The sequence below is a fragment of the Liolophura sinensis genome, chromosome 10 (assembly GCF_032854445.1).
Source record: "Liolophura sinensis isolate JHLJ2023 chromosome 10, CUHK_Ljap_v2, whole genome shotgun sequence".
In the NCBI taxonomy this organism is placed as follows: Eukaryota; Metazoa; Mollusca; class Polyplacophora; order Chitonida; family Chitonidae; genus Liolophura; species Liolophura sinensis.
The window spans coordinates 22,394,116-22,538,294 of NC_088304.1; the positions used below are offsets into that span (position 1 = coordinate 22,394,116).

The window sequence follows — 144,179 nt, forward strand, 5'->3', positions numbered from 1 at the left end:
ACAGTGTGGGCTATTCCCCACCTCATGGAAACTCTCTCTTGTTAGTCCAGTATTTAAGAAAGGGGATAGGCATGACATTTCAAACTATCGACCACTAACTCTACAACCTTCGCTTTCTAAAGTATTGGAGAAAGTTGTATGTAAACACCTGTATGAATATTGTATCAGTAACGATCTTCTAATACTGAACAACTTTGGATTCAAACAAGCGGACTCTACCATATATCAGTTACTGAAGATAGTACATAAAATATATCAAAGCCTTTACAACGGAAATGACATGTGTATGGTCTTTCTTGATGTGGGTAAAGCATTTGATGAAGTTTGGCATAAAGGTCTTCTGTTTAAGTTGGAGCAACTTGGTATTGGAGATTCATTACTTTCTTGTCTCACTCTATCTGACTGATAGAAAAATCAAGGTCTGTATTAATGGATCAGAATCAGATGCCAAACCTATTTCCTGTGGACTACCTCAGGGTCCTGTACTAGGCCCATTACTTTTACTTACATTATTTGTAAATGATATCATTACAAACACTGAAAGTCATATTAACAATTTTGCTGACGACACGTCACTATTGGAAGAGATCAATAATCTGAGTGACTCAGAGGCTAAAACAAATCGAGATATTGATCGCTTGTCAAAATGGGCAAGGCAATGGGTTGTTAACTTTCACGCTCTTAAGACTGTTTACTTGCTTATATCTTTAAAATGTAACCCTTGTCATCCTAAGTCGTATTAAAACGGTGTTAATGTAAAGAGGGTTTGGTCCCACAAACACCTCGGCATCATTCTGCAATATAATGGTAAGTGGAACGAACACATTTGAGCTGTAGTAAAAAAATCAGACAGGACATTAAGCACTTTCTACAGAGCAAAGAAAACTCTCACTAGAAAATGCCTCGTCACTCTCTTCCAAAGCCTAGTAAGGTCGTCAATCGAACATGGCAATGTTCTGTAAGACAACTGTATACAACAGTCTTATATTGGCAAACTCTCTTGAAGCTATTCAAAGACGGGTGGCATTACTGTGTACTCCTACAATAGTTTATTAAATGAACTCAAATGGGAATCTTTACATAATCGACCTCGATGCTATAAAATTCTGCTCTTCCATAAAATTGTAAATGGACTTTCTCCGCCATATCTGAAAAAGGATATTAGACGGCAGAAATACCACTGATACAAACACATACAACCTTCGAAACAGGGACAATGTTCGACTTTTTTAAAACTCGCATTCAATTATTTTCCTCCTCCTTCTTCCCCCAAACTGTCAAAGATAGGAATATTTTACCGTCTCATATCCGCAATGCCTCAGTTGGAATAATAAAGCAATTTCTGTTTTTCACGAAAAATAAAGAACTCACTGAACTGTACAACATGTTCGATTCCTACCACTCTGTTATTCAATGCCGAATGAGAATGCGACTTAGCGCTCTGAATGCCGATCTTTTTAAGTACAATTTAAGCAATGTTCGCGCGTGCCCGAATTGTAATCATTTATGTGAAAATGTACTTCATTATTTCTTTGAATGCCCCAAATATGCCACTCAAAGAAAGCATATGCTCGAACAAATTATACATCAACAATATCTCCAGGCGTAAACTACACAATATTTATTCCTTCGTGCTCAAAATATATGTAATATAGTATTATTTGGATCCGATGAACTAAAACCTGATGAAAACAAAATTAATTGTCTTAAAAACTGTGTATAAATTTATTTCAGAATCAAAGAGATTTTAAATCGATGGGTAGCATTGAAATTTCTTCTTATATTAAATGATAATGATAAATATTTTTTCAGTAAGTAGTCATTGTGTCCTTGCATTATAGCCTCATTTTATTACATGTTGTATGATTCATTCTTTTGTCGTGTAAATACTGTTGTTGTTGCATATATTACATACATATGTGTATAGTCTATTCGGTCTATTATCTATCTGTATCATTACATTAATTTACGTTTGTAACCAATTCCTTGTTTTATCCTGTACATATGTTATATGTTGTCGTGGAGATCCCAGAGTGGCCATTGGGCTGCGGGGAATCCTCGTTAAACAGATAAAGCATTACATTACATTACATTACATTACATTACATTACGTCACACGCAGTCACATTATACTGACACCAGGCCAACCCGTCCCGTTTCCTTGCTCAAAGCTCTCAGTGCTGAGCGCCAAGCGAGGCAGCAAGAAGTACATGTACAATTTTTACAAGGCCTGGAATAAAACATTTATACCGTAGACAATCCATGTTACACCACACAAGCAAGTGCAGAAATCCCATGTACTAGCGCGGATACAACGTCATATGGATCTCTTTTCCAGTTCACACAATAAGCGGGGCTTTGAAAAAATTAAGACATTGCAAATGGTCGATGGTTCAATTTTATTTACATGTCTCATTTCGTCCTCATTTCTTCCATTATGTACTTTCTTTAACCGGCCCCGAGAGAACAGTTGGTTGAGCGTCCACTTTGGGAGCTGTAGACCCTGGGACAATCCTGGATCGAGTCACACCTAAGACTTTAAAAGAGTAAGTTGTAACTTCCCTGCTTGGCGTTAAGCAGGAAGGGGATATATTTCCCTAAACACTTCGATATCGACTGCAAGTTGTGTAAAAAATAGAATCAGTTTAAGGTCGAACGGAGGTCTACAGATCAAATCATAGTTTGTGAATAGTTTCCAGAGATAGAAGAAAATTTTTTCCTGTCAACCTCATCAAATTTGCTGTGCAGTACATAAAATGACATCTGCTGAAGACAGATATTTATTAATAACATGTATATTACATGTACTATAACAATTACTATATGCCCACAGCACTAGAGAAAATTGAGAACAAACCGTATCTCATTTTGACATATTTTAAGTGTGTTACGTTTAGGCAATAAAATTAATTATGAATATTTCAAGGTCTTGTGCTAAGTCATATTACAATAACACCCTGCCACCATATTCACAAAATATTACACATTTCAACATATCCTAGTGGTGTGCATGGGTGAGCGTAATTCTGCGATTCATGCAGACCATGCTTATGTCACGTCAATGAAATGCGCCGAGCTAATATCTGATTGCCATTAGATGAAACAGATACCAAACATTCCCATTTCTGTAAGGAAAACAGGAATAGATTGATACAAATTGCTCAAACTGTGTGATATAATTTGCTGTCATAATTGGTTTACTGGTTTCACCATTAAGAAGTTTAACAAGTCCATACCATGTGATGAGTAAATAATGGGGAATAGAAAGGCGGAGGGCAGAACAACTTATCTCATCCCATGACTAGAGTTCACTCGTGGACTCATCGTAAATTTCAGTCTTGTTTACATTCGCGCTAGGATTAAGGTTAACTCCGTGACCCGGCCTGGTGTTCGGCATCCAGGGAGGCGATCATCTTTCATATGACCTTCCTGTTTACATCAGAAAAATGGTCATAAAAAAAAACAATTTTATAGTTAAAATGAAACATTTAACATTTATGTTATTATCATGTCTGCTCCTAATTCAGTACGCTGCGATATATTAATATTAATCAGAGTTCTTTTTCCTAAAGTATATTGACTCAGCAGGCAAAAAAAAAACATTCAAGAAAAGCAATTCCTGAGTAATTCATACACTTCTGCAAAGATATCCAGTAAACATCGAGGTGTCCTGAAGATTGACGGATCCACAGTCAAAATAAATAGTGGAGAGCCACAAACAGCAGATAGTGTCTGACCTTCACCATCTGCGCAAGTCTAATAAACCAGCAACAGACCAGGGCGTGGAGTCTCCCCAATGTGCAGCAGGAGAAGAGCAAGAATTGGGATCACCTCTTCAGGATGTCGAGGATGAACTTAACGATTCTCTCGATAACGAGCTTTATACGTTAATGCCTCTATAGCAAACTTTCTCGATAGATCTCGTACGCCCGGTGTGAAGACACAATGTGAAGACACAATGAACGACAGGTATGTAAGTTTTAGCAAGGCAAATTTATTGTAAATTAACATCCACAAAGAAAACTAATGTGAAAAACCATTTCTGTCTATATATAGACTCATCCAGAAATAATTCCAGGTCTGCTTCTTGAATAGGCCGGAATCGTTGGCCACGGAGGCCATTTTCAGTTGGTTACCGACACAGCTTGTCTTGCTGTTGTGGTCACGTAACTCGAACAATACGACTTCCGAGCCGAGCGATCTCGGTCGCGTTCTTCTTCAGTGAGCTCGTTGATATTGAACCAATAATGTAAAATCAGCTGATATCATTTCTGAGTAGTTTACTCTAGAAAGTGTTCTTGATGGCTGTCTATGCAGTAGTTTATGATGAACGTGTATGCTACATGGTTCAGTTTACCCGCCGCTTGTAGCCGACTCCTGGGTAATCCTGTCTATATACTTAGTCGATCTGTCATTCTGGCCTCGTTTCTATGCTAATGTTTTGTTCTGTAAACTGCATTCCCGGACACTTTTCTGTAGGGTTTGTGTATTTCCATAGAGGATCAATCCGTCAAAATAGTTGCCAAGTTATGGCCTTCGTTCTAACTAGGTGTCAGAAATTTTAGTGCCATGAGTCCATACTAGTTTATCAAGGTGCTGAAACAATCTAAACATTGGAACGTCTTATATGGGTGGCCAAAATTAAGTTCTATCCACGCTTAGATCACGTCATGTCATATATGTGTATATGAGATTAATCTAACAGGCAAGATTGCCTATATTCGTCTAATAGGTAACATACGGGTAGGCCCTATTAACTGTGGTTAACAGCGTATGCGTGTTGTACATCTTTATTATGGTATACCAATATGCACATAATGTAGGCCTACACCTATTCACATGGGAGACATTGATTATGTTTTACTTAGGTCCAGTTATATACCCTGCCCATGCACGTGTGTCTTTTGTAGATTCATAATGACGGATATTTTCATGGTTATGGGTGATTTTGTTTCTTGTTTTGCTTTTGAATGGTTTAGTCTAATTTGGTATAGGTCACAATCAGTGTAGTTATGGTATGACTTACAATGGCTTGGCGCACACAATTTAAGTGAACGGAGCTCGTCGCCATAAAACTACAGCCATCATCATCATCAGTCTGCATAGAGACTCAGACATTTGCATTCTCCTCACGCCCTAGAATATCAACCATATACTACACAGGAATGGCAGGACATCTTTGGTTCAGATGGTTCTTATCTGTATGGTGGTGCTCAGTGCCGTGTGGGCTGTTTAATGTCATCACTTTGTAGACGCCGCATGGTGCAGTGCAGTCTAGAACCATGCAGTACTACATATCGCTGAGCCGTGTCACATTGGCTCACTTCTGTTGTTGTGAGATAAGAGTTTCATGTTGAATACTGCACTACGTTATAAAAAACTATTCAAACCTGATATCACCCTGATACATTGATTTGGTTTTAAACTGAATACTTTCCTAAATTGAAATGATGTATACAAATTTAATCATGCTAATTCCAACATGGTGACAGTGGTGGAGGTGTGAAAACATTCACAATGCTAGGTTAAGCCTTCTGCGGTTTAAGAAATTTAACAGTTTATACAAGGAGACAGTGCAGTAATGCACCATTGTCTCACGTCAAACAACACTCCTTTTGTGTATATAAGCCATTTTATATTTAACGTCTTTTAATCTAACATTTTTTACCTTCCATGTAGTCATTACTCGATTTAATAGCTTTAAGGTGTGGGCAATCACATTTTTTAACAATAATAACACGATTTATCAGCTTAACACTTATAGAGAGTGTTGACATTCTGACACTTGCGTTTATATCGCAAGGATTATAGAATCACCTTGAACGGAAATGTTAACACACTTAAATTGAAAGTATGTACTGTACAGTGTAACAACGACAACGTGATTTCTAATGAACAACAAGGTACTACCGGTCGAGCATCAGTAAAAAGTCTTTGGCAGGCCTGCTTGCCCGCCAGGTTAAAATTGTAGCTAGCCTTTAAACCGTCTTTTGGTTGACTGAGCCGTTCACATGTGTTTGTGCGAGTGTAAATTCTTTGCTTATCTAAAACGATATTATGTTACCGGCAATAGCCGAGAACACAGTCTTATTCACTGCGCACGGAATTCATTGAAGGACAGGCCCTAGTTGGCCAGAAATGTAGGCTACCGGTAATGGCTTTCCACTTGACTGCCAATTTACCTGTTGCAGGTGTATATTTAACATTTACAAGATAAATTCAAGACCCTGCATGATGAATACATAAGACAAGGCTTATTCAATCTACTATGGTTCAAACATTATCGGTATAACATCTTGCATCTCTGGGTGTAATCCTTATATCTCGCACCGTACACTACGCATGCGCGTAATTATTACGCCCCGGGACGCTCTGCCTGGTCATAATTTTAATTGTCGTCCCGCACCAGTCCAAGCCATAATTCTTACGCGCCTAATCTGAGAGATTGCGGAAGAGTGGGTTTGTAGCAAACCCCATGTCCAGGTTAACAAGACAAGCAGGGATCCAGTACCCGCAAAGTACGTTTGTATGAGATTTCCGCCTAGAAATGAGACGGTGTTAGCTATGTATATATAGGTCTTATACGGTTAATTATTTCGAATACTATAAATTAATAAGCCAACAACGTCCAACTGACCTGATGGTTCGAGAAAATTTCTTCGAAAATTACGCCATAATTTTAATATTTTCTATAATAAAAATGACAAGCTTAAGAAAGAATGTTGAGAAATCTATAAAGCAGATGGGATAGGTTCGATAACTGGAGGAGACTAAAGAAATCTATTCCAGAACGTTTAGATCGACAATTGGATGAAAATATCTTACGCCGACAGTTCATATAAGTTGAACTCGGCGCTCAAAGAGTGAAAATGCTTTGTTTATTATGTTACGGAAACAAATGAGCGACTATGTAGTTGTTGGCGCCAACTTTCAGTCTCTGTTATAGGTTAAATAATTCATCGGGTTACACTGTATATTTTTTTGAACGTTCGCGCGCATGCGCAGTCAAGAAAAGTCATGTGTGAACTAAACACATAGATCATCACCAAAATATCTTTGTACCTGACATTTCAAGTTCGGTGAACATCTCCCCTCGTCAAGACTATAAGGGCTGGTAAATGACGAAAAATCAGGATTTCTGAATACAGCGACTTGAGTGAGTTGATGGTTGAAGGGAATCCCTGAATAAAACTGAACATTCGATTGTTCACGCAAACTCGGATACGTGTAGACATCTATAAGTCTCTACTTAACTAATGTAGCTGACGTCTAAAATAACAGCACAATTTTTTCGACGTCGGTGGTAGGCATATGTCCACTCACATAGGAACCTAAACGTGATCACCGCTATATAAACGTCAATCATACAAATACATAAAACTGACTAATCATCTTATGTATGTGCCTTCATGTAAACATGCATACACCAGCATTCAACCTTATTAGGCATGTAGTAGGCCTACGTATCACATCTACGCGTAATTTCATTGCAAGTTTCATATACACTGGACAAAAAATCATTTTCACGTCGTACCAACACACATACGAAAAATGTGTTTACAATGTGAAAATGATGGACAAAGTGTTTTACCCATTATATCATGATTGTACGTGCCAAGGTAACACGTAGGCCTACACGCCCTATTTGTCTGAGTTTGATAACAACAACAACTTGCTGATATAGTGCTCAGTCTTATTTGGTATCACCCTGTAAGTAGACAGGCGTGTTCAAGCTTTATACCTCTTATATAATTCACACAAGTTACTATAGAGACTCACCTAATCAGCTCCACATGGCATTATAACCTCAGCCTGTAGGAATCCGCCGAGATGACACATCTACCGGGCAGTTTATCTATGGCCACGACCATGGCAAAAAATCTGCTGAAAGTGAAAGTGAAAGTATCGCCTCACCGCCGACTGGACAGGGAGGAGCTTTAAATAGGAAGCTATATTTAGACTCTCATGGGCTGTCTATGACTGCAAGCCCATACATGAAATAGTGAGTGAGTGCGTGCTTGCGGTTTAACGTCGTACTTAACAATTTTTCAGTCATATGACGACGAAAGAATCCTTATAGAGTGCATGTAATGTGCCTCCTTGTTGTAGGACAGATTTCCACTGCTCTTTTATCTAGTGCTGCTTCACCGAGACGACTTACCAAAGGCAAGGAAGACGCCCCGCCCGAGCCATTATACTGATACGGGTCAACCAGTCGTTGTAGGGCCTACTATCCTCTTCATGCTAAACGTCAAGCGAGGAAGTTACATCGTCCTCTTTTAAGGTCTTAGGTGTGACTCGACATTAAATATGAAAACAATTAAATAAGGAACGTGTTCATGTACGTGTTGTCATTATTCATATGTGAAAATATATTTTCGGAGCTATACTAAAAGTACATGTAGGACGACCAGCAGCGCTGGCAGCACCGCATCCACTTACATGTTCCAGAGCTGCTCTGCCATCCCCACGCCCCTCCTCTACCCTCGCCCAAATTATCAGTTATATGATACAGAACTTGTGTTTGTTTGTTTCATTGCATGGTGTTCACGTTTAACGTGGCTTTCAACATCATTTCGGTCACATCACGGCGGTATCTCCTTATAGCAGCCTGGACCCAATATCGACATATTTATAACGATGCCTTAATGGAATGCCATGCCGATGGCCCCTACCCAGTCACTTCGTATACCTATACTGGGCCTAGCAGTATTTGATATATTCCTCAAGTGCTGATGTCTGTAAAGCCAGTTTAAACATATATGAAACCTAATTAGCTGTTGGCAGTTAGCAGCTAATTCATCTCAAAGAGAAGTTAAACGAGGTACTTCCAAGACTACCGATCTTAAAGTTTTACGCATGACTGCACCCGAGATTGAACTCCGGATATATAGCGTTTGCGATTTGATTTGATCGGTGTTTTACGCTGTACTCGAGAATATACTTGAGTATGGCGTACAACACCAATCAAATAAATAAATAAAGAAAATAAATCAAGAATATGTCACTTATACAACGACAGTCAGCATTATGGTTAGAGGAAACGTAACAGGGGGAGTCCAGGGGGAAACCACAACCACCCGCAGGTTGCCATACCGTTTAGGCAGCAGGCGCTATATCCGCGGCGAGTCCACAGTTAAACTGTGTAAATTGTACAGCTTCCCATTCACAACAGTAGGCCTACATCACTGTTACACACGTCATTGTGCATATTTAGTCGTTTTAAGAGTGCAAAACAAACATGAACATCCTAGTATGAGTGAACAATAGTTGAGCACGGAGTCAAACACCAATTACATAAATAAATAAAAATATAATTATCCATTGATCTAAGTTCCGAATATATTAACGGCATTGTCAATATACGCACGTACATAGGTATGGCAACAATGCGCACAGGTGTCTAAGTGTACACGTATATCTGTGCGGTCATTCCAGTTTCCATGGAGACAAGCAATCAAGTATGTGAACGTAACCATGGAAACCGTATATAATTTTATACATGCTTACAGGGATCTACGGTATAGCACTGGTGTGTAAGCTCTTATAGACAGACACCTATATATAAATAAACATATGCTATTGGGATACATCTATATACATAGGCTATGTGTACGCCTGTAGATATTTGCACATGACCGCTATAGGTGAGAAATGGTGAGTCCGTGTTTGTGTTTTTGCATTTACGTAATTTGTTTTTCTCTTTGATTGTCAGGCTTTGCTTAGTGTGACATTTATAGTCCTATAGACAGTCTAAATATATGTATCATAATGGCTCTATATATCTTCGTGAATAATGCACCAAATTGTTTTTATTAAGGTGCGGATTAATTCACACGTACTTTCCTGGGCTGCGGTTAGGCCACACGTGCATGTAAATTATAACGGCCTAGCGGAGAGTCAGTTCGGTCTTTCTTCTGATGATGAATCAGCTTACGTAATAATTTGTAAATAATGATGATGTACAAATGATATACAGGTAGCCCTACTTGTACATTCATATACCGGTACATTATATGTATATAACCGTGATTTTTTCGTAGGCCGATATGAAGTAACACAGGCGTCGGAATGTATAATTATGTATGCCGGTAGACTTAGTAAAGTATATATATTAATTCTGAGGAAATGTATAGGCTTTCTATACTTATCCCTCCCTCCCCCCCCCCCCCCCCCCCCTCTACCACCACCACCACCACCACCACTTTTATCGCTCTTCCAGGTTTATACTTGGGAGACTGACCAAAAGGCTTATTCTTACGCTTAGACATCTTAAAATTATATTAAGACTGACACTGAACGAATAATTAAAAGCAACAATATACGTACTTTATGATGTACATGTGCTGTAGGTTTATATATGTAGGCCTAGGTTTATATGTGGATATGCATTTTGGACGTGATTATTTAATGTTTTACACAATATTGAAAGGCTAACATTCTGTGAATAAACTGTAATTCCACACTTGTTCAAAACCCTACATGAACATTGCACGTAAAACTTTACCGTTACGATTACATAAGAGGGGAGGAAATCATGTTTGTACCCCACTGAAAACAAGGGGGCGTGCTGTCAGACTCGACAGGTGCTCCGACCTGAGTAGTACATATTTTTCCCACCAGATGGCAGTGCCGGCGGACGTAGCGATCGAGAGCGCATTCCGACAAGCTGGTTGGAGCTTCGATAACAAAAGTATGTTTAAAGCGAAGATTCTTGTCTTAGGACCATGTCAAGTGAGTATTCCTTTTTAACCCGGAGTAAATTAAGATAAAGTTTTGTTTATATTCTTTGTTTTCCGTCAGTTTTATGCCTTTGAAACTGAATTGCTACAATTGTTGTCAGCGTTGTTATGCTCCATGGGGCTCAATTTTCGTGGGCAACAAAGGTCTAAACTGACTTCTTGGACATTAAAGCGTCTACGCGTGTATCCCTGTGGTCTGTCCCATGTTTCGCTTTTCTTTCCCTCAAAGGCATGAATTACTGGCAGTTGTTAAGACTAGGTGGATACTTTTGTTTGTCGCTGACCCTCTTCTCACATGATCATTTTGACAGCAGATTCGTCAGTGAATTAACGTCTATCTTCCACATTAGAGCAACCTCATCTTACAAACTCCCAAATTACTTTTCAGAGTGGCAAATCAGTGCTGTCAAACTTCTTGGCCGATGCGTCAGAGTCAGCAAGTGGAGATTATCAACCTACTCAAGGTGTTAGGTAGGTGATAATCCTGGCTTTTGACAAGACAATAATACAGCTGCTTCTTGATTAGCACTATTCTAGGGCTAACCCCAGTGAGTGACTATGCTTTTTCTGGGCAGAAGGTTACGAATGTCAAAATAGGGCCAAACGTGGTGGAGGAAAACATTGAGTTGATGTTTTAATGTTTATCTTCAGGTTTCTTTTTTACATGGTAGGTCAACAACCAAACAATGTGTAGGTTTACTAAGAACACTCACAGCATAACTTTAATGGAGCAGCTTCAGTGCAATTTCACTTTTTGCCAGGGTTAAAGCATAGCGCTCTCCTGCCGTACGATGGAGGGTCTGCCAGCATGGGTTTTCCCCGGGCTCTGCCTGGTTTCCTCCCACCATAATGTTGGGCGCCGTCATATAAGTGAAATATTCTTGAGTATGGCGTAAAACATCAATCAAATAAAATAAAGCATAGCAAGTTGGTACAACGAGTACTTGGAATTCTGGGAAGGAAAACTGGCCTCAGAATCCCAAGTCAGTCAAGTCCGACTTAGCATTATCTTGTAATAGTATTCCTGAACTTATACTTGAAAGTAAAGGCCGATTTACTCTGTTGAAAACAAATCTTGAAAAAACAGCATCTTAATGTTCAAGTGTTTTTCATGAGATAAATAGTTGATATTAGGTTTTTCTTTGCATATATAAAAAAGCTTAAAGTTTGCTGTATGAAAACATTCACGCACATTCATTTTTGCTGTACAAATTCTTCTGCCTTTTGTTTTTCTAGGATTCTAGAATTTGAAGCTGGAAATTTGAAAGCAGGAAACAGATCCACGTCGGCAGAAGTGGAACTCTGGGATTGTAGTGGAGATAAAAAGTAAGGGCTTTTGCTTTTTTTTATCCTCTTTTTTGCAGTAATAATATTTTGAGAGATTTGCATGTGTATTGCTACAGGAAAAAGTGTAATGGAATAATCTGATATATACAGGTTTGTGTACAGGACTTGAGTACAATCTATGCATGTCTACAAGTTTATGTAAAGGACATGAGTACATTAGGCATGTATAGAAGTTTGTGTACAGGACTTGAGTACAATCTACGCATGTGTACAAGTTTGTGTATTGGACTTCAGTACAGTTAATGCATGTGTAGAAATTTGTGTAGAGGACTTGAGTACAATGTGTGCATGTCTACACGTTTATGTAAAGTACATGAGTTTAATCTATGCATGTGTAGAAGTTTGTGTACATGACTTGAGTACAATGTGTGCTTCTCTACAAGTTTATGTAAAGGACATGAGTGCAATCTATACATGTGTACAAGTTTGTGTACAATCTTGACTTGAGTACAATCCCACTGCGACACAACGAAAGAAGCTTCTCACTGATGCGCCATGCTGGCATGCTAACCTCCTCAGCCACAGAGGACCCTGTGTTTATTGAAGATACATTTTGGCTTGCTTGAAAATATTCTGAATAAGGAGTTTGTTGGCCTAATAACAGACCAATGTGTGCTATGTTTTCAGATTTGAGGGCTGTTGGCCGGCTATAGCACGAGACACTAATGGGATTGTCTTTGTCTACAGCCCTGAGCAGCCTAACCATGACAAAGACTTGGAGCTGTGGTAAGGGCTTTCACATTTACTGCACATGTCTAACGTTTGAAGATCATTTAAGTGAATCAAATACTGCTCATTTAGTTGTGAATTGGTTTTGAATGCAGTACTTGCAGTAATTTGTATTTATGTTATATAAGTTTTATAAGTTATATGAATTATATAAGTTTTATGAACCATGCCAAAGTCTCAAGCTTGAATATATATTTATTAATGCATAGTCACAGCCTTGCCCTATAAAGCTGACCAATCAAATTAATTTTGAGCATGATAGTAAAACATCATTGATGTACTTGAGGTGCTCATGGATATAGGTATTACAGTATTGTAATTATAGCATATTAATGGATTATCTCCCTTTAGGTACGATTATTTCGTGCAACAGCAAGGTGTGAGGGAGAGCTGTTGCATTGTGTTTGCTCATCACCGCTCTAACAACTATGACCCAGAGAGACCCACATTACGTAAGTATCATGGCTTCCAGCAGCTAGATCCTGGATCATTTTGACCAATCTTTTATGAATTCATTTTCAGCAATTTTATATATTTATCAGGTCGTAAAAGGGGTGGAAACAGAAATCAAATGTTTTTATGTCACTGTCTTAAGTTCTTGTCACCTTTGACAATGCCCTGTTTGACTTTACTATGAAGTTGCTGCTTCGCATTCAAGTCTGAAATGAGTCAAACGAGAGACTGGGCATTTTATTTTGTTTGTATCTACATGTACCCATCATATGGGAATTTAATTGTGCATTTCAGGGGCCTCTGTGGGTCAGTTGGTTAGCGCGCTAGCGTGGCGTAATGAACCTGGAGCTGTGAGTTCAAGCCCAGCTCATGCTGGCTTCCTCTCTGGCCGTAAGTGGGAAGGCCTGTCAGCAACCTGAAGATGGTCGTGGGTTTCCCCCCGGGCTCTGCCCGGTTTCCTCTCACCATGATGCTGGCCGTTGTCGTATAAGTGAAATATTCTTGAGTATGATGTGAAACACCAATCAAATAAAAAAGCATATCCCTCAGCAGCAGAGCTGTAAACCATCCAAGCCGCCAGGAACAGCACTGAGAAATAGTGAAATAAATAAATTGTGCATTTCATTGAGTCTCTGGAATATGTCTACAGTAAACTGGAGAACAACATTTAATTCCAAAGAAAAACAAACCCAAATGACAAATTATGCTCGTCTCTACTTGTTTACATTTTCAGCTGGTCCCTTCCGCAAGATGCAGTGTATTCACACAAACATAGAGGACGAGGGTGAGACGGTGCGACGAGAGTTCACCAACTTCCTGTCCACGCTTCTTGGTGCCATGTCTGACAAACGTGACCAGGAAGAACTAAGCATTATGAACCAGAGATAGGATACCTGTGTGTGACAGGACCGAGGTGAATGTCCTACAGGGGCCTTCACAAATTGGACTAGCTTTAATACATGTCGCTTGATCTATAATACAAAGTCTACCAGTATGAATCTGTGTTTACTGCAGGAAAAATTGTTGCGGATTGGTCAAAATGGAATGGTTGTAATGGGGATTAAAGAGGGAGGAATGAGTTGCATGGTTACAACATCATGGGGATGTCTCTGTGTGATGGCATATTAACGTTGGAATGTTGCATCTCAGAAGTTCCGTATGACGAAAGGACATTGTGGGTGGGATTTGTTAGTTTCACAATTGTGATGGACCTGTCTATAACATGATGATGGGCGGTCCAAGTAGCACTATGTAGCATTCTTAACTGTCACATTAGCCGCAAGATCTGTAACAAACGTGGCTGTAGTTTTGAAGTGTATCATCTCTAAATATTGTCCAGGCAAGACCAAATAAAATCAAAACTTTTTGGGACTGCTTGAAAGAGTTATGCAGAGGTGATGCAGGAATGGCAGCTGTACCAGAAATGACCATCTTCAGTGTAGTGATGCTGCCAATGCCACATCTGCCAGTTGTACTTTGCGACATGTTTAGATGTCATGAACACACTGTGTAACTAGAATGGGAAGCTTTAAGCCAAGATTATTAGTTGTGAACATGTGCATGTCATGAAAAAAAATCTAATGGCTTAAGCAGTTTTTAAGTTCAGATAGTTTAGAGGTTTGTAAACATCCAAAAGAAGAAACCAACTTGAAATACTGGTAAGAACTCGAATACATTTATTTATGGACATTGTATATATGAAAGAAGGTTCCCTTATACTACTAGATTCTTGTAACAGTGGCCTTACTGCACCTTGGATCCATGTGCAGATTTGGTTATTGTAAATCTTCAACCTTTTCAATGACTAATGCACTTTTTTCAGTGAAATTTATGCATGAAATTACAATGAAAATGACACCAAAAATGATTTTTTTTGGTAACATTTTAGATCCAAGCTTTATAAAACTGTGCAGATTATTTCTCTACACCCCATAGTTCTCTCTGAATGTTTCATTGGTTGGAGAGGCGATTGAAAAGGTTGAAGAATTAAGGTATCTGTCGTATGTTAACAGTTTATATTTATGGATTATTTAAGTTGCTCCAGATGATATATCAGTACATATAGTCTTGTGCATCATGCATAATACATGTAATGTATATTTATTGTATATTAACATGATGTAAATGTTTTTCATAGCATCAGAGGGAGATTTGCTTGACTTCGTAACACCTTGTCTCACCTTGGTAACACCTTGGTAACACATTGTCTCACCTTGGTAACACATTGTCTCACCTTGGTAACACCTTGTCTCACCTTGGTAACACCTTGTCTCACCTTGGTAACACCTTGTCTGACCTTACACGTGTGTTATGAGATTTACCTGTATGCAGGTACATGTACTTTTGTACACTGACATTCCGTCCATTATCCCACTTGACAAGACTTTATATAAAGTCTGTTTTACAGACTGTTATGGTTCACATTTGCGATAACCTGCAAACTACGTGTATTTTCACTTTAAAACTTTAGCTGAAATATCAGTCGGCACAAAAACAGTTAATTTTTTGTTGTTTTATCAGATTAGCCCAAATGATTACCTCTCATAGAATATCAGTCTCGTCTGTACAGGTGTTACTGTCAAAATCTGTAATTAAGTTCTGAAAATTAATAAATCTGTGTATGGAAACAGAGATTCGTATTTCAGCCGTCGGCCAACTAGGCCGTTCGGGGTCAATAATAAAGCACTTCACAGGATAACTTCATCATATTTGAGAATCATTTTAGCACTACATACCACAGGTATCGGTCTAATATCTGGTGGAAGGTAATAACTTGAGCTGTTCTTGGTAAATAGAGACGATTTGATTAGCAAATAAGGATATTTCACCAAATATCTCTGGCTTAGCCTCTTCCAGAGTTGCTGTACTGTTTCAACTAGAGAAATTCAGGTCAGACTTTCTGCTCGAAAACAGCAGTTCATCGAGCAGATGTTGTCCAACACTCATAATCAGCAAGCTTTAGCACAAGTTTGTTTCTTAGTCATCATTCCAGTATGAAGAATAACAAGTCTTTCGGAGTTCTGCACACGGTTTCCTGAGGGAGTTGGAAAGTTTAATTTTGTGCCGTTGTTTCTCGTTGACTCACCTCTCAAACGACCATTATGAAAACTAGGTTATTCATTGAAATTGACCAAATTATTGGGCAAGAACTTAACTTTACAACTCCAATTCTCAGTTGATACAAGTGTATATATATTTGTTTGTTGGATGTATTCCCTGTTTTACCTGTAGGAATACAGTGTATGCCTGTTGTTAGAACAATACAAATGATTTGTCTGTTTTAATACAGTTACCTCAAGAACTTGCTCCTGCTTGTTTCGTATTTCTGCAAGTCACAAATCCATAAAACTGACCTTTTTAATTTCTGACTGATGTTTTTATGGTTTTCCTGTTTTTATGTCCTAAACAGGAAAAATTGCAGAGTCCACATTTTCAAAGCTTTTTATAATTTTATTTCTATACGCTCCTCTGATGTTGAAAAAAAGTTTCATTTTGCTCATAAAACAAATATTTTAACTGATGTGTCCTAAGCCTTGAATGACCATTGTACTGATCTCTACACCATTGTGTAATCTCTGCTGCAATCACCTATGTTGTGGGTACGCATACCATGTACCCTAGAAGTCTCAGACTGCCAGCAACCTGTGGATGGTTGTGGGTTTCTGCCAGGCTTGCTCTGGTTTCCTCCCACCATAATGCTGGCCACTTTCAAATTTATCAAACTTTTCACATGTTTGCAAGGTGTTTCTTTAAACATATTCTGAGAACATTATTCTGTGTATACTGAAAAAATTATATTTTTTGTGAAGCCGTTTAATTGGTGAATCCAACCAATATGTGTTTCCAAAATCAATGCATAAAGGTGCATAAATTGCACTGAAAGTTGCTTTTTCATGCGCGAAAAGGTTGAGGAATTGGGGTAAGTGAACAATTCTTGAGTATGGTGTAAAAGCACCAATCAGACAAATAATAATTCTGCATGGTGTTCTAATGACGCAGCACTACAAATGGTGTTAACGCTGGAGCTGTCCTGCAACAAGGAGACACCATATTGAGCTGACTGTGCTAACAAATTAGACGTATTTATGGACCTGTCTGACTGGAATGCAATTCTGTAGACACCAATAATGACACTCATCCCATCACGGTGTAAAGGACACTGAATGACCTAGTAGATACTGAGGTGGAAAGTGTGCCAGCGCAGAGCATTGAGCCAAAAGCACCTCATCAATGCTGTTGCTGTGAGCTGAAGTCCAGCTTATGCTGGGTTCCTCTCCAGGTGTATGTGGGAAGGTCTTTCACCAAGCTGTAGATGGTAATTTGTTTCCCCCTACACTGTCCGGTTTCCTCTGACCATAATGCTGGCCTCCACTGTATAAGTGAAATATTCTTGAGTATGGCGTGAAACACCAACCAAATTATTAAATAAACAAACCTGGTGGATATACCCTGTAAAGACCAAGAGTACGTCGACACAAAGAAGCGTCAACAGAAACTATATAATTCAAAGTTATTACTAGAAGAGTAGAAACATTGCTTTAAAATGAGGCAGACACCATACAGTACAGTCATCGCAGCACCCCCTGATGATAATGTTGACTTGCCTTAAAAGAAACAAAAAACAACAGGTTTGGACAAAGATAATAAATATTGCTTTATTCTTTACCTCTAGGCAGATTTTATGCCATAGTTGCCAGAAATTAACCAGTATAACTTTGTTTTTTGTTTTGTTTTTCTTTTAATACAAAATTAAGGCTCAGAAACAATGTATTTCTAGTACACTATAAACCAACACCACAAACTACAGTTGACATTCTCGGCAAAAAAGTGAAAAATTACATGTACACCTGCTAACCCTGATCCAACTGAAAAAAAAGAACACTCACACAAAGCAGGCAATAGTTTAACTAAAATTAATCCTATTTTACAGCTAAATGACCATTTAACAAAAAATATAAACAAACAGGTGTAAATTTTGTATAAGTGAACATAGTGAATACCCAGGACGTGGAAACATTGGTTTGTCCTCATTGGCTGACCAACGAGATGCAATATTACTACTTTATCCTGTCATGATTGGTCAGCCAATGTTGGCAACAAGTAATTAGCATAAATGGACAACTGAAACATTCGAAAGTCTTGTAGAACTCCATACTGTCGTGCGTTATCTGAGCTTTCTTGTAACAGGCCCATTACACAGTACAAATACCACAACAACACTGAGTGCTTCAGACACGGTTAGCATTCGGTCAATTCTGATTGTTTAAATGACGTCAACAAAGACATTGATAAATAAATTAAACATGTACTGTATTATCAATGAACTTTGATAAACAGTTGAATAAAACAAAAAGTTCTAAGTCAAAGACTTTAACCAAAAAGTTTCTGTGAGTTTTGCACTATGTATACAATACAAGTAATTTCTTTTTAATTAACAGCCGTTGTCAGATCAAGTTGCAATTAACTGTTCACAAGTAGGAAGATTCAAAATTTACAAATATAAGTAACTGAATATAAGTAAAAATTGCACACGTTTATAAAATAAAGCCTTCGTTTTCCAAAAGAAATCAGTGCATCATTTGATAGTCATATTTCATGCAAGACCACATAAATATATATTACACAAAGGTTATAAAATGTGCACGAAGCCCAAGAAACAAAACACATGCTGCTGCTGAACTACACAAATAAATATGTGTACATACCATACTGTCTACAATAAATAAAAAAGACGTGCTAAAAACTGTCTGAGAGCTGAAGATGACAGCTTTTGCATAATTACAGTAATTCATACTACAAAGATACCATAATAAATAAAACAGCATATACATGTACCCACTCTCCTTTTGACAGTATACTGTTTATTTGGTGGGGTAGGTGGAGGGTATTCCTGGGATTTGAACTCACATGACCCTTCGGAGTGTGGCTCGTAGTGACATACAGGGCACCACTGTGGGGATTTGAACCACTTATCCTCAGTGCTACAGTATGCTTGTGCTTCTATAAGGACCATTAGTAGACCACAGATGAATTCCTGTAGTTATTGTTAGCCCTAGTAATTGCCGACAGCATTTTGCAAAAGCTGTTGTAATTGCAGATGTATTTTATTTTTAAGTCAACATTATAATTTAATGTCCAGAGTGCTTTTCTGGCATGTCTGATATCACAGTCTGAAACCCATGCACTAGGATCGGGCAGCAATCTCAGACACAAGACAAAATCTAAAAACACTTTAAAATTGTTCTTTCTTATATACTACAATGTCCAAATTTTGCTCTGAGTAAGTTATTGTACAACGAATTTGAAACAAAATAATGGCAAGGAACATACCAAATTTAAGTTTTGGTTTGTGATCTCAGGGCAAGAGCCCCTGCTACCTGTGTATATTTACCCTTAATACTTGTGACCCTCAGACACGTAGTAACTGGCCTAGATCTTAGTGACCGCTATATGTGCATGATATACATGCACACGTTAGGTTTAACACATGGACCATCATGAGCTGATTTAGACTTACACACAGGTACATGTATCTAAAACATACGACACGCAAACTGACAAGTGGAGCCCACATATGCATGCATACACCAGTGTTAATACTATACTGGGCAAATTGTAACTTAGCCCAAAAGCACATTTTGAGTTTTAAAAAGTGAAAAAAAAAAAATTTGACTTCAAGTGAGTATTTTTAGACCCAAGGGGATAAAATTGGGACCGACTTATGAGTTCATTTTCTCACGTAACACTTTGAAGCTATGAGCTATATATTATATTGGAAGTTTGAGTTTTGACATATTTCAGACACATACAGGAATCAATCTATGGAATATGAGGCTTATAAATCATCTGGGTCAAAAAAGACATTCACTACAAACTCGACTCGAACATAAAAGAGATAGATGATCAATAAATAAAGTACTACGTGCTCATAACATGAAAAACAAGTAAACACTAGGCCATGAAACTTTTAATATACTCAGTTTTTCAAGTGACAGTCACACATTTAGCTTGATTTTGGTTGATTCTTCCACCTTGAAGGGCCACATTAGACATTTTTTAAGTCTGATTAATACCTTATCAAAAAAACTTTAGTGTTGCGATAAAAAGTATCATTTTGAGGTGTAACAGTGTGATTCTGAAAGTGCATTTTTATGTAACAGACATTAAGTGAAAACAGTACTTTCATTTCAGACCATGAACAGCAAATTTGAAAGGTACACGTAGGCTTACAATGTGTATGCAAGAGTGATTAGCCTACAGCTGTGGTGTGAATACAGTAGATGACCTGATCCAACTCTCTACAACCTGTCCTCTGCCATTCCAGGGGCACGTCAAGGGTGGGCTAGGGTGGGCCCCTCCACAGACAGCGAGAAACATCACAGACACACCACCTGCAAACCGCAGACACACACACACCACTTACACACCATCTGCAAACCACAGACACACACACACACACCACTTACACACCAACTGCAAACCGCAGACACAGACACACACACACACACCACTTACACACCACCTGCAAACCACGACACACACACACACACACCACCTGCAAACCACAAACACACACATACACACAACCTGCAAACTGCAGACACACACACCACTTACACACCACCTGCAAACCGCAGACACACACACACACACCACTTACACACCACCTGCAAACCACAGACACACACACACACCACTTACACACCACCTGCAAACCGCAGACACACACACACACCACTTACACACCACCTGCAAACCGCAGACACACACACACACCACTGACACACCACCTGCAAACCGCAGACACACACACACACACACCACTGACACACCACCTGCAAACTGCAGACACACACACACACACACCACTGACACACCACCTGCAAACCGCAGACACACACCACTTACACACCACCTACAAACCACAGACACACACACACACACCACTTACACACCACCTGCAAACCACAGACACACACACACACACACCACCTGCAAACCACAGACACACACACACCACTTACACACCACCTGCAAACTGCAGACACACACACATACCACTTACACACCACCTGCAAACTGCAGACACACACACATACCACTGACACACCACCTGCAAACTGCAGACACACACACTAACACACCACCTGCAAACCGCAGACACACCACAAGAAAACCACTGACACACTACAAGAAAACCACTGACACACTACAAACACACTGCTTGACCCCTGCACACAAACCGCAAACACACCACAGGCAAACTGCAAGCAAGCCAGGCACAGCTGGCCGACTAGTAAGAACCGAAATGCTGACCAACAGCCTTTTCACCTGGCAAAAACAGTGTACATAAATATACATAAATATGATGTCATCATTCAACAACTGAAGTTTTGAATTGATGGCCAAGCATTCTGGACATTACATGCAGGCCTACACGTACAGTATGTGGCATCCAAACATATTCACATATGCACCTGCAGAATTTCCAACATACTACATATCAGCTGTAATCACATACAAACATTGTGGTATTCAACTTATCCTACTGACCTGTCGAATTGTTTACATGTTATTCATAATGCCTTACAAATATACATGTCCAAGTAATACACTATTGGTTAACTGTAGACCCAGAAACAAGTATAAAATATTTTAACAAGTCTAACATCTTCACAACCTTGAGGAAAAAACACTTCACTGCACCACACAAGCAGTGAGCTCAAACTCCATGGTAATAACATCTTTGTTCAAATTAACAAATTTACAAACCAGCAAACTCACAACAATAGAAGTTTAATTTGGCATTCTTAAATATTCTTGTATATTAAAAATATAAAGGCAAATTGACTGCAGTATACACATCCACCCATAACTCACTGCACCTTAACATTCTCTTGTCTATACATTTTATACCATATATGGAGCCCTTCTTAAGAACGTCAAGCTTTCCTGTTTTCAAATACATCTATAAGTCTAAGTACTGGGATAAATCAAGACCATTTCAACGTGAAACGATCCTTGGTTATTAAGCTTAGACTTCAAAAAGTCTTTATAAAATTTAAACAAAATTTAAAATAAGCAAGAATAAAGTCCCTTGATCCAGGCCCCAGTTTCATTTTAATTCAACTCATATGTCCAGAACCACAGACATGACAGAGAAGTTATTAAACTTCATGCATTGTATTCATTTAACTAACATTATCAGAAGTATGTAATGATTAATTCTACTGTAGGCCTACATCCGCAGAGTTTATCACACGCTTTAGCATCTTTTCCGAATCGGACATAAATACTGCTAATGCTGACATATCACTTAAACAGTGCACATGTACATATAGCTAGCAACATGTTACCTGTAGGCTTAGTATCTTAAGACCACCGAATCAATCTTTAATACTTCCTGTTTTGTGCATTCATATACATCAAAGACAATATACAGCAGACAGCTGAATTCATCCAAATACAAGCAACAAACAGGTTGAATTGCTCCAAACATATATGTACTCAATGAATATGTCATAAAAAACTTCTATAGTTATAATCATTGGCAACAGTTAAACCTTTTAAACAGCACCCCGTAACTCATGGTCACACCTTGACAGTGTCTACAATATTGCTGATAAAAAGGTGCCATATGTACAACAAAACCAAAAGCAATACAGCTTTTTCTATCCAGTAAATTTACCAAACAGTGTAGAGCAATCCTGACACAAACCCAGCTATAAAGTTACATACAACACCATACATGTATCTTAAACATAATTAAGAATCTTTTACACCCAAGTGTATAACAAATTTGAAATAAATAAGCTTATGCATAAAAAAAAATCCCATATATTATCTATTCTAGATGAGAATATTGAAACTTTGTACTTAAATTGGCGAAGAGAAAGCTAGCCAATAAACATGTAAAGACACACGTGAAATTATGCAAAAAAGGCTAAAAATGAAAATAAAAGCAAGAGAAAAAGTGTATTATGCTTTCGCTTTATGGTGCTTTTTTTTTTTTCTTTCATTCTTTTTCTTCACAATTGTTCAACATTCATTCACTGAACTTCAGAGAAAGTAAAAATGTACAGTTTGTATAGCCAGAGACAATTAGACCTGGTCATTAGGAGTAGTAAACAGGAGTACCTCAGAACCTCAACACAGTAACAACTCAGATCACTTTTCTTTGTTCACGTATAGATAAAAAAAGATCTTCAAACCAGTAGCAACATGTTGTTGATATGTTATTTGCAAGATACACGTATGATCAGAAGGCAATGTTTAGTATTTCTGTTTCCGATCATTACACAAGTTGCCATTTTTGATCTCACATGTATCTCAGCATATCATTTTGTTGCTACATTTATCCACAGGTACCATCATTTTGTTGCTGCATGTTGCTACAGGTACCATTGTTTTGTTGCTTCATGCTGCTACAGGTATCATGATTTTGTTGCTACACGTTGCTATAAGTATCATGATTTTGTTGCTACACGTTGCTATAAGTATCATGATTTTGTTGCTACACGTTGCTATAAGTATCATGATTTTGTTGCTACATGTTGCTACATGTATCATTCATTTTGTTGCCACAAGCACCATCAAAATTGTTGCTATATGTATCATCATTTTTGTCGCTATACATATTCATGTAATACATACCTTCCATACCAAAACATTATTCATCAAAGTCAAATCTGAAAGGTAGCAAAACTTTGAGCAAAGCAGAAATAATCATTAAAAAGAGTAACTTAAAAGTGGTTATCATACACGGTATTTTCGTGTAATGTCACCTGAGGAAAGTTTTTAAATTCTGAGCAAGTCAAAATACATGAAAATCCTTAAACATCTGGTACAATGAAACAACTGTTTTTTGTACTACGTTTTCACTTTTAAATCTTTTAAAAATAAATTCAAAGATATATTGCCTTAAAAATCCTTGAAACATCGAAAAACACTTCAAAGACAATATTATTGAAAAAGGACTAATTTGACCAGAACCCATGTCTATAGAAAATGACACTCTCAGGAAATATTTTGTGCAACGTCAGAATGACGTATTTATCATTTAATCATTTAATTTTGTAAAGTTTAAATATATCTTTGAATAAAGATTAAAAAAGAAACAAAATCAACAATGAGTCTTGTAACATCTTTTACATTTTGCCATTTTTAACTTCCAAAAGCATTTTGAAAAAATTTATTAGATCTCTAATTACTCCTAACAAGAAACCAATGACAAAGATGACGGATGTCTTTTGATATTTAAACTTTTGAGCAGATGAACTAAATGCTTACATCAAAAAAAAACACAAAAAAAACAAACAAAAAAAAAACATACAAAAATTGTTTGAACCTGGTGTTCTTGTATATTTAATAAATGTAAAATCTCACTTTGAAGGCATGAATAAATAATAACACAGATCATGTTCAACAATCAACAAGTTCTTACTAATTACCCTACCTGCATATCTGATCCACTTTTCTCTAAATACTGTTGAAAATATATGTACAAAGCGCATGGCTACTTGGAGCAGTACCACTACATCAGCTCAGGCTCCTATCTGACCAGGTATGACCTAAGCTGACAGCCATGTTGGAGCAGTGCCACTACATCAGCTCAGGTAAATATTGCTCCTATCTAACAAGGTATGGCCTAATTTGACAGCCATGTTGGAGCAGTACCACTACATCAGCTCAGGTAAATATTGCTCTTATCTAACAAGGTATGGTCTAATTTGACAGCCATGTTGGAGCAGTACCACTACATCAGCTCAGGTAAATATTGCTCCTATCTAACAAGGTATGGTCTAATTTGACAGCCATGTTGGAGCAGTACCACTACATCAGCTCAGGTAAATATTGCTCTTATCTAACAAGGTATGGTCTAATTTGACAGCCATGTTGGAGCAGTACCACTACATCAGCTCAGGTAAATATTGCTCCTATCTAACAAGGTATGGTCTAATTTGACAGCCATGTTGGAGCAGTACCACTACATCAGCTCAGGTAAATATTGCTCCTATCTAACAAGGTATGGTCTAATTTGACAGCCACGTTGGAGCAGTACCACTACATAAGCTCAGGTAAATATTGCTCCTATCTAACAAGGTATGGCCCAATTTGACAGCCATGTTGGAGCAGTACCACCACATCAGCTCAGGTAAATATTGCTCCTATCTAACAAGGTATGGTCTAATTTGACAGCCATGTTGGAGCAGTACCACTACATCAGCTCAGGTAAATATTGCTCTTATCTAACAAGGTATGGCCCAATTTGACAGCCATGTTGGAGCAGTACCACTACATCAGCTCAGGTAAATATTGCTTCTATCTAACAAGGCATGACCCAATTTGACAGCCATGTTGGAGCAGTGCCACTACATCAGCTCAGGTAAATATTGCTCCTATCTAACAAGGCATGACCCAATTTGACAGCCATGTTGGAGCAGTACCACTACATCAGCTCAGGTAAATATTGCTCCTATCTAACAAGGCATGGTCTAATTTGACAGCCATGTTGGAGCAGTACCACTACATCAGCTCAGGTAAATATTGCTCCTATCTAATCACATATAACCTACTTTTACAGCCATGCTGGAGCAATACTGCTGCATCAGCTCAGGTAAAAATTGCAGCTCCTGTCTAACACGGTACGAGTCACTTATTAACTGAATAAATATAGTTAGTATACTACGATGGTTATTATTTTTATTAACACCTGAGAAATATGCATATAAAGCATACTATTAAGTGTTACTATGGTTATGTTTACTGTTGTCATTAGTATATGTACCTGAGAATTATAGGCATAATCTGGAAGATTGCTCTGGAAGTTTTTAAATGGAAAAAAAACCAACGACGGAAGAGGAATACCAAATAGAACATGGTATTATAGAAATTCCACAGGTACTATCAAATCTGCATGTAACCACAAGGACAACAAACACAAAGCCATGTCAGAATAAGGCCCTTAGTACCCTTTTCTTGTTAAGCAATTAAACCCCTTAAATGCACATCAACGACTACAATAACGTCTTGGTCATTCAACAAGTAGTAAATACCATTAACAAATCTGTGCCTGACATCACAACGCTTCTGAAGCCATTAGGGTAGCACCATTTGCTATAAATGCTCGCTATATATGTCCGCCTTCTCTTTTGATCAGAAAATATACAACGAATCATACACAACCACATATCATTTTGGTCATTGCCATTCTTTTCTTAAACATACTTTTAACAAACATATCCTATAATCCTAAGTTTGTCAATAATCACATGTTGTAGTAACATTTTAAAAAATATCCCTGTCTTTCCCTGAAGACCCTACTCTAGAGCCCCGTCACCATGAATCCGGATCATCTCACATCTGAGAAAGTTACTTAAGCTGGGAAGACCTAGTTCCAGTAGAAAATTATTACCTCAATGTTTTAATTGGCAGGAAGACTTTTCTAACATGGACCTGCTTAATATACTTTTGCTACTAGGATTTAATGAACAGAAAGAGGAAAAATGTTTATCCATTGTAACAATGGAAAACTTTATAGTAGATTTTAGAAACACCGTCGTTGCCATAGAAACTACTCTTTAATCTATTGGTACTCATATCCTGTGACCTAAATCTACTGACATAAACCGTGTCATATAAACAGTGAAGACCACTCAGTTTGATGCACTCATGGCTGAAGAGAAAAATTTACACATAAAAAAAGACGAAAACACCTTTGTATTAAAAAATCAATAAAAGACTTCGAAAGTTCCACTTTTGGTGGGTTGTTCAGGTCACACCTGACAAATACTTTTTCATAGAGACTGGCATTAAATCTTTAGATACATTTCATACCTCAGCAGGTAAACTGACTCTTGTGAACACCCCTCACCAGAGCCTCAACACCATTCCTCAGGAATATTTCTGGTGACAACAAGCTGTGACCCCTCCTCAGGAACCTCCATGTCTTCCAGCTCCTCTAGCAGGTAAGGAGCCTGGTCAATGACCACACCCAGCAGGTGGTCCAGGTACGCTTTTTGACGCGTGGACTCGAGGATTGTGTCCTTCAGCGCCTGCAACACGTCCTCCTGCAACAACAACAACCACAATATTCCTTCCTTATTTACTCACTTAATTATTTACTACACTGAAATTTAAATGACATTTTAAAGAATATTTCACAATAAATACAACATTATTTTGTAATTTAAATTCCATGTGTTAAAGGGTAAACTGATAAGATGATTTAAAGAGGCTATACCAGACATTTTGAAAAAATACAAAAGCCACATTCACTGGTCAATTCTTTTTTTTTTTTGTATTTATCAAGAATAATAAATATTAGACTCATATGCTGTACTAATTATTAAAATTATACTGTTAAAATGATTTGAAAAAGTTATAACGCGGCCGGCTTTATACATTCTAGGAACTTTATTACTGATTTTCAATGGTAACTCAAGCACAAACGAGGCTGATATTTTGTGAAAAGCAATTATTTAAGCTATTCTAGAATAACATTTACATTTTGGCCAAAAATCTCCTCCATAGCTTCTTAAGTGCCAAGTTAGCTGAGGACTACAAGCACCACAGAGGAACCTACCTTTTCAGCTTTTCGCAGGTTTTCCCACAGAGGTACCGAATCATCCATATCTTCATACCTCACACCTGAATAACAGCACCAAACAAACCCGTGGGTCAGCGCTCAGTTTCTTTCATCCATTTTAATACTTAATTAATGCTGGGCTAACGAGAGTTGGATTTGAAAACACAGCCTGCAGCTCCAGGGCTTGTAGCTTCCATAGTCAGTACCAAGCCTAATGTTCTATTTATTTATATTTATTTCTTTTCCGCTGGTAATGTCATACTTGAGAATTTCACTTATGATGATCATCATTTTTATGGGTGCCTGAAGTAAACCACTGATCTTTGGCATGTTACTGACCAACTTCCTCACATCTGACATACAGGCACATACACCAGGTTGGTGGAGGACAAGTGGTCTCCAACAAATTTTATTTACAGTGCAAACGGCCACATGAGAGTCGTCAATTGTTCATTATCGCCAAGGCCCGACAAGCTGTGAGAAATGGGGAATTTTCAGACACAAATTCCATGTTCCCCACCCCCCTCCCCCCCATAATACTGACCCTCATTGTACAGAGGAAAATTCCTCAGTATCTCTTTACACAGGAATCAGTCCATCATTCATTTGGAGCATGAGAGCAAATCAAAATCTGTTTCAAGGTGTTTTGTCTCGCTCACTGTGTTATATACGCATGCATATGTGTGTTTCAGTTGACTACCTGGAAACAAATGATGCTTGTTTAAAGTTGAAACTGTTATCTTTAGTTCTATTAAAGAATTTATGTCATGTACTACTTAGTTTACAATCAGACATGAGGACAGTTCTCCTCACTCAAGAACCTGATCATATTCACATGATCACAGAATGATCATAAAATGATCATGGTTAAATACACATAAGAACAAACAACATACCCTTGTGATCTGTGTCAATGATACTGATCAACTGATGAAGCTTGGAGATCATATTCACATGATCATAGAATGATCACAGAATGATCATGGTTAAATACACATAAGAACAACCAACATACCCTTGTGATCTGTGTCAATGATACTGATCAACTGATGAAGCTTGGAGATCATATTCACATGATCATAGAATGATCACAGAATGATCATGGTTAAATACACATAAGAACAAACAACATACCCTTGTGATCTGTGTCAATGATACTAATCAACTGATGAAGCTTGGAGATCATATTCACATGATCATAGAATGATCACAGAATGATCATGGTTAAATACACATAAGAACAAACAACATACCCTTGTGATCTGTGTCAATGATACTGATCAACTGATGAAGCTTGGAGATCATATTCACATGATCATAGAATGATCACAAAATGATCATGGTTAAATACACATAAGAACAAACAACATACCCTTGTGATCTGTGTCAATGATACTGATCAACTGATGAAGCTTGGAGATCATATTCACATGATCATAGAATGATCACAGAATGATCATGGTTAAATACACATAAGAACAACCAACATACCCTTGTGATCTGTGTCAATGATACTGATCAACTGATGAAGCTTGGAGATCATATTCACATGATCATAGAATGATCACAGAATGATCATGGTTAAATACACATAAGAACAACCAACATACCCTTGTGATCTGTGTCAATGATACTAATCAACTGATGAAGCTTGGACACAGCTCTGTCTCGTTCTTCTTCTGCGTGCTTCAACGCCTGGTCCTGTGATGGTAAAAACAAACAACCAAGATTCACCATTTATATGTGTGTGTACACAATCCTATACGCTAACAAGACTGAGAGCAGACCCTGTCTTTTTATGTTGAACTGCGACTTCACGAGAACTGTATGTCAACTTAGTTTTGCTAGCAAGGCTATGCCAAAGAGCTCACCTGTAGGAGACAAATGAATGCAAAACTTCAGCTCAATATTCCCTTTTTTTACCAGGCGACATTGTTTTTATTGCCCCATGACACTGTTTTTATTGCCCATATTACATTGCTCTTATTGCCCAGGTAACAATGCTCTTATTGCCCAGGTGATGTTGCTCTTATTGACCAGGTAACAATGCTCTTATTGCCCAGGTGATGTTGCTCTTATTGCCCAGGTGATGTTGCTCTCATTGCCCAGGTGATGTTGCTCTTATTGCCCAGGTGATGTTGCTCTCATTGCCCAGGTGATGTTGCTCTTATTGCCCAGGTGATGTTGATCTTCTTGCATATGTCATAGCTGATAAAAGTTTGCTCGCACCCGTGGACTCTGTAACGACTTTGATCAACCAACCTGTCGTCCCAAACCCCACTACCCCAGGATGAATCCTCTCCCTCACCTTTGTCTCCAGCTCACGGTCCAGAGAATTAGCCCTCGTCACCTGATTTGTCAGGGTAGTTTGTAACTGCTGAAGCTGCTCCTAGATCAAAATAGGACACAGGCAACAAAATAAGTTTAGAATATACCCGCATACATTTCTTGTTCAGAAGGTATAATATCAGATTTCAGTTGGCATCGTGAAAACTCATAATTCACCAAGCTTTCTATTCTTTGTTTACTTATTTAATTGGCATTTTACGCTGTACTCAAGAATATTTCACTTACAGGACAGCGGTCAGCGTTATGGTGGGAGGAAACTGGGCAGAGTCAAGGGAAACCCACGACCATCTGCAGGTTGCTGACAGACCTACCCAAATACATGTACAGCTGGAGAAAAAACCTGCATATTGGTGATTAACTTCTGAGTCATTATGTTCATTACAGAGCTAACCACTAGGACACGGAGCTCCCTCTACTTCATCCCAAGTTCAGCATTTTTCATGTGAGACATTTTGCTTGATTCTGACTGATTCATCCAGCTTATGGGATCATTTAAGTGTACACTGTGATGTCTTATCAGCAAAACTTAAGTGTAGGCTAAATATCAAAAGTGTCACATTAATGGCCTTATGTACTTCTGGAAGTGCATTTTTACATACCAAAATTTAGGAGAAATTCAGTATATATATTACATGTAGGCCTACACTGTACACTACCACAAGGCCTACAATATTATATCTGTAAGGAACTGTTCAGTGCCATAAGGAACAGTTCAGTGCCATAAGAAAGAGTTCAGTGCCATAAGAAACTGTTCAGAACTGTAAGGAAGAGTTTAGTCCCATATGAAACTGTTCAGAAACAGTTCAGTGCCCTATAATAAAGAAACAGTTCAGTGCCCTATAATAAAGGAACAGTTCAATGACATAAGGAACAGTTCAATGCTATAAGGAACAGTTCAATGCCATAAGGAACAGTTCCATGCCAATGTTCATTGCAGTTCAATGAACAGTTTAGTGTCATATAATAAAGGAACACTTCAGTACAATAAAGAAACTGTGTTCATTTATTTATTTACCTCACCAATGTGTAACCTCATCATCCCGCAATAAGGACTAGTTTGCTACTTTAAACTACATTGTCAATGACTCTAGGCCTACACAACATGATCATAATAAACAGTTTAAGATCATAAGGCTGCCCATGAATCTAGTCTAGAGTAGCACAATGAAAGGTCAGTGAAATTAGAAATTGATATACAATGCAATAAAGAAATGCTTAGTGCCATATTAGAGGAGCCAAGCTAGGAACAGATTCGGTACTGTACAGCCACAGCCCTGTTATGAAGAGAAAGCTTACTTCCAGCTTGTAGGTTTCCTTGACAGACTCCATCTTGGCCATGGGGAAGAGTTTGACATACTGCTCCGACCCAACGTCCATGTCCCGTAGCTCCTCCAGAACGTGGCGCAGCTCCGTCCACTGGTTCTCAGACTGTGTCAGCTACAACAACAACGACATGTCTGACGTGAAACAAACGTGAAAAAGTCCCCGCTGTGTATACATTACATGTAGATGTCTGAGAATACTTGCATGTGATACAGTTCAGCCAACTGACTCTCAGTCAGACTCTGGCCACTGCAACAACAACATGTTTAACAAACTCCTATACAAAGTAGGTATGTGAATAGGCTGTTAAAAAATAGTTTGAATTTCAACCAAAATGTTTGACACATGTCTGACCCGGCATGAACCTCCATTAGACAAATGCACTTCTGGATACTTCTGTGTAAAACTTCTTAAATGGTGAGAAACTAGTCTGAAATCTGTGACATACAAGATTTACATACAGGTAAAATGACATTTAACAAACAATAGAACAGATGTCAGGTTCCTTTAATATTTCAGCAAAACATAGCATACACAGAATTTAAAAAAAAAAAACAAACAAATATTAATTTGATTAGTTTTTTAATACATAAGGTTTCACTTATATGATGGTGGTCAGATTTACCAGTGGTATAAACATTGAATACAAGACAAACTCTATCATTAAATGATAAATGATAAATGACACAGCCACCAGTACATGTCTCCTGTTACACTGTCCACGGAAATGGAAATGCCAAAGACTGAACTTATGCCTTCATACATACCTTGTTTTTTAATTTCACAATATCATCCGCATTCGCTCCAAGTGACTTACTGTGAAAACACAAATAATCCACAATTACAAAACATCAGAGGAAATTCCAGAACAATTTCCATATACTAATTTCAGTAAACATGTCAGAAAAATAGATTTACTAGAAGGACAGTAGTCTATGTATGCATGGACCTAAAATAAAAAAAAAATATATTAAACGTCTCATGAAACATACATGTAACTCTAAAATCAAGAATATGGTTATTTGGGAAATAAAGAAAATAGAAAAAATTTAACATTGAAACTTCACATTGTCCAAAATTAAGTATGTTTTCTCCATAATTTCTTTCACTTAATTGACTGGTGTTTATACTCACCATACTCAAGAATATTTCACTTGTGCAACGGCGGCCAGAATTTTGGTGGGAGGAAACCGGACAAAGCCCAGAGGAAAGCCATGACCATCTACAGGTTACTGACAGACCTTCCCACACATGAAGAATGAATGATTATTGCGTAACACCACCTTACCCACACATGAAGAAGTTTTTTCCATATAACCCTTCCAGAAATTCCTTATGACCTTTAGGAAAACAACGTACCTTGTCCCAGGTTTCTCTGGCTCCTCCCTCATGATCACCATGTCAACCACTGGTTTACATTTCACAGCCAATAGAAAGTCTTCTTCTGTTTCTATGGTACCCATCAATGTACCACACGCCTCCAAAATCCTGAAAGTATAGACACATGTGACTTACTGTACACATGTACACACTTCATGACAGAATACATGTACATCAGGGGCTTTTTTGTCCAATTCTCCTGTAAGTACCTAGCCTGTCTGGTAAACTACCCAAATTCCTTTAACTTTTAGGGCACCTGGTATGCTTTTTCAGCCAATGTACATGTAATTGTACCAGGAATATTTAGTTTTTTTTCTTTTTACACAGTCAGTCCGTCTAATGAACAACACATTCACGTCTTTACCTTTCTCACAAAGTGAGAGATAACTTTAACTCCTTGTTTTCAGCCCTACTAATAACTGTCTTAGAAATTAGAAGCATTGGGTTACATGTACTTGTCACTTTTTCTTTGGACATATCTTTCTTACATGTACATTATATGTGTACCTAAGGCCAAGTACAAAGCAGCAATGCCAGGATTTGAACCAGTGAGCTGATAAAGGGGACTAAAACCATTTGATACTTAGAGCATTAGGTCTATTACATCTTTCAGACCATATTTACAAAATAACTTTTTACATTCTTTCATCTCAAGTTTACACAACTTTCTCCATCTTTTTATTAGACAATATTTACAAATAACTTTTCACATTCTTTCATCTAAAATTTACGTATTTTCCTCTGCCACTGGTTTGCGTACAGTTTGACCTAATGTTCAACACTCTTGATCATTATATGTCTGTTTTGTCTTAGTGAGACAAACTCAACTTTATTCCAATAAGAATACATTAAATTCCCTTTAAACTCACCAATCCCCTTTCCGTAGTGGTATTGCATTCTTATCCGTCTGAACCACCTTCACCTTTCCTCTCTCTGTGACCTTGACCTTAAAGCCCAACTGCTCATTTAATATGGCTACTTTGACACACAACACTGTAACTGGTTTGCTGGTATCCAGCATAGTGAACAAACTGGACGTTGACTGTAACAGAAAACATATCTTTAACTAGAAGAGGCACACATATGAAATGAAACTTTCCTGAAAGTTGAATTTTTCAAATTTGCTTCAGATTTTTAAGATGAAAAGAATAAACCATATGGCTTTCACAGTAAATCTAACAGGTTGGTCAACACCTTAATACTGACTTTAAATCACCTAAAAAATCAACCACAGAAGAGCATTTTTGGAGGGAACTAAGGGTCATGAGATATTGCCTCTATCAGCCTACCTTCCAAACACCTCTCTCAAATTACCTTACTAAAATCAATAGAACACCCCGAATCTGTAAAAATAAACAACTTAGTCATGGAGGAATTTTTTGGTGATTTAGGGCTATAAAAAAAACCAAAACATTAATACAACTCACAAAAGGCTGCGTCCATTTGGCACTGGTTTCCCTCGAAACAGGAGCTGATCTGCAAAAACAGATGCACTATGCTTTCAAAAACAATCTGGTTCAAATTTTTCACCAAAGTTCATTTTAAACTTCTTCCCAAAAAAAGCCCAGTTTAAGTCTATGATTATGACATGAACAGAGCAAATGGGATTCCAGAAAACGAAAAAATGTATAAACGTCAAATACACCTTTTCCAGCCGCTTTATGCAGACATCGTATTAATAAAAACAATACAGAGTCACCATGGAAACTGATACATTATAACATTGTAGACGCTGTGCTATGTTCAATAAATTTATCATGTAACCATGGCTTGATGTCAGACTTCACCCTACTGCAACCTCACGGGATTAAACAATATTCTGCCTCTCCATTCTTCTTCCCATTTCCCAAGCATGCACTTCTTCCTCTTAATGTTTTTGTGTTATTAATCATCGATTTCCTGTTGTTTCATGTTTGCTTTTGTGTTATTAATCACCGATTTCCAGTCGTTTCACATTTGCTTTTGTGTTATTAATCACCGATTTCCTGTCATTTCATGTTTGATTTTGTGTTATTAATCACCGATTTCCAGTCGTTTCACGTTTGATTTTGTGTTATTAATCATCGATTTCCTGTTGCTTCACGATTGCTTTTGTGTTATTAATCACCGATTTCCAGTCATTTCACGTTTGCTTTTGTGTTATTAATCACCGATTTCCAGTCGTTTCACGTTTGCTTTTGTGTTATTAATCACCGATTTCCTGTTGTTTCATGTTTGCTTTTGTGTTACTAATCACCGATTTCCTGTCATTTCACGTTGGCTTTTGTGTTATTAATCACTGATTTCCAGTCGTTTCACGTTTGCTTTTGTGTTATTAATCACCGATTTCCTGTCATTTCATGTTTGATTTTGTGTTATTAATCACCGATTTCCTGTTGTTTCATGTTTGCTTTTGTGTTATTAATCACCGATTTCCAGTCGTTTCACGTTTGCTTTTGTGTTATTAATCACCGATTTCCAGTCGTTTCACGTTTGCGTTTGTGTTATTAATCATCAATTTCCTGTTGTTTCACGTTTGATTTTGTGTTATTAATCACCGATTTCCAGTCATTTCACGTTTGCTTTTGTGTTATTAATCACCGATTTCCAGTCGTTTCACGTTTGCTTTTGTGTTATTAATCACCGATTTCCAGTCGTTTCACGTTTGCTTTTGTGTTATTAATCACCGATTTCCTGTCATTTCATGTTTGCTTTTGTGTTATTAATCACCGATTTCCAGTCATTTCACGTTTGCTTTTGTGTTATTAATCACCGATTTCCAGTCGTTTCACGTTTGCTTTTGTGTTATTAATCACCGATTTCCAGTCGTTTCACGTTTGCTTTTGTGTTATTAATCACCGATTTCCTGTCATTTCATGTTTGATTTTGTGTTATTAATCACCGATTTCCAGTCGTTTCACGTTTGCTTTTGTGTTATTAATCACCGATTTCCTGTCATTTCATGTTTGATTTTGTGTTATTAATCACCGATTTCCAGTCGTTTCACGTTTGCTTTTGTGTTATTAATCACTGATTTCCAGTCGTTTCACGTTTGCTTTTGTGTTATTAATCACCGATTTCCTGTTGTTTCATGTTTGCTTTTGTGTTATTAATCACCGATTTCCAGTCGTTTCACGTTTGCTTTTGTGTTATTAATCACCGATTTCCTGTTGTTCCACGTTTGCTTTTGTGTTATTAATCACCGATTTCCAGTCGTTTCACGTTTGATTTTGTGTTATTAATCACCGCTTTCCAGTCGTGTCACGTTTGCTTTTGTGTTATTCATCTCTGATTTCCAATCTTTTCTCCCATTGCTGACAAAACTTACTGTTAGAGACACAGGTCTACAGACTTACTTGGGTCTGGGTGGAGGGGTGTCCTGCACACAGTGGTTTTTGCGGTAGATGTTGGTTCTCCGTGGGGAAGACCGCTGTATGGCATGTTTTGGCTGCTCTGTCAGACTGGGTGAGGACTCCTCAGGCTGAGATGATGCCAGCGTGTCTGTGGATCCATCCATCTGACCGGCCGACCCCAGATTCCCCACGAACAGCGTGCTGGTTGAACCTGTAAACGAACTATTCAGCGTTCCTGTGGACCCACTCATCAAACTCCCACTAAAACTCTGCTCCAGTGCAGCCACCTGGAGGGCTGCGATGTATTTCTGACGGTCAGCATCGGTCTGTATTTTCTCCAGGTCATTCTCCTGGCTGCTGATTGGCTCAGGGTTCTGGAGTCTATAAATAGTGGAGAGAAGAGCTTCCCGGGCCTCTGTGTCAAACCCCTCCAGATGATCTGAATACAATAACATCCCGAATGTTAAAGTCTTCAGTCTTTACACAGTATGATATATAATCTGTGAAACATCTTAGTCATAAAAACAGATAAAAACTCACAAGGCTGTTCTACTTCACTTCCTCCATGCCATCAGTGAGTTCCTGAATATAAACCTGAACCCATTATATTTGTCAAGCAACTTAACACTGAAGTCATTTATTGTAAGAGCTTATTAAGAAAGCCAAACTCAGAAGAGGAAAGAACTCAGATTGTAGCTCGTACATCGATGTGTAGTAAAGAATCAGGATACAAAGTTTAAGTATCATAGGGGCCTCTGTGGCTCAGTTAGTTAGCGTGCTAGCGTAGCGTAATGACCCAGGAGTCTCTCACCAATGCGGTCGCTGTGAGTTCAAGTCCAGCTCATGCTGGCTTCCTCTCCAGCCGTATGTGGGAAGGTCTGACAATAACCTGCAGATGGTCTTTGGTTTTCCCCGGGCTGTGCCCGGTTTCCACCCACCATAATGCTAGCCGCTGTCGTATAAGTGAAATATTCTCGAGTATGGTGTAAAACACCAATCAAATAAATAAATTAAGTATCATAGAGTGAAACATTTTAATCGTAGCTGTGTTTGAACTATTGACTTAAGTCATAAGACTTTTATAAATATGGGCCCAGGTCCTAAGATCACGAGGCAGTCTTCAACTGAAAAATCTAACATTGTCTTAGTTTCAAAACAAATTTATTGTGCTAAATTCTGACTTATGTCAAAAGATAGTATTCTTAAGATTTTCATGACAAAATGGAATCTTAGTATTTAATTTCAAATACATGTTCAGGAAAAATACCACACATTATGACTGTTGAAGTTTGACTTAATTGGACATAAAAATCGTTTCTGATTGTCTGGAGACAGGCAAGTCTTAACCGTGCCTAGCCTAAGTTGAATTTTAGGTATGGTAGATTTATTCAAATGTGACCAAAACTGCACAGATTAACCCTGGCGACACATCTCCACTGTCAGCCGATCAGTTTTGATTCTGTAACCCTTTATGTCTAAAACAGATTTGTGATCTTGGGGCCAGGGTAATTTAACATGGAAGATTGTCTTTCTGAAGTTTTCTCTGATGACAGTATTTGACTGATTAACAAATGATACATCATACGAAAAATCATTCGCACATATATTTCCATTTAGCAATATGCTTGGATGAATAGTTTTGGATGACTTGTTGAGACTTTCAAGCCTAGACAACAGAGAAGTGCTTGATCTGATATTTAGAATTCAGCATTTTGTGTACCTATCAGTCTTGACAACATGATGGTGCTGATGTACTTTGCATACAAGTATTTTAACGAATTGCTATGACAGAGACGTGTGATATGTGAGTGTGAATTCAGTGATACACCAGACTCGCATTACATGTGTTACCATGGAAACTTACCTAAAAAGTTCAGATTATCATCGTTTAAGTCCTTCCCAGCAATTCCATTTTCTGAAAGAAAACAAAAAAAAAAAACCTTTCAAACAAAAGTACAATGTGAATAAAAGAAACAGTTAACATAACAAAACAGAACTGATTTTTTTCCTAAATGTGTACATCAACCAAACTAAATAGATATCCGACGAGAATTTAAAAAAAAAAGTTATTTAAGACAGACCCATGATAGAGAAAAGTAACGACATAAGAATTTATAAAGTTCCTGGAAGAAAGTGGAGTCAGTTGTGTCTGACAGGTGATCAGTAAATTAATGTCAACAAATATAACCTAACATCTCTTACAAGTCACGTGATACAGATAGACTTTTTTACCTTTTATAGCAACCAAAGAGTTTGATGTTAAAACTTCCCTATTCTTCATATAGATCAGGTTTATTTGATTGGTGTTTTATGCCGTACACAAAAATATTTCACTTATACGACTGCAGCCAGCATTATGGTGGGAGGAAACTCAGTAGAGCTCATGGGAAACTTGTGACAATCTGCAAGTCATGTTAATGGGTGAAAAGACACGGGGGGTGAAAAACATCATTTCATTCACCTGTCGCTTTGTACCCAACAATCTCTTAACCGAAAGTATACATGTAACCATTGGTTTTTATTTCTTAATAGCAAATTTAGGACATATCCTAACATGTAAAAGTGTAAGAAAGATTCTCAGCTTGTTAATGCGCATATGACCCAAATATGAAGAAAAATTTTCTGATTTTTCTGACACATCTTTCTTCGTTTTCCTTAAAAAACATGCACTTCAGTTTATAGTACCGTTTCATGCATGCTTTACAGATACCATCAACTCAAGATGGGTTAGCCTAGATAACACCTTTATGAATATGAACATTCATGTAAAAACAACAAATGCTGCCTTACCTTGGAAGACTTTAATAAAATGCCCCAGGTTGTTGTTGTCTAGCCACCTCACAACGTCTTCAGTGGACCAATCAGAAAGCGGCTGGATTTGTAATAAAAAGAAAAAAAAACTTATTATAAAATACTTATTAAAGCTCCACAATGTTGTCCAGGAAACACAGACTGAAATTAACTTGCTAATAATCTTCATATAATGAGGAGTCATTCAGTGTGTGGGTAAAGATGGTGTCTTCTTGTGGCAGGGTGAGTCTATGCTGCCAAAGTGCTGCTGCCACTGACACGACTGAAGTATTATGCTGAAGACACCAGACATGACACTCCATCAAGTCACCTTATACTCATACTAGGCCAACCAGATATGTTTTCTTCCTCTAACCTCTCAGTGCTGAGAGCCAAGCGAGGAAGCAACAGGTTTTTGGTATGACCCGACCTGGGTTTGATCCCAGGTTTTCCGACTTGAATATTATTATGAGTATTATGTAAACATGACACTGTGATGACACGATTGTAATATTGTTAAAGCGCTACTTCAGTCCTAAGAGACGCTAGGCAGAAATATCAAATGATATGAAGGATACCCTAGGGAAGAGTGCTCACATTACACTATATTACCCTTTTATAAGTTAACAAAAACAAACTCTGTGGCAGTTTCCGTAAAATTTTCCTGATGTGGCGTGATAATATTCCTTGTGTGACAATGTGCCAGGCAGATGTGACGTCGAGTAAGGCAGTTATGCTGGAATGATGCATGTTTGAAAGTATGACATCATTTGTGGCTATATGTCAGCAATGGGAGACGCCATTGTTCTTGCATGACACCACACCAGGCAAAACTGGGAACGACAGAAAATTTTTGTTTCCACACTATCCTCGGAAACTAAAAACAGCGGTTTTAATCCATTACGACTTTTTTCACCATTTAGGAAAGCAATCGCGATCCTTATCATTTAACCGTGCTTTTAAACATACAGATCTTTACGCTGTAGCAACTCTTTAAGGTAATCAATCTAAATTCACACTGAACACAAACACATTCCCAATCTCCGCAGACTTCATTCAAATTCGTTCAATACTCACCTTGTTTGTGTCAGTCCCGTACGAAGGATCTGGGAAAAGCAAAACCAAGAAAATGACACTGTTGCTTGACGCACATGTAAACAATAACACTGGATATCCATACTGCGTGCCACGTGTTTGACAGACTTATTGAGTCATTGATACTAAACGTCACAATCTAAACTGTTTCACTTATGTAACACCGGACAGTTTTATGGGTTCACAAAAATGCGTAGGACATTTTTTTATTGTACATTTGTACGCCACTATTACTGTAATATTGTCCTAGATGTATGGTTATGGCACATGTACGGCATCTTTGTGAAACACGCAGTTTTCGAGTTACACCATTACGACAACAGAATGACGTCCCGCTGCGAAATGAGGTCGCCACTTTACACAGTAGGCACAGTAGGCACAGTAGGGCTACTTGCCTATCTTTAAACATGGCGGTGATCACGTTTAGATCAAAGTACCGGCATAACATCATTTTTTGTGCAATATTGAAAACGCAAATCCACCCAAAAACACAATTCAGAATATCAGTGTAATTCTTTTAATTAGTTCTCTATATTTTATAATGTGCTCCATGTTAAAATTACCAGACTGGCCCTACCGTGCCGTAAAGCGACGACGTCATATCACAAAGGGACGTCACTCTGTTGTCGTAACATCATATCTGGGAACATGCGTATTGGGCTTTGGAGTGTCCGGAGTAAAGCACTTACCTTTGTCACGAGGATTTTTCGCGTGTTTAACTACAGACCTGAATGCTATATTGGCAGAAGACACTGACAAGTGGTGATCAAGGGACATAACACTATGAATACAGTCCTACCCATGTTACTGACCTCTTTAATATTGACAAAAAGTCTCTATGAATAGTGACAGCAAGAGAATCTACGAATATGGAAAGTACATGTCTAAAGAATTACTTTGTTATAATAACAAGTTATTTCCACACTAATTCATTTCTCTTACCAGACTGATCTATTATCTCCCTTGACAGGAGTTCTTTAGTCTCCAACTGCTCCTGTTGTATTTCATGCAAAGATGAACTAATCTTTTTCTCCTGCTCCTCGTTCAGTTTCTGAAGATTTTCCAGATTGGCGTGAAGCTGCTCAGTGGACCTCTCCAGGTTTCGTCTCTTCATCGAAACTTGCTGAAAATAGCAATGTTTTGCACGTTTACAAAATACTATTAAAGTCCGTGTCTGTAGTGAATGGAATACTACCAAAAAAACAAACCAGTGGTTCTAACCAAACTACTTGCAATGATCACAAATTGACAAATTCAAACAGTATACCACACTCAACCTTTTTCTCCCTCTTAACACTGAAGAATACCACAATAACGTATCACTTGTACAACTGCTACAATATCACACCAACCTCCAGCATATAATATTTTTGGATGTCACATGAATGTGCATTGCACATGTACAATATTTTGTGCCTTTATGAATGAATGGCTTAAATTGACAATACTATTTAAATTAACTTAAAACTAATTTGCATGTTGCATGCATGTCACATGCACACAAGTACAATATTGAGTACCTTCATGAATGAATGGATTGCTTAAATTTACCTGTTTAAATTAATTTGCCACAATACACTTTTGATGTAGCTTCAAAAAAAAAAAAAAAAAAAAAAAAAAAAAAAACAACATTGGTTACTGCCCAATAGTTGATCTTCCTAATGGCGGTGAATGCCAACAAACTCATTATACAAGGTCTGTTAAAGAAGGTACGTGTTAAATTGTGGAATGAGCTGTAAGTAATTGTTCCTAAGTGTGATGAAAATTTGGACACAATCCTGAAAAGACTGAAAAAAAAATTGGCCAGATTGTACATGTATTTTATGTGTCCTTACCATATTTGTACTGTGGAGATACAACTATACCATGTCAGGACCAAAACATGTATTGTGTTACATTGATAGTTATGTGGAATGGTTATGACGGCTACAAAGGCAGTCCCGTCTTAGTTCTGAGATCAGTCTATCCGAGAGCTTACAAGTTTTCATGGTAAATATTCTTTTCAAAACGGAGTGCATGTGTTCAGTACTCTCATTAGAAATACTATTCACAAAACAAACAAACAAAGCAATACTTATAAAATATTTTAATACTGTCTCTCAAACATCTACTTATACCTTAGATACACGCCCACATATCGTCCACTGCTTGTAGTTTGTTATCTTATTAAGGCAAAACTTAGTCTTTTTTCCCAGTGATTTTAATTTTCTACTCACATTTATTTATTTGATTGGTGTTTTACACCGTACTCAAGAATATTTCACTTATACGATGGCGACCAACATTATGGTGGGAGGAAACCGGGCAGAGCCCCGAGGAAAACCCACGACCATTCGCAGGTTGTCTACTCGCATACATCAGGCATGTGTAACACTGGAAAAATACATGATGGTAACCAAACCTTGGGATTGTCAAAAATAAAGTGATGCCACACTGTAATTCTTCGATCGTTTCACATGTTTGCAAGGTGTTATTCAAGCATATTCTGAAGGCATTATTCTGTGCGGACTGATAAAATTATATTTGTTGTGAAGCCCTTAATTGGCCAATCCAGCCCATGTAGTTTGTCTCTAACATGTCCAAATTATAAATGTGCATAAACTGCACTGAAAGTTAATCTTTCATATTAAAGAAGGTTGAGGAGTTATATTAATCAATATACAAGCTGAAGTCATGTGACCTCACAGGAGCAACACATACTTGTACTTTGATGGACCAAAGAGATGACATTTCGCGATTTGTGACGTTTTTCACTTCTGCCAGAAACTTCCTTCTGTCCACAATGCTACGCAAACCCAGTTCAACTGAAAACCAAATATGACCGATATTTTATGAAACATGTAGATGACAAAGTACAGTGCATGAAATATGATAATAAGTGAAATTTATATTTTATAACGGTAAACACCTGAATTTTATGAAGTACTGTTGAACAGATGTGTCTTTTTGGCTTACACCAGAGTTACCACTTTCACATGTACAAAGGTTTCCTCCTGAATTCGATCAAAATGTTGTCGCCTGTGTAGAAACTCAAAGTTTCCATACTCATCTCTAATATTTCAACATAAACAATTGCAACTTTTTGACACAACAGGAAACAACAGTTAATTTTGACTCAATTCGTACATGAAAGACAACAGCTGCTTAAGATTAAGAGATTAAAGGTCTACATACCAGCCAATCTTAGCCATATAAGACCCAAATCTTGATCAATCAGTTAAGAATGTAGAAATATTACACATTATAAGACTGCTACATGTGCAATTGAATGGCTGTTTTTGAAACATGATTTATTTATTTATCTGCTTGTAGTTTTACATTGTGCTTAAGAATATTTCACTTATTCAACAGCGACCAGTGCTATGGCAGGACGAAACCGTGCAGAGCACAAGGAACACCCACTGCCATTTACAGGTTGCTGACAGACCTTCCCTTGTACAACCTGAGTGGAAGTTTTTGAACACGAGTTCAGTAGAAAAATAACTATAATTTACCACGTGAAGTGGGCAATCTGCTTGTATTCTGTCTCTTCCACCTTTCCAAAATAAGTGTGACGGCCATGTATATATACGTACCTCATACAGATGATATTAATACCTGTACAAAAGCTTACATACGCTGTATCTAACATGTCTGAGAAAAGTTAAAATTCACACATATACTTCACCTAGAATTTCATCTGTAATATTTGAGAGATGAGATCCTGTTATACCAGCATCTGGAATATCAATAACAATTGGCATTACCAATCTCCAGTGAACCACAAACGTGTGCAAAACTGCAAACTTCTGTGCACAGTTCACATGTACGTACATGTATTTATATACACTGTCATTCCTACAGACAGAAGCCCTATGATAAGACAATAGGGGAGAAGTTCAATACATAGCCAGCAGGTCAGCTTCATGTAAGAGGCTATTACCTGATCATACTGTGATTAGACAGGTATTCAGGCTTAGGGTGAACAAAATCCTTTTCTTTATGTGTCATGGGCTTTATTATCATCATCAAAAAAAACATGCCCTGTGTATGTAAAGTTTTTAAATCATTACATACTGGATTAAGGAGGGAAGATACATGTGCATATAATAATGTTTTGAGACATTTTAAGGCCTGTCACTCAAAGTCTTACAATTTACCTTTTAGTGAAAAAAGAAAATAATTCAGCCTATAATTAAACATTATTCTTTATGCACTTGTCCACATCTTTATTTTCTTTTGAATTCATTGATGTAGGACTTTAAAAAAAACATTGAAAAAAGCTTTTAAAAAATGTTCAGCCTGTAAAAAACACTCTTTTAGAAACTCATAAAGACCTTAAGTAAATATTTTTGATGCCACCATTGAAAGTTTCTGATAAGAAATTGATCACACGTCATACAAAATAAGTCTTCAGTGGAGGACGAATCAATACCAATCAAGCAGGATATGTCGGTTTTAAGAATACATTGTATTCATTTCACAGCCTAGAGCAGTTAATGAAGAGCGTAGAGAATATATTATTTTCTCAATAAAAATTCTGATGCTCCTCAATTAAGATCGGGTCATTCCAAGTCAAATCAGCCCCCCAAAAATTTTTTTTTGTGGTGACCCTCTTGGATTTTCCTGAAAAAATTCCTTGACATATCTGAGGAAAGTTTCCCAAGTTACAGCCCCAAATTCGAAGTGGTTTTTGAGATATGAGTATCTAAAAATAATAAAATATAACAAACAATTATTTAGGAGCCTAAAATTGGGAATATTTGCACGATACAACGTTATCTTTGTGACATGTATAATGTGACCTGGGCACACTTTGAGGTTATAATTTTTACTTTGAGCTCTCAAAAATGAGTGAATGACCACACATTCTGACCCTTGTGAAAGTTGTCCTTTGACCATACGTTGAATTAGTCCTTAACTTTAGCAGGATTAAAAGTGGGAGCACACTCACTGTGGAAGATCTTTGGCAGTTTGTTTATGCCCAATCCCTTGCTCCACTCGACGACGTCCTCCGTGCTCCAATACTCTGTTGGTTTGAACCTCCAATTTCTGCTTGTCAATGCGCTATCCACTGACCCTACGTTCCTCATTTCTTGCAGGTCTGAACCCCGATGACCAGTTGCTTCTCCATCTTTGTCAAGAGTGCCACGTCGTAATGTTGGACTGGGTGTATCAAACACATCGCTGTCTGTGCTGGTTTCGGAGAAGCGCCGCCCTGGCATATACCGCTGTGACAAGCTGCGAACAGATGGCAGCGATGACACTGAGCCGCTGTCGCTGAGTGACACATCGGCACTATGTCCTTTGTCAGAACTGATCGATCTAAGAGGACGACGCGGCTTGGCTTTTATCGGCGGCTTTCCTGACCGTTCAGATAACCGCCTCACTGACTTGTTCTCCGAAGGATCTTCTTCTCCGTCAGTAAGCGCATGCCGGGTGTTATCAGAGGAGTGACGAGGGCTGTCACTGACACTGGAACTCTTCACTGGAAGTGTGCATGACGCTGAGTTGCTCAACCGTCCTACAGCCTTGTGTGAATTGTTACCATCATCTGATTTCTCCTGTAGGAACAGTCGCTCTTTGCTTTTCTTTGGAGACAGCTTGTGCAGTCTGGAGATGAATGCAGACATGGTCTCACCTTCCCATACATCACAGTCCTTCACAACATCACAGTCCTTCACAACATCGTTCCATTATGTTCTGCATCTGCACATGAACATTTACATTAAAAATACTACAATGGTTCCTACAAATACTAACATTCAAAGTTACAGTTTTTAGGATGGCCCCAAACCAACATAAGAGCTCGCTTCATTTAAAAACCGGATGCGGTTACCTGCCCTTGTCAAATATGTCTTGGCTGTCAATACAGCTGTTTGCTCTAAGCATCAGCAAGGAATCTCGGACCAATGCGGTTTAGGAAATAACAAGTTGACCTTGTGCTTACGATAAATACACAGACAAAAAGATAAGGAACATAAGCGTATACAAACTTAAGGCTGTGGAGACGTATTTCATAGATAATTTTTTGTCTCAAATGCGGTGACACACTGCCACCGCAACTGCATTAGGCTATTAAATGGAGCACGCTCTGACATTGGTTTGGGGCAATCCATGGCCAAACAAAATTTCACCAAAACTAACGTCAGAGCAATCTCGAACTTGTTTCACAGTGAATGGTATTCCTATTTGTTGAGGCTTCTTCACAGATCTCCTTGGCATTTTATCATTTTTACTGTTTTTACAGTAGGCCTATAAAAGTTGAACATAGGTTCAACCATGCTAATTTGATGAATGGAAAAGATCACATTACACAGCAATGATTTCACCAGTTAAACTTTGATGATGTTTTTTTTTTTTTTGTTTTTTTTTCACATCCAGCATTCACTGACCAAATAAATATCAGCGGGGGAAATGAGGGAAGACGTATCTTTCTTGCTAATTACAGACATGATGAGACTATGAAATCAGGCTGTTTCTTCCATGTTGTACCTTTCTTATCTATTTATTTTATCCAACACTTCATTACAATATGAGGCTTTCCTTCATCCATCACTTCTGTCCTGGCTTTCAGTAGAATGGGGTGTCTCAAAGACACTAACACACCTAAGTCCATCCAGAATGTCAGAAATTTAAAACAGCACACTGAGTCTATACGCTACAATGTTGAATGTCAGAATTTTAAAACGGGCCATCAAGTCCATTTATCTTGTTGGACAGTAACATTATACGAACACAATCTATATGCCGCAGCCAAGCAGATTGGAAACCTGTACATCAGAGAAGAGTTGAAAACTGATTTTCTAGTGTTAATTAAAGCCCTTGTTAAATCATGCAGGCTTACCTGCTGAACTCAGACCATACATTCGCTAAGCCTGTCGTCTTTAATCTGATTTGAATAGGACCAAACTAATTTACGTAGGCTTAAACAATGTTCGAAGAGCATTTTTCTCATTTCTAATTAAATTACAACATGTTCTCTTATTCAGATTCTTTTTAACAACCACAGTGAACAATCCACATGTTAAAACGCCTTTCATTTTACACTCTTTATTCGTTACTTTAAGCTTTAACATCTTTCTCGCAAGTTGCCTCCGTTGTTGTTGTAACGAAGAATTTCAGGAACGGGTTAACTGGCTGACAGCTGTCACTTCGTTTGACTTTACTGTGACAGGTCAAAAAGCTTTAGAAATATCGTGCAGATGCAGATGCTTTTAGGCCACTTACCATTAAAGATTTGGCGTGCATTTGAACAAACTTCAAGGACCACGGCGACACCTTATTCTAAATATAGAAACAAGCGTGAAAATGTAAATTAAATTCTCGCATTTCCGGATTGGAAGGGGAGATGATACCACGTCAAAGTTATCCGAGTTGCGTCCCTTTGCTGAGCAGATGCCCGACACAAAATTTGTTTGATATTATTCATCATGTATACCTTACCTATCGTTTTCATTTTTCCTGCAGCGCAGCCTGGTTGGAAACGATCTTTTAGGCACGATATGGTTACATGTAGCCTATTTGTTATGTGGGCCTATTGAGCCCCGTTGTTAAATCTGACCTGTGGAAACAGTAATAAATACAATGGGTGTTTCAACTACCGCGCCTTTCATACTCAACACCTGGATTGTCTTTATTCCCCATGGGATCAATTTGTTACAGCATAGTGCTTCTCTTTATTCAGCATAATTTATTTATTTCATTGTTGTATAATGCCATATTCATGAATTTCTCAATAATATCATGCTTGTCAGTTTTATGGGTTGCGGAAACTGGAGTGGTCGGAGTGAACCACATTTGGGAGTTTTCTCACGTGATGTAGATATACGCACGAGCTGAAGACAATACAAGCAGATATGAGCAGATATACAAGCGCCCTCACAATCAGTGAGTCATTTTAATTATTTTGGTAGCATCATAACCAGCGCTTTCATACCAGGTCTGCCATGTCCACGTTAAAACAACTTTATTCTGAATCCAGTCATTTTCGAATTCCTTCACCTGGATTTTCGGCCAAGTCAACACTGTTGTCAACACAGTCACGTCAGGCGAAATCAGGCTACGGCGCAGGATCTGCAGGTGATTGAACTGATGCCTATTCACGTGCCATTTTTTAATTGAATTCATGTTGAGAAGCAGGATTTCACGTTAAATGAACTATATCCCCCTGGCAGACAATAGAGGAAACCTCACAGGTTAATCCTTCACAATCAAATGCAGCAGCATATTATCTTATTATCCATGTTGTGTTTTGTTTAGGCCATGTTCATCTATTCATGGAAAAATATAGAGTTTCGCTTTACACATAAAAGTACATCATACTTTTTTAAGCTATTGCAGGACAACGGCAAATATTTCAACCTTTCACATTAAGAAGAAAGATACCATTACATCGCAGATTTGACCCTTACCAAATAGTTGGCCTCTATATAAATACCGTTTTGTGCAGTGCATTGTCCATGCCCTTCCTTCCAGTATTTCTCTGATATTTGGATGGCTATGGCCTCCTTGTGCACAAGTAACTCATAAACATAGCACTAGCATAATATGAAATGTCATTGCCGCACAATTTCAACTCAGAGAAGCATAGAAACAGTAATGGTGAATTTGCAGGTTTTGTTTAAAATGAATTGATAGATCAGATGCAGATACATGTATTTACAAAATGGAATCGAAATGGGAATATCAAGGTTCTCACTCTACTTCCCGGTTCCTTTGCAAGGTTACTATTTATATCACAGGTACTTCAAATGTGAGGACAACACTTCTAGACTACTGCCGTATAGTATATTCTGCTCAAGCCATGGGCCTAGGGGCTTGCAAGTTGCTACTAATTAAGCATTTACATGAAATTAGACTAAAACTCCAAGGTAAATTGACAAGAAGTCTTGTCTAAAAAAATCTAGTGCAATCTGTCTAATACGCACATAGAAAATATCAAATCCACAATGTTACTGCTTCACTACCAGTTTTATTTCACAAGAAAAAACAATTGCAAACTACAACCACAAAATAGCCATGATTAAAGGAGATGAGAGCTTTTTGTGGTCAAAATCTGGTCGAAACAGCTTGGACTGGTGATGATCATATATTAACATATATATATATATTTATGGAAAGTTTTATTTACACACATATGATTTTCAGTCATAAAAAGTTTCAAGGCAGCGTTTTTCACAGAAGATCTGGGAAAAGATCTGTGAAGGAGTCTTCCCACGGGTCATCTCCAAGAGCTGGAGTCATATTGCTGCAGGGAGAGTCTACATCACTGCTGGAGTCACTGAAACCTGAATCAGTGCAGGACACAGACAATGGGGATAAAGCCATTACAGATTGAGAAAAAGATCCAAGAGACTGTTCAGGAGACAAAGCACTTGTGTACTCTATCTCGGGTATGTCAGCGAGTACAAACTTCTGTTGAGTACTGTTCGGTTTTTCTGATTTCACCACAATTGTCTCCCCTTGTGAAACATTACTGGTTTTCTCCTTTGGTTCAGCAGGGACGGCCTGCATTAAGAGAGTCTCTAAATCTTCCAGAACCAGGTCACTGGTTTCCATTGGAATTTCGTTTTCTTGTTTGCACAGTGAATTCATGTCACATTGAATTGTGTCCTCTTTCACACATTCCGTCTCCTGTTTGACCAAGGTCACAGGTGTACCACTCTGCGTCTTGTAATACACATGGTCAAATTTGATCAGTTCTTTGACGGATTCCAGCTCCTCTGTTGAGGGCCCCACCACTTCAGGCTGCGTGCTGATGACCGTCTCACTGGGGACAAATCCAGAGGTGCAATCTGCTCCCAGTTTTGAGTCTCCAGGTTTTTCTTGGCTTGCTTCATCTGTGATTTGCTGGAGCAAGCTAAGCAAAAAGTCAGACTGAAATGGAAAAAGAGAGGCAAATTAGAACAGGTTTCAACATTCAAGCAGATTATGTCTACATCAGTAATTTACAAATGCATCTGAAGATATCAAACCATACAGAAAATCATCACAGAAAACACAAGACATGCTGATACTATTATATACACACTGCATGGACTGAACATACCAATACTCCAGCAGGACAAACAAATTTCACCTGGCACAGCAAAATATCCTTTTGCATTTTGGTGTCAGAATTGTATTTTAATTTTCAATTGAGAATGATCGAGTTCTAATAAATTGTTTGGCCCCTTCCTCCCAGATCCCTTAATATGAAACCTGGACCCTTTTTGACCAGTTTCTCATCTTTGAGACAACTCTGGGAATATTACTTGATCAAATGTCAGACTCCCCTTCTCAGGTGTGAAACAGATTATTCAATGAACAGACATGATATTCTCTACCATGTGAGCTGCTAGCTGATCCCTACATTATCCTATCCCAGTACATCCTGCATTTTAGAACTCTTGCACTTGCACGCACCTCATTGTCAGCATGAAGCTCAGACAGTATGTCACCCAGTGGGAGAGAGCTTGAATCTGCTCCTGCTGCAGAGGAACGTTGAGTACTGCTGACTCAGGGGATTCAAGCTCTTTCTTGGTGGGGACATGACTGCTGTCCAATTGGCCCAGGCGCTGTTTTAGTTCTTGGTTTTCTTCGGACAATCTGCCAGATTTGTTTTTCAGGCTGCTGTTCTCTTTCTGTAGCCTTCTGTTTTCTGCTTCTAGTTCAGCCACACGGAATTCAAGGTCTGTCATCAAGGCCTTTTTACGATCTCTTGCTGTTTGTGCGGCCACTCGGTTCTTCATTTTCCTGTTTGAAATGAACAGATGGCAAATATAGAAAATAGATCAACACATTTTCTTGCTAAACATCTCACTCGAAAAATATTATATGTTTAAGTCTTACAAACTATACATTTCCTGTTCTGATTGCATCATATTCCTGTTTCGTTTGGCAGTTTTATGAACTACCGGTATTGATTAAGCGGTTTGTTTGAAACAGATGGAGCAGTTTAATAAACTAGAGTTTCCCAAATTTGTTTCAAAATGGTTAATTTGTAGGCTATATTTACAAACTAGACACACACATGGCACTTTTGGCAATCTACTGGAATGAAATCTAGAACAATAATAATCAAAGCCAGTTTACAAGTCTTCAGCCAAAAGCGGCCGATGTCACTTTTACACTGAATCCTGAAACGAAAGTTACCGAAACTTTTCAAATGTTTTTTACGGTGTGCGTCTTCACAAATCTTAACGACACCTTTTTTCGTCTAACCCTGGCTGATTTTCGGACTTTTGTCTTACCTCCTCATGATTTTTTCGTCTTGAGAAAGGTGAGTGAGCCGCCGTCTTTTCCGTGGAGCCGTCTCCATGTCGCCGTCGGAGTTGTCAGACGACACAGACAAGCTGCTGGCAGGTCGGCGAACTGTCGTGATCACTATCGTTTTCGGGGTCAAATTAGTCGTCATCTTGATCAGTTGTGTCTAAAGACAATTTCCACCTTGGAATCGACACACATCGGTGTTTCTGTCCCGTGAAAATTCGCTATTTGTCATCTCATCTTGCGTGTACTGCTTTTACTCTGCTGCATCTCTTTCGGAGCTTTCTGGATAAGCCACCGTGGCACGTTCTGATTGGTCGACCTGAATTGCGTCACAAACCACGTGATAGTTAGTTGAACATGAGGCCACTTCTGGGTTACAAACTCTGTCATTTCCAGTAATATCTATTTCACAAAGTTTTACCTCATTATGCAACTAAAAAAGTCTTTTTTTTTCATATGTCCATAACAGTACAAATGCATTACAAAGTTTAAAATACAGTATTGTTAACTTAGTGAATGGGGCGAGGTTTTACTTCCTAGGTAAATTCTGATGCAACGTTGCAGTGTTAAAAATAGAATTGACGTCATTCGAACACGTTACACGCTGTCATATTTTAAGAAACGAAGTTGCACAGTGCATGCCTGCAGACCAGCTTTCGGTTGATGCAATCTGTCATCTCCTGTATTCGATTAACAAGCAAGAAAGAAATCTAAATATTTGTGATTCACAGCTGCTGTACATACACGGTGGTTGATTAGTGCAATTTGTAGTACCCTCAAAAAATAATGTATTAAATTCAAGTCTGTTTTCTGATTTATGCTAGCATGTATTATTACAGCAGATTAGCCTGTGAAATAAAGCATACCGTACATATTCTATTAATTCAACACGATGATTGTGTTAGAGTAACTTCATATTATGTTCATTTCATATAATACACAGAATTACGTTCCAATAACAGAATACATTCTAGCATCACTCAGAAAACAAAATTTCTGGCAAAATTGGCGTATTATTTTTTTCCAATGTATGTTTTCTACGTAATTTTGAGATGTTTCCATATTCTATTCATGGAAAGACGTATTCTCCAACAGGAAGTGTAACATATATGCAACAATTGAAACAACATAACTAGTCAATTGTGGGAGATAAACTTCCAGTGCCAGTATTTAAATTTTAAAAAAAAATTCTTGGACTAGAGATACTGTTTCGAAAATTAGTGACTCGGGCGTCCAGATGCCGTGTTAGGTGTTAGTATATTTTAAATGCATCATCAGGAGGTCCAAGAAAAAACTTCTAAATACATTGCCATAATAACTTAAACAGGGTCAAAAAGGAAAATAGATCACTGACGTGCCCCCCCCGCCTCCCGCCCCCCAGGAAAAAAAAAGAAACAAAAATGAACACAACAAAAACTTTCCGTCATATATGTAATTTTATTTTATTTTATTTTTTTTTTGTTTACCAGAAATTAACGCTGTATGTGTGGTAGTGATGGTCGGGGAGCGGGGTGGGGGCAACTATCACCGCACATAGGCGAGGGAACCTAGAAATGGGGTCTGGAGAGCACACGTGACATGCTACAAATGAAAGACTTTTCAAAGTTTACTCTCGCACATTAGCCGAGGATCCCCGGGCCGCTAATGCCCAGGAGTTTCTGCGACCTTAGATAGTCATAGACGTACATGTGTATTCTTGAGCCGTCATTCAAAGTTAAAGCACCGAGAGATGCGGTTTAAGGAGTAGAGAGCGGTTCAAAAAAAAAGGTTAAAAGATAAGATTAGAGTGGTCGCGAGCAAATCTGACATATATGGGCATCCACCACTGGAAATGGGAGTGACCTGCGCACAACAGAAAACGTATATATACGTCTCTGTCCAACTTGTATTTGTAATATATAATTTCAAGAGCGACATTATTTGTTTCTATGTGCATGGTTTTAATTGAAATGGCAGACAAACATATACTCTTTTCGGGGGCCTCCGTGGCTCAGTCGGTTAGCGCGCTAGCGCAGCGTAATGACCCAAGAGCCTCTCACCAATGTGGTTGCTGTGAGTTCAAGCCCAGCTCATGCTTGCTTCCCTTCCGGCCGCACATGGGAAGGTCTTCCAACAACCTGCGGATGGTCGTGGGCTTCCATCGGGCTGACCGCCGTCGTATAAGTGAAATATTCTTGAGTGCGGCGTAAAACACCAATCAAATAAAATGAATATGTTCATTTTGTCTGGCTAAACTGCGCTGCCAGTGACCACCATTAACAGTGACGCTTATTTACAACATCCACGTGGTTTGTGTGCCGCTTACGTCTAAAAATAGCCATGACACGCCCCATCAAAGCACTCTGATTGGACCGTCAGAAAATTCTGCTCGTACATTTTCTTACCTTCTTCCATGCAGTGTTATAATGAACAAGGTACTAGTCACATCTTGCACAATCTCGTGCAAAGACTGTTAAAAAGAGAAGGAAGTTCTACTCCGGCTAGCTGTCTGCGAAGATCGGCATAATTCACGAATAGGTAAAACTTATTTTTGAGGTAGAAAGATTACATTTGGTTGATGAAATAATTTATTGCAGTGTCAGGATTTGGCGTAGTTGCCCGTTCATGTTTTGCAGCATCAACAACGTCCCTAGCAACTCATTCTTGAGCTGTCAGTGAGTCTCACTGAGACACTGTGTCAAGCAGCCGCCCATAATGATCGGCTTTTAACCACGAGGCGTTCGTATTAAATATCAGATTATTTAGGACCCATAACTTGCAATGTACATGTACGGTAAGATGGAAGGTGAATATCATAGTTTCGAATACCTGTGTTCCTGGCAAGGGGCAGTAAGTGATAAAGCTAGAACATGGAGTTACATGGGCGAAATACTGATTTTTGCCAATTTCTAAAGTTTAAAGTAGGCTACTGCAAGACACTTAAACTAACATACATGTATTTGAAGGCCAGGCACATTCTGATTACTATTGCAGAAAAGATTTCTTACCTAAAAGCTATATTATTCATTTTTTTATGCTAAATTATTTTCAGCGAGAGCCTGCCGCATCTGGGTTAAGTTTGCATTAATTGCACTGTGTAATTATGAATACTTCTTGACAGGACACACCTTAGGTCTGAGATCAGTTGACCATGTTCTAAGCTTAGTTTCCACATTATTTTTGTGTAAACAAAGCTGGGAAGAATAAGCCACATTCGGATTTCAGGATGTGTACCGCTACACTCGCCCCAACAGAATGCCCGCCCTCAAATTAGCACCCAGTTGTGGACAGTGGCCTTTGGTTGATGTTTTGTGTCTTACTCAAGAGTATATCACGTATATTACGACAATGGGAGCAAACTGAGCAGAGCCCAGAGGAGACCAACTACCATCCGCCGGTTGCTGCAAGACCTTCCCACACACGACCAGACAGGAAGCCAGCATGAGCTGGACTTGAACTCACAGCAATCACATTGGAGAGAGGCTCTCGGATCTTAGTGCTGTACTAGAAGGCTGACTACAAGACCACATAGGCCTGCACATGTAACTACATACAAAGTAATGGCGCCATACTGTTTGAATAGATGTCTGTAATAGTGAGCAGTTCAATATGGTGTTGTATGTAAGCGGAACAGTTACATGTAGATTTAGAATTTGTGTAGCTTTGTGTAGCAGTTCCTCTCTGGGACTGATTGTGTGTGACATGTGTCATCAGGCATACTTGAAACCTGATGCACAGCAAGGAGATAGGAATGAAACACATTGCCAATAAACTCAGTAAATGGCCAGTAAAGGGCTCTTTATATAAAGCTGCAACAAAATTTTACAAAATTTAAATCTTAAAATTAAACGTGACTTAAAGTGTAAAACATCAAATGTATGGAACACACAACTTCTGTCCCGTGATAAGGCCTGCCATTTTCTGATATGAAGATGGCAGCGTTAAGTAACAATCAAATAAGTAAATCTATCATGGATAAGGGAACTCGGAGCCTAGATATATGAACAGGTCAGTAAAAATTGTTAAATGTCAAGTGCTACAACCCTGGCCTGATTTCACAGCACTGGCACCTGCTTTAATTAGACACACTACCCTAATACTTAGATTTTTTAGGACAGATATTAGTAGTGTTGAAAATAGGATAATTACATTTCTTTACCAGCCTAGATAAATAAGTAAAGATACGAGTATATTGTTCATTGTATGGTCTAACCAAGTGAGGAAAAAAGAAACTCAGTATTCATGCTACGATTACATATATATTGGCTAAAATGAGCAGACCAGGTGTCCCAAAAATCAGAAGAAATTGGGTGAGTCTTGCATTAATTGCATGGTTAAATGCATATTCACTGTCGTAGTTGTACATGATTATTTCCACATGGATTAAGCTACTTACTGTATAAAACAGCACAAAATTTCAGTATTATGCCATTGAGAGTTGTTCATTATGATTTGTTGAAAACATGCAGTAAATGAAGCCCTGAATGTATTCCTTATATACATTTATGACATCCTGAAATTGACTAATAATGATGAGTTGACATAAAGTTGTGTTATAAACATTTTTTCATAATGTGTTATAAACATTGTTCATAACATGTTACAAACATTGTTCATAATGTGTTGTAAACATTGATCATAATGTGTTGTAAACATTGTACATAATGTGTTGTAAACATTGTTCATAATGTGTTGTAAACATTGATCATAGTGTGTTATAAACATTGATCAGCATATGAGCAGCAGGTTAAGTTAGTGGGAGACGTCCTCAGTGTCTTTGAGACACCCTGTTCTGAAGAAATTAACATGGGAGAGATAGGGAAAAGAAGAGAGAAATGAGATGGCCTGCATGGTTTTCAATTATGGCTAAATCTATGCTGAGCAAGCAATATGTTATAGCTCCGAATTTGGGGACCAGCTAGCACACCAGAGGAACAATAAAGATGTAGGGCACCTTGTTTACTGTTGCCAATGGTAACCCGGCCAAGTGCTCTCAATGGACATAGTAGATATTGATGTTAATGTACACAGCATTTACAAGGTGAAGGACTGTAGGTATTGGCATGTCTGCTTTTAGTCATTAAAACATATGTTGTGTGGATTTTGGTTCGCTTTGCAATTAGCCAACAGAAGTATTTATAGTTATTACAGTAGTAGGAGCCACTTGTATTGGTACTGTGTGTATGAATTATTTTGACATTCTGATACACTATTGTCAGCATTTTGTACCGATCAGTTAATAAATGTAGACGAGTGGTATGATAATTAAAGGGTTGCATCGAGTGAGTGTGGATGTGACCCTTGCAGTGCCTCAAGTGGATCAGGTTTAGTACTCTGACGGTTTTAAAACTGGATCATGTTGCAGTAAATAAGGCCACAACAATTTAACTTTTTGTTTTACTGGCATGATGAATATTTTTTCAGTATCGTCGGAAGGTATAAAAATAAAACCAAAACGGGGAAAAAAAAAACCATCTAATTGGTTGGAAAAATTGACTGTACGCTGTGCCAGTTGTTCTCGCTGAAAACATATTTACGTGATTGGAAAGCTTTGGTAAACGAGATAATCATAAGAACTATTAAAATTGGACAAATAAGTTTTATTTTATCTCATTTTGGGATTTTTTAGTGCTGGCTTACCTGTAAAACATAAAATATAACCAATGTCACCTAAATTAATTGATGTAAAATTGTAGGCCCCCATTTGGTGTAAAATGCATATTTTTAATTGGCTGTTGTATACTACCCTATTTTCTAAAATTTGGGACACATGGTCTGTTCATTTTAGTAAATATATATGTAATTGTAGTAGAAATATTGAGTTTTGTTTTTCTCACATGGTTAGACCATCTAACTCATATCTTTACTTTTCCAAAAGGCTGGTAAAGAAATGTAATATTCTACTTTCAACACTACTAATATCCATCCAAAATTTCAGGAGAATTAGGGTAACAGCATAGTTCTAATATATAAGGCTGATACATGTGTGTTGAACCGTGCATGTAGATATTTGACATGCTCATTGAACAAAAATGCAATCATACTCTCAGTTTGTGTACTGACATTTTCCTACATGCAGTTGTAAGCCCATATCCAAATACATTGGCAATTTACAGAGTGAGTTCATGTGTATTGTATAAAAACTCTGGCTATGATGGCATTGATTAATAAGTACGTGTACATCTATGTTGGAGTCCTAACAACAGCACAGGGATAATTATTTGTTGGTGGACTGGATTAGTAGAGAGTTTACGGTACAAGTGTTGCACCACATTCCCATCAGCCCGGGTCACATTGTGTATACTCATACAGTGTAAATGTAGTATGGAAGGGAAGTTGCACCATGACAGATCAGCACAAATTCAGTTTTGACTCGCCCAGTTCTTGAGGGAATTGAGCAATACCCTGTCACACATATAAAGTTAGGCCGGTTGTTTTTCACAAGGCCAAACCTGACTTAGCCAGCGAACCAGGACATGGGCTTACAGGCAGCTTGAGGAAAATATGATGTGAGAGCTTTTATGGCAGAGGTAGGCTGGTAACTATTTCCTGTTCTTGCATGTTCAGGCTTGCCCATTCCAACTTGGCCTTGTAGATTGTAAATGCTGTTCTATTGTAAATATTTTATACGTATAAGCTGTAGGGTTGGAGTGAGGCAGGTAGCTCAGAGCTTAGAGCGCCTGTGTCAGGTAAACAGGTCAGGTAGGTGTGTCACCTCAGGTGTAGTCACATGTGTAGACCTACCACCAGCAGGTATACAGAATGCATGTACCCTATTTCTTCAACCTTTTCAACCACCTCTGCAACGAATATTTTCAAACATTTTGATGGAACTCTGGGGTGTAGACCAATAATTTGCACAGTCTTAAGAAGCTTGCATCTTTATTGATCCAAAGATGTCAATTTTGTCATCATTTTTATAATAATTGTATGCATGAATTTGACTGAAAAGAAAAGTGCTTTAGTGGTTGAATAGGTTGAAGATTTACAGTATTGCATGTATAGACACCTATATAAATGTATTAATGTATACTTGTATATTGTACTTGTACCTGGAATATAGGAGATTTATGCTATATGTTCAGTTTCTGTTTTTATAAGAAATTGTTTTTTTTTTTTTGTTTGGGGAAAAAATTCTGTGAGAATACAAACTGTACAGAAACAGTGTTGCCAGTCGATTAAGGTACATTGTATGCACAGGTGATTGGTAAAATATATACATGTGGTTGCTATGTCCATGCCTAACGTATAGCTGCTCTGTTGTATGAATGCATTGTACATGCAGTCAATGCAGCTTCTTGTAGTAAATTGACGTTTCTAGAAATGCGTCAAGTACCGCTGAAAACACACATCAGTAGATTTGCGAATGGATTAAGAATGTCTGGAGCTTGTCACAAGTAGCTGGCATGTACGTTTGTATATTTGCGTGGTTGATATGGTTTAGGGGAAACGATAGTGCTTGTATAATCTTTAACTTGCTACAAACGTGATTTCTCGTGTCTGAGGGATTGAGTGATTATGATTTAGTGTTTGTGTTATTTGTGTAACTTTTTTTCTGTATTAAATTAAACATACATAGGAAAACTGGTATTGTGATGGATACGTCTATATGTGTGGTTTCTTAAGTGACAATGTAATGGTGTGTATGCTATGGTAGCATCTATCAGTGCACGCATTTGTACACGTATATTTAACCTGTAACTTTTTCTTGTCAAAAAAAATTGTGATTTTAGTAAGCTGCAAAATTTGATATGTCAATTGAGGATACATGTATGAGACATGACTCTTTTCAGATTTAGCTATGTACATTTGTAGTTGTCATACTAAAGCTGTGTTATGACAATTACATGTAGTCTCTCTTTGTTTTATCTAAGTGTCATAAATATTCATATACATGTATTTTCAGGAAGTCAGGTAGCCATTGGAGTCACTTTTGAAGACTAGGCATTTCATCATATAGGAATTGTTGCCAGGGATATAACTCAAAATGGCCGCCCAGAAGCGAGCATCGGATGAGTCCATCTATCGTATCCCTCCATATTACTACCTCCATGTCCTCGACCAGAACACGAATGTGACTACCGTCGAGACTGGGCCAAAGACATACATCCGCCAGGATAATGAGAGGTACGCACCATCTTACAAATTCTTCTTCCAGACTCCTTATGTACAGTGCATGCGCCATTCTCTAGTTTTGCTTAACATGGTTCATTGGAACCACTATTAAATTTTTTTCACAAATCTTGAACAATACTGGGGTCACGCTGATGAGGCAGGATATCTTGTCAGAAAACAGAAACACACTTCCACAGCCATTGTTTCTAATATTACTTTATACACATGCTTATCTTTATGTGAAGCATGCACAAAGTTATTCTTTCCAACACCTGACACAATTTTAATGATGAGCGCTGATTAAATAGTTCCGCAGAAGAAATCGGTGGTGAGGCTAAGCCTAAACACGTCCAAATGTGCATTACACAGACTGGAAATGTCAAGCGTTGGCTAGTGTCGAAAAGTCAAGCGTTGGCTAGTGTTGACTCGAAATGTCAAGCGTTGGCTAGTGTTGACTCGAAATGTCAAGCGTTGGCTTGTGTTGACTCGAAATGTCAAGCATAATAACTGATGGCCTGTTACTTAAAACTAATCATTACTTCTGTATTTCACCTAAAGTGTGGTCACTTTCCGAAACACATAAAGACTTTTGACTCCAATAGTCAAGTTTGTCTGATTAGAAGTTAATCAGGCCTATATATTAAAGGTCAGAATAAGGCCAAATTTATCGCTTCAAAAAATGCTACAGGTAAGGTGCAGTACAGTACGATTGTTTTACCTGATCAAAACTGATCAATATAGATCGATGCAACATTTTGCACATTTTGGTCCATGCAGGTTCCCGTCTAAATGCAGTTTGGCCCCAGAAGCGTCTTAGCCATTTTTGTGGAGTAAGCCGAGAAATTGTAATGATGTATACATGTACCAAACTTACAAGTCACAATACATGTATATATATATATACATATATGTGTGTGTATATATATATATATATATATATATATATATATATATATATATATATATATGTGTGTATATACACACACACACACACACACATATATATATATATATATATATATATATATATATATATATACATGAGGCGTATTTCAAAATTAGACAGCATCTGCATGATTTGTGTGGTATGGGTATGAAGTAATTCTGTATTAGACAGTATATGGATTATTAATTTAATTTGGTCCAGATGTATTAACTGGTGTGACGTGGTGATGATCAATAATATGAAATATTCTTAAGTATTGGCGTAAAACACCAGTCAGATAAATAAATCCATGTAAATCATACTGTACTATGTAGTGTGACATGTATACTTGTCAGGGTGGTGTTTGGCCCGGATAAGATGATCACAGTGCCTCCCCGGCACTACTGTGTCATCGAGAACCCTGTGGTCAAAGACAAGGAGAACAAGCCAGTGACCGACCCCAGCGGTCAAGCCAAACTCGCTCACGCTGACCAAGAGATCAGGCTTGCCCAGGAGCCCTTCCCTCTCTACCCTGGCGAGCTTTTGAAATTGGTGAGTCATTCTGCTTGCTCAGGCTGAAAAGTAGACTTGACAAAAATTTACATGTGGAAGCTGTCTGTTTGCGTGTGGAAGGTCTGCCAACAACCTGCAGATCATCATGGGTTTCCCCCAGGCTCTGCCCAGTTTCCACCCACCATAATGCTGGCTGCCGTCGTATAAGTGAAATGTTCTTGAGTACGGCGTAAAAACACCAATCAAATCTGTTTGCATGTGCAACAATTTGTTAAAGTGAAGATAGAGGAAAGTTAATTGTATTGGCATTACTTTTATCCGCAGTATTTTAAATCCTATGATTTCTATTAAGAGCGTTTAGAGGTACCTTAAATGACCTAAAAAATTTGGAATACAAAAATGCAATATTAGAGGTCAGTAAATGTCACAAAATATCATTTTTGGTTCTGAAACTTACAATTTTCTAGTAGAATGTCATCCTATGTTCCAAGCAAACCTTAAAACACCTTTCTAAAATCAACAGAACTCGGAAAATCAGGAAAAATAGGCAAGATAGTTATGGACGAGATTTATGGTCATTTAGTGCAGGTAGGTGTAGGTTGTAAGGCCGCATGACGATTCTTATGGATAACAAACTTCCCGGTTCGAGAACAGTATTATCCTTAAGTATCATACCCTGCAATCCATATATGTTTTCTGTATGCAAGCAGAGCAGTAGGCTACATTAGAGCAATGTACATATGTAATAGTGTATTCAGGGCTGTATGATATTAGTTTCACCTCTCACAATAGCCTTACAAAGGCTTTAACTTACAGTTTGTGTACATGACATAGGGCTGTTCTTAACAGTGTTTGTTGTCGAGTTTCGTTCACTTCTTTTGTATGGGGTGGGTATCCGTTTTTTTTTTTGTTGTTTTTTTTTTTGGACTTCCTGTTTTGAGGAGCCTATCCAGATTGTCAGAGTTATCTGTGCCGTCAGGTACCTGTACGTTTTAGTGGTCTGGCTGCATATGTTTGAAGTCATTTACGGTGATACGTCAGCAAAGCGCAAGGATCATGCATAACATCACGCCAGGAAAAATGGGAAACTAGACAAAATATTTTATTCCCGAATTATCCTCTGAAACTAACTACAGCAGTTTTAATATGATGGAATGTTTATTACAATTTAGGAAAGCAATGTTTATCCTCATCGCTTAACCCTACTTTTAAAACATACAGGCCTTGACACTGGAGCATATGTAATATAATCAGGCTTGACTCACATGACATAGGGACACCTGATTAACCATGCTGTAGATCAGTGAATGACTCTGTAGTTAACAAGGTATATCTTTTTGGCAAATACAACTTTTCTTACATGTACATTATCCAAATCAAACCAAGTTAAATTCCGCATTCACCAACTGGCACTGAATAAGTTTGAGTAGATTTGTGTGATGTTCACCATCGGACAACAAATGAAGCTAATGATGCAAAGTGCTGGTAGCTGTCATACTAGCATAAGTGAACTCTTTTTGAGTATGGTGAAAAACTCAAATCAAATAAATAAATAAATCATTTGTTTCTTTTTAGGCTGTGACACCTCTGAAAGTAGTAGTCGCTAATGCAGCGCTAAGACTGCGAGCTATTCTAGACTTTGAGGACGAGTCCGGCGAGAAGCGGGTAGCAGGGGATGAGTGGCTGTTTGAAGGACCAGGTACAAATACAAAATGATTTTCATTCGTGTAAAGAACATGCTAAGGACAGGTAACCATTTGAATCTTCAGCTTTCATGTGCCTGTCAGTTTCATCATTGGGATTTACCTTCTTTTTGACAATGTAAACTTGGATTTTTCGTTTCACTTGAAAAGAGAATTTTTAGAAAAAAATTATTCTCATAAAATCTTGCTTTTGTTAATGAAACTTATACATGTATATATGGTATTAATAAGATATCGGGGCCTCCATGGCTCAGTTGGTTAGCGCGCTAGCGCAGCGCAATGACCCAGAAGCCTCTCACCAATGCGGGCGCTGTGAGTTCAAGTCCAGCTCATGCTGGCTTCCTCTCCGGCCGTACGTGGGAAGGTCTGTTAGCAACCTGCAGATGGTCGTGGGTTTCCCCCGGGCTGTGCCCGGTTTCCACCCACCATAATGCTGGTCGCCGTCATGTAAGTGAAATATTCTTGAGTACGGCGTAAAACACCAATCAAATAAATAAAATAAATAAATAAGGTATCATCCTACCATCAAGATAAAACTCGAAACATTTTTCCAAGACCAAAAGAATGTTCAGAATCCATCAAGATCAGTAACTTTGTCATGGAGAGGAGGAGGGGGTTAGATTTTTTGTTATCATGAGTGCTTGTGGTTAAAACAGAGGTCAGTTTTTTAAAATATTGCTAATTTTGTTTGTCTGATTTTGATTAGGAACTTACATTCCTCGTAAGGAAGTTATAGTGGAGGAAACGATCAGAGCGACTGTCATCAAGCCTAACCAGGCCATTCGTCTGCGGGCGCGCAAAGAGTGCGTGGACAGGGAGGGTGACTCCAGGGTGACAGGTGAAGAGTGGCTTGTTAAGAAGACAGGTGCTTACTTACCTGGGGCCTATGAGGAGGTGGTCGATGTTGTGAATGCCTATGTGCTCACAGAAAAGGTGAGAACACACCTGTGGCAGCCACAGGCCATAACACTAATACAAACAGATCTGAGGGTACAGTTTTGTGGGGAAGTCACAGTTCAGTAATACATCCAAGTTTAGTTTGGAGTGTACACAGGTCTTCAGCCTTAATGACATATCTGGCTGAGGCCCTGTTTTCTGTTAACTCTCTGTGGTCAGTTTTCTAATTATAGGTTAAAACTAAACATGATTTTTAACATGGGTAAGTTTATCAAAATTTGATGAATTTGGACGAGGGTGGACAGTGGTCTGATTTGCTGTTATACATGTATAATAACAATGTATTTTTAACTGTACAAAGTGAATATTTAAGTTAATTCTTATGAAAGCAGCTTCAGTGTTTTACTCATTTCTGACATGTGAACATTTTGGCTATAAGTGATAAATTTTTAAAAAAATCAAATCATTTTTAAAGCATTTCAAATGCTCATGAAGTTATGACTACAGTTCCGGTGGCCAGGCTAGTTGCCTATACATAAATAACATGGAATGCAGGTTCTTGGTGCTTCATGTGTTTCAGAAAGCTCTTCACGTTCGAGCTTTACGGACATTTAAGGATGATTTTGGAACCACGCGAAAGAGTGGAGAGGAATGGCTGATCACATTCAAGGACTCCGAAACCCACATTCCTCAAGTCTATGAAGAGGTGAAGATCAAGGAATTCATGTTTCTATTAAAATTAATTGTGATGTTTATGCTTGAAATTATATGACTGCTGTAGGAATGTAACAACTTGGTATTGTATGTGTAAGATTCAGACGATATACATGCAATTTCTGCGATTTAGTAGGATTTTGTTATCAATGAGAGAACAGTGCAAGCGAAGTTAAGTGTCTTTTAAGCCAGAAATAGCACTCTGGTATAGAGATTCTCATTAATGCAGTCAAAAAAATTCAACTTTGAGTAACACCATTATTGGTTATTTGAGGTATTTTAAACCATAGATATATGTTTACTAGTTTTAGAGAGCATCAGACTTTGGTTGAACTTTATGAAGTTTACATGTAAATTCCAATTTAAATACAACTTAAAGCTGTGCTTTGTATGTGTGGGTACTGTGTAAAACTACACTCAAATAAATAAAAGAAATAAATAAAGCTGGTTTTTGTAAAACTGGCTTGATATCATGACTTTAGTGTATTAAAATGACTATAATATCACCAAAAGCAAAGTCACATGCACTTTCCAGATTAGAACGATAAAATGTCTTTCCAAAAAAGGCAATTCTTCTTATGCCATGTGTGTTGTGTAGGTGGTGGGTGTTGTGAACATCACAACCCTGAGTAACCGTCAGTATTGTGTTATCCTGGACCCCGTGGACGACCTTGGAAGGCCTCAGCTCGGACGCAAGAAGCTCGTTAAGGTAACCGAATGTTCCAACCTTTCATCACATAAAGATAGTTCTAGCATGTGTAATGAGGAAGCCATTAACATGTATGGAAATATAATAGGAAATAACCTGTTTCTTCTAAAATTTGGGACACCTAGTCTCCTTTTTTTAGCCAGTATGTATGTAATTCGTGCAGGAATACTGAGTTTCTTGTATCTCACAAGGTAAGACCATTTAATGAACAACATGCTCATGTCTTTACTTTTCCAAAAGGCTAGTAAAGAAAATGTAATATTCCAATTTCAACACTACTAATGTCTGTCCCATCTATGCCAATACTGATCTCTGTAGTTGTTCTGTCCTGTTTATTACACTGGCACTTTAATATAGGTCTGTGATTTTATATCATTGGACATAAAGTTCCACCCAGATAACTTCTTTATAACATATTTCCGGTTTTCACCTGGACGAAACTAAACAGAAGAGTTTTACATGTATATTGCTGAGAATGGGTTAAAATACTGATACGGGTACCTTTGAAAATGAGAAATGTTTACCATTGGAAATAAATGAACATGTGAACATTACAGTATTTCTACATTACCATAGAATCATATTGAAATGTTTTCAGTATTGATCAGTTTTCTTCCGTCATGTGCACATGTTATGGTTTCTTTTTGAAAGCATGTATTTTCATCTGTTTAAGGGAGAAATAAAAAAATTTCTTATAACGTAGACTACACGTATTATGGTTTGTTTCTGGAAACTTATATTGTCATCGGTTTTCAGGGAGAAACTTCCTTCTTCTTGATGCCTGGAGAGAAACTGGAGAAGGGCATCCAGAATGTGTTCATATTGGGAGAAGATGAAGGACTGATCATCAAGGCTAACGAGAGCTTCAAGGAAAAGGAATCGGTAAGAGTTAATCAACACCCCCTTCCCCCCACCCGACCCTCTTTTGTATCAATGATAAAATGGTTAAGAGTTATTCCCCCTTTCCAAGGAAAATCAAAATTTAATTTTGTACTGTTTGTCTGTCCCAGGGTTCCACCATCCAGCCCTGGATAGCAAAGCATATGAACTCACAAATGCAGAAAATAGTGGTGTATATTGGTATCTATTTCACTGTGTGGAGCAAGTTTATATTAACCACTGTTGTCGTTGTTGTAGACAACAGAACGTAAGCCTGGTGACCGCTGGATGATCAGAGGACCTCAGGAATATGTCCCTCCTGTCGAGGTTGATGTTGTCATGAAGAGAACTGCCATTCCATTGGACGAGAACGAGGGAATTTACATCAGAAATATCAAGAATGGAAAGGTGAGGTTTTAGAGCTTACATGTAGATACCAGCAATACCATAGGTTCTGCCATGATGTTTTAGGAAATATGATTAAAAACAAAATCCCATTTAAAATTCAAAAGTTTTCAAAAAAAAAAAATACCTTCATTTTAAAGACGTTTTTTCACTGAATAATGTGGAGTCAAATGTATGAACCATTTCAAGGGTTTAATAGTTCACCAGGATAAAACTAAAAAATCTTGTTGGCTTCTTTTCATATATGATAATGTATACCCAGGCAAGCAAAACAGCTTTTCTGACATCAAATTCTGTGCTTCATGGTGAAAAAAATATCATGATGACCTGATTCATTGTTATTAACTTTTGATCGATATGGTAGAGCATCCTGGTATATTGATATATATGTGTATGTATGGCTAAGTTTATGTGATATAGAATTAAGTTAAATGTATTTCTAAGTGTTTATGGTTTGGATGGGTATTTCCCATTTGTGCTTTATACTTTAATGTCAAATGTCCATTATGCCATAGACTGTTTCATAGTTAGCAGGGCAGTCACGTATTGGGTATCATATTTGTTTTGTTGTACATTGGCATTGAATTTTGATCAATTCAGTGTCAGCAGCCTGTGCTATGTCAATTGAGAGGCATAGCTTCTGCAGCATATTTATGCTGTAAGCAGGATGCCATCCCTGATGCATGTTGTAGAAACTGAAAGAGGACAGCTAGGCTAAAGCTAGGCATACATACAAGGTTAAGATCCAGCTATGATGTGAATGCTGGTTTAGTCTTTAAGCTGTATGGCCATCGACAGCTGAGAACAACTTCTGATGTGTTGAGTTAAGTCGCGTCTTAAGCTGTCATGCCTGCTGAGCTTAAGACATCATCTGGAAAATATCAGTATTTTGAAGCACGGTTTTGTTTTGCGGAATCATAATCAGCACTTTGTCTTACCATTGACTTATTTTAGATTGAAATCTATTGATTTAGGTCCGAGCTATTACCGGCGAAACCTACATGCTCAACCAGGATGAGGAATTGTGGGAAAAAGATCTGCCACCTGTCGTAGAAAACCTCTTGATGCAAGGTCGCGACCCTGTAGCGGACAGGAGTGATAGAAAACCGCAGCAGCAGGAAGGTACCATGAAACGCGACAAGACCAGGGTCGTGACCTTCAGGGTGCCTCACAATGCTGCTGTACAGATTTATGATTACAAGGCAAAGAAAGCCAGGTACGTGACCATAAGACAGTGGCAGCCAGATTCAACATAAGGAATGCACACATGCTGTAAATCTCTAAGCTCTTGTAGTAAAGGTGTCCTACAGCAAAAGCTTTCTTTGCTATGTTTCTGTGTGGCATTTAAACATTCATAAACAGTAACATATATATTTATAATGAAACAGAACGCTACACTTGTAGTTTATTGCTCACTAACTTCACAGATCTCCTGTTTGAACTAGCCTGTAGGTTTGATACAATATAGAACATGGGCAAAGTTTGTCAATGAACTTTGTCAGCAAAGCAATCGCTCAATCAGTCCTCTTGTTATTGATATACATGGTATTTTTTATACCTGAGCTGGTGATGTTACAGCCTGATGAATAGTTCACTCAACTATAATGTCTGTTAGTCAATAAATCGATGAATCAGTAATCTTGTTATTGACATACAGGGTAGTTTTTGGACCTGAGCTGGTGATGTTGCGTCCGGATGAACAGTTCACCCAGCTAAGTCTGTCAGGAGGGAAGCCCAAAAAGCCTAATGTCATCAAATCCCTGTGCCTGTTGCTGGGACCAGATTTCTGTACAGACATCATCACCGTGGAGACTGCTGACCATGCTCGGTTACAACTTCAGCTTTCCTACAACTGGTAAGTTTACATAGAACTTTGAGCAAAATGGTGCCCTGAAAGTATGCAATTTGAAACGTGCAATAAAAGTTGAGGAATATTAAACAGGCAAAGCATATGTACATGCCGTTAATTTTTCGCACAAAAATGGAAGCTTCACCGACAATTTGTGACGTGAAGTAAACGTGTAAAATCATGGCGATACGAGTCTTCCATTTTGAAACCCTTCATTTTTGAGAGTCTGCGTTTTAATACTACTCTTCATGGCTTCTGTCTGACTGATGTAGGAGACGTGGCAGGTAGCAGAATAGCATCACTTACTTTGATATAGTTTTGTGTGGTTTCTGTAAACTGTGTTCACTTCACAGTTCTGGACGTTCGGCACATCCAGAACAAGAGTCGAGTGCGGATTAAACCTGTCCGGAACATGTTCTTGTCTTTGCCAGCTGGTGGAGCCGTTCAGACAGTGATGTCACACTAATGATTAAGCAAAAGGCTTCCAGTTTTGCTATATTTAAAAACGCTAAACAATAAATATTACGAAAAATCAATGCAAATCCAATTAAATTTTCCCTACTATTTTAGAATAGCCCAAAGAATTACCGTTCACAAAATATCTACTTCATTGTTTACATGTTATTGTTCAAAGTAAGCAGTAAAATTCGAAAAATTCATGAAGTATTTAGAATTATTTTTATACTATAAATAGTATAGGTTCGAGTCAGATGTTTATTTGATCTGTTTATGGTAAACAGAAAATTTGATTTCATTAGGGAATATTCATGTCTTGCCAAAGATCTAGGATATAGCCTTTTTAAAAGCCAGAATGACTCAAATTGATGCCTTTAACAACAGAGTACTGAACTCAGAAATGAAACTTCCAACAGCCAGAATGTAACCATCTGAAGTATTGCCTACGTCTCTATTCCGATATGTGAACGAGTAATAAATGGCTTTCATACTTTCCTCTTTTCCAGGCATTTTGAAGTTCAGGAGAAAACAGATGAAATTGCTGCTAAGATCTTCAGTGTGCCAGACTTCGTAGGTGACGCGTGTAAAGCAATTGCGTCCCGGGTCAGAGGTGCAGTGGCACAGGTGCAATTTGACGATTTCCACAAGGTAAGCTATTTTTCAAGGACTTTTTCCGAAGTCGTGTTCAAAATGAAACTGTTCATCAAAGATCACTTGTCATCTACCAATATCTCACATGTGGGAGTGTTTGCCAGTAAATTGCTAAAGGTAGGTTTCCCCACAAGTAAATCTGACTGCCATTATCAAATGCAATATTTTTGAGTATAGTGTTAAACAATACCAAAAAAAAAAAAATGTACGGCGTAATCTTAGTGTGATGCCCGAAAAGTTCGATCTTTGCCCAGTCTTTGAGTTACGCCTGATGCAGGACATAGTATTTCACTCCCTTTCACTTCTTGGTGCTTCAGAATTCAGCCAAGATCATCCGATCCTCGGTGTTTGGCTTTGACGATAAGCAGAAGGTCCGTGACAGATTTCAGTTCATGCAGAACAACCTGGTGATCACCAGTATAGACATCCAATCAGTGGAGCCTGTGGACCAGCGGACGCGCGACTCACTGCAGAAGTCTGTACAACTGGCCATAGAGATCACGACAAATTCCCAGGAGGCCGCAGCAAGGTCTGACCAATCATACACTCTTATTTATTCACCTGGGTCTCTTTGGCCCAGGTGTTTGCACGCTAGTGCTGCACAATGATTTTGGAGACTCACCAATGTTGTCGCTGTGAGTTCAAATCCACCTCATGCTGGTTTCCTCTCTGGTCTTCAGTGGGAAGATCTTCCAGCAACTTGTGGATGCTCTTGGGTTTCCCCTAGGCTCTGCCCAGTTTCCTTCAGCCATAAAGCTGCTTGTCATTGTATTAATGAAATATTCTTGAGCACAGTGTGAAACACCAGTCAAATGAATCATTTTTGACCTGCTTTTTGATGGTACACATGCCATGTTGATAATTTAAATGCAGATTTAGTGGAAAATGTAGATACATGTGTTAAAAGCACATTCATGTAACATTGTGCATCTTGGATGTCTTGATTTGACACATACATGCTATATGATGGTATTGGTTGTGTAAAAAAGTTAGCTGTCAGTGGCTTACCAGCGAACACAGTTGGTAGAGCTTCTGCTTCGGGAGCGTTAGATCCAGGGTCAATTCTGGTTCGAGTCACACCTAAGACCTTAAAAGAGGAAGTTGTAACTTCCTCGCTTGACGTTCAGCATGAAGGGGATAGTGCAATGACTGGTTGACCTGTATCAGTATAATGGCTCAGGCGGTGCAGCTTCCTTGCCTTCGGTAAGGCATCTCATTGAAGCAACACTAGATAAAAGAGCGATGGAAATCCGTCCTGCAACAAGGAGGCACATTACATGCACTCTAAGGATTCCTTCGTCATTATATGACTAAAAAATTGTTAAGTACGACGTTAAACCCCAAGCACTCACTCACTCACTTAACCTGTGTAACAGAAAGGCACAATTCCTCTTTTTTCATGTCAGTCCATCTAATGAACAAGATATGACTTTTCTGGAAAAAAAACCTGAGAGAGAAATGTAGTCTGTATGTTTCAGCACCACTAATATCTGCCTTGAAAGTAAGAATTGCTGTAGATACTTGCCGTTTGTATTCCACCTTTTCTACAAATGAAGGGTGAAGAATTGTTGAGTATGGCATTAAACAAAAAGCAAGTAAAATTAAACAACAATACATATAAAAAATGAAAAATGCTTGATTCCTATTCCCAGTATATCCATGATAGAAAATACTCCTTCGTCTTCAGGCATGTTGGAACTAGCTGCTTTCTACGCTGCCTGTCTCCATCCCAAATCTTTTTACAAAAGGGGCGAGTAAAACCATCTCTTCTGTCTTCATATAAACTTGATTTTCAATTTGTCCATCAGGCATGAGGCTGAGCGACTGGAGCAAGAGGCCAAAGGTCGTCTGGAGAGACAGAAGATTAACGACGAGGCAGAAGCAGAGAAATCCCGTCGCGAGCTGCTGGAGCTGCAGGCGCAGAGTGCAGCCGTGGAGAGCACAGGGCAGGCTAAGGCTGAAGCTCAGTCCCGCGCTGAATCTGCCAGGATTGAAGGAGAGGCTGCAGTAGATCAAGCTAAGCTCAAGGCCACAGCCTGTAAAATTGAAGCTGTAAGTACCCGTACTGCGCCCTAGATACACCCAGTTAGCTGATAGTTGCCAGGTTGTTAAATGAAAGATAACAAATGATAAACCCTAATTCTTTAACATTTGAATCCTGCTCTGAAACTAGTAGTTAGACACATTATGGGAGAACTGTGGATCACAAAGAAATAATTTGCACAGTTTTGCAAGCTTGTGTCATTTTAAGACACAAGCTTGCAAAACTGTGCAAATTATTTCTTTGCACAGTTTTTAACATAATTTTAACATAATTTCCATTATAATTGTATGCATAAATTCCAGGTAAAAAGTGCTTTAGTGGTTGAAAAGTTTGAAGATTTGTAGTAACCTGAGTTATTCAGGAAGAGGAGCGGAGAGAGACCTTAAACTGCCAAAGCCATGTTTTTCTGATGTGCTGCGTAACTTGATAAATCAATACTTAATCTGGAATTCTTACCAATTCTCTTGATGTAAGCAGAAACCACTGTTTTCCCAGCTGATATAGATAACTTGGTGCCTGATAGATCAAAACTGATAACATGATGGTACTTTCCATTTTCTCAATGTGTGTGATATTGATTACTTTGAACTGCGATATCCCAGTTATCCAGTATCGCAAGGACAATAAGTTATGCTTTTTCAACTTCCTTTGGGATCCTTTATTCATGCATGTACACATGTAGTCTGGTGCTGTCTTTTGTGTTAAGATGTTTGCATTTTAGTTGCTGAGACACATGAGGTGTGGGTTTAATTTCTTGAATGTGTGAATTTTCCCAAACTTGTTGTTGTCGGGGCCTTGATGACAATAACCGGTTATTGTCGGGGCCTTAATGACAATAACCTGTTCTTATCAGGGCCTTGATGACAATAACCGGTTATTTTCGGGACCTTGATGACAATAACCAGTTATTGTTGGGGCCTTGATGACAATAACCAGTTATTGTCGGGACAATAAGTGGTTTAACATTCACATAAAACCCAGTCTTTTTCATCGGTGTAGTCTGTCTGTATGTTACGTGTTGGAAAGTTTGTCAGTAAATTACCAGATGTTGATGGTTTACCCCGGAGCACTAAGGGTTAAAAAGGCTGTCATTTTGTAAGTGAAAAAATCCAAAAAATATATCACTTTGAGCACCAATCAAATGAGACACACCAGACACTGATGGCAATGGAGCAGCAGGTTGCAGATGTTTGTGGGTTTCCAACATCCCAGTTTTCTCCCACCATAATTCTGGCCACCGTCATATATGTGAAATACTCTTGAAACAACGTAAAACTCCAATCAACGAAAAAAAAAAACAAATCATGTACCTGATGGCTCTTCCACCTACGTGACTGCCGGTATAAAATATGCTTGATTATGGTACATAACACAGATCAAGTCATTACAAACATCAGACGGTAAAGATTCTTGATTGATTTGGTTTTTGTGCAGGAATCAGAGCTGGAAAGATTGACACGAGCCAGAGAGGCCGAGACAAAGTACCTGAAGGAACAGAACGATCTTGAGCTGGAAAAGGCTAGGGAAATGGCCGACATCGAGACCGGCAAGTTCAAGGACATCGTGACCTCTATTGGTGCCGACACAATTCGTGCCATCGCAGTCTCCGGGCCTGAGATGCAGGTGAAGATGCTTGGTGCACTCGGACTTAAGTCCACGCTCATTACTGATGGCAGCAGCCCCATTAACCTATTCAACACTGCCCAGGGGCTGATTGGGGGCATGGTGCCCAGCCGACGTAGGGCAGATGAATCTGACATTGATGAGTAAAACAAGACTCCCCCTACCTTGCATGCATTTCTTAAACTCGTTGTTCCTAAAAGAATTAATGCTTAATGTCAAAAAGCTTATATAAACATATTGTTTTGTTCATGTATGGACTTGAGGTACAGTGCTTACTGCCGTATGTAAATTGTCATGCACACAAGATTGTGTCTTTTCCTGCCACACCTATTATAGAGGGTATGCACATCATCATCATATCTTAGAAGAACATCTTTGCGGCCATAATGGAGTGATATTGGCATACATCTATATAACAGTCTCCAGGAAGGCTGTCAAAAGTAGACCATGAAAGTTCTCTATACAGGTAGGAGTTGATGACACTTTTCTGTGCGGTGATGAGAGAATGAAACTTTTTGGTAGTGTAGTGTACATGTTGTATATGATGTCTTTTGACGTTGTGTTTTTCTTGTAAATAAAGACGCTGTTTTCTTTGTATAAATATTATGAAATGCGGAAAAAAATGCAAAGCTTAAGACGAATAATGTATGAATTGTGAATAGACTGCTGAATGTTAAAAATTATTATAACTCCATGTTGAATTATGTGATGTTGCACCCAGCGATTTTATCTTGTGTAATTAGATACGTGGAAATGTTGAAAAAAAAAAAAAATGTTGATGAATTATCGTGTGAAAGTTTAAACATGTAGATGTCATGTAGATAAACTGGGTTTGTTATGCGTACTGAGCCTCTGTTGATCTATTAACCTGGGAACATGGCTCAGGTGTGCTAAACATTTTGTTGACCAAAAAATGTTTCCTTGCTTATAAGTGCTCAAGAAAATTACCTGTGCCCTTAGGACATGCAGTGGCTTTGATTATTACTTATAACTCTTGTACAGAGATTTAACAGTCTTGTTAACAAATATATACGTGTGATGTAATTTGCAAATTTGGATCACACAGTCTTTTCTTCAGACATATTGTTCATTGCTTCTGTATTCTAAAAGATGTTTTGAGGCAGAGCTGTGATATAAAGAGGTTATTGAAGCCTGTGAAAACGTGTCAATCATGACTGCTTTGAATTTTACTATGTGCATGAATATAGATGTAGCATTTCATTGTGATAACTTTCTTAGGCCTCAACATTTTATGGACCACTAGAAAAAATGCTGTGGAAAAAAATAATGAAGCCAATATTTTTTGTATCCTCTTTTCTTTTTATTTGTTTGGATCAATAATACATATATAGTGTTATTTTTATAATTAAATTTTATTGTTTTTCCCCTTATATATGAAGTGACTTGTTGAATCAAAACCTTAACAGAAGGTTGACATAATAAATCTATGTTAATATTTCTGACTGTAAAGTATCCATGAACAGCATTTATTTTGTTTAATTTATCGATGCCAAAGTCACAAGAACTATAAGTGTGCAGACATTTTAGCGACACTTTGTAACACTCTCCTCAATCAGTCACAATGTTTCGGAGATGTTGGCTATTTCAGTTTACAGTTTCCATCACTAAGTTAGGGAAACGATTGCTTCATTCCTGCTGTACTCACAGGATCACCTTCCACCTCCCACCTCCCTATTCTGTAGACCCCACCTCCACCCTGTCCACGGATGACATACTAGTTGGCCAACAGTAGGGTATACTGTCAGTCTGCTCATTTGGTTGGCCAACAGTGAGCTCACTGGTTGATCAGGCCTGAACACACTGGTTGATCAAAAGATTGCTCTGGTTGATCAAGAGTCAACACACTGGTTGGCCAGGAATCAATACTAGTTTATGGCCAGGAGTCAGTACACTAGTTGGTCAAGTATAAGGACATTGGTTGGCCAGGAGTTAGTACTGTGGTTGGCCAAGAGTCAGCTCACTGGTTGGCCAAGACTCTGAACACTGGGTGGTTAAGTGTCTGTATAATGGGTGGGGTCTGGTGTCTTCAACATGGCATTCCAGTGAGGCTGCACAATAAATATATATTAACCCCGGAATATTATATTTGTGGTAAGACTGCATCAATTAAAACTGCCCCCAAAATAATAGGATTACATGTGTAGCGAAGATGAAACACCTTACAAAGCCATCGTAATAGAATAGTTCACATCACAGACTGTTAGCTGGCCTTGATTTCACAGCCAAATAAGGCAGAGCATGGCTTAAAAGATTGATGTTTTTTTTAAAAATTCATACAGTTTAATTATAACATAATCTAAATTGGCAATAATACCTTTTTTCAAAGGCAGAACAAATATTTTAATTCCCCACAACTGAAGCGAAGAGCAAAAAGCATTTAAAAATCGGAGTGGTATTTTTTTGTGCGACTTCATGACAGCGCACGTGTATACTTCAGTTTGTGCTTAGTCAGCTGGGACACTACATTAGATAACGTTAATATTCGTAGTGTCCCAGGTTGCTGAACTAGTTCAGTTTGAGCTTTGTAAACACTAGTGACGCAAGCACTAGTGTGTTGAAACAGTATCCGTTATTTACATGGAAAGAACAGTAGATAAACACCAAAAAGTATGCATTTGTTTACTGCAGTACAAGGGAATCCAAATGTATAAAATCCAGTGATTACAGATTGAAAAGCATTGATTTACCTCAAAAATAGGAGAAGGTAACAGGGTAAAAACAAAAAACAACATTTCAACAAGGCTGATGGACAGTCGGCTGTAGGCATGTTGTAAATCGTCGTGTTGAAATGGCAAAATATGTTCATACAGAGTCACATGTTACCATTGTAATTGGAAGGCTGTAATTCAACCTCGAATATCTACCGGCAAGAAATCAAACATCCGTACAGAAGGATCGTAAATCAAAATGCACTCACACCAATACAGAAGAATTGATCGAGGTCACAATATTGATATCGTCGTCATATGACTGAAAAATTGTTGAGTACGACGTTAAACCCCAAGCACTCACTCACTCACTCACAATATTGATATAGCCTGGTGAAGATAACGCCTCACGTTTTCACGCGCTACTTCATTATCAAACAGAGTTATCCCCCCTTAGTCCTCTTACCGGAAGTAGTGTGGTTGCGTCTAGTATATGCTTTCTGAAGATTGCACCAGATAGCGACTGTAATGCAAGTCTGCCTCGAGTTAACTAAGGCTTTATGCTGCTTGCGTAATGCAGTTAAATCCATGAAATGGATTATAACTTACAGATGTGTACTAAAGTACCTTTACTTTTTCCTGTGCATGTGGCACTCATCGTCGGTTGACTCGCGAGGCTTCACAATGACAAATGAGGTTGCGGTTTCGAATCCAGCTCCTGGTGTACAGGATGCGATTTTGAGTGAAGTGGAGTGTGTCAGGTCCTTGGTGAATGGTGGGACTTTTCTCAACCAAGTTTTAAAATTACAATATTATCCAAATATGCGTCCAAATATATTCCTCAAACAACAGTCAGTACTGTACTATTGGCTAGAATGACGTATTCAAATATTCCTTAATTAACCAACTGTCGGTGTACTCAGACTATGAAAACAGCATGGTTGCCAGGGCTCCACCCTCATAATTAAGTATCATGTGATGTGGCGGTTTGTCTTTTAATTGTTAGCACATATGAGGAGTGGATCAGGGGATTTAACTGAGGATTCCCAGCCCTTCTTGCTCTCACTGTTTATGGGAGCCTTGGTGACAATGATCGGTTGACAATGCTTGTGTGACCATTTCCCATTCAGGTGTATTGGGTTTTCTCAGAGAACAGTCTCATTGTGTTAGAACATTTCTGATCAGACGGAATAATGTGTGAAAATGCCTCACCTAAATCAGATGGTCTCGTGGTATACATGTCTTCCACCCAATATGACATGCCAAACCGGTATGTCACTGTGGGCAAACTCTTAGTAACTTGCCAAGATATGTTTAATTAAACCGGTCACTCTATCAGTTTCCTCCACCCATAAATGTGACCGCCATCTCATCGCCATAAAATGTTCTTGATTATGTCATTAAACAATGATCAAGTAAATAAAATCCTATACCTAAGTTATGGGTGGACAATCACATACTCCTTCCTTTTCAGCTCACCTTACAAAGGAAGGAGAGGTATTGTGAGAGGGGGATGGCATGCTTGTCGGTGGTGGTGTTGGTGGTGGTGTCAGTGTTGGTGTCCCATTTGGTTAAAGTTTATGGCCAGTCACAGGGTAGCAGTGGCCACCCATAGTACACAGATAGCAAATAATCAGCAGCGATTTGCATATCAAAGACTAAGGAAGCCTTTTACCTCCTAGCTCAACGTTTTGTTTAGCTATTCACAAGGTTGCAGTTGCCTCCCATAGTACATAGATTACCAAATGCAGTTCGCGATTTGCATTTCAAGGACTCTGTGGTGAAGTTGTGCACTATAAAAAAAAAAAAACTCCCTACAGCATCTTTTACCAGGACAATAATTTACAAAACTCCATAACATGAAGTCACTGCTCTGCAATCTTTACGCATACCATTAACAATCATAGTCGTGACAGTACAGCAATTTTGGTCTTTCTTATTGATTTAATGGCAAGATTTTTAATTGCAATATATAATTAGAGGATAATATCTGTGTATGAAAGTGCCGGTCGTTCTATATGTACCTTTTTGGGGTCAATGTTTGAATGTATCAGATGACTTGTACATTGTGCAGTTTTACAAGCTGCTCAATCAGGTGAGCTGGCGGTATACTTGGAATGCCTTGTTTTAATTGTGAAAAACAAGTAATTGTAGGCCTGCCCACTGCACCAGTGATCCATGCCTGCAAGAAATTAGTCCGGCTTGGAAAATTTACATCATGTGCTAAATGCTGCTCTTAGCTAAATAATTTAAACTGTCAATATGAAAACTTGGACAAAAAAAAGTATTTTTACCTCAAACTTAAATACTGAAAACATGTGAAAACTAGTGTGTGCTGATAGCTATGTATTTTCAGATTACCGGTACGCAAGATGTCTGGTGAGATGGGGGATAAAAAGATGAAGATGATAATAGATGTAGACACTGGAATTGATGATGCCCAGGCTATAATGATGGCAGTATCTAGGCAGGATGTTGACGTGATTGGCATCACATGTGTCTCTGGGAATGTGGGAATCGACCAAGTCTGTGTGAACACTTTGCGGGTGCTAAAATTCTGCAATAGATTAGATGTGAGAGAGATGGTTGATTTGTATTATAAGTAGTCAACTTTAAAATGTGACAGCTTCAGCTAAATGGTGATATATATGTAGTGATTCTGTGTGTACAAATTATAATTAGTCAAAGATTGGTATTAGTTTGCAGTCAGCTTTCCAAAATGACTTGTCTGCATTTCAAGCTTCTAATATTCCATTATCATTTCTTAGCTGCCTCAGCTGATGTACAGAGCCACCCACACACCACTGGCTCACCACAGGCACACCACTGGCTCACCACAGACATACTACTGGCTCACCACAGACATACTACTGGCTCCCTACAGACATTCCACTGGCTCACCACAGACATACCACTGGCTCACCACAGACATACCATTGGCTCACCACAGACATACCACTGGCCACTGGCTCACCACAGACATACTACTGGCTCACCATAGCCACACCACAGACACTCCATGGGTATGTTACAAACACAGAATAGACAAGCTACATGTTAACTACAGGCACATCACTGTCTCACCACTGGAACACCAGTAGCTCACCACAGACACACCATAGACACACTAAAGGCGCACCACAGGTACGTAATGATCACAACACAGGCTACTACAAGCACACCAAAGGCTCACTACAGGTACGCCACAAATTAATACCAGGCTAAACACGTACACCACAGGCTCACCACTGGATCACCACCAGCACACCACATACTGACCACAGGCACACCATGGCTCACCATGATCACAATACAGGCACACCACTGGCTCACCACAGACACACCACAGGTTCATGACCAAAAACCACAGATACAGCATGAACACACCACTGACTCACCACAGACACCACTGGCTCACCACATGCACACAACTGGCTCTCCACAGGCAGACAACAGACACTCTACAGGCACACTATTTGCTCTTCACGGGGAGATCACAGGATTATCAGTGGCTCACAACAGTACACACCACAGGCGCCATGGCTGAGTAGGCTACACAGTTGTCTATTTCACACTTATATAAGGGTCGTTACTTCTGATGTGTCCCAATGTCAGTCTTGACAGGGCATCTGGGTGTACATGTGATTGATTGACAGTGAACATTCATCACATGTTGTGCTTTCCCCTCTACAGATACCAGTTTTCAAAGGGGCGGCCAGCCCCTTCATCGTGGAGGGTAGCTTGTCTCAAGCCCGATACCATCATGGTAATGACGGGCTTGGGGATGTTCCAGATATTTCACCTGTTCCACCTGGCCCCAGCCTCCTCCAATCACAGGGAGCAGTGCAAGCCTTGCTGGAACTGACCAATCAACATCCAGGTAAGAAGCCACACAGAGAAAAAATTCAGAATGTAATTTCAACAGGAATGAAAAACTATCAGATTTCAAGAAGGAATTTGAGAAGAAAATCTGAGCTAAAATATAAGCAGATTAAGTGTAGTTACATGTTTAAATGTTTAAATGGTCATGGGTTCAATGTACATTGGAACATCAAGGGACCACAATTTCTTGATTATGTTACTGGCCAGTTTTGAAAAATTTGAACCATGTAGATTCTGTGTTAGTTGTGTGCATTCGTGAAAGAAAATAAGACACCTCTCAGAACAAATGTTGAATGACATTCAGTGAATTTTACATTCAGTGAAAATTTTGTAATTACTAAACTGGTGAAGTAATTTCCCTATTCTTTTGCTAATGCATCAGGAAGAGGTCTTGGGCTTATCAAGCAGAGGTTGTGGTCATTCATATAAAGCTGCAGACATTAAAGTGGAAACTACCAACGAAAGCTAAAAGAAAAATTTATCTACATCCTTGAAGAGAACTGCAAATTTTTTGGGTCTGAAACTGAATGTTATCAGGGTACAAGGGGCCTCCGTGCCTCTGTTAACGACCCAGGAGCCTATCACCAATGCGGTCCCTTTGAATTCAAGTCCAGCTCATGTCGGCTTCCTCTCCAGCCGTATGTGGGAAGGTCTTCCAGCAACCTGCGGATGGTCGTGGGTTTCCCCCGGGCTCTGTTCAGTTTCTACCCACCATAATGCTGGCTGCCGTTGTATGAGTGAAATATTCTTGAGTACGGCGTAAAACACCAATCAAATAAATAAATAAATCAAATCAGGTTACACGTGGTTTCCACATATATGTTTTTTCTATGATTTTCTATGCAGGTATGCAAGCCATGTGATTACACACAAAGAACTTAATCAAGTGTAACGGGAGCAGCTTTCCAGTGCTTATACTACCATTAGCAAGAGGGAATTTCCCTTTAGCTCAGTTAGTAGAGTGCTGGACGTCAGCTGCAGAGACCCGAGTTCAAATCATTGTATGACCCACATAGTGAAATCCTTCAACCATTACACAAGCGCCACCCTGGTTTTCACTGTGGCAATTTTGTACACATGTGATTAATGTTCTTCTGTATCAGAAGAGTGCAGAATGTTTTTTCCTTACAATATTACATTGGATGATTGTAAATATTTGTGTTAAAAATACTCAGTGAATTATTTTCACATGCCAGTCGCTGTGAGTTCAAGTCCTGCTCATGTTGGCTTCCTCCCAGGCCGTAAGTGGGAAGGTCTGGCAACAACCTGTGGATGGTCATGGGTTTTCCCCGGGCTCTGCCCGTTTTCCTCCCACCATAATGCTGGCAACCATCATATAAGTGAAATATTCTTGAGCACGATGGAAAACACCAATCAAATAAATAAATAAAATATTTTCGCACGCAAAACTCCCACCATCTTATACAACCATAGGAGACACCTGTTTTGAAAATCAAAAGCACTGGAGTTCACCTTTAAAACTGTTTTTTCCTTCATACTTTTTTTATGGCTATCCTGTTATGACATATATTTGTTTACTTCGTTAGCATCTGGTATAATACTGAAACAATGTAACACAGAAGAGTCGATGATTCTTTTTTTTTTCTCTGCAGGGGAGATAACTCTAGTGGCACTGGCACCTCTCACAAACATAGCCCTAGCAGTGAAGTTGGATGCAGGCTTTGGTAGAAGACTAAAGCACATGGTTATAATGGGGGGGAACATTGAAGGTAAAATGCTGTTCTTTGAGTGAGTGAGTGCTTGGGGTTTAACGTCGTACTCTGTTCTTTGAAGAATTGTTTGAAACAGTTCCATGTGTTGTTATCTATATATTTTTCCTGTGCTTGTAGAATTGCTTTTACTTTGTTTTACAAGCATATACCCTCTGTACATAACCTTAAATTTGTGTCAGTTTTATAGTCTGGCTGTAGACTTCCACAACTATTTTCAAAGCTTTGGTGCTAGTCCAAATTGGCTTTGTTGTCATTGTACTTTCAACCCCTTGCTGATATGTCTGTAAAAAGATTTATTGTTACCAGACTGAAGTAGAGTCCATTATCACCTGACTGAAATAGACTTGATCATCACCTGAGTGATGTGACTCCATTGTTACCTGACAGAAATAGCCACCACCATTAACCAACTGAAATAGACTAGTTTTTACTTGACTGAAATAGACTCCACAATTACATGATGAAACAGTGCCAGACTGAAATAGATAGTAAAGTTTCATTACCTGATTTAAATAGACTGCATCATTACCTGACTGAAACAGACTCCCTTATTTCCAGACTGAAATAGTCTCCATCATTATCGGACAGAAATAGATCCCAATATTACCTGACTGAAACAGACTTCATCGTTACTTGATTGAAAGATTCCATTATTACCTGACTGAAGAAGACGACATCATTACTTGACTGAAGTAGATTCCATTATTACCTGACTTACAAGAATGCCACCATTACCATTACCACCATTATTACAGTGTAATGAAATACACTGTGTCATTACCTGATCGAAAGACTCCACCATTACCTGACTCAAGTAGACTCCATCGTTACCTGACAGAAATTGTCGCCACCATTAGATGACGGACTCTCTTATTTCCAGACTGAAATAGACTCCATCATTATTGGACTGAAATAGACCACATCATTATTGGACTGAAATAGATTCCATCATTACCAGATTGAGTTTGCATTATTACATGTAAGATCCCATTATTACATGAGGGTGCCTCTGTGCCTCAGTTGGTTAGCGCACTAGCGCAGTGTAATGACCTGGGAGCCTCTCACCAATACGGTCGCTGTGAGCTTCCTCTCCGGCCAGCAACCATGCAACCTGTGGATGGTTGTGGCTTTCCCCCAGGCTCTGTCCAGTTTCCTCCCACCATAATGCTGGCCCCCTTCATATAAGGGAAATATTCTTGAGTATGGCGTAAAACACCAATCAGACAAATAAATCAAATAAATTATTACATGACTGAAGAAGATGACATCATTACTTGACTGAAATAGACTCCGTTCTTGCCTGACTGAAGTAGACTCATTACGTGATTGAAAGACTCCACAGTTACCTGACTGAAATAAAACTTTCATAACCTAACTGAAATAAACGGCATCATTACCTGACTGAACAGACTTCCTCATTTCCAGACTGAAATAGACTGCATCATTACCTGATTCCATCATTACCTGATTGAATTAGACTCCATTATTGCCTGATTGAGAGATTCTATCATTACCTGACTGAAATAGACTCCATCATTACCTGACTTAAATACTTTCCATCATTACCTTACTGGAAGATTGTATTGTGAGTAGACTGAAACAGATTCCATTACTAAAAAACTGAAATGAACTCCATTATTACCTGACCGAAACAGGCTCAGAGTCAGTGTCTGGAATGGCAGCATTACACCTGTATATCTTAGTTGTTGTCTTATTATTTTCACAGGACGTGGAAATGTGAGTAGTGCCTGTGCTGAATTTAACTTTTTCTCGGACCCTGAGGGTGCCTATATTACCCTGCGTGAACTGGGCTGCCCCATCTCCCTGGTGGCCTGGGAGACCTGCCTACACAACGCCCTCAGCTGGGTATGTCATGGTAATCCTTTGCAGATGTGCGAAATCATTTTCTTGAAACTGAAATGTTTCTCAGGTTAACAGGCTTAGTCTGATACAATGGACATGTTAAATATTTATTTATTTATTTGATTGGTGTTTTACGCCGTACTGAAGAATATTTCACTTACACGACGGCGGTCAGCATTATGCTGGGTGGAAACCGGGCATAAAACCCAAGGCAGTCTGCAGGTTGCTGACAGACCTTCCCAGGTATGGCCGGAGAGGAAGGGAGTTGTTAAAAAAAAAGTAAACAAAACGCAGCTTATGTATCAGTTGGTAGACACGGGATATTCCAAAGAGATCAGCAGTTTTCGAATACCCCATATATCGGTGTACCCCATACATACGTGTACATGTCATTATTTTAATGTGAAATGAAATATAACTAGTATATGTAAAATTAGATTCTTGGGTTTAGTTGTGCATAGAAAAAGCAGTCGGTAGACAACTCCCAAATGTGTTTTAGAGGAAAGTTCTGTGTGGAATTATCCGATTTTTTATGCAGCCATATTTAAGCACTATTACACTAAAGAACTTCCGTACGTGGGAAGATCTGTCAGCAACCTGCGGATGGTCGTGGCTTTCCCCAGGGCTCTACCCGGTTTTATCCCACCATAATGCTGGCCGCTGTTGTATAAGTGAAATATTCTTGAATGCGGTGTAAAACACGAATCAAATAAATAAATAAATAAGGAAGTTTAAGGTAACAAAAGCCAGATTAGGAGCTTCTTCCTGTAGAATCGCCACGATATGCCTGAAATATTGCCGGTGGCTTTAAGCCATAATCATTAATGCTTCCTATAGACTGATGAAGATGAATATCACATTTTACCCTGTATCTGTCCATTGTAAAAACAATTTACACAGAGAAGTACATTTCCTGTTCATGTACAGTATGATTACAGATCGACATTGATTAAAGAAAATTTTGCCAACAGCAGACAAATACATAATGTGTTCTAGAACTGAAGACCAGTGTCCGTCATCACAAAACGAAATTCGCAAAAATTCAATATTTCGTTAAATGCCATGTTTGCTTTCAGTGTTTTTATTATTTATTTTTTTTAGTTTTATGTCACTTATGTAAGAGAATTTGTTTTCAAATTGTGGTGACTGTATGATTGTTTGTAATTTGCTGAAAACTGTCAAATATCAGTTAGAGAAGGGCTCTGGGAAACTGCTATATGATCATAAAATGTTTTTTTTTTATATTATTTTTCAGCCAGTAGAAAATTGCTTGTATTTATTCACACTTTACTCAGCATTATCCTGTTAATGTTGACAGGACTGGTTTGATCAGTGGAAGACTACAGACACACCCAAGGCAAGGTTCAACTTCTGCATTATAAAAAATGGAGTGAACAGAATACGCAATGTACTGAAAATTCTGAGGTACAGGTCATGTGACCCTGTTGCCATGGCAGTTGCTGTGGACAGCAGCCTCGTTCTGGAGTCAGAGACAATGTTTTGCACAGTAGAACTGCAGGGAAAGGTCACTAGAGGTCAGATGGTTGTGGACTGGCAGAACAGCATGGGGGGAATTCCCAATGTGACAGTGGTTACCAAAATTGACCTGGAAAGATTTGCCAAATTAATGGAAACTATGTTGCTATGACATGGGGTGTCAATTTATGCAGAAGAATTTACTGTTGGAGTTACTGGGTTTTGCCAGACAACCATAACATTTTATCAGATATTTATGCAGAAATGTTTTCCATATTTGTCTTTCATTGTCACAGGTGTGGGTTCAAATGTAGCATTAGAGAGAGAATATGTGGCTTAACTCGTTCTCACTGCCCTGGTGACAACAAACAGCCAACCGCGCACATATGTTCAGCAAAGACCACTTGTCTTCCACCGTTAAGTCAGTTGTTACTTGTTAGCCAAAGAAAGGTCATTGTTTTTCACTGGGCACTTAGGTTTCTCACTGGGTACTCAGATTTTTCCAACCATAGCACTGTTATACAGGTCATCTTTTGGTAAATTTGAGTATGTATTTTTTTTCAGTAGGGAATTCAAAAATATATATGTATATACCTACAGATAAGCCTTATCAATATTAATCGTTAGGTGACTTCATCATGTTAATAGGTACATGTAATGCTTTCTTTGTTACATGATTGGATGTCATCAGTTGTTCACCTGTACGCCTATGGTAATTAAGTTTAGTCCATGTTAGGATTGCAGTTTTTTCAAACAGGTAAACTCAAATACGCACCGCAGCTCATGCTGGCTTTCTCTCCGTTGGTACTGGGAAGATTTGCCATCAAACTGCGGATGGTCGTGGGTTCCCATGGACTTTGTCATGTTTCCTCCCACCACAATGCTGGCCGCCGTCCTATAAGTGAAATATTATTGAATACAGCGTAAGACATCAATCGAATGAATACAGAAATCTGATGTGGACTGATAAATACCTTTTTCAGACTTAACTTTGAAGATTGTTCATTGTCCATCTTTTAAAACCAGAAAATGGAGGATAACACGCTACCGAAATGAATAAAACGTGAAAGTTGAGTAATCTGTTTACTGAAATATCGCCCAAAACTGTGCACTTGAAGAGACAAATAAATGACAAAAAATATAACTTTTGGTGCTAAAAGGTACAATTTTCCAGGAGGCTATCATTCTACCTTCCAAACAACCTCAAAACGCATGTTTAAAATGAATGGAATGCTTAGAATCGGTGAAAACGTGAAATTTTCACCGGGGCGAAATTTTAGGTCCATTAACGTAATTTTCGCTTAAAAGCAGAAATTTGGGAGTTAGAATTTGACTGATACAACCCGACTGCTGATGATTGGCCGAGTAAAAAACGAGTATTAATGGCGATATTTCTAATTATATATTTCTTTTCTCGATATTTCTTTAGTCATTTTATTTTGTTATAATTCGTGGTTATGTCTTCTTCAAATTGTTTTGCATTTGTACAGTTTAATGAAACAAAGCTAACACTGAGAGAATAAAATTTGATTCACGTTGGTAAAAAGGTTAGTGGTGATTGGATGATCGCCTAATTATAGGATACATAAAAAGGCACTGAAAGGAAGATTATGGCTATGAGTTATCACCATAGCAGGTTACTTAACTTTCGACGTGATCTCTGAGCCCACCTGTTCAAAGGTATTAATTCTAGCATTAACTTTGTATTGGGATGAGACCGCTATTAAGAACTACATACCCCTCTCGTCTTAGGAAAGCCGTAGTCTCAAGCTATTTTTAAGCCCCACGAAACAAACTGAGAAGCTTTGTTGTGCCTTGTTATGTCGCATAATATACTCGATAATCATACATAAAAATCAAGCGTTTCTTGTATCCTTGGAGGTCGCCTGGTTTGGATAAGATTAGTAAAATTGAGATTGTACTTTTAGTTTATCAGTTGGCACGTCGCCATGGTTTATTGGCCATATGACGCTAAGCCATACTAGTAATTAGTCATTGATTTGGCCTTCAGCATTTGGGGCATATATGACTCGTAGTGGTCGGTCCAATGGCGATCAGCCAAGTCATCCCTTGTGAACTTTTAATATTATGTAAGGACAGGGGTCTCCGCGTATCAGTGCATGTATCAGTATAAGCGATCTTAAGCCGGGTGGTCGGGCTAGGGGTCCATTCGGTAAGACGGATCGGAAGCTAGAGACCACGTGATCTTCTTAGTAACTAAACGGCGTGGGTGAAGAAAACGATCCTCCCAACGTTATTGCTTAGGAAAATGACTTTTTGAATCGCTGTCACTGATCTTGTATCCCTGGGATTTGTGTATTTTTCTGCTTTCCATATAATCTCAGTATTTCTGCAGACCTTTGGTGACGTTATTGTGCACAACTATGCCTTACTGGTCGCTAGTGAGGTGGCAAAAACGTGACATTTTCCATTGAGCGGCCAATTTGTTTTTGACACGAAAGGGTGGTCACGTGACCCACAACTTCCAACTCATCTTACAGAACTTATTCTGACTTAGTGAGGTGTCATGTCTCCGGCATGGTGATCCAGTGAGGTAGCACTATGGCTATGCCGGGATTTCGAGTGTCATAGAGGAATGAGGAACCCTTCACAATAAGGTACGAGGGTCCGGTCTTGTTGGTTACCGGCCCATCTTCCATGTACATGCCCATTGGGCTTGGATTGGCGAAACCTGTTTTTTTAAAGCAGTGATGAAAACATAAGATTTTACCATAAAAAATGAAAAATATGACTTTTAGGTAAGAAATTATTTCTGGTAAAGTGATCAGAATGTACCTAAAGCCTTCAGATACAATAGTCTGCCAGACTCGAAGACTCCGGGGAAAATCTCGAACAGGAAACGAGGCAGTGCTTGACAGTACCTGTCTCTCTATGTTACGCGAAACTTCTATTACTTTACACGCTAAGTGTTACATTTCTCGTGTACTATTACATAACAGACCGCATAGTAGACCGCATCCGGGGTCACTCGTTTACGAGCTTCTCTACAGCTTAAGAATCCCGTTCACTCGAGAAAGGCCTGGACAAAAGGCCTACATCCGGCAAATCAATACGCAGTTTTGGAGTTGCGTATGATCCTGTTTGAAAAGAAATCGGTCGGGGACAGACCGGACGGGTCTGGCTGAATGGGGGTGTGGCGAACAGACTGGACGGGTCTGGCTGAATGGGGTCGTGGAGAACAGATCGGACAGGTCTGGCCGAATGGAGGTGTGGGAAACAGACCGAATGGGGACGGTGGTAGGGAAGCGGAGGGGCGCCAAGCCAAGAAGAAGCCACGCAGTGTCTGTGTATATGTCACCGTGCCCACACTGTAGCAACACGGTTCACCGGGCTCGCGGCATTTCGGGGGTGTTCATTGAGTTCCGAGCAAGATCAACCATGACGTAATTTCTAAAAAAATCCAACCATTGGCGGAAAATATGCATAATATTAAGGGGTAATTTACAGGTATAAAAATACACCCAAAATCAAGTTTTTTTAACAAAAATTCCGTGGAATAATTTTGGCATAGAAACATAATCTTTGATTTATAGTTCCTTTACATGTATCCTTTAACAGTCTAATCGGCATTCACATACTTTTATGAGTGTACCAAAATCTCCCTGGCAATCACATATGTCTCGGGATAATAAAAGGTCTACTCGGCGTTTACATAATTTTTATGGGTGTACCAAAATCTCCTTGGCAATCACACATCTCTCAGGATAGAACAAGATCTACTTGGCGTTTACATAATTTTATGGGTGTACCAAAATCTTCTTGGCAATCACACAACTCTCAGGATACAACAAGGTCTACTTGACATATGTCTCGGGATATAAAAAGGTCTACTCGGCGTTTACATAATTTTTATGGGTGTACCAAAATCTCCCTGGCAATCACACAACTCTCAGGATACAACAAGATCTACTTGACATATGTCTCGGGATATAAAAAGGTCTACTCGGCGTTTACATAATTTTATGGGTGTACCAAAATCTCCTTGGCAATCACACAACTCTCAGGATACAACAAGGTCTACTCGACATTCATATAATTTTATGGATGTACCAAAATCTCCCTGGCAATCACACAACTCTCAGGATACAACAAGGTCAACTCGACATTCACATAATTTTATGGGTGTACCAAAGTCTCCTTGGCAATCACACAACTCTCAGGATACAACAAGGTCTACTCGACATTCACATAATTTTATGGGTGTACCAAAATCTCCCTGGCAATCACACAACTCTCAGGATACAACAAGGTCTATTCGGCATTCACATAATTTTATGGGTGTACCAAAGTCTCCTTGGCAATCACACAACTCTCAGGATACAACAAGGTCTACTCGACATTCACATAATTTGATGCGTGTATCAAAATCTCCCTGGCAATCACACATCTCTCAGGATACAACAAGGTCTACTCGACATTCACATAATTTTATGGATGTACCAAAATCTCCTTGGCAATCACACAACTCTCAGGATACAACAAGGTCTACTCGACATTCACATAATGTTATGGGTGTACCAAAATCTCCCTGGCAATCACACAACTCTCAGGATACAACAAGGTCTATTCGGAATTCACATAATTTTATGCGTGTATCAAAATCTCCCTGGCAATCACACATCTCTCAGGATACAACAAGGTCTACTCGACATTCACATAATTTTATGGGTGTACCAAAATCTCCCTGGCAATCGCACATCTCTCAGGATACACCAATGTCTACTCGGCATTCACATAATTTTGTGGATGTACCAAACTGTCCTTGGCAATCACACGTCTCTCAGGATACAACAAGGTCAACTCGGCAATCACATAATTATATGGGTGTAACAATGTCTACTCCTCAGTCACACTCATGTACCTGTAAATATTAGGATTAATCAAAGTGTAGGCCTTCTCGGCAATCACTTACATGTATACATGCGTATCTGTAAGACACTAATATACGGGTTGCCAATAACCACGGCACTATTTTGAGCAAATCTCAATAACATGGAAGACCAGGAAATATCTAATCAAGGAATTCCGCCAATAAAATCCTAATGAGGGATGGTTGCTCAACTGTGTCTTAATAGAGATGTCACGAGTGAAAACTTTACAATTTACCTTATATATGCTTTATTTCATTTTTGTCAAGTGCCTTTTATGTCGTTCAGGTTAACTGAACAATATCAGTTTTGTATGGAAGCCGGATTAGGACACCGCGGCCCGCAGCACGAGGACGATGCAATTGGTACTGTTCTCGTAGCGGCATGTTGACGGTGACCGCCCTCGTCACCACACCCCGCTACCAGCGGCAAGAGGATGGAGCAAATCGCGCGCGAATGGTTCCGATCTGGTTGACCGGGGGGCGCTACACGAAGGGACGAGGACGTTAACGTTCTGGCGCAATTGGTGACAGTCCTCGTACCCTCGTGCCGCGCCCCGCGGGTCGCAGCAAGAGGACGGAGCATATCGCGCGCGAATGGTACCGTCTGCGTGCCGTGGGTCGCGAGCCGCGGCACGAGAACGGTTACCGCTCGCAACTACGTGCTGTTGATCAGTAGTAGTTATCTGGAGCGCAGCCCGCTGAAAGAAATTGACTTGTTTGTTTGAGACATTCGTAAACCTTGTCCACTACACTCATGAAATGGACAAACTTCCTCCAACGTTGTATACACGTTGGTCGCTGAATTACATATGATAACTTCATTGTGTTCATTTCATTGTCCTAAAGATGTCCATGTACATCACAGGCCCACTTCCGCGCTCTACGCAAAATGAACAAGTCTAAATTTAGGCTGGTTCAGAGAGACTCCGCACATTGTGTATAACTTACATCTATCATTATAGAGACACGGGAAACGACTGGCTGCACGACTTACTGGCATGAGTCTTGACAGAAACGAGTGCAAAATAGAAATGCACACATGCAAAGTACACGTGTTTGCGTGTATGTTTTTACTCAAGAATATTTCAATATTATACCACGGCGTTCAGCATTATGGTGGGAGGAAACCGGGTAGAGGGGAGGAAACGCATGGCTATCCGCAGGTTGATGGCAGATCTTCCTACGTACGACCGGAGAGGACGCGAGCATGGGCTGGAATTGAACTCACAGTAATCGCGTCGGTCTGAGGGCGTATCAGTCATGTTCTTCATGTAAGTCGAAATCACACTTTAGAACGTCACTTACAGGTTATGGGATAGTTCACATGTCAGTTCTATCACATGGAATTAAATTCACGCGAAGAAGCGGGATTTAGCATCACATGAGCTATATCCCCGCCTACATGGGTCATAGTGCCGCACTGGCACGTTAATTACTCGGCTTGTTTCATCGAGAATTAAAGCAATATATCATTAGGATAAAATCTGAGAGGAGATAAAATCTGAGAGAAGATGAAAAATTCAGAGAAAGGGAACTGAATTGGAATCTGAACTAATATAAATGCATCCCTCTAAACAAGCTGATACATTTGGGAGGGTAAATGATGGAATTAAATACACATTTACTGAGCGAGTTGCATCATTTTCTTACTACTCAGAAGATTACATTTGAACTTCGGTCACCAAAATTTCCGATAAAACATTTTTCTAGAGTTATCTTAAATTCTTGATAAATTCTTGATTGCTCTAATTGCATATTGTTCTTCCCCCACCCCCACCCCCCCACCCCCCGTACAGTTTGTGGAAGAGACAGAATTACTACAGCTGGTTGTTTTTGGAAGCTTGCTAGTGGTTGGTTGTTCTGATTTGGTGCGGGTTACGCTTATATGTTGATGGTGATCGTTTTTTTTTTTCGAATACATTGCCTCGTGCTTCATTGATGTGATTGTGAATGAATAGCAGGCGATGTATGTACTTAGTATATGCATTTGTATAAAACCCGATTCTTCTTGCAGTAAGATAGAAACAACGCGTTTATGTAAACCAGTGATAGCATGCAGAGCGAGTCCATTTTGATGTTTTCCATGGTGTTTATCTGAAATCAGTAATATTGTCCCAAGCTACATCTACACTTCCCATAGGTGATGTAATAAAACATTTATACATAGTTTCTAAGCATTTACCACTCATATGATATTTAAGAAGTCTGCTTATGTCTAATTTTTATTGGCGGCCTCTACAAGTTTGTCCATTTCATTAGTCTAGTGGAAGGTTTTAAGAAGGACCCAGATAAACGAGGGCACAAGGACGGTTACTGTTCGCTCGCGAGAACTGTACCGCCCTCACCCCATCTGATAAGCTTGATCATACGGACCTCCTACATGTGTTTTTAAGGTGGACTTAAGTTCAAACCTCATAAATTCTTCCTGTTTTGGCTCTTTTCGTTCATTTGGTATAAACCATAGATGACGTTGTGCATTTCCAGCTATTCCTATTAGCCGCCATTACGTTCTATATTTGCCAATTATACTCCACTGTGCAACAATCAAACTGGTTAAATCTATGAACAGGTGCCCGATAACACATTCAAGAGATTTTATTTATTTATTTATTTATTTATTTATTTGGTGTTTCACTTATACGACGGCTGCCTGCTATATAGTGTTTGGAAACTGGGCGGAAACCTTGAGACTTTCTCACGTGCGGCCGGAGAGTAACCATCATGAGCTGGACTTGAACCCACAGCGACTGTCTTGGTTAGACGACACTGAGTCATTGCGCTTCGTTAGCAAGCTAACCACCAGGCCTCGAAAACCAAGTATGCATATATTAACACATTTATTAAGTTTTATTGTACTACCTTAAGCATAAATGAAACTAAAAAAATGCATTGTATTCGTTGGAACGGTTTGTATTATTGTATTAATAATGTCCGTGAGGTCTTTTGAACTATTCATTCCCTTCGTGTAGTGAACTTGAATCGTCCCGGACACGGCCTGTATATCATTGTATTTTCATTTATGGGTATTTGTAAGCCTGGTACGCATTTTACTTGTTTGTTGTTATTCAGTGGTAAAGTCCGGTTCTCTCGCGACTGACGTCAAACTTGTCACTCGTACATTGACACCTTTTTTATACGGTATATTGCCACTAGGAAACGGTGTTTGATTGGATAGACGATTATGTTAATTTGAGTGTAAATATTTAGATACCGTGAGCTATTCAGCCAGACAACCGACAATAGACGCCCATCTACTCTTTCTGATTGCTCTGTGCTACCATTTAAATAAGGATCCGTCGATATAAACAAGGCTGAGTGTTGCGATTTTATATGGACATCGCGTTGAACATCGCAGTATACAGCCTACCTTACATACATCTGTAACCGACTCGGGATCAGCATGAGAGTGGTCATTTTTGTACTCGTGGCTGTTTGCATTGTAAGTTACTTCATTGTTTTCACGCCATATGTTACATGTACTTCGTTGAGTTTTAATATAAGCTATATGGTTTGCTTTCCATTTATCACTTCACTTATTGTAAGTTACAGTCATCACAGGTGACAAGTTCCATTCACCTTGTTATGGTAGCTACAGTCTGATTGTAAGTTACTGTGTTGTTTACTTATTGTAAGTTTTATTTATTTATTTATTTTTTTTTTGAAATGACAAATTTGTTTTCCTAAGTGGAAAGTTATGATGTGCGTTTAATATTTGTTTTGGTCTTAAGTATTTTATTCACTTATTTCTCTACACATAAGTAAAATCACACATAAAGTAAGAGAATAGAAAAACGATTAAACTTAAGCCTTAACAAACAACACGTAAGCCGTGAAGGATATAACCCAGTCCCTGAGGTTAAAGGGGATTCCCTAGATGGTATACATCTTACCTGGACTTGTATTTGTACCAAGACTACATTGATTTTCTGTGAAGCCGACTTTACAACAAGACAGATAGTTTTAAGTTTCACAGGGCAAATAATCCTCACCTGGATATTAATAAGCCCTACTGTCCTCCTTAACCCGGAATGTGTGGCTTTCTATCCATCGCATTGAATAAGACCGCCAGGTGGGATATATAAACAGTTGCAATCAAAGAGCAACTGCATGGCGTATGCATTTAAGTCAGCGACAACTTGTATACTACCATGCTTCACGAATTGGATGCTGGTTTCATCCATTCGCCTATAGATCGTGTTTTCCACACTTTCTTAGCTCTTTAATGTTGTGTGTTGATGGTCGATTTGGAAATTGGTAAGTTTGCAAATGTGTTGACAATACAGGTAATTTTACAAGCGGTCGAGTTTTTCAGGGAATACGTGTGGCCATATGCAAACTATAACCACTCCCGTAACTGCTCTGGAATACACTCTATTTTAAAAGTCTTTTAGGGTCTCCGTGGCTCAGTCGGTTAGCGCGCTAGCGCAGCGTAATGACCCAGGAGTCTCTCACCAATGCGGTCGCTGTGAGTTCAAGTCCAGCTCATGCTGGCTTCCTCTCCGGCCGTAAGTGGGAAGGTCTTCCAACAACCTGCGGATGGTCGTGGGTTTCCCCTGGGCTGTGCCCGGTTTCTACCCACCATAATGCTGGCCGCCGTCGTATAAGTGAAATATTCTTGAGTACGACGTAAAACACCAATCAAATAAATGAATAAATATATAAATAAATAAAAGTCTTTTATATTGCGGTTATTGACCCGGAACGTCCATTTTGGATGACAGCTGCTATACGAATGGACATCTGTCTCGAGGCTTGGGTTTCTCAGATTTTTACATCTTTGTATTCCGACGGCAATTTCGAACATGCTGTTGTTATCGAGTAAGGGAGTATAACATGTATTGTCAGACTTTATATCTGAGCAAGTGTCAAGGGAATGAATGGTGACTTAATAGACAACAAATCCCGAGCATGGACATGCAAGAGCGCTGTGGACTGCTAACTTAATAGACTGGAGTGGGGACACGACAGAGCGCTGTGGACTGCTAACTTAATAGACTGAAGTGAGGACACGACAGAGCGCTGTGGACTGCTAACTTAATAGACTGGAGTGAGGACACGACAGAGCGCTGTGGACTGCTAACTTAATAGACTGAAGTGAGGACACGACAGAGCGCTGTGGACTGCTAACTTAATAGACTGGAGTGAGGACACGACAGAGCGCTGTGGACTGCTAACTTAATAAACTGGAGTGGGGACACGAAAGAGCAATGTTGACTGCTAACTTAATAGACTCAAGTGAGGACACGACAGAGCGCTGTGGACTGCTAACTTAATAGACTGGAGTGGGGACACGACAGAGCGCTGTGGACTGCTAACTTAATAGACTGGAGTGGGGACACGAAAGAGCGCTGTGGACTGCTAACTTAATAAACTGGAGTGGGGACACGAAAGAGCAATGTTGACTGCTAACTTAATAGACTCAAGTGAGGACACGACAGAGCGCTGTGGACTGCTAACTTAATAGACTCAAGTGAGGACACGACAGAGCGCTGTGGACTGCTAACTTAATAGACTGGAGTGGGGACACGACAGAGCGCTGTGGACTGCTAACTTAATAGACTGGAGTGGGGACACGACAGAGCGCTGTGGACTGCTAACTTGATAAACTGGAGTGGGGACACGAAAGAGCAATGTGGACTGCTAACTTAATAGACTGGAGTGGGGACACGACAGAGCGCTGTGGACTGCTAACTTAATAGACTCAAGTGAGGACACGACAGAGCGCTGTGGACTGCTAACTTAATAGACTGGAGTGGGGACACGAAAGAGCGCTGTGGACTGCTAACTTAATAGACTCAAGTGAGGACACGAAAGAGCGCTGCGGACTGCTAACTTAATATACTGAAGTGAAGGCATGACCGAAAGAGCGCTGTGGACTGCTAACTTAATAGACTGAAGTGAAGGAATGATAGAAAAAGCGCTGTGGACTGCTAACTTAATAGACTGGAGTGGGGACACGACAGAGCGCTGTGGACTGCTAACTTAATAGACTGGAGTGGGGACACGACAGAGCGCAGTGGACTGCTAACTTAATAGACTCAAGTGAGGACACGACAGAGCGCTGTGGACTGCTAACTTAATAGACTCAAGTGAGGACACGACAGAGCGCTGTGGACTGCTAACTTAATAGACTGGAGTGGGGACACGACAGAGCGCTGTGGACTGCTAACTTAATAGACTGGAGTGGGGACACGACAGAGCGCTGTGGACTGCTAACTTAATAGACTGAAGTGAGGACACGACAGAGCGCTGTGGACTGCTAACTTAATAGACTGGAGTGAGGACACGACAGAGCGCTGTGGACTGCTAACTTAATAGACTGGAGTGGGGACACGACAGAGCGCTGTGGACTGCTAACTTAATAGACTGGAGTGGGGACACGACAGAGCGCTGTGGACTGCTAACTTAATAGACTGGAGTGAGGACACGACAGAGCGCTGTGGACTGCTAACTTAATAAACTGGAGTGGGGACACGAAAGAGCAATGTTGACTGCTAACTTAATAGACTCAAGTGAGGACACGACAGAGCGCTGTGGACTGCTAACTTAATAGACTGGAGTGAGGACACGACAGAGCGCTGTGGACTGCTAACTTAATAGACTGGAGTGAGGACACGACAGAGCGCTGTGGACTGCTAACTTAATAGACTCAAGTGAGGACACGACAGAGCGCTGTGGACTGCTAACTTAATAGACTCAAGTGAGGACACGACAGAGCGCTGTGGACTGCTAACTTAATAGACTGGAGTGGGGACACGACAGAGCGCTGTGGACTGCTAACTTGATAAACTGGAGTGGGGACACGAAAGAGCAATGTGGACTGCTAACTTAATAGACTGGAGTGGGGACACGACAGAGCGCTGTGGACTGCTAACTTAATAGACTCAAGTGAGGACACGACAGAGCGCTGTGGACTGCTAACTTAATAGACTGGAGTGGGGACACGAAAGAGCGCTGTGGACTGCTAACTTAATAGACTCAAGTGAGGACACGAAAGAGCGCTGCGGACTGCTAACTTAATATACTGAAGTGAAGGCATGACCGAAAGAGCGCTGTGGACTGCTAACTTAATAGACTGAAGTGAAGGAATGATAGAAAAAGCGCTGTGGACTGCTAACTTAATAGACTGGAGTGGGGACACGACAGAGCGCTGTGGACTGCTAACTTAATAGACTGGAGTGGGGACACGACAGAGCGCAGTGGACTGCTAACTTAATAGACTCAAGTGAGGACACGACAGAGCGCTGTGGACTGCTAACTTAATAGACTCAAGTGAGGACACGACAGAGCGCTGTGGACTGCTAACTTAATAGACTGGAGTGGGGACACGACAGAGCGCTGTGGACTGCTAACTTAATAGACTGGAGTGGGGACACGACAGAGCGCTGTGGACTGCTAACTTAATAGACTGAAGTGAGGACACGACAGAGCGCTGTGGACTGCTAACTTAATAGACTGGAGTGAGGACACGACAGAGCGCTGTGGACTGCTAACTTAATAGACTGGAGTGGGGACACGACAGAGCGCTGTGGACTGCTAACTTAATAGACTGGAGTGGGGACACGACAGAGCGCTGTGGACTGCTAACTTAATAGACTGGAGTGAGGACACGACAGAGCGCTGTGGACTGCTAACTTAATAAACTGGAGTGGGGACACGAAAGAGCAATGTTGACTGCTAACTTAATAGACTCAAGTGAGGACACGACAGAGCGCTGTGGACTGCTAACTTAATAGACTGGAGTGAGGACACGACAGAGCGCTGTGGACTGCTAAGTTAATAGACTGGAGTGAGGACACGACAGAGCGCTGTGGACTGCTAACTTAATAGACTGGAGTGGGGACACGACAGAGCGCTGTGGACTGCTAACTTAATAGACTGGAGTGAGGACACGACAGAGCGCTGTGGACTGCTAACTTAATAGACTGGAGTGGGGACACGACAGAGCGCTGTGGACTGCTAACTTAATAGACTGGAGTGGGGACACGACAGAGCGCTGTGGACTGCTAACTTGATAAACTGGAGTGGGGACACGAAAGAGCAATGTGGACTGCTAACTTAATAGACTCAAGTGAGGACACGACAAAGCGCTGTGGACTGCTAACTTAATAGACTGGAGTGGGGACACGACAGAGCGCTGTGGACTGCTAACTTAATAGACTCAAGTGAGGACACGACAGAGCGCTGTGGACTGCTAACTTAATAGACTGGAGTGAGGACACGAAAGAGCGCTGTGGACTGCTAACTTAATAGACTGGAGTGAGGACACGACAGAGCGCTGTGGACTGCTAACTTAATAGACTGGAGTGGGGACACGACAGAGCGCTGTGGACTGCTAACTTAATAGACTGGAGTGGGGACACGACAGAGCGCTGTGGACTGCTAACTTGATAAACTGGAGTGGGGACACGAAAGAGCAATGTGGACTGCTAACTTAATAGACTCAAGTGAGGACACGACAGAGCGCTGTGGACTGCTAACTTAATAAACTGGAGTGGGGACACGACAGAGCGCTGTGGACTGCTAACTTAATAGACTCAAGTGAGGACACGACAGAGCGCTGTGGACTGCTAACTTAATAGACTGGAGTGGGGACACGAAAGAGCGCTGTGGACTGCTAACTTAATAGACTGGAGTGGGGACACGAAAGAGCGCTGTGGACTGCTAACTTAATAGACTGAAGTGAGGACACGAAAGAGCGCTGTGGACTGCTAACTTAATAGACTGAAGTGAAGGAATGATAGAAAAAGCGCTGTGGACTGCTAACTTAATAGACTGGAGTGGGGACACGACAGAGCGCTGTGGACTGCTAACTTAATAGACTGGAGTGGGGACACGACAGAGCGCTGTGGACTGCTAACTTAATAGACTGGAGTGGGGACACGACAGAGCGCTGTGGACTGCTAACTTAATAGACTGGAGTGAGGACACGACAGAGCGCTGTGGACTGCTAACTTAATAGACTGGAGTGGGGACACGACAGAGCGCTGTGGACTGCTAACTTAATAGACTGGAGTGAGGACACGACAGAGCGCTGTGGACTGCTAACTTAATAGACTGGAGTGGGGACACGACAGAGCGCTGTGGACTGCTAACTTAATAGACTGGAGTGGGGACACGACAGAGCGCTGTGGACTGCTAACTTTAATAGACTGAAGTGAAGGCATGATCGAAAGATCGCTGTGGACTGCTAATTTTATAGACTGAAGTGAGGACACGAAAGAGCGCTGTGGACTGCTAACTTAATAGACTGGACTGAAGGCATGATCGAAAGAGCGCTGTGGACCACTAACTGTATGGACTGGAGTGAAGGCATCATCAAAGAGCGCTGTGGACTGCTAACTTAATAGACTCAAGTGAAGGCATGATCGAAAGAGCGCTGTGGACTGCTAATTTTATAGACTGAAGTGAGGACACGAAAGAGCGCTGTGGACTGCTAACTTAATAGACTGGACTGAAGGCATGATCGAAAGAGCGCTGTGGACCACTAACTGTATGGACTGGAGTGAAGGCATCATCAAAGAGCGCTGTGGACTGCTAACTTAATAGACTCAAGTGAAGGCATGATCGAAAGAGCGCTGTGGACTGCTAACTTAATAGACTCAAGTGAGGACACGAAAGAGCGCTGTGAACCACTAACTTTATGGACTGGAGTGAAGGCATGATCAAAAGAGCGCTGTGGACTGCTAACTTAATAGACTGAAGTGAAGGCATGATCGAAAGAGCGCTGTGGACTGCTAACTTTATTGACTGAAGTGAGGACACGAAAGAGCGCTGTGGACTGCTAACTTAATAGACTGAAGTGAAGGCATGATCGAAAGAGCGCTGTGGACCACTAACTTTATGGACTGGAGTGAAGGCATGATCAAAAGAGCGCTGTGGACTGCTAACTTAATAGACTGAAGTGAAGGCATGATCGAAAGAGCGCTGTGGACTGCTAACTTTATTGACTGAAGTGAGGACACGAAAGAGCGCTGTGGACTGCTAACTTAATAGACTCAAGTGAAGGCATGATCGAAAGAGCTCTGTGGACCACTAACTTTATGGACTGGAGTGAAGGCATGATCAAAAGAGCGCTGTGGACTGCTAACTTAATAGACTGAAGTGAAGGCATGATCGAAAGAGCGCATATTTAAAGTTAAAATGAACATATCTCGTGAATCTAAATATGTTGTACACGCACTATATATGAAAGGGGTTTAGCAAACAATACCGCGTCAGACAACAGATTCGAAATCCCGTCGATACACGTACACAAAGAACAGTTTTCATGAGAAAAGCGTTTTCTGCTTGTTAGACATCATTTTAGACATTGTTATCCCTCTTAAAGAATGCCTTTCAAGAGTTTTTTTCCATTTCACAAGTTTAGGTAGGTAAGCAGTCTTTGTTAGAAGTTAAAAAATCTTTTATCATTAAGTGTTCGCCTAGTGTAAATGACAGCCATCGACTACCACGCCTTTAGACCATTCTGTCCACACTTGTGTATTACATTGTTATATATATTTTTATGATTAATATACGTAATGAAGAATATTATTGTTTAACTTTAGACTAAGGGACACATAATTGATTCTGAGTGGCTGGTGTGAGAGATAAGTAAGTTTGGGCTATGTCCAGTCTAAGCTGAATTTTAGGTATGGCAGATTTATTCAAGACTGTAGGGTTTAACCCAAGAAACCGTATCTCCGCTGTCAGCCAATCAGCAACAATTATGTCTCCATTTAAAGATTAGTACACATGTATTACCCTTTTTGATGTCCCTCTGTCTATATACCTGTTCCAAACGCTCTTACCTGTTCTGGAGTGTGATTTTTTGTCTAAGTGACCATGCATTCCCGGGTAACATGTCCATATAATGTAAATAAACACCAACACGCGCGTTTCTAAGCTGTGTGTATACTTGTATTTAAATCAGTAACGCGTCTCTGCTGAGGCTTTTCAAAATGGTACAATTAATAGTCACATTTGTACTTTCTGCTGGTTTAAATTACCATATTCTTTATATCGAAAAACATATTGTTATTCAGAAACGCACACATAGCTTATACATGCACATTACATTCTATTGCACTTGGTAATCCTACTACGTGATAGCCTGCATGCGCGCAGACAGCAGCTTGCACTTGAATTGCACACATGCAGTGAGGGGAACTTTACCTCATTTAATAAGTAACATTTGTAGGGGTGTCATTTATAGTCAGGTAAAGCAACTAGGCTCTATTAGTCACATTGTGACTTAGTGATAGGATACGCAAATGTATGGTGTCAACAATCCTCATATTGGGCGAGGCGTCATATATTTACATATCCTATCACTGAGTCACCATGCATCGAATTTCTCTTAAAAAGACCGATCTGTTCAGTGCAGAAGACCGATGTATAAGTGAATCGCTTCAGCGATGTGACCATTGTCGGACCATAACGAAGGGAGATAACCTTCTCAGCAGACACAATTGACGTCATCTGCACGATTCGAGAATGTCTGTACCCGACGTGACCGTTGTTGTCCAATTAAAAGCGGAGTATTTAGTTTGATGCGGGATAAAGCAATAGGCCTATACAGGACACTGGGGAGAGGACCGTGGTCTAGTGTTTGTATTAGCTTGAGTGAAGCTTCATTAAACGCCGACATGAAGCTACGTCTTTATATCGTCGTTATCAGATCATGAAACGTCGCCAAAATCGATGTTTCATCTAATTGAAATAAAATACGCTACTGCCAACCTTGCTGCAAGAGGACGTGGTTTGACCCAGTGGAAGAACTGGAGTAGATAAATTCCAGCAAACATTACAATAACATAAGTGCGAGCAACACCCATAGATCATGCCTGTACACAAGTTGAGGCCGGAAGACGTGAAGCTGTGACCAGAGGTTGTAGAACTAAATTCTCATTAGGCCATGACGCTGCTTCTTGTTGATGCTTGAGTTTGGTTTCAAAGAGGAGTGACCCAGATTAACCGATCTTGAGCAGGAGTTGTCACCCTTGATCGTCCGACAAGAGAACAATCAGCAAGGGACCAATACTATTTACACTGCATGCGAAGCTCTCTGCGTTCACTTTACATGACTGCCACAACAAGCAAATTTTGCACAAAAATCTTGAACAACGCCGAGGTCACTGGGGTCATGAGACAGGAAGTGATGCTTTTGTTTCGTATAATACTATAGGGGATATAAAATAAGAATTTACCAATGGACGGCTACTTCTTCCGAATTATATCAAGCCAATAGGGAAGCGGGATAAAAATGTGTCAGTCAGGGCAGTCATTTTGCCCGACTCGCCTCACTTGATGTGCAAGTTACAACATAGGGAGTGATCAAGCAAAACGGTGAAAATCGGTAGTATCTACAAAAACTCAAATATTTAAATAAATGCTGTCGTTGGATTGTCAAGACTAAAATTTTTAGTCGTTCTAAAATAATAAAATTTGGCTTTATGCTTTATGGACAAGTGGTCCGACATACTGTAGACTGATGACAAAGAAATGTCTTTCTTTTTATGACAGGAAATATAAATATAACATAAATGGTGATTGGCTATCTCCGTGGTAGCTATTTCGTGGTCAGAGTTAGTGCTACCAGTGAGAAGCTCGTATTTATTTATTTTCGGGTGGTGGTTGAAAGCAACCGCTTTTGTCATTGGCTGATGCAAGAACGAGCTGCCGGAAGGGTATCAAAAGGCAAAAATGGTCGAGATTCATCTCAAACCACGTACGGAGTTTAAGTTTTTTATTTGGAACGATTCAACAATTTTTTTAGCTAGTCCCTTCTAGCATCCGTACATATCCGGTAATAAATAAAGGTCGCATTGTAGCATTTGTCCTAATCGCGAAAATGGACGGGAGTGTGTAAAGGTGCATAAAATGAGTCTTGTGTGTCCTATTTGTATCCATTCTTAGGTATATATGTGAACGTGCCCGGGCATATGCAGTTACGTGGGTTATGATAAGAGGGGCGTAAAACTGAAAAGCATAACAAATTGGCACATTCAGAAATAAGGCACAACAAACCCACACATTCAGAAATAAGGCGCAACAAACCGACACATTCAGAAATAAGACACAACAAACCGGCACATTCAGAAATAAGGCAAAAAACCGGCCCATTCCGAAATATGCTGCAACAAAATACATTGGCTGTATTAAAATGACACAAAACTAAAGGAGAATACGCAAATTCGCAGACGTAAGACACATACTCCTTACAGCGTATGCTCAATACAATGTCAATACTATCAAATTTGTACAGAAATTTTGAAGAACATCAAGGTCACTGGGGTCACGCTGATGAGATTGGAAGTGATGTCAGGAACCTCCCCCCCCCCCCCCCCCAAAAAAAAACTCTGTCTTAACGCTTGTTTTTAAATGGACACCAGTGGTGACGATTCTAAGTCCAAGCAAGCCTACGTGCATCACACAGGCCCCAGAGGTCAAGCTTGTCTAGTTGTGGCAGTGCTGCGAAAGGTGCGTAAAGAGGGTTACATATTCTGAAAGGAGTATACGTAAGACAAGGTATTGTCTTGGGAAGGGCTTCTTCAACCTCTGGTTGGTCATTGTTATGTTGAAGTTTTGCTCCGCCGAGGTCGCAGGGCTAAATATCCCTAATAACGGAGTCTGTTTTCTGTGTTTCTCTTGACGACCGCTAGGTGGCCGTGGCAGTGGGGAAAAGATTTTGTAGTTCGCAAAATGATTGCCTGAAAGGAGAATGCTGTCGTAACAACCAGCTCAGAGGGAAGAGGTCAGTGTATGGAGTATGCGAGCCATTGGGTAACGCTGGTTCAAGTAAGTATTAAATTACTCTGACGTCTTAGATATTAATCTGCATTTCAACCAGTCGGCGGCAAGTGTTAACGCCATAAGGAAATAACTATGTACTGACAACAAGACAATGTATATGGAAAGACGGAATTATGTATGGAAACAAGGGATTATATATGGAACAAGGATTTATTTATTTATTTTATTTATGTGATTGTTGTTTTACGCCGAACTCAAGAATATTTCACTTATACGACGGCGGCCAGAACCCGGGGCGGAAACCCACGACCATCCGCAGGTTGCTGACAGACCTTCCCATGTACGGCCGGAGAGGAAGCCAGCATGAGCTGGACTTTAACTCACAGCGACCGCATTGGTGTGAGGCTTCTGGGTAATTACGCTGCGCTAGCGCGCTAATCAACTGAGCCACGGAGGCCCCCGGAACAAGGAATTATGTATGGAACAAGAAATTATGCAAGGGAACAAGGAATTATATATGGAACAAGGAATTGTGTATGGGAACAAGGAATTATGAATGGAAACAAGGAATTATGAAGGGTCAAGTAAATGCTGATATAAAAGGCTGATCGCTGGCAAATAGTCACACCAAATCGGTGAAATATAGTCTTTTGTCAGTTTGCCTCTGTTAGGCTTGTATTCCAACTGTTCATCTAAAAGCTTAAACAGTATCACCTTCCATGTCCCTAGCATCATTGATCTTGATCAGAGCGGTCTATGTTCCAGATTGTTACCTGAGCCTCTTCCAGGTCTCTGAGGGTGTCTATTCCAGCTGTCCATGTGTTCGGGGTTTGGAGTGTAAGGGCTCAGGATTAGTTGAAGTCCCTTACGGGGAAATGGGTAAGTGGATGACACTGACACAATTACGCCACTAGTACATAAAGCTACACGTGCTAGAATGTTCTTATTTTGTATATGTAGGGATTCTGTGCCCGAGTGGTCTATGTGCTATCGCAGCACAATGACCCAAGGAGCCTCTCACCAATGAGGGCGCTTGTGAGTTCAAGTCAAGCTGACGCTGGCGTTATTTTCGGTCGTAGGGCCTACGTCGGAAGGTCAGTCTGCAACCTGCGGATGGTCGTCGGTTTTCCCCGTACCCTTCCCAGTTTCCTCCCACCATTAGGCTGACCTCTGCGGTATCAGTGATACAATCTTGACAAAGGCGTAACAAACCATTCGTAGAAATAAATGGATAAATAAATAACTAAATAATAACTAAATATGTATGACCCTTAAGGCATCATAGTGTTGGCGCCTATTGTCAGCCTGGTTAAACGCTTCCTGCTTTGTTTTTTTTTACTGGAGAACGTTTTTTATGCCAGGAACATTGCTGACGGGCGGTTCATGTCAGGATACACAGAATACACGATGTTGTCAAATATAGTCACTGCAGTTTAGGTTTGAATGTGCCAGCAAAGCTTAAGCTTTATGTAGACTGAAATCGACCTTAAGAATAGTTTTTTTAACAATGAAAATTTTGTTTTTGTTTTCCCTTAGAATACGCCATTGCAACTTTGCAGTCAGGGTTCCCTGTAAAGATGCATATAGCATGGGCCTATCTGGAAGGTCAATATGGCGTTATAATGGATTAACCTATTTATCCTTACCGCCTTGTGACACCATTGCATAAATACATGTACATCGACCACGAGATTGATCTTCATATGCCGTTTGTCACCAAAGTGGAGATGAAACCAGAATAGGCTAACCCTGAGCTATAAACAAAACAACAACAACCACAAAATAAACAAACAAACAAACATTGATGCATCCAAGGCGGAGATTAGTACAACTCTTACTTAAACTGTGCTTAGTGAATCTCACCTTTTGCTCTGAGATTATCTGCATATATTTTGATGCATGCACAACTCATACAGATTAACAAGACAGGCACTTCCTCTGGTTATGACGAATGTTTCTAACATGACTGTTTACAGACGTTGTACTGACATTAAATCTGAATATTTATTCACAGAGATAATGTGTTTAAAATATTTTACCCCACGTGGAACATTACGTGCACCTCTTTCATTTGCTCGCCACGGTTGACTGAGCACCGAAGAGTCACATGACATTTTGAGTCATACTTGCTGACGGGCCAAACCTGTCATGTGATTTTCCTTGCATAACGGATTTCCTTTATCACAGATGACGTTTAGTTTATCAACAATGACCCCGCGCTTGGATTTTTCAGACAAAAATTCCTACAAATGTTACTTTCAATTGAGTTATTTGAAAAAGCTTGAATGCATGCTCGACATTTTAACAAAAATCAACCAAGAATTACATACAGCCATGTACACTGGATAGAATTGCCATTTTAACCGTTGCAAGATGCAGCTAGGTCCTCCATGGCCCAGTGAATAGAGTGCTAGCTGAGCACAGTGACACAGTGCCTCTCTTGATGAATTTAGAGTCCAGCTTATACTGGCTTCCTCTCTGGTCATAAATGGGGAAAGTCTGCCAGTAACTTGCGAATGGTGGTGGGGTGCCTCCGGGCACATTCCGGTTTCTCCCCACCAGAATTCTGGCCACCATCGTATAAGTTAAATATTCTTGAGTACGGCGTGAAATAAATGAAATAAATAAATGCAGTATGCTGAATGAAGGAATGAATAATTATGGATCCCACTCCAGTCATGTGAAATGTTTTTCTTGCACCCAAAAAATACGCTGAAGCTTTTTTCACACCTCTTTTCATTGTAAAGCCTTAAGATTGACCTTGTGCACAACCCTTGTAATACGCAAGAGATGTAGACCTATGACGTCAACTTTTATGTTGCTAAGGAACCTGTGTGAGGCCATCCTGTAAGTCGGCAGCCGATTGCGGACCGGATGAATGCTGTGTTAACCCCAACCGTCCAAGAGGGAAGAAGAAAAGGTCTACCGGTTATGTTTGCCAGAGTATGAAAAACATAGGAGACGGTAAGGATTACAAAGGATCAGGACAGATTTTAACGTGGTGAACAATGCCCACCACCGGATATTTTAAACAGCGCCTGCATGACCTAGTAGTTAAGGCATCCGTATAATCGGTTCAAGTTTAAAGACGGAAATTGGTAATCTGTCTACTTTTAGGTGTTGGTGTACTGTCGCTATAGATGGAGTGTCATGTTTAGTGTCATCGATTCGGTATTCCAGTGAGGCAGCACTGGTTTATGGCTAAACTCAGATTCAGAAACAGCAGGCTGAGAACCCAATGATAGGCTAGATTATCGCCCCTAAAGGATAGACAAGAAAACATGCATGTTTCGGCATAGATATACTTATGTTCCTAAATTGCGCAATCGGAGAATTCTGCGCAAATTAATATTTTCGTGTAGGATTTAAACATTACAAACAGTGTAAATTTTTACAGCTTATATAATATGATCGAAGTAAACCATTTGTACAGAGATGGCTGAAGATATAGGCTAAATCATTTTTACAATATCTAAGACTAAAAGAAAAGAAAATTTTAGAAGCTTTGCAAACCTAGACAGTTAAGCTATATCTGTAAAGATCTTTGTGCACAATAAAGACAACGCGACTCAAACAATAAACCATTTGCTTTTAACGTGTCCAAAACAAAATCCAAGTGTAACCTCAACCAAATAGACACCATTTTACACAGATCATAGGGAGAATAGTATATGAATCAACGGCTGAGGATGCTCTACCCACGACAGACCATTCGAATCTGTCGTAACCTGTGGATGGTTGTGGGTTCCCCCAGGCTTTGCACGGTTTCCTTGCGCCATAATTCTGGCCGCCTTACAGCCAGATAAGTAAATAAATAATCAAACCCGATCTGCAAGACTTTACAGTTTACAGACACTGGTACGTAATTCTGGGGACCTCTGCGCGAGAAGAGTAGACTGAGGGAAATCCGGCTGTCCCGTGTATTTTTGCCAAATGCTGTCTACATGTACTCACGCAGAGAACAACGTCGCAACAGGTGAATTAAACTAATAAAGCTGTGTAAAAGAAATAAGGGAATAAAATAATCTATTATTCAGAATCCTAGCTGTAATCAATAAATCGATGAAGTCTTGACTGATTTCTTCGCTTGCAGGTTGTTTGGTAAGTTACGGATCCGGAGTTCCGTCATCGGTTGGGTTCATGTGTCCCTGCAAAGCCGGTCTTACCTGTACTCCGAGTGGCTACTCAGACATGCCCCTGGGACCCATGGGTAAGTGGCCTTAGACCTGACTCCAGCCGTAAGCTTGCGTGTTGGCTGACTACTCAGACATGCCCCTTGTGTCGTTGGGTAAGTGACGTTAGGCTTGACTCCAACAGTAAGCCGGTGTGTTAGCTGACTATTCAGACATGCCCGTGGGGTTGATGGATAAGGGGCGTTAGAGTTGACTCCAGCGGGTAACTGATGTGTTAGCTGACTACACAGACATGCCTCTTGGGTCGATGGGTAAGTGACGTTAGACTTGACTCCAACAGTAAGCCGGTGTGTTAGCTGACTATTCAGACATGCCCTTGGGGTTGATGGATAAGGGGCGTTAGAGTTGACTCCAGCGGGTAACTGATGTGTTAGCAGACTACACAGACATGCCCCTTGGGTCGATGGATAAGTGGCATTCGACTTAACTTCAACGGAAAGTTGGTGTGTTAGCTGACTATTCGGACATGCCCGTGGGGCCGATGGGTAAGTGGCAGACCGGACTCCTACAGTAAGTTTGCGTGTTAGCTGACTACACAGACATGCCTCTTGGGTAGATGGGTAAGTGGGCTTAGAATTGACTCTAGCGGTAAGCTCGTGGGTTAGTTGACTACTCTGACATGTCTATGGGGTCTATGGGAAAGCGGTCTTAGACTTGATTCCAGCAGTAAGCTTGTGGGTTAGCTGACTACTCTGACATACCACTGGGGGCGATGGGTAAGTGGCCTTAGACCTAACTCCTACAGTAAGCTTGTGGGTTAGCTAACTACTCTGACATACCACTGGGGCCGATGGGTAAGTGACTTTAGGCTTAACTCCAGCAGTTAGCTTGTGGGTTAGCTGACTACTCTGACATACCCCTGGGGCCGATGGGTAAGTGGCCTTAGACTTAACTCCTACAGTAAGCTTGTGGGTTAGCTGACTACTCTGACATACCCCTGGGGCCGATGGGTAAGTGGCCTTAGACCTAACTCCTACAGTAAGCTTGTGGGTTAGCTGACTACTCTGACATACCACTGGGGCCGATGGGTAAGTGACTTTAGGCTTAACTCCAGCAGTTAGCTTGTGGGTTAGCTGACTACTCTGACATACCCCTGGAGCCGATGGGTAAGCGGTCTTGGACTTAACTCCTACAGTAAGCTTGTGGGTTAGCTAACTACTCTGACATACCACTGGGGCCGATGGGTAAGTGACTTTAGGCTTAACTCCAGCAGTTAGCTTGTGGGTTAGCTGACTACTCTGACATACCCCTGGAGCCGATGGGTAAGCGGTCTTGGACTTAACTCCTACAGTAAGCTTGTGGGTTAGCTAACTACTCTGACATACCACTGGGGCCGATGGGTAAGTGACTTTAGGCTTAACTCCAGCAGTTAGCTTGTGGGTTAGCTGACTAATCTGACAAAGCACTGGAGCCGATGGGTAAGTGACCTTAGACCGAACTCCTACAGTTAGCTTGTGGGTTAGCTGACTAATCTGACATACCCCTGGAGCCGATGGGTAAGTGGCCTTAGACTTAACTCCTACAGTTAGCTTGTGGGTTAGCTGACTACTCTGACATACCACTGGAGCCGATGGGTAAGTGGCCTTAGACTTAACTCCTACAGTTAGCTTGTGGGTTAGCTGACTACTCTGACATACCACTGGAGCCGATGGGTAAGTGGCCTTAGATCTAACTCCTACAGTTAGCTTGTGGGTTAGCTGACTACTCTGACATACCACTGGGGCCGATGGGTAAGTGGCCTTAGACCTAACTCCTACAGTAAGCTTGTGGGTTAGCTGACTAATCTGACATACCACTGGAGCCGATGGGTAAGTGGCCTTAGACTTAACTCCTACAGTTAGCTTGTGGGTTAGCTGACTACTCTGACATACCACTGGAACCGATGGGTAAGTGACTTTAGGCTTAACTCCAGCAGTTAGCTTGTGGGTTAGCTGACTACTCTGACATACCACTGGGGCCGATGGGTAAGTGACTTTAGACTGGACCTCAGCGGTAAACTTGTGGATTAGCTGACCACTCTGACATAGCACTGGGGCCGATGGGTAAGCGGTCTTGGACTTAACTCCTACAGTTAGCTTGTGGGTTAGCTGACTACTCTGACATACCACTGGGGCCGATGGGTAAGTGACTTTAGACTTAACTCCTACAGTTAGCTTGTGGGTTAGCTGACCACTCTGACATAGCACTGGAGCCGATGGGTAAGTGGCCTTAGACTTAACTCCTACAGTTAGCTTGTGGGTTAGCTGACTACTCTGACATACCCCTGGGGCCGATGGGTAAGTGGCCTTAGACTTAACTCCTACAGTTAGCTTGTGGGTTAGCTGACTACTCTGACATACCACTGGGGCCGATGGGTAAGTGACTTTAGACTGGACCTCAGCGGTAAACTTGTGGATTAGCTGACCACTCTGACATAGCACTGGGGCCGATGGGTAAGCGGTCTTGGACTTAACTCCTACAGTTAGCTTGTGGGTTAGCTGACTACTCTGACATACCACTGGGGCCGATGGGTAAGTGACTTTAGACTTAACTCCTACAGTAAGCTTGTGGGTTAGCTGACTACTCTGACATAGCACTGGAGCCGATGGGTAAGTGGCCTTAGACTTAACTCCTACAGTAAGCTTGTGGGTTAGCTGACTACTCTGACATACCACTGGAGCCGATGGGTAAGTGACTTTAGACTGGACCTCAGCGGTAAACTTGTGGATTAGCTGACCACTCTGACATAGCATTGGGGCCGATGGGTAAGTGGCCTTGGACCGAATTCCTACAGTTAGCTTGTGGGTTAGCTGACTAATCTGACATACCACTGGAGCCGATGGGTAAGTGGCCTTAGACTTAACTCCTACAGTAAGCTTGTGGGTTAGCTAACTACTCTGACATACCACTGGAGCCGATGGGTAAGTGACTTTTGCTTAACTCCAGCAGTTAGCTTGTGGGTTAGCTGACCACTCTGACATACCCTTAGGACAGATCTGTAAGTGGCATTGCAGGAAGTCACGAACCGCACTTGAACTCCATTGCGCATGCGCAACTTCAGCCAGTTTTGCGTCGCATAGCTCTGATCGCAAATATGACTTCTTGAAAACGGATGAGGTAATGAGGTGTAAGATATCACTTCATGGAAAGTAAACACCATTAAAATTATTTTTTCTCTCGTATAATCACCTCTGTCACGTGATCTAGATTTCAGCGGACCATCTGGTAGTTATACACCCAACTTATACTGGCTTCCTCTCTGGTCATAAATGGGGAAGGTCTGGCAGTAACTTGCGAATGGTGATGGGCTGCCTCCGGGCACTGTCCGGTTTCTCCCCACCAGAATTCTGGCCACCATCGTATAAGTTAAATATTCTTGAGTACGGCGTGAAATAAAAAAATGCAGTATGCTGAATGAAGGAATGAATAATTATGGCTCTCACCCTAGCCATGTGAAATGTTTTTCTTGCACTCAAAAAATGCGCAAATATGACTTCTTGAAAACGGACGAGGTAATGAGGTTTAAGATATCACTTCATGGAAAGTAAACACCATTAAAATTATTTTCTCTCTCGTATAATCACCTCTATAATCATCTAGATTTCAGCGGACCATCTGGTAGTTGAAGTTTCTTTTTTGTTGAAAAATGTTTTTTGTTGAGGGTTTTAGTAAAAGTGTAGGAGGTTGAGGGTCAAAAAATGTCGTCGATGGTTAAAAGAAAGCATAATGTCGAGAAGTTCGCAAAAACTATCGAGTGATGTAAAAGACAAAAGAAGTTTGAAAAATACTAGTGTTCTCATCAGGGGTATTACATTACAACTCGGCAATATGCCCACCAGACACAATAAGGCGTAGAATTTAAATAAATTTAGCAAGGATGTCCTGAAATACTTTTAGAATCTATTCTAACAATAACCATTTATTGAGGACCATTCTGTCATCGGATGTCATGTTTGTCTCTTCAATGCTTTCCATATGGAATAAATTGTTATATAGAATTACACAAAGAAGACCATATTCAGCAGCTTTTCTAATTTTCTTCTATTCTTCTTTATTATGTATTATGCTATTTCATATAATATTATCTGTATATGTGCTTATATTTATGATATATACACGTGGTTTTTTTTGTTGGCTTTTTATTCAGGAACGTGCACTTCTGGATTGGTGGAAAAGTTATCGCCCCGTTAAATCTTAGAGCTGATGAGCACAAGACTTCGAACGTCTTATTATTCCCTGGAAAAATCTTCTAACAAATTACCATAACTTTATAGTTTCTTTACCAGGTATGAGGCGTAGCTTCAAAAGCCGCTCTGAGTTCTGAATACGATTCGTTTATAAAATACTACAGTGTTACACTCGTTGGCCAAAAGGCTCCATGTTCTTCAGCGCTAGTAGCTCTTCCTTCATAGGATAGGAAGTGTATTTCTTCGGCAATAAAAAAAAATGATTAAATCTAAAACCCGATAGCAATATGGATTAACCCCTATAGTACGGAGCTGCCTACAGAGCCAAACTTAACTGGGCTGACTTCTTGTCAGTTATCATGATCTCGTCAAGGTGATTTTTCACCCAGGCACTGCCCGGTTTCCTCCCACGATAATTCTGGACGCCGTCGTAGAAGTGAAATATTATTGAGTACGGCGTAAAACACCAATCAAATAAATAAATAAATTAAGGTGATTTTGGATTTTAACTTGGCGGACTTGCCTTTTATGTGAAGCGTCGTCCTCGCCAATGTCGTTTGATCCGTGAAGACTAACGTCTTAAGTTCAAAACTTTATTGGGTATTTTGTCTTTTATTTGTGTAATGCGTCGTCCTCGCCGATGTGGTCAGGATCGTGACGACTGAGGTCTTATGTTCGAATCCAGGTCTCGCTGGTTTAACTGTATACTTCTTAACGTCAGGAGGGTTTGTCCGTTACCGCGGTACCGAAGTTTTGCTCGTGGTTTCATCCAGTTTGCTCTACAAGCCTGACAACTGTTGAATAAATAAAATATATATCACGGAAATTCTTTAGCACGGCGTTAAACATATAGTATGATATAAAATAAAGCACCATGTTCCAAAACGACCACGAATTTAATCGGTGGAGTAAACTTACATATTCAAATGCAATTTGTATGATGATACAGAGATCCTAGTGAGGTTTCCATGATGGTAAAGAAATCTTGCCTCATTGCGATTTGCATGGCGATACAGAGTTCTTGTTCCAGTGCGATTACCATGACGATAAAGGACTTTTGCCCCAGTGCGATATGCATGATGGTAGAGAGCTGTTGTCGCTATATAATTTGGATGACGATGTAGAGCTCTTGTCCCGGTGTGATTTTCATGATTTTTTTGAGCTCTTTTCACAATATGATTTGCATGACAATATAGAGCTCCTGCCCTAATGCGATCTGCATGATGGCATTTAGCTCTTGTCCCAATTCTATGTGCATGACGATACAGAACTCCTGTCCCAATTCAATGCGCATGTCGATACAGAACTCTTGTCCTATTGCAAGAATAGGCCTAAAGCAACAACCAAATAAATACATAAATAAATCCTATTGCGACTTACTTGACGGATGGTCCTAGTTCCAAGAAAAACCACCAATGACGTCCACCATTGTATGCATGAATAGAACACTATCGTGGTACCCAGTAAAGCTCCATTGATGAGTTTAAAAAATTTAGAACACACCTAGGCCGATCAGATTTCTCAATACGTTTATACGACATCTACTAACGTCGATGGCCACACAATGTGGGCAAACCCTGTTTGGTGAAACTCAGGGGGCCTGTATTTTACTACTTTTTAAGCATTTTCATGGACAAAATAAACCCTGACTGGGGTACACTAACAAGTGGGCGTATTTCACCGGTTACGCGTGACCATTTGGCAGCTATCACACTGTCGTCGCTGCTCTGGTTTTACTCTCTATGGTGTACGTCTTTAATTATTCCTGCATAAACCACGATTCTGCTGGTGGACTAACGATCCCTTTGCATCGTTTTAATGTGATTGCATGTTAAATGTACTGACAATACAACATTTTGAGCAATTCTAGACCAGTGACGTCTAAAACACTGCAATTAACATCATTGCATATTTTTTTTTTACCTAATTCTGCTTAAGCCACGGTGCTGCTTTTTAAGTATTTTCTTGACAAGAGGCCGTATTCACCGGTTAAGTGTGACCATTTGTCAGCTGTCACACTTTCTGTCGCTGCTCTGGTTTTACTCTTTATGCTGTACGTCTTTATTTATATTAAAGATAACGCTACATACGAAACGCCGACATCCAATGCCTGCATGCGTACAATCACGCGGTGAGGCACAGCTGTTTGCAGTTCTCGCTAATCACGAGATGGCCTAATGCAAGCATTATTGAATACCAAGCTGTGTCACCAGTTTTATTGATATTTCTGTGAATTCCCAAGCTTTCGGATCTTTACTTTTCAGATTAAATATCTGATAGCTGGGTCAGAAAATAAAATTATTTGCTGAATGGGTGTCAATGGTAATCCTCAGTATTGTTAAAGGACACATGACACACTGGATTTATATTTCTTAATATACGTAGTATATGATGTGGCCTAATTTATAAAACTACAGCAAGGCGCCATGACCCAGAAGCCTCCCACCAATGCGGTCGCTATGAGTTCAAATTCAGTTCTTGCTGGCTTCCTCTCCGGCCGTGCGCGGCGGGAAGGTCTTCCAGCAACCTGGGGTTGTGTGTTTCCCCTGAACTCTGCCAGGTTTCCTACCATCGTAACGTTGGCCGCCGTCGTATAAGTGAAATATTCTGAGTAAAACACTAATAAAAAACAAATAAATAAGAAAATAAATAAAAGTACAAAAATCTATTCGTCGAAACAGACATTCGTATACCAGCCGTCAACCAATAAGAACGTTTCGGGTCAGTCGCAGGGCCAATTCCCAAAACGACGTCTAGCACAAACTAAGAAAGTATATAAAGCACGAAAACGGGACGAAATCATACAAAAAGAAGTGGTCAACAGTTTTTAGTGTTGCAGGAAAGAAGCATAGGCGACTGAGTGAGATCATTATGCAAATCGTGAACATGCTAGAATATAAGTTGTCGATAATAAAATATGTATTTCAGTTACGCTTTGATTACAACTGTTCACATATCCAACCTGGCGGTATAATTCAACACGATGAATATACCTCCCCTGGCCCCTGGCTAAGCGAAATTAGACACAGTTATGGAGCAGAGCGCCAGAGACACTGGACGCTTTCTCCATATTTACTTAGAAGTAAAGAGGACATGGCTCTATACCTCAGTTTTCTCGCCTTGCAGCTGGAAAAGACTCGCTCTGTCACAAGAGAACACAGTCTATGTGCACACAACATGATGACCTCTCATCGTCACATGACAAAAACATTGTTAAGCATGACGTAAAACTCCAAGCCTATATACATACATACGTACGTACATACATACATACATACATACATACATACTTACATACTTACATACATACATACTTACATACTTACATACTTACATACATACATACATACATACATACATACATACATACATACATACATACATACATACATGCATTGTGTGCGTGTGTGCGTTTGTTCGTTTGATTTTTGTTTTATTTTTATTCTTGTTTAATACCTCAAGAATAAAGAGGAAACCGGAGAGTCCAAGAGAAACCACCGACCTTTGGCAAGATGCTGACCAACTGTCCCACAAGTGATGTGCAGACATGCGCATCATGTTGGTGGAAGACAAAGGGTTTTCAATGAACGGTTTAAAATCTGCACAAACAGTCACCAAGCTTCCACAAGCTACATGTATGAGGGTGGGAGAATGTACCAATTTGTTTGGTTGATCATCAGCAAAGAAATGCTGATCAAACTTACCAGGATTTCTGACAGCTCCATATCAAGGAAATCAAGGCCCGGTTTTACAAATCGACATACGACATTTTTTAGAGTACATTTGTCGCACGATATTTTGTACGTCACTATTACCGCAACATTGTCCTATATGTGCGATTATCGTACATGTACGACATCTTTGTGAAACTGGGCTCTGGGTCATAAAATAGTAAATGTATGGGACTGTATAGCAGAGCATGGTAGACATGCATAAGTGCTTGGTTATAGGCCATCTTTATCTGACAGGTCATTACTTTGATTGCCAATACCAATGAACACACATCGTCCCCTGCTGTGATGATTCAGATAGTGTGGACTACGTCACAACTTTATATATGACAGCATCCACACAGAAAGTGTGACGTATCGTAGAAACGATGACGCTCTGCACAGGTAGCACCAATTTGGATTAGTCATGTATTCATTTGTTTCGTTGAAGTTTTTGTGCTGTACAAAAGGATATTTCGCTCACATGGCTGTGATAAGGAGAAGACCTGGTATCGTAAGGCATGGCCTCGGTTGTTCAGCGCGCTAGCGCAGCGTAATGACCCAGGAGCCTCTCACCAATGCGGTCGCTGTGAGTTCAAGTCCAGCTCATGCTGGCTTCCTCTCCGGCGATGTGTGGGAAGGTCTGCCAGCAACCTGTAGATGGTCGTTGGTTTCGCCCGGGCTCTGCCCGGTTTCCTCCCACCATAATGCTGGCTGCCGTCGTATAAGTGAAATATTCTTGAGTACGGCGTAAAACACCAATTAAATAAATAAATAAATAAATTGCTTTAAGTTTTACTCCTTCTACATATATGGGTCTATAGTTATCGGCTTACATATCGTCACATTATTCATTAAGTCATGATCACCCGGGAATAATACGCAATATCACAGAAACGTAAGAAAGAACAAATGAAGCCGAGCCTCTCAGATTGCCTTGCAGGATTAGCCAATCGGCGACTGATTATCTTTGGTAAGAGAAAGTACACAGTGTAGAGGGTTCCAGCAGTAACAAAAACTTCAGCTCTGTATAAATGTGGTCTGAGATAATATTTCCGCCTTCTCCCAAGCCAGAAGAGGATGTTTTTATCAAAAAACACAGTATGTTTTCAAATTTCTGCATCCTCACACAAAACAAGCAGATCGAGATTGTTTTTGTGCCGGACCAGCTGAGTCACCTGAGATAAGTAACCTTAGATCAGAAGACGATCGGGTTTCAGGCCAGCCCGTCTATGCTCTATCAGATTCGATTGATGTAGATACACACATAGTAAAGCTGGAACAAATATGTGAGTCAATAATGCACTGTACATAGTGAAGCTGGAACAAGTATGTGAGTCAGTAATGCACTGTATATAGTAAAGCTGGAACAAGTATGTGAGTCAGTAATGCACTGTACATAGTAAAGCTGGAACAAGTATGTGAGTCAGTAATGCACTGTGCGTAGTAAAGCTGGAACAAGAATGTGAGTCAGTAATGCGCTGTACATAGCAAAGCTGGAAAAAAATATGTGAGTCAGTAATACACTGTGCGTAGTAAAGCTGGAACAAGTATGTCAGTCAGTAATTCATAGTAAAGCTGGAACAAGTATGTGAGTTAGCAATGCACTGTGCGTAGTAAAGCTGGAACAAGAATGTGAGTTAGTAATGCACTGTGCGTAGTAAAGCTGGAACAAGAATGTGAGTTAGTAATGCACTGTGCGTAGTAAAGCTGGAACAAGTATGTGAGTCAGTAATGCACTGTATATAGTAAAACTAGAACAAGTATGTGAGTCAGTAACGGACTGTGCATAGTAAAGCTCGAAAAAGTATGTGAGTCAGTAATGCACTGTACATAGAAAAGCTGGAACAAGTATGTGAGTCAGTAATGCACTGTACACAGAAAAGCTGGAACAAGTATGTGAGTTAGCAATGCACTGTGCGTAGTAAAGCTGGAACAAGAATGTGAGTTAGTAATGCACTGTGCGTAGTAAAGCTGGAACAAGAATGTGAGTTAGTAATGCACTGTGCGTAGTAAAGCTGGAACAAGTATGTGAGTCAGTAATGCACTGTATATAGTAAAACTAGAACAAGTATGTGAGTCAGTAACGGACTGTGCATAGTAAAGCTCGAAAAAGTATGTGAGTCAGTAATGCACTGTACATAGAAAAGCTGGAACAAGTATGTGAGTCAGTAATGCACTGTACACAGAAAAGCTGGAACAAGTATGTGAGTTAGTAATGCACTGTACATAGTAGAGCTGGAAAAAGTATGTGAGTTAGTAATGCACTGTACATAGTAAAACTGGAACAAGTATGTCATAAACTGCTGAGAATTAGACTTAAATTAGAATTAAACTTTAGCAAAAGGCGTTTTGTATAAAAACGAAACGAGCCGGACATATCGGGTAGAAACTGTCTAACATTTTGAATTATTGCGTATTTAAGAGTGTTGCCATTTCCCTGAAATAATGGCCAAGTAGCAACATTTTTAAAGAACATTTCTGAAATTTCTGTACCGCATTCGAGATATTGCATGCTTGCACTATTAGATTTGTTAAGGTTTTGACAATATTTTCACCCGTGATGCTGAGAGACTCAAGGCATCTTCCAATCTGAATTTAATAAGACGGTTATTTCTTTTTTTATGGATCATCCACTTCATATTCTTACCACCTTGACTGTGCAGGCTCTACAATACCATGCAGAGGTACCTCCGTGGCCTATAGTGATTCCAGGAATGCTAGCATACTAATTTAGGTGCCTCTCATCAAACGCTATCGCCGTGATTTCAAGACCAGTCGTGGATTCTCTGGGATTAGCTTTGATGACATATACAAAATGCACTTATGTTATGTCTGCGTAGGGGCCTCCGTGGCTCAGTCGGTTAGCGCGCTAGCGCAGCGTAATGACCCAGGAGCCTCTCACCAATGCGGTCGCTGTGAGTTCAAGTCCAGCTCATGCTGGCTTCCTCTCCGGCCGTAAGTGGGAAGGTCTGCCAGCAACCTGCGGATGGTCGTGGGTTTCCCCCGGGTTTCCCCGGATTTCCACCCACCATAATGCTGGCTGCCGTCGTATAAGTGAAATATTCTTGAGTACGGCGTAAAAAACACCAATCAAAAAATCAAATAAATATGTCTGCATAAATAAACCATACGATACCCCGTTGTTAGTTGCGGGCCGTGTGCAAATATACATGTTAAACAGAGATGACCTTTCAAACAACATCGAGTGTGTCACGCAACACACCGGTCGGTACTTTCGCTTTCCCGAGTAATATCATTTCATGCTGTTTATGTCTACAAATAAAATAATTTTTTATTATAAAGGAAAAAAAGAGTTTGTTTACTTGTTAGCTTTGCTTCCTGATTTATATAAAGGTGAACTATCGGAACTTCCTTCAGTGATAAAAGTGTTATTTCGTACAGTTTATAGATATCTATATATTTTTTTGTATTTTACACCCAGACGCCATGACGTTGAAAAAGAAACATTTGTTTCAAGACATTCCAATCTGAGCTCAGCGGTATGACGTCATATTACATGTACAGTAAACTTTTACATTTTAATGTCACCCAAGAATAAGACACGACGTCATACATGCGAAACTTTGTCCTATCTAGGTCCACTGCTATGGCCAAAGCTTGCCGTTGATTGGTCTAAAATGCATGACATCTGTGAAGGGAGTAAAACAGAATGGCAGCATTAAATATGTAGTTTTCGTAACATTTTCTTCGTTTGTTTGGGTAGAATAAACTTTAACACCTTATTCTTGGTGTTTGTGGTGTAACCCGATACCGCTGAACCTTGTTTCGTACCTCGTTCAATCCCTCGAATGATGCGCATTAATGACATAAAAATTGCTTTAGCACATTTCTCGCAGTCCTATAGTTCTTGGACTTTTGTAAAAAGTTTAAAATGTCATGCAGCTTTACAACACACCTATCCTATGTCAAGACCCCTCGACATCGCTGCAATAGTTAGGGATTCATGACTTTGAGTCACTCGGGACAACATCCTTCGCAAATATAACACGGCCACACTGCCTTGCGGTTTGGAGGGAACCGATGTCAGTACACATGTTTGTCAGACGGAGAGGTATATAAGTACGCCTCGGCTATATTAGCACTAACATAACTTTTCAGTGTGCTAATAATAAATATTCTGTTTTCGACGAATCAAGTACACGCCAATCTGGGATACATGACGTCATTACTGTGTTAGGAAAATTTTGTCCCAAATATCTTGAAAGGAGATATAATTCCGGGATTAGGCATCTCTGTCTATAATTTACAACTTCCGGTAGGAAAACAAGCCCAGCATCTGTTCATCCAATAGTTACCCGTCAGGAAACCACGTGACTAGTAAATCACGAGACAGAAACGCGAAATGAAATGAGCTAGCAGGATATGGTCTGCCATTCCTGAGCTATACGGAGAAGAAAACAGATAAGGGCGATGGGGAAGCGAAGTAGTGTAATTGTGCCGTACGTTCTGTGTGCTGTTCTAGTGCTGGTGGTTGTGGGCATGGCAGTATGGCGCGACCGCGGGGAAGAACACATCGGGCACGGTCAGGTAAATAGCTCTAGAAATAGTCAAAATTTTACCTTTCAAAAAACAAAACAAAAAAAAAATGAAAAAAGAAAAGAAGGTTAATTTCTAATTTATGGCCCTGTATTTTACATTGTAAAGTAACTGACGGCCAATCCGCGCGGTATACCCTAGTTCCTCTAATTTTGGGACACCTGGTCTGTTCTTTTCGGTCAGTGTGTACAAGTAATTGTAGCAGGAATGTATTGTTTCTTTTTTGTCTCCATGGTTAGTCCATCTAATGAACAACATATTCATATTTTTACTTTTCCAAAAAACTGGAAAAGAAATGTAATTGTTTACTTTCAGCGCTACTAATATCTGTCCTAAAATTAGAACAAATTTGGTGTACATAACTTTGTCAGTAAGGTGTACCACTAGTACAAAGGAACGTATGTATTTTCAGTACACAAAAGCATCTGACTGACTAGTTTTCTTCTCTTATATTTGTGCAATTTTTTTCTGTATTTGTTTAAAGACGATTGACCTCAGTCTTAAGGTCATTTGGAATTTTTCTCGACTAAACGAATGAATCGGATGACAAACTAATCAAAGCACAAACCTAAAAAAAGATAGGTTGGCATAAGATATATGCACAAAGCATTTCATTTCATTCGAATCTAATCATGTATTCAATTTAAAGTTGCCGTATTCTCATTGATATTCAAGTTTTTGGGTCAGCTTGAGAGGGATGCCTAGGAAATAATTCAGCAATCTTGAAAAAGCGGATATTAAGCCATATTCTTTGTAATTATGATAAATATACAAGATAGAGCTTGGACAGTCCGGCATAATGTGCCTTGTGTCTCACTATAAGCTAGAGTCTATTTATCTATTTATTTATGTATTTAATTACACCATGATCAAGAATATGTGATTGATATGAAAAGTATCTGGCTAAACGGGCCGGTCAAACATATGGGAAAGACCTGGATTCGAACCAGCGATCCTATTGGTCAAGGGCAAGTTGATTTCCTACAGAAGCCATTGGTCAGCTGGTGACTTCGGCATTAGTGATACTTCAGCACTTTGAGGGCATGGACACCCCCTGTCATACAAACACCTAATGACTCATCGTTGTCATATGACGAAAAATTGTTAAGTACGACGTGAAACCACAAGTATACATCGATTCCCTTTCAAAAGCCAAATAGAGAAAGTGACGTTTCAACAAAGTGTTCACACGGTTTAGATAGCTACAGAGTGTTATGATTTTGTCTTAACGTTGAACTTATGAGATTAATGGCATATGTTTTACAAATTTTCATTTTATGTCTTTAAATTTAACTAACTAGGATGTGTATGTACATGCAGACTTTATTTAGTCAGCCTAGTATGAACTCCATGTGTACAACGCAGCTGGTGGCTGGGGGAGATGTTAAAGGGATAAGGGGTTACTGCTGATAAGGATCTGTAATTAGATCTGTATTATACATCAAAATGCCACTTCCTGCTCCACAGACAGGCCAATATACCTCTTCATCACAACACTCCACTTAATGACTAATGTACTTAATATCCACTTATCCACATATCAGAATCGCACTGCAGTCGTTTGAAGAGTAGTGGTGGTAGAGTTGCTGAAGCGACATCAAAACTGGTCTGTTTTCATTTTTGCGAAATCAGAGCATAACGGATCTTCTATAGACACAACATACTGTGAACACAAAGAAGAATTGCTGCCTTTTATCCCCAACTAATATCCAAATGAAAAGTCAGGCTATCAACCAGTTATACAATATCCAAAGTCAAATAGCCAAAGGTTACTTTCATAAACAAAATTACCAATCATGGTTTCATCATTTCAAAGTAAGATCTATATCTGGAAGTCTGCAATTAGAAGTCGTCAACAGTTTCCAGTGATGTCAGGAAAACATTACAGGTGTAATATCAGATGCATGAAATCCAGGAAGGGCTTCCGTAGCCGAGGGGGTTACCACACCAGCGCGGTGCAATGACTCAGGAGTCTCACTAATGTGGTCACTGTGAGTTCAAGTCCAGCTCAAGCTGGCTTCCTTTGCTCTGCCGGGTTTCCTCCCACAATAATGCTGGCCGCCATCGTATAAGTGAAAGTTTCTTGAGAACGGCCTAAAACATCAACCAAATAAATAATAATAAAAAAAATAAATAAATCAAATCAAATCCAGTAGGTTGTCCACAAGACACACGTGTAATATCCAATACATCAGATCCAGTAGATAGTCCACATTACTTTATGTATACATATTTGAAGGTGTATGTTGGTATCATCCAAAATATTCTGTTATAATGCAAGAAAAAGTAGTAAAAAAAGTGTAAAAGGATACAAGGTTTCAACAATTGTCCTGATGCCTTATCGTACAACCCGAATTTATTACAGTGTATATAAAAAGAGATTAAATATATATGCAATATACATGCACGTTCGACATTTATATTAAACAGATGTGCGCTGATATTTTATCTAAAGACAGCAGACCCACCGCCCAGTCATAATAAAGCTGACACCGCACCTGATCCCAGCTGGTGGACTAAGCATTCCCGAGGCCTGGTCCCTGCTAGTGGACTAAGCATTCCCGACGCCTGATCCCTGCTGGTGGACTAACCATTCTCGACACCTGGTTCCTCCTGGTGGACTAAGCATTCTGGAGGCCTGGTCTCTGGTAGTGGACTAAGCATTCCCTACACCTCGTCACTGATGGTGAATAAGCCTTCCCAAAGCCTGATCCCTGCTGGTGGACTAAGCATTCTTGAGACCTGGTCCCTGCTAATGTACTGAGTGTCCCCGAGGCCTGGTCCGTGCTGGAGGACTAAGCATTCCCTAGACCTGGTCCCTGCTGGTGGACTAAACATTACCAAGGCCTGGCCCCTGCTGGTGGACTAAGCATTCCCTTGACCTGATCTCTGCTAGTGGACTAAGCATTCCCTTGACCTGATCTCTGTGGGGATTAAGCATGCCCGGGCCTGATCCCTGCTAGTGGGCTAAGCATTTCCGAGGCCTAATCCCTGTTGGTGGACTAAGTATTCTCGAGACCTGATCCCTGCTGGTTGACTAAGCATTCCCGAGACCTGATCCTTGCTGGTGGAATAAGGATTCACGAGACTTGGTCCCTGCTGGCGAACTAAGCATTTCCGAGCTCTAATCCGTGCTGGCGAACTAAGCATTTCCGAGCTCTGATCCCTGCTGGTGGACTAAGGATTCCCGAGACGTGATCCTTGCTGGTGGAATAAGGATTCACGAGACTTGGTCCCTGCTGGTGAACTAAGCATTTCCGAGCTCTAATCCGTGCTGGCGAACTAAGCATTTCCGAGCTCTGATCCCTGCTGGTGGACTAAGGATTCCCGAGACGTGATCCCTGCTGGTGAACTAAGCATTGCCGAGGCCTGGCCCCTGTTGGTGGACTAAGCATTCTTTGGGCGTGAATCCTGTTGGTGGACTAAGTATTACCTCGATCTGGTCCCTGTTGGTGGACTAAGCATTCCGGAGACCTGGTCCCTTATTGAATGTGCTGTCATCACATAAATCTAACAAACTGCACCTAACATCACTGCATTTTTAATACATTTAATTAAGACGTTACGTTTAACAGAACGCCTGTCGTTTGAGAGATGTTAATATGAATTCTATTATTATACGACAATATGCCGTCATATTCAAACGAACATTCTGTTGTTCTTTAAGAATATTTATGTTGAATTGAGACAATATGTGTGGTATATTTAACAGAATAATCTGCTGCAATAACAGAAAACATTCTAGCATTACTCACACAAAAAGACTTTCTGTTAAAATTATTAGATTAATTTTTGGGTATTTCTGCTTTCTGTTTTGGGATGATTCTGCTATAGTCAGCATAGTGCTAGGTGACGTAATTAGCTACGTTTTAAGCATTCTTCGATGGTAAACATTCGGAATGAAACCCCCAGTTGAGGTAATTGAACACGAGGCCAGATTTCACCGATTAGGTGTGACCATTTGCTACATGCTACATGCAGCTGTGAGACAGCTGTCCATGGTGTCCCACCCCCCCCCCCCCCCCCCCCCCACCCCCATCCACCCCCACACACACACCCAATCCCTCAAATCTACAGTTTTAAGATTGTGTTATTTCCGCAGGAATCATGAACAACCAAAACAGAGACTGGTCAAGAGAGAGGAAGAAGATGCTTCGGCTTACAGTCACTATACAGGTAATATATAAGAGTTACGCATGTACCAGAACCACATGTAACTAACCATTTGCTTAGCTACGCCTTGGAAAGGTAAACTTCTTGTCAGCTGTTTACTATCGTCAACAGTCGGCGGTTACATGCAGCTCTGTGTAAGTCCGCATAATGTGGCCATGTGGAAAGAATTTCCAAGATGTGATCTTAAATATATACATGTGCTTTGGATCATCTGCAGAAATTATTACAACAGCTATTAGCGTACATTCTAAATCATAGTGAAATTGTTAGAAATTATTTCTACCCACATTTGTGTGTTGTATAGGTGGCGCCATCTACATCCGGTGGGGGAGACTATCGTGTCCAGAACCTGACAGCAGTCTTGTGTATGAGGGTGTGTTTTGTTCATCTGTTATACTGCATGCTGCATATGATTGGCTGATTAGGTTACACTCGGCAGAATATATTTACATTTATCGATTTCTAATCGATCAGATGGTATAACATTTTGAAGGAGAACCTTAACCCTATTCATTTATTCAGCAATATTGCTTTGATGCACACATATGGCTTCAGGCCGAAATGTACTCGTATCCATTAACTATGGTATGGCGTATGGTGTATGTTATATACCAATGGGCTGCAAGTTGTGCCGCCATGATCTGCTGAACTTCATTCACCACACATGCATAAGTATTGTAATTGGTGAACTTGAAAGGTTTTAACGGAGACATGAAGAAATAAGGCGAACTAGTTGGCCAACATGTATCGTATTTCAAAGATTTATTTATTTATTTATTTGATTGGTGTTTTACGCCGTACTCAAGAATATTTCACTTATACGACGGCGGCCAGCATTATGGTGGGTGGAAACCGGGCAGAGCCCAGGGGAAATCCACGACCATCTGTAGGTTTCTGACAGGCCTTCCCACTTACGGCCGGAGAGGAAGCCAGCATGAGCTGGACTTGAACTCACAGCGACCGCATTGGTGAGAGACTCCTGGGTCATTGCGCTGCTCTAGCGCGCTAACCAACTGAGCCACGGAGGCACCCTTATTTCAAAGACGTTTGGCAGTTTGTGGTATGGTATGAAATCAGTAGCTACCCTCATACCAATAATGAGGTCAAGGCATCATCACGTAAATGTCAAAGATTTCACAAGCCTTCGATCCACATTACGGGATCATTACCATGTGTATCGAAAGCTTGTGAAACCTTTTACATTTACGTGGCGATGCCTTCACTTCATTATTACCATTGAACCCACGTACAAGTATTTGAGTCTCGGAGTTTTCTCCCTTGTGGCGAAAAAAAAAAGCATTTGAGGATGGCGATTTCCTGATAATGGCGAACGGAGCATGTGATGAGGGCAGCCACAGCCGTGTACTTTGAGAGTCTTGAATGCATACAAGCATTAAGATTTATATCATAATGATAATACGATTTGATAATGGTCGAAAGTCCTCTGGACTTCTGCTCATTCGTCTATTTATTTATTTATTTATTTATTTATTTACTTGATTGCTGTTTTACGCCGTACTGAAGAATGTTTCTCTTATTCGACGGCCTCCAGTAGTGTGGTGGGAGGAATCTGAGTAGAGATCAGGAGAAACCCCAGGCCTTTTCACGTATGACCGAAGACGAAGTCAGCATGAGCTGGACTTGAACTCTCATTTGTGTTTCACATATTTTCAGGAGCTGCCGGAGGCGGATATTTCGGCCATGCCGGAGCCCCAGCCAACATCATGTGTATGCCAAGGGTACCGACGTGGGGCCAGCACAACGATCAGTTTTTCGGAACAAAGGGGCATCAGTCTTACATGTACGGTGTAGAGTACAAGCTTCAAGCCCTGGACTTTCCCTTTGGACATGAGCACGCTGAAGCCCTGGAGAACCATAACGTGCCCTGCGCGGTATGCATGAGCAAGGTGCGAGGAAGCCAGCTGATGGTGCCAGGACGGATGGACTGTGTCCCTGGCTGGCACCTCGAGTACTCAGGCTTCCTGATGGCAGGGGATTACCAGACGACGGGGGCCTCGGAGTACATCTGCATAGACAAGGACCCGGAGGCCGATCCGGCCGGCTACCGCGGCGAAAGCTCACATAATCTCGTCCCTGTGGAAGCCCAGTGCGGTTCTCTCCCCTGTCCCCATTACGTAAGTGGTCGAGAAATAACCTGCTCTGTGTGCACCAAGTAGTGTAAATGGGTTATATATCAGTGCTGTCTGCTCTATGTGCACCGGTTGAATAGGTTATGCGCCAGTGTGTCCTGTGTGCATATAGGTTATATGCCCCTACGTCAGTGATATTTGTTCTATGCATCACATAACGTGAATCAAAAGTTTTACGTCAGTGTCATCTCTTTTGCGTTTGCACCCTGTAACGTGAATACGTTCTGCGGCACCGTTATCTGTTCTGTGTGTGCACCAAGCAGCGTGAATAGGTTATACGACGGTGTTATCTGCTCTGTCTGCACCAACTAGCATGAATAGGTTGTACGTCAGTGTTTTCTGCTCTGTGTGCGCCAGATTGCATGAACAGGGTATTCGTCATTGTTATTTTCTAAGTGCGCATACCAAGATAGCGTGAACAGGCTATACGTAAGTGTTATTTTCTATGTGTGCACACTAAGTAGCGTGAATAGGCTATACATCAGTGTTATTATCTATATGTGCGCACCAAGGTAGCGTGAATACGTTATACGTCAGTGTTATCTATTGTCTGTCTGCACCAAGTACCTTGAATAGTCTATACGTCAGTGTCATTTGCTCTGTCTGATCCAAGTAGCGTGAGCAGGATCTGTATCGTCTTTTTGTACATGTAACAATTAGTGTTAATAAGATCTATGTTACAGGTTATATATCTGTGGTATCTGTGTTCCGTTTTCTTTTTGTATGTAACACGTTTTATGGCGGCTAATTGTCTTATGTAACCAGAGTGAATGGATAACAGAGGCACCATCAAATCACTGAAGCTGTTATATCAATCCAGTTGGGATAAAGCCCGTATTTCTTGTTCAAACATTACGCGTCATTTTAATCCTATTATTGATAAGATATGTAATATTGAGCCTTGGTAAACCTTTGTGCGCATGCGCCCGTGAGGTGTACACATATAAAACAGATGGATGGTCATGTTGCATAGTTTGAGGCAGTGATCATGGCGACGATTTTGACAGGCCTCCGATGATAAGAGAGGTACCTCAACACCAGCGAACACAGATTTTTGACGAAAATAAATTCAGCTTTAATGTCTGGAAAGGATTAAGTTTTGGAGTCATGTCTGTTATAGCTGCCTCGTTCATAAAACATGCTTTTCGCATCTTGCATTACGTCACTATTAGCTAGACAACGTATTTCATGAAAATCTGCTACGAGAAATATGACTTACGTAAGAAGTTTTGTGAAAGTTGACCCTGTTTTTTAACTGGTAGACGTCAATTAGAAAGTATATTTAGGTAAAAGCTGCTTCCTACATTCCACGGAGACCAGAGGGTCGAATGGTCTAGAGGATGTAAATGTATTGCTGGCGATTAAGTGCCTGATATTGACATTGACGGATAGAAACCCAGAGTGATATCATCCAAGTTCCAGAACTAGAATCTCTCACGTCCAGAAAGTGTCATCCATAATATGAGTAATGCTGATACTTAAAGAAAACCTGCTAAATAACATCTTCCAATCTGACATATTTAGTTATGTGTCATGTCTCATCTTACCGTGTAAGAGCAAAACAACGACAGAGGCGCCTCTCGCCGGTGCGTTTGCTGTGAGATCAAATCCAGCTCATGCTGCCTCCACGCCGTTCGTACCTGGGGAAGGCCTACCAGCAACCTGCGAATGGCTGTAGCTATCACCCGGGATCTTCTCGGTTTCTTGCCAACATAATACGGAAATGAAGAAATATTCCTGAATAAGGTGTACAACACCAATCAAATAAGTTAATAAATAAATAAAATCATACGTTTACGTGCCGATTTCGTTTAACCATAAGACTTCATAGACACACGCTGATTTCGACTTCATGAAAATAACCGATAAGTTATCAAATTTCTTATTTATTTAAATCACTTTTACTCCAGAATATTTCACTTATACGACATCGGCAAGCATTATGGTTGAAATAAAACCGGGCAGAGTATGAGGGGAACCCACGACCATCCACCATCCGGTTTTTAACGGATAATAACCTGATTGTGGTCAACATGCATGCACCGGTATAATTGAAGAATCTCAACATATATCAGTTTTGTATTTGCTTTCTATTTAGACTCAACGGTACTTGGTGTTTAATGGAATACGTGTATATAAAATCAGCGTAATCAGCTCTCGGGAAATGCCCGGAGATCTTCACTCAAGACATTCGGTGTCAGTTTGACCTTCCAACTCTTTCCTAAACGATCACTAGTGATAGTAAATCTTAGACGGGGTGTGATAACATGGGCTGTTGGCATATTTATTCACTCAGTGTTTTAAGTCGTCACCTAAAATAATTCACTTACATAACCGTGGTAAGGTTGATGGGTGAAGAACCTGAGAGAACCTATGGCTCCTCGTTAGACGCCTAACAAACGACAGCTGGATTCGAACGTCCCACCTCACAGATAAAATGCTTAATTATCTGATATAGATATGAACAGACCTATTATATCTATAATGTAAACTACCAGTGAAGACAGGTCAAGATAATAATTGTACTGATACACAATAATTATTTAGCACCATTAAAACTTATCAGGGGCCTCCTTGGCTCAGTTGGTTAGCGCGCAAGCTCAGCGTAATGACCCAGGAGGCTCTCACCAATGCAGGCGCTGTGAGTTCAAGTCCAGCTCATACTGGCTTCCTCTCTGGCCGTAAATGGGAAAGTATTCCAGCCACCCACGGATGGTCGTGGGTTTCCCCCAGGCTGTGCCCGGTGTCTTTCCACCATAATGCTGGCGGCCGTCGTATAAGTGAAATCAGATAAATCAATCAAATAAATAAAATTAAAACCTATCCGTCTTATAGATTGTACGTTTTAGGCACAGAAATGCTCTTGGAGGTATTAAGTTTGAAACATTTTCAGGGCCTGGTGGAGATGAAATAGGGCAAATACGGCATTGAGCTTTGCTGGCGGATAATTTTGACATATGTATAAGCAACAGAGATCGTTTGACGCGATTTGCAAAGTGTGGCGGGTGGGGGTGGGGCGGCATCGGCCTTTACCCCCCCCCCCCCCCCAACCCCACGCTTCCTACTCCACTGAATGTACATGTATTATGTATTGCGTTTGATGAAATGAAAATGTCACGTTTCCTAATTCAAGGGCGGTTACTCTGCAGAACGAGTGGTGTCCCGTGATATACATGTACATCCATAGGCCATACGGTTTCAAGTGCGCAGCAGTGCGCATGTTCAGAAAGATCCAAACCGGGGACGAATACAAGCGATTGATCATTTATACTTATTCTACAAACACTTCGGAATTTGGCGATAGCGTAGGATTTGGCTCATTTCATTAAGTAATATGTGTGTAGTTCTCAAAGTGTTCTTGTTGAAAGAAATGTACGAGTCAGTGTAAAAATTTAGGCGTCACACAGCCTTCACGTAAACTGCACAAAATTGGCTGTGCTTTAACGCTCGGATGTGACATGCGTATTTGGGTTATTCAGGCGGAATGTGAACCTTTGTTGTTGTTGGTAGATAGATAGATGTTATATCGTATGTATATGTCTGACACCAAACAAGTCTGATGTAACACACCACGTGCGATATTGATCTCCGTCACCACTTGAACTTGTACGGAAAGCCATAATCGAAGTTTTGGTTGTGTCACCTGGCGTAGTGAGTATTAACCACGATCCATTCCTCACTCCAGTTCTCACGGAACTCTTCTGCGGACATATTATCCTCATGGTTACGCTCTATTAGATCAAATATGGCTGAGAAAGATTCATGATTGTCTTCGACGAATTTTATAGAATCCGCGGTGATTCCCATCATAGTTTGTACAAGTCCGTTCTCGAACTGTTGTTAGTCATTCACTAGGTTTTCAAACTGACTCCAACATTTCGTGCCTTTCCGTAAACACTCGTGCTCCTCGTCACCCGTGCCCTATGCGAATCTGATGTTTCTAATTAGGCCTTTGTAATCTTCCCAAGTAAGGAATCAATCTTTGTTGACGTCCAGGAACCGGAAATAGAAACGGAACCTTGTTTCCATCGTCGATCAATAAATTCCGTCAATTGTTGACTAACCTGCTTAGAAAAGGAAATCACTGCTTTACACTAGAATGCATATTCGTGCCTGTTAAAATCACAAGATCTAAAATGAAAACTGTGTTATCAATATCATTCTAGTTATTTACTGCGCTTTTGAGTGTGTACGCGGCTTTTATATAAGCGTTGGTATCCGTGGGTTGATGGATGAGACATAAGTTGTATTCAGTAAGGAGGTCAACCGACAGCTGAATTCGAACTCCCGACCACATTGGTGAAGGGACAGTGGTCCAAACAGAAGCAGTATGTATCCTGCTCACATCAGTTCTGACCTATAATGATCACCCCAATAAAGGTCTCAAACCGTAAGCTGCTTATTTATCACAGACGCCGTGTACTGTGTAATAAACATTTATTTATTTATTTATTTGATAGGTGTTTTTACGCCGTGCTCAAGAATATTTCCCTTATACGACGGCGGCCAACATTATGGTGGAAGGAAACCGGAGAGACTCCGGGCGAAACCCACGATCAGCCGCAGGCTGCTGACAGACCTTCTCACGTACGGCCAGCATGGGCTGTACTTGAAATGACAGCGACCGCATTGGTAAGGGGCCCCTGGGTAATTGCGCCGTGCTGGTGTGCTAACCACATCGGGCACGGGGGCCGGTATAATAGATAAGGCGTTGTTATTCATAAGCAATTACCATGTTCAGTTATCTATCAGTTTGTAAATGAGAACTGAAGGACCCCATGCGACTAGATAGGAAATGGCCCCACTTCGGTGCAGCAGTGAGATGTAATGTTTTTTCATGCAGAAAAACAAGTAGAACTGCAAGTAAGCAAGTCAAATTACACGTAAACAAGTCAAATTACAAGTAAAAAGTACAATTACTGAAAAAACATGTGTGCGAAAAATTGGAGTGATCAGATTTATACTTCTTGTTTTATTAAAAGACAATGGTAGGGTCAAAACCAGATTTGCTATTATAAGGCGTTGTATGGGAATTCCCTTCGTAGTAAAAATAGGATTGCGCGAACCAAAAACATTTTCACATTTTCAGTGTCTAGTTAGGGAGTAGTAATATATAACGAAGTATCGTGTTGGTTCACTCGACCTTTTTTTATAAATAAAAAAAGAAAAAATAAATAATATGGAAGTTCAGAGGAACTCTGCATTCACCATAATATTTCATAGCTTCTAACTCATTGGTCGCACTGGTCCAGTGGTAACTTGCGTTGTGTGTCGAATAGGATAACAAGTTTAAAATACTTTATTTTTTAGTGCTTAATAAGGAGAGGTGTTGGAAGGGGTTGATTAATTTGAAACTCACAAGACAATCTTTCTACATATATATTTCTTCGAATATTGTTAAACTATATGTTAAGTGTACATAAATTATTGTAAATCTGTACAGATTATATACAGTTTTCTTTTAATGAAAGCTCAACGCTATTTATTTCGTACAATTGTTCAATTATATAGAGAAAGAGGTCACATGTTTATCAGTTTAGCTTCGTAATAAATGTATATGTAGACACTGTCATATATTCACGGTATAATTTGTGAGAGAAAACTTGCTTGAAATATCAACATTAGACGTCAAAGGATATTATCCTATCCATTTAACAGTATAATGTAGGCTGATGCTTAGCAACGAATATTTAAGCTTGACCTGTTTCATCGGCTACTCTTGTTACATATAAATTTCAACCGCATACCGGGGAAGCCTTTGTGTCTTTTCGCAGACGATCTGGCAGTATGAGCAGGTTGGAAATCGACCTGAGAGAAAATATTGGCACTCCTGTAAGGATAAGCCTTGATTTAACACAGTTTGTATCTATCATTTGCGTAATTTTCATATATTAGTAAGGAAGATAATTAAAGGGGCCTATATTAAAATTGACCCTGAAAATATCTTTGAAAACTCTATCAATTTGGATAAAAGAATCATTGATTCGCGTAATTTTCACATACCATTAAGGCAGACAATCAACCGGTTTACGTTAAATTTAAGCCGGAAAATATTAATGAAAACACTATCAATTTGGATAAATGAATTATTGATTCGCGTAGTTTTCACATATCAGTAAGGAAGATAATCGGTTTACATTAATATTTCACCGGAAAATCAATTTGCAGAAAAGAATTATTGATAATGATAAATGAATGGTCCAAGCTGTCCGTGTACATGTAGTACTCCAGCGAGGTCCCGTTTGTCTTCAGATACAAGTGTCCGGGGTAGATCAATATCTTGTAAATATAACAGCAGAAATGTAACAAAAATATATATGCTATGTTTCACGTAAAGTTTGTTATGTATAAAAAATGCACGTTCAGCATTTCGAATTTGTACCTGAAGGTAACTGTGGCCTGATATGAACATTAGTAGTGTGAGTCATGAAAACCTGGCAGAACTAGCTGTTCATGTGAACACTAGCAGCGTGCGTCAGGAAAACCTGGCAGGACTAGCTGTTCACGTGCACACTAGCAGTGTGAGTCATGAAAACCTGGCAGGACTAGCTGTTCACGTGAACACTAGCAGTGTGAGTCACGAAAACCTGGCAGAACTAGCTGTTGACATGAACACTAGCAGTGTGAGTCATGAAAACCTGGCAGGACTAGCTGTTCACGTGAACACTAACAGTGTGAGTCATGAAAACCTGGCAGGACTAGCTGTTCACGTGAACACTAGCACTGTGCGTAATGAAAACCTGGCAGGACTAGCTGTTCATGTGAACACTAGCAGTGTGCGTCATGAAAACCTGGCAGGACTAGCTGTTGACGTGAACACTAGCAGTGTGAGTCATGAAAACCTGGTAGGACTAGCTGTTGACGTGAACACTAGCAGTGTGAGTCATGAAAACCTGGCAGGATTAGCTGTTGACGTGAACACTAGCAGTGTGAGTCATGAAAACCTGGCAGGACTAGCTGTTCATGTAAACACTAACAGTGTGAGTCAAGAAAACCTGGCAAGACTAGCTGTTCATGTGAACACTAACAGTGTGAGTCAAGAAAACCTGGCAAGACTAGCTGTTCATGTGAACACTAGCAGTGTGCGTCAAGAAAACCTGCCAGTACCAGCTGTTCACATACCTTCGTTACTATTAAACAATCAAAGGTGCGGAGCGTTTGCTGTGGTGGGAGTAGGGGATGAGTGGTGAGTGAGAGGTACTATATCTGATCAAGACGGTCCAAGCCTGTTTTCGTGCACAGATTTTGACCCGGGGATCATGATTGCTGTGTACAGGTAGACCTTATATGTATGTACATCAGGAAGCCCTCGGGACATACATATATTTAGATCCAATTACAGATACGGCATTGCATTTCTCGAGGACTCCATGATGGACAGCCTTACAAGATAAATGATATTCTTATATGAACGTTATTATTATGTAGGTGACATAAATGAATCGTTCAGCTGTATACATGGTACATGGTAAACTATGACGTCGAACGCGACATTCACTAGTTATCCGTGTTCCTCTCCGGTCGTAAGTGGGAAGGTCTTGCAGCAACCTGCGGATGGTCGTGGGTTTCCCCTGGGTTCGGCCCGGTTTCCTGCCATCATAATGCTGGCCGCCGTCGTATAGATGAAATATTCCTGAGTACGGCGTTAAACACCAATCAAGTAAATAAATAAATAAATAAGTCACCAGTGTGCATTTTTTATTTTATTTAATTACTTATTTATTTATGTGATTGCCAGTTTTCACTTTAACCACGATGAGTGGAGAAAACCAGGGAGTGCCCAGAGCAAATCATCTACCCTCTTTAGGTAACTGACAAACCTCCTGAAATAAAACCGCGTCCAAAGCAACATGAGCTGGATTTGAATACGCGACCTCTGAGGTCAAGGGCCTGATTGTTGCAGCCAGTCAGAGTTTAATCATCCGAGCCAGCGGTGGCTATAACAGCTTTATAAGCATGTCAGTAATGGCGCTGACCTCCTTTATACATACATGTGGAAAATCACGTGAAGTCCCAAACATTGCACCAATCCAATTACGTTATCGCTCTCGTTATCGCTCAGCAAATTTCACCGCATACAGACAACGGTAGTTTTCGATTTCAAGCAGTTTTCGACGTAAATTAAGTTGTGTGCAAACCAAAATCTTTGTTGGGTATGTTTTATCACTGGCTGAGGTGGTTTGCTGTATGCGATGAGGTTGTTTTTTTTTTTTGTATGTGCTGACGGAGTTTTTGGTATGTACTGACAGGGTTTGTTGCCCTCACTAACGGTGTTTAAACTGGCGAAGTTTGTTGTATAAACTGACGGGGTGGTTTTTTGTATACGCTGTCAAGGTTTGTTGAATACGTTGATGGGGTTTAACTGTTGCATGCGTTGACGGGGTTTGTTGTATATGCTGACGTGGTGTGTTATATATGCTGACGTGGTTTGTTATATATGTTGACAAGATTTATTGCATACATTGATGGGGTTTGTTGTATGCGCAGATGGGGTGTGTTGTATATACTGATGGGGTTTGTTGTACACACTGAGTTTGTTTTATGTGCTGACAGGATTTGTTGTACATACTAATGAGGTTTGTTGTATGCGCAGTTGGGGTTTCTTATATTTACACTGACGTGCTTTGTTATATTTGCTGACAGGGTTTGTCGTGTACACAGACGAGATTTATTGTATACACTCAGGGGGATTGTGGTATGCGGTGTGGCAAGCTTTCAAAACCTTGTGCGGGACACTTTATCGGTCCGTGTACATTTGTGCTATGGTGTTATCTTTTTCAACCCACCAGAAATCACTTAGTTATACTGACATTAGCAACAGAATTGTCAGCAGATGTTTATATAATACCGGTGATAACATGTGATATTGAATATATAGTTTTTTAAACAAAAAGGATGAACAACACAGTGACAATGCTAATGATTTCATAATCTCACTGATACAGTAGTACATTTGCTAAGGCCTACCTGATATAACCAACAGGTAACAGGTTCTCTGTGTCATAAACTCGCTAATTTATTCAGCTGTTTCCAGGCATAAAATACAGTTCACATGTACATAATTGTATACAAAGTTGTCTTGTAATTTACACAACATTCATAAAGGAAATCATATATTTTGTACTGTATACTATTTTTTTACAGTTGTGAACATGTATGTATTGGTGGCAGAGATGTTCTGATAAAAGCTCTACACGGACACATGTGGCCAGTTTCATAACGATGTGATACATGTACAATAATCGAACAAATAGGGCAACTGTACGACAAATGTACGCCAAAAAATGCCATACGTCGCTTTGTTAAACTGAGCCCAGATGCATCCATAAAGACGTGGTGACATCAACGTGACAGGAGTAGAAATTCTGGATAACCGATTCTAGCAAGTGTCAGGTCATGTTCTGTGCGCTTATAAAACGGCTTCGGGTTTTGAACCAATCGACCAACAGGATTTATTTTTTAAAATTAATTTATTTGCATTTTTACACCGTAGAGGTTTCCAAGAATATTTCGCTTATACGACGGCAGCCAGCATTTTGATGGGAGGAAACCAGGCAGACCCCGGAGGAAATCCACAATCGTCTGCAGGCTGTTAATTGACTTTCCGGAGAGGAAGTCTGGGCGTGAACTCACAGTGATCGCATTAATGAAGAATCCAGGACGCAAGCCCCACGGACAGAAGCACCGCGGACAAAAGCCCCGCGAACAGAAGCCCGGGCGGACGAAAGCCACACGTACAGAAGCCCAGCGGACAAAAACCTCGGCGGGCGAAGCCCCGTCGTCTTAATTAACCGACAAAATATATCCGACAGTCTAAGAAACATGATCTTAAATATTAGTTGATGGGGATTTCATACAGTGTGAATTGTTTTCCATCTGAAAATTTGTCATCAAAGCTTACCCCAGTCTGTCACTCGGTTTTGTCATCAAAGCGTAACCCAGTCTGTCACTCGGTTTTGTCATCAAAGCGTAACCCAGTCTGTCACACGGGTTCAACAGCTTTCCTCTCATAAGTGTTGTACACATACGTTTTCAAAACAATATCTCCAAACATGACTGTCTGTGATGTCTCTAATACTATTATCGAATATTTTTCATCGAGCAAATATAAGTTTATTCGTCCATTATACTAACTTTATTTGCCTGAAATATTTCAGCATGTTGTATATTCGCAGTATCACCTCGCGGCTGCCGTCAGATATGCATTTCGAATGGGTTTACAGGCATCTTGTGCAACTTTATGTGTTCAATGTAACAGTTGTATTTAAACATTTCGATTATTTAGAAATTTAAACCAAATCATATTATAGGTCACAAATAAAATATTGTTTTTTTCATAGGTTACTGATTATCTTATATATATATTTTATATCCGCTAGATGGCCGCCTATGATAAATAAAAGGAATCGGTGATCTTAACATTAAATCGGAAGCATTCTATATTCAATGCGTGGATTAAAATTTAAATATTATTCCCTGAAATCAGGAAAAATGACTTTTGGCATCATGTTTTTGAACATACACTCTGAAAGGTCTTTCTTTCGTTTTCTGGGGTTAGCTCTTTCCAGTGTCGTCAATAACGGTTAGAATACATGGAGATTGAACGAGTACGAAAGGGTCCTATTGCTTGCATACCATGCATCAAAATCTGAAACGTCACTTCAGGGAGAAGTTTTCTCAAACAAGCAAACAACGTATGTCATTTACCATACACACTTAATATTCATCGAGGGGCTTATGTTCGCTCGGGGTTTTGTCCTCCAGGGTGTTTGTCCGCGTGGTGTTTGTCCACCTGCGCTTTTGTCCGTTCCCCATTGGTGGAAGGCACCTGGGTCATTGCATTGCATTGAGACAATGACCGTTAGGCTATGGAGGAAGACACTAACAGGATTTACAACAGACATGCATTACCCCTCTACTGATCAGAAGGGACACAGCTTCAACTGACGGACGATCATGTCGTCTAAGGACAGGAGTGGAGTATAATGCATGTGCTCAGTAAAGTCTGCCAGTCAGCTATCTGTTTTGGGTAAACTCTGTTGGGCAGGACGATTGCTCTGTACTAAGAACTCGTATACTTTCACTTATACGACGGCGGCCAGCATTATGGTTGGAGGAGACCGGACAGAACCCGGGAAATCTACTGTCAATTAAGTTCCTCTAGAATCTCGGTAATCCCTAATAACGGTGACAATGATGGTTAAAATCACTTTCTAAATAGCATCTGCCAATCTAACAGGTCTCCAAAAAGCAACCTGGAAGCGGACGTCAACGAAGAACTACGGGGCAAACGTTACATGAGATGTACATCTTTCCGAATCGTGCTTATTATGGTCATATGAAAGTCAGCTGAAGGTCAACGCGCTGTCCAGCCGCCGTCAATGGTGAAGGCTGAGCCGGTAATCTGGTCAGCTGAGCGCGTGCACAGGAAGTGGATTAAATCTGCGATCTGGACAAAAAACAAACAGAAAACTTTGTAAGAAACAGTATTAAAACACGTATTAAATCACCCAGTATAAAGTACGCATTCTAGATTCTGTCTGACAGGAGCTGACATTGCTACTATTTATGCATTTACACGAACAGTTAGAATAAAACCCTGACTGAGGATAAACTGACAAGAGGTCGTATTTCACCGGTTACGTGTGGCCATTTGCCAGCTATTACACTATCACTGCCCTGGTTTTACTTTTTTATGCTGTAAGTCTTCAATTATATCATTTACTAATACAACCTTAGTATATACATGGCCACGTTGTGGCTACAATATTGGCCAACTATCGTTAAACCATAACCAGTCACTCATTCTTGTGGAGGCGTGGAAGCCAAACAGAGTCCTTTGAGGGCGTGTATGAGGTGGTGAAAACCGATTTTCCGACGTAGTTCCAGTGTTAAAGTGTACTGCGGCGTAAGGCTTAATTCTCTGTGGGTATGTAAGCCCCCTCCTCCCCTAGAGCATCGTTATTGTTAAGCACGATACTTAGTTCATCAAATACCTGTCAAATTATTTTTTTTGAGAGAAATGTTTTTAGTGTTGTCTGTTCACACACACACACTGGCTACACGATACAAAATGATCCCGTTTCCACAAAGTGTTAAGTTCAAGCAAACTCATGTTTTTTTCGGGAAGTGTGAGAATTTCTTTCTTCGGGAGACAAACATTGCCGAACACAAAACACTGTACTGCTCCGATTTACCGAAATTACGTTCAGTAATACAGATTTACTCTCTCCGAAGTCAGAAGAAAATTCATTTCATCCACTACGCTACAGCACAATCATTTTCACACCATGTATGTTGATCCTGAAAACGTAACAATGGCATCGTTTAAAATCTAATACTTTGCAGCCGATAGTCAAAGATCAGTTGGACCGACCCTTTAATACCACTAGTCAGTGTGCTCGGTACTACGTCATCGTTAGAGGAGCTGACCCACATTCGCGCGCGCTAACACCTTATAATAGAGGTTATTTTCAGGGTGGTTCTAATTACCTTCGGAGAGGGTTGCATCTGTTTTGAGGCAAGAAAATTGCAAATATAACGGAATGTGCATGATTCGAAGTTGTATTTTCCCTACAACATTTCTCATCACACCGGCTATGAAAGTTAAACGGGATTATACAGTACGACGGTAAATGACAGTTGCTAGTGTTAACAAACTTGAAAGGTGAGAAATCAATAACACAACCATTAATGGCGATGTTTCCCTTCCAATAAATCGATTTGTTCATTTGATTTCGCTTTAAAGCTGTACGCAGGAGTGTTTCACGTGCAAGGCAACATTCGAGTTTATCTTCTGAGAAAACGAGACATAGACGGGAAAAAAACAGCCATACTTTGCTAGGAATCTGCGAGGCCTCCACCGAACAAGCGAGCGTTGGATATGAACTCGAGGCCTCATCTGTTAAGGGTCAATCGCTTGCCACGAGAGCGGCGCTTTCGGTGAATAAGCCGGCAATAAGCAATGTTCGCTTGACTGCCAGTGATCATATTCTCCTCAATATTAAGTAGATGTTAATACAGTCTTATTTTCAAGGCCCCAGGTCCCGGGATCACGGGACGATCTTAGACTTAAGTCCAAATTTTAATCATTCAATTTGGTATGTTACGTTTCGTTACTTTAGCAGAAATTTTGTTGTACAATAACTCACCCAGAATTTACGTTGCCAAACAATATTTTGATTTTGTTACATCAGGTATAAGAAATTTAAAGTCATCTGAAATTTTTATTTAAGCCTAGGATCGCATCAAAATGCGACAAGGATGATGAAACTGCCTTAAACTTAAGTTAGACAACATTTTAATTGTAGCTGTGTTGAAGCTTTGACTTAAGACGTTTGATAAATGCGAGCCCCGCTGACAGTAATGGCGTCAATAACGCGCCTTAACGTGCTAATATACATATATTCCTCATATTTTGGAAGCACTACATTGTTTTTGGACGAAAACATATTTAGCGGCTGACTTGTGTTTCTCTTCGAAAAACTAGTAAATTTATCTAAACTTTTTTTATGATGCTTTTTGAAATTCCACGAAGACTTACTTGAGAAACGTCCACAAATTCTTTGGTGGGTTGAAATGTTTCCAGCAAGCGTAGCTACAAAGACAGTACAGATAGAGACACATTTCATTGGGTGTAGGGGAGTGAAACTCGGATTCCAATGAAAGATGAATAAAGTGGAACCTAAAAGCGAGGTTTATGGCTGTACGGTTTTAAGGGAAATAAAGAAAGTTGAAAGTTGTTTATTTATTTATTTATTTGATTGGTGTTTTACGCGGTACTCAAGAATATTTCACTTATACGACGGCAGCCAGTATTATGGAGGGTGAAAACCGGGTAGAGCCCGGGGAAACCCACAACCATCCGTAGGTTGATGGCAGACCATCTCACGTACGGCCGGAGAGGTAGCCAGCATGAGCTGGACTTGAACTCATAGCGACCGCATTGGTGAGAGACTTCTGAGCCATTACGTTGCGCTAGAGCGCTAACCAACTGAGCCACGGAGGCCCCCGAAAGTTGTTTAAAAGGCTTTCAAATAAATTTTCATATTTGAGATATATTTTATATATTTTCATCAGCCCTCTATTTTGGGGATTTTACTTTCCTTTCAACAATGTTGAATAAGTGTGCCTGAATGCAAAGAATGTCTCAGTATTGACGAAAACAATGAGTATATTTAATTATAATCAAGAAGAAAAAGACAATGAAAAATCCCACAATGCATCAGCAGGTACCTTAGCGTCCGGAAATGAGACGTTGTCCCGTTCACTAACTGTCCTTATCTGACCCTGAGCAACTACAACACAAATCTCTGCAGTTATATTCCAACGTTATTAGAATTCATCTCATATACACAATGTCTAATAAATAATAAAGGTGCCTGTACATGTACACAATATCACAAAATGAACATTTTAAATTCTATCGTTTACGCTAATAACAGGCCTCAATTCATGAATCAGTTATTAGATCAATTTGAATGGCGTTTTTCCAAACGTTCATCAGTATTTCAATTATAACGACGGCGTTCGGATTTATGGATAAATGAAACCAGAGGCAGTCGGGTGAAAATGCTCACAGGTGAAACTGAAACCGAACCGGAGTCAGCTGGGTTCGAACCCGCGATAATTCATTTGTAGCTGCCAGCCGTTTCCAGTCCTACTGCCTAAGACAGAGGAATGGACGTGAGGATTGTATGTAGACACCATCAGGCAGAACAATGGATGTGCGGGTTGTACATGCAGATACAATGAGACAGAAGCATGGTTGTGTGGATTGTACACGCAGACACAAGGAGAGAAGAATGGACGTGGGGGCAGTACATCCAGACACAATGAGACAGAACAATGGATGTGCGGGTTGTACATGCAGACACAATGAGACAGAACAATGTATGTGGGGATTGTACATGCAGACACAATGAGACAGAACAATGAATGTTGGGATTGTATATGTGGACACAATGAGACAGAAGAATGGATGTTGGGATTGTATATGTAGACACAACGATACAGATCGATGGATGTGCGGATTGTATATGTAGACACAATGAGACAGAACAATGAATGAGGCATTGTACATGCAGATGCAATGGGACAGAACAATGGATGTGGGGATTATACATGCATACACAACGGAACAGAAGTTTGTCATGGGGGCAAAGAGGCAGAACAATGGATGTGGGGATTGTACATGCATACACAATGAGACAGAAGCATGGTTGTGGGGATTGTACATGCAGACACAATGAGACAGAAGCATGGTTGTGGGGATTGTAAATGTACGTGCAGAGGCAATGCGACAGAACAATTGATGTGGGAATTGCACATGCAGATACACAATGAGACAGAACATTGGATGTGCGGATTCAACATGCTGGCGCAATGACAGAGAACAATGGAGATGCGGATTGTACATGTAGACACAATGAGGCAGACGAATGGATGTGGGAATTGTACATGCAGACAGTGTTCTGTAAACATCAGTGAAATAACCTCGTACATGTAGAGGCTGATCTAACCTGACACAGCTAAACCTAGTGAATTACCAAGGACACATTACTAGTATGGAGGAAACCGAAAAGAAAAAAAAATACATGGAAACTCTTGGATCTTGCCAGTTAAAACTCCCTCGGGAAGGTCTGTCAAGAATCTGCGAATGGTTGCTGGTTTCCCCCGGGCTTTGCCCGGTTTCCTCCCACCATAATGCTGGCCACCGTCGTATAAGTGAAATATTCTTGAGTACGGTACACCAGTATAAATGCAAATAGTCATGCGTGCCTCGTGATTTGTTCGTTAGGCTTGGAGCTCTTCAATGGATGAAGGTGATATTGTGCAGCCTTCAATATATCTCCATGTTCACATTGCTCTCCCGAGTTTACTGCCACATAGCACAACCAAATCATTGGCACATGGGGATTTCCCGGATTTCCATTTTCTCACTGGTTAACAAATCACATATCTAAGTAAAGGCTCACAGTATAAAGCTACCGTGAGACACGATAAAGGTTATGATATTGCTGATTTTCTATTTTGAAGTGTTTTAACTTTTAACCAAAAATTCAGAAAAATTAAAACTTATAGGCAATGGGCTTTTATTTCCATAGAGTCTTCCTTTGTTTTAACATTGTCGTGTAAACCCTACCTTGGTCAGCCCCACGACACCGTGTTTAGCAGCACAATAAGCGGATTTCTGGGGAGAGGCTACTAGCCCGTGCACAGACGCTACGTTGATTATCCTGCCCCACCCTAGAGAGAAAATGTCAACATTTCACGACGTATATGAATCATTATAAATTATGTAGGCCTATTTCCGTAATAAAGAATTTGCTATATATTGCAAGGCATTCATTTCTGTTCGTCGACAGAAACAATCTTGGTTTGCATAATCAACGGATGATATAAGAAAATTTATACTTGGACTTATATGTTGGGATACCCTATTTCTTTTAATTTTTGGGACACCTGGTCTACTCATTTTAGCCAATATATATGGAATTGTAGCAGGAATATTTTCCTCACATGGTTAGATCATCCAATGAACAACATACTCAAGTCTTTAATTTCCAAAAGGTTGGTAAAGAAATGTAATATTCTACTTTCAACACTAATAATATCTGTCCCAAATTTTAGAAGAATTAGGGTATTCAAAATATTTGGAGTTGTCAAAAAGGTGCAAACGATCATATACTAATGTTATAAGTGCTAATGTTGCGTTGTTCATAAAAAAAACATTGTGGCACAAGACCCGTATCTATTTACATACTGCGGCTGTAATAAACGAAAGAGAAAGCAAACAGAATGGAAAAGCACTAATATGAGAGATGGAAAAATGAAAACGTATTAGACATTCGGATTACCTTTGGTTTTCATTCCAGGTAGGAATGATCGGATGAGGTGAAACGGAGCGGAAAGCATGACGGCGACAAGTAAATTCCACTTCTCTACAGGAAAGTCCTCTACAGGACAAACATGCTGTAGTCCTGAAAGAAGACAAACACAAAGCTGAGCAGCTGTTCAGTTCGACTGAACAATTCTTTGTTTCGCGAGAGCGGAAGTCAAACTACTATTATGTTACCGCACTTTATTCTTGGAAAACCTCCAGCTCAGTTCATGCCACACTCCTTACAGCGCATGCGTCGCTTTCTACCTTTCGCTTTGCATATATGTGACACACGTAGGCTATTTAGGCTTAGCCTCATCACTTGTGTCCTCCCGCGGAACTATTTAATCATCATTCATCAAAAAACTTGTTTTAAGGTTTTAGTTAGAATCATGTTGCACATACTCTACATAAAGAAAATGAATGTGTATAAAGTATTGTGAGAGACAAAGATTGACAAGGATTGTTTGTGTTTTCTGACATCATCACCCCACACATAAGCCGTAAGTGTAAAGGCTTACCAACGTTATTCACAACACGTCTACACCGTGTACGTCTTAATATTTCACCACCCCATACAGAAGCCGTAAGTGTAAAGGCTTACCAGCATTATTCACCAACACGTCTACACCGTGCTCATCTTAATATTTCACCACCCCATACAGAATCCGTAAGTGTAAAGGTTTACCAACGTTATTCATAACACCTTTACACCGTGTACGTCTTAATATTTCACCACCCCACACAGAATCCGTAAGTGTAAAGGCTTACCAACGTTATTCACAACACGTCTACACCGTGTACGTATTAATATTTCACCACCCCATACAGAAGTCGTAAGTGTAAAGGCTTACCAACGTTATTCACAACAGGTTTACACCGTGTGCATCTTAATATTTCACCACCCCATACAGAATCCGTAAGTGTAAAGGCTTACCAACGTTATTCACAACACGTCTACACCGTGCTCGTCTTAATATTTCACCACCCCATACAGAATCCGTAAGTGTAAAGGCTTACCAACGTTATTCACAACACCTTTACACCGTGCGCATCTTAATATTTCACCACCCCACACAGAATCCGTAAGTGTAAAGGCTTACCAACGTTATTCACAACACGTCTACACCGTGCTCATCTTAATATTTCACCACCCCACACAGAAGCTGTAAGTGTAAAGGCTTACCAGCATTATTCACCAACACGTCTACACCGTGCTCATCTTAATATTTCCACCACCCCACACAGAAGCTGTAAGTGTAAAGGCTTACCA

General features: G+C 40.0%; 8 protein-coding genes across 10 annotated transcripts in view; 5 read left to right on the forward strand and 3 right to left on the reverse strand.

The window, feature by feature from the left end:
• Positions 1–14,165, forward strand: part of LOC135476541 (intraflagellar transport protein 22 homolog) — a 39,082-nt gene extending 24,917 nt beyond the window's left edge. For both annotated transcript variants that reach the window (XM_064756592.1, XM_064756593.1), the window contains exons 3-8: positions 10,624–10,734; positions 11,131–11,213; positions 11,979–12,068; positions 12,717–12,815; positions 13,170–13,270; positions 14,005–14,165. In XM_064756592.1, coding sequence (XP_064612662.1) covers positions 10,624–10,734; positions 11,131–11,213; positions 11,979–12,068; positions 12,717–12,815; positions 13,170–13,270; positions 14,005–14,159 — 639 coding nt within the window. In that variant the 3' untranslated portion in view covers positions 14,160–14,165. The remainder of the gene's footprint in view (positions 1–10,623; positions 10,735–11,130; positions 11,214–11,978; positions 12,069–12,716; positions 12,816–13,169; positions 13,271–14,004) is intronic.
• Positions 14,166–25,383: 11,218 nt separating this feature from the next.
• On the reverse strand, positions 25,384–47,433 carry LOC135476693 (uncharacterized). Its single transcript, XM_064756805.1, has 18 exons — positions 47,337–47,433; positions 45,061–45,815; positions 43,795–43,845; positions 42,828–42,931; positions 41,070–41,250; positions 40,110–40,138; positions 39,033–39,114; positions 38,107–38,157; positions 36,246–36,681; positions 34,338–34,386; positions 33,780–33,952; positions 32,890–33,018; positions 32,298–32,346; positions 31,504–31,644; positions 30,167–30,247; positions 29,469–29,559; positions 27,856–27,920; positions 25,384–27,340 (listed from the first exon to the last, which is right to left on the reverse strand). The coding sequence occupies exons 2-18, from the start codon at positions 45,737–45,739 to the stop codon at positions 27,152–27,154; spliced, it is 2,580 nt and encodes an 859-aa protein (XP_064612875.1). The 5' UTR covers positions 45,740–45,815; positions 47,337–47,433; the 3' UTR covers positions 25,384–27,151.
• Positions 47,434–49,058: 1,625 nt separating this feature from the next.
• Positions 49,059–51,650, reverse strand: LOC135476321 (X-box-binding protein 1-like). The gene is made up of 3 exons (XM_064756315.1): positions 51,341–51,650; positions 50,514–50,843; positions 49,059–49,985 (listed from the first exon to the last, which is right to left on the reverse strand). The coding sequence occupies exons 1-3, from the start codon at positions 51,502–51,504 to the stop codon at positions 49,805–49,807; spliced, it is 675 nt and encodes a 224-aa protein (XP_064612385.1). The 5' UTR covers positions 51,505–51,650; the 3' UTR covers positions 49,059–49,804.
• Positions 51,651–53,776: 2,126 nt separating this feature from the next.
• LOC135476107 (major vault protein-like) lies at positions 53,777–73,019 on the forward strand. 2 transcript variants are annotated; one of them, XM_064756009.1, is made up of 15 exons: positions 53,777–53,876; positions 59,245–59,465; positions 60,735–60,930; positions 62,467–62,590; positions 63,301–63,527; positions 64,072–64,197; positions 64,804–64,914; positions 65,671–65,796; positions 66,052–66,201; positions 67,173–67,414; positions 67,856–68,053; positions 69,010–69,151; positions 69,472–69,683; positions 70,963–71,206; positions 72,633–73,019. In XM_064756009.1, exons 2-15 carry the CDS (start codon positions 59,326–59,328, stop codon positions 72,966–72,968), a joined length of 2,574 nt encoding a protein of 857 aa, XP_064612079.1. In that variant the 5' UTR covers positions 53,777–53,876; positions 59,245–59,325; the 3' UTR covers positions 72,969–73,019. The 2 variants fall into 2 exon arrangements, with proteins under 2 accessions (XP_064612079.1, XP_064612080.1); XM_064756010.1 differs by lacking the exon at positions 53,777–53,876 and adding an exon at positions 57,762–57,868.
• A 2,968-nt stretch (positions 73,020–75,987) lies between these two features.
• On the forward strand, positions 75,988–84,996 carry LOC135476292 (nucleoside hydrolase-like). Its single transcript, XM_064756277.1, has 6 exons — positions 75,988–76,258; positions 77,847–78,063; positions 79,184–79,370; positions 80,986–81,102; positions 82,832–82,971; positions 84,287–84,996. Exons 2-6 carry the CDS (start codon positions 77,863–77,865, stop codon positions 84,614–84,616), a joined length of 975 nt encoding a protein of 324 aa, XP_064612347.1. The 5' UTR covers positions 75,988–76,258; positions 77,847–77,862; the 3' UTR covers positions 84,617–84,996.
• A 7,589-nt stretch (positions 84,997–92,585) lies between these two features.
• On the forward strand, positions 92,586–111,706 carry LOC135476546 (uncharacterized). The gene is made up of 6 exons (XM_064756599.1): positions 92,586–92,774; positions 102,982–103,117; positions 103,838–103,951; positions 105,899–106,036; positions 107,166–107,282; positions 111,392–111,706. The coding sequence occupies exons 1-6, from the start codon at positions 92,736–92,738 to the stop codon at positions 111,433–111,435; spliced, it is 588 nt and encodes a 195-aa protein (XP_064612669.1). The 5' UTR covers positions 92,586–92,735; the 3' UTR covers positions 111,436–111,706.
• An 8,919-nt stretch (positions 111,707–120,625) lies between these two features.
• On the forward strand, positions 120,626–127,114 carry LOC135476997 (uncharacterized). The gene is made up of 4 exons (XM_064757145.1): positions 120,626–120,705; positions 123,804–123,877; positions 124,179–124,247; positions 125,549–127,114. The coding sequence occupies exons 1-4, from the start codon at positions 120,626–120,628 to the stop codon at positions 126,049–126,051; spliced, it is 726 nt and encodes a 241-aa protein (XP_064613215.1). The 3' UTR covers positions 126,052–127,114.
• A 7,909-nt stretch (positions 127,115–135,023) lies between these two features.
• Positions 135,024–144,179, reverse strand: part of LOC135476999 (D-beta-hydroxybutyrate dehydrogenase-like) — a 12,123-nt gene continuing 2,967 nt past the window's right edge. The window contains exons 4-9 of the mRNA XM_064757146.1: positions 142,884–143,006; positions 142,169–142,272; positions 140,673–140,690; positions 140,260–140,346; positions 139,568–139,621; positions 135,024–137,473 (exon numbers count right to left, since the gene is read on the reverse strand). Coding sequence (XP_064613216.1) covers positions 137,381–137,473; positions 139,568–139,621; positions 140,260–140,346; positions 140,673–140,690; positions 142,169–142,272; positions 142,884–143,006 — 479 coding nt within the window. The 3' untranslated portion in view covers positions 135,024–137,380. The remainder of the gene's footprint in view (positions 137,474–139,567; positions 139,622–140,259; positions 140,347–140,672; positions 140,691–142,168; positions 142,273–142,883; positions 143,007–144,179) is intronic.

Bases quoted from the DNA above. Each gene is read 5' to 3' on its own strand.
- LOC135476693 (XM_064756805.1), bottom strand. From the start codon at position 45,739: ATGTCTGCATTCATCTCCAGACTGCACAAGCTGTCTCCAAAGAAAAGC. The intron at 29,560-30,166 runs GTGAGGGAGAGG...TTACCATCACAG, and splicing joins ACCGTGAGCTGGAGACAAAG to GACCAGGCGTTGAAGCACGC. The intron at 27,341-27,855 runs GTAGGTTCCTCT...TTGTTGTTGCAG, and splicing joins ACCTGCGAAAAGCTGAAAAG to GAGGACGTGTTGCAGGCGCT.
- LOC135476321 (XM_064756315.1), bottom strand. From the start codon at position 51,504: ATGACGACTAATTTGACCCCGAAAACGATAGTGATCACGACAGTTCGC. The intron at 50,844-51,340 runs GTAAGACAAAAG...CATTTCAAACAG, and splicing joins GACGAAAAAATCATGAGGAG to GAAAATGAAGAACCGAGTGG. The intron at 49,986-50,513 runs GTGCGTGCAAGT...TTTCCATTTCAG, and splicing joins AGCTTCATGCTGACAATGAG to TCTGACTTTTTGCTTAGCTT.
- LOC135476107 (XM_064756009.1), top strand. From the start codon at position 59,326: ATGGCCGCCCAGAAGCGAGCATCGGATGAGTCCATCTATCGTATCCCT. The intron at 63,528-64,071 runs GTGAGAACACAC...CATGTGTTTCAG, and splicing joins CCTATGTGCTCACAGAAAAG to AAAGCTCTTCACGTTCGAGC. The intron at 69,152-69,471 runs GTAAGCTATTTT...TTGGTGCTTCAG, and splicing joins AATTTGACGATTTCCACAAG to AATTCAGCCAAGATCATCCG.
- LOC135476292 (XM_064756277.1), top strand. From the start codon at position 77,863: ATGTCTGGTGAGATGGGGGATAAAAAGATGAAGATGATAATAGATGTA. The intron at 78,064-79,183 runs GTGAGAGAGATG...TCCCCTCTACAG, and splicing joins AATTCTGCAATAGATTAGAT to ATACCAGTTTTCAAAGGGGC. The intron at 81,103-82,831 runs GTAAAATGCTGT...TTATTTTCACAG, and splicing joins AATGGGGGGGAACATTGAAG to GACGTGGAAATGTGAGTAGT.
- LOC135476546 (XM_064756599.1), top strand. From the start codon at position 92,736: ATGAGAGTGGTCATTTTTGTACTCGTGGCTGTTTGCATT. The intron at 103,118-103,837 runs GTAAGTATTAAA...TCTATGTTCCAG, and splicing joins ATTGGGTAACGCTGGTTCAA to ATTGTTACCTGAGCCTCTTC. The intron at 103,952-105,898 runs GTAAGTGGATGA...TATGTTGCTAAG, and splicing joins AGTCCCTTACGGGGAAATGG to GAACCTGTGTGAGGCCATCC.
- LOC135476997 (XM_064757145.1), top strand. From the start codon at position 120,626: ATGGGAAAGACCTGGATTCGAACCAGCGATCCTATTGGTCAAGGGCAA. The intron at 120,706-123,803 runs GTGACTTCGGCA...TTATTTCCGCAG, and splicing joins CAGAAGCCATTGGTCAGCTG to GAATCATGAACAACCAAAAC. The intron at 123,878-124,178 runs GTAATATATAAG...TGTGTTGTATAG, and splicing joins GGCTTACAGTCACTATACAG to GTGGCGCCATCTACATCCGG.